Raw genomic sequence first — 144,179 nt, forward strand, 5'->3', positions numbered from 1 at the left:
ATTCAATATGTATTACATTTTCTTCATGCAGGCAATAGTGTAGCTCATTTTCTTCTTGGGTTTCAAAATTTGCCGAAGTGTCCACATTGGCTCTGGTATTGTTACTATATAATAGGTTTTTGTACTACAAAAAATCTTCCTTGTTTTGCCAATCATCCCCGAAATGCTCCATCAAATGATAAGACTTTTTCTGGTATGGAATTACCTAGTCGTAGGGTGCTAAGCTGTATGTTGTCTTCTGATTTTCCCTTCTTAAGAAGTAATTTCCAAACTGTGTCTACTGTAAATTGATAAAATTGAAACGTCTTAATTTTAACCGTGGTTTTGTTGTTATGTTCATTCTCAATTTTTTTTTTAAGTGAATTCTTTTGCATTCTGAAATTTCCTTTATTTTTTCATATACCTTTTCCAGTTCTTATACATTTGCCAGTCAAGGCCCACTGTTTTGACCAAACCCACTTCCGAATATATTTTAACATATTTTTCTTTTGTTGTAAATGACTGGATGTCTTATGAACTTAAAACACTAAAGGACCGTTCACACACATCAGTTCAGTCTCAGTTCCGTCAAAAAATCTTAGGTTTCAGTGTCTGTTCAGTCATAATTTAAATTGGTCGGCCACGATATTTTCTTGTTTTGACTGATTAAAAAGTTTGTTGTTTTTTTTTTTAAAATAAAAATATGAATGACGAAAAATTAATAGACTTGGTTCGAGAATATCACCAATAAGAAAAGCAAAAAAAGTGGAAACCCAATTGAGTGCATCTGGAAAATTAATGAACTACTTATTAAAGAAAAATGAAAGTTATACTGCTACATCCCGTTGACACTTTCTTAGCTTCTATAGGTTCAACTCTAAAATCTTTAGATCCATATTCATTACATTTGGCAAAAACAGAAATATTTAATGTTACGCAAAAATATGAAATGCAAATGTTAAGGAATCAGCCGCGACAAAGACCAACATCTGATGATAATAGGTCATCAGTAGTTGCTACTCCACTAAATTCACCCACCGATGGAAATGAACAGTATAGTAACAGTTCAGATTCACAGCAATCCCATCAGCATGCAGAAAATCAGTTACAAAATTACTATCAAAATTTCACTCCTTTATAAATTTTTTTGAAATAAAATATTTTTTCTAAACTTATATTTACTGTCATAAAACTGGAATAAATTAATATTTAATTTAAATTAAACATTATTTTTTGTTTTCATTAATATGCAGTCCCATAAAAACAAGGTATTTTTCAAACAGAGTAAGTCGAGCATGTTCCTATAGTTCAGTGGCAAAGAGTGAACTTTTTTCTCGATTAGACAAACAGTAAAAATCGTTAATTAGAAAAAAGTGTGTATTCAATATTATTCACTTTAACCCTTTCAGGCACATAAAAGAAAAAGTCTTTAATCAAAAAATTTTTATTAATAAATAAAAACTTTATACTCTTAACTCTATAACTGATAACTTAACATTAATTTTTTTCCCTTAATTTATTTACAAGTATCTTGCAGGACATGGTTTTATCTGGTAACCACTGTGAGATACAACTTAAACTCGTTCCGAAAATAAAGTCTTAAATTTATGTGGTATGGTACGTAATAAAACAGTTTTTATCCGAATTGAGACATAAGCCAACATTACAAGTATGTGGCATTACTGCAGTGCTACATAGAGCACAACGTCTAGATCCTCCATGGACGGGCATATGAAGAGCATTACTTTTTCTTACCTCAGGCGGTACATACTGTTTGTACCTATTTTCTTTTATGACGCTTTTTTTGCCAGGCGTGTTTTTTTAGTCGCGCCAATAAGACCAGAAATTATTCTAAGGTGAAATAACTTTATAGTTAGTTTTTCCGCATTCGGTGAGCTTCGATATAAAAAATACGAGTAAGGTGCCAAAACAGTCTATGCCACCATTTTCTTGATTTTCTGTCAATACTGTAGCAAGATTTTATGTCATTATTTAGGTATGATTTATAAAATTTATAAAAATTAAAACTGTAAATCAAATCAAAACTAAATAACACTAATTACAAAATATATTATCAAATTCTATGTTCATACTAGATAACTCATACTGGTTTCACCGCGAAACCATAACAAGAAACGTTTTTACTGATCTTACTTTTGCAGACATTTGACATATATCGCTCTAAACATAACCGTAATGCTACACACCTACTAATCATATTGTACTTACCGCTTAATTTTATGCCAATTTACAATAATAAAAAAACACCCGCGAAATTGGATACTTCTGCAAAAAACCACCTGACGGAAATATTTGAAGAACGGTACCCTCAAATTGAATCGATAGAATGCCTTGAAAACATTTAATTCAACGAGCTGATAACAGATATCGCTAATACTGTCGTTGGTTTCACTTAAAAACCACTGTGAGACAAAATAAAGACTTTTGATATGGTGGTTTCATAGTAAAACCACTATGCCTGAAAGGGTTAATGAAATACAGAATGAAAGCGCATGAAATATTAACTCAAAGAGAAAAATTATGTAGTGATATAAAAAAGAAAAAAATAATTACTACTAGCATAAAAAGATAGATAGATAAAAATAAATACTACTTACAAAAAAACACAACTAAAATACAATTGCCAATATCGAACAGTCGTTCATAAATAACCACTAAAAAAACCTTTTCTATACACCCAAAAATAAAAATACTAATTATTAAATTACTATAGCACGCGCCCCCACCAAATGCAGACAAAACTGCATAAATAAAATAAAACTCAACAGCATAATAAAATAGCTGGTCGACTTCGATAGACAAAAGCTCGAATGTCTTCCCCGCGAGTAAATTTTGCATACCTAATTACCTAATAGGCTGAATGCGGCCGGACCTCTGTAGCCTGCTTGATGCGTATTTGGTTCGATATGCTCCAAATTTCGGAAGACAAATATCAATGTGTCTTACTGGGGCTCGTATACATTAATTGGGTGTCAGCCCTGTATTTTTATCTTAATCGGTGCGCCTTCGGATTAATCATGTTTAGATACTATATAATAATACTAAGGATAGCGACTACGTTCTGTGTTAATTTTTTTTAAAATTTAATTCAACAATTACATGAAATAATTACGTGATAAATTAATGACAAATAACTGGATAATTTTGGGTAGACAGTGTCTACCTTGTCTACTCGTACGCTTCGCCACTGCTATAGTTACCCTTTTTTTGGCGCCTATATTATGGTAAAATAATGCTAATATTCAGGTAATATGTCATACTTGTCACAAAGTAACGAATTTCGCGGGCATGAAGACTCTTTCGAAATTTACTTACCTTAGACATACAGCTAGTCGCTGCTTTGGTGCAGTAGCCCTTCTCTCAATGAGTATCTTGCTTTCGCAAGTAGAGTTCGATTTTATTAAGAAGTATATAAAAACAATCTTCTAAAATACTCATAAAAATTTGGTTTCATCATCGACTAATTCCCTGTACAGTGTACTGAATTCTCCCACGCCTTATGTACCCACTTCCTCTTTCGGGTTTGGGTCGCGTCTTCTTCTTCATCAAGAGCTATAGCAATCGTTGCTAATTCATCGTCTGTAAAACTAGCCATTTCGCAAACTTTTAGAGAAACCCACTACAACTTAACAATAATCAGTGAACAATTTATTGACTGATATGTATGAATAGCAGCCGTCACAGATGTTGACTGAATTAGACTGAGACGTGACTGAATAGACCTTAAAAGAACACTTTTATTTGACTGGTCTTACAGGAGTTACTGTCTACCATCATTATTTATTTTGGAAACTGCATGTTTAATATTCAAAATTAAGAACAGTTTTCCAATCCGACATCACAGTTATCCTACCAGACAGATTAATAATATTCCCCTTTCTATTCCTCATTTTACATCTATCAAAGATTCATTTATATATCGCGGTTTAATGATTTATAATCACATTAGCGTGGAATTAAGAAGTGTTCAGTCTTTTAAACTGAAGTCATATTTGCTTCTAAAAGCCTTTTATTCGATTGAAGACTTTTTTAAGGCTGAGGATGTTGTGTAGTAGATGCTAAGCTTTTAATCTGTTAATTTTAATTTTGAACATACCTTTATGTGTCCCTTTATCTCTGCTACCTTTGTCTACATGCATATACTTTGTTTTATAAAGATTTTGTTTGTAACATTTTTCTCTTGCATTTTTTTTTAGGCATTTTATATGTTGTATAAAATTTTTATATTTGTTTTGTAAAATCTGATTTGATTGTATTTATTTTCTGAAGCTTTGTCAATAAAATTCGTGTACATGTACCAAATTTTCGACAATAAAGTACTTGAAAAAAAAAAAAAGAGTTAAAAGCTCCCGAAATCGTAGCTCAACGTCCAAACAACAACTACTACGATAATAGATAATAAAAAGTACAATAGAATATGCGCAACTTGATAACAAAGAACCAAAAAAAAACGATTTTCGGTGAAAAGTGGATATATCTGGTTTTGCACCCAAACTCCTCGAATAATGAGACAATGAATATATATATATATAGATTTTGGTCACTGCCATCATAAACTCTGGTCCTCGTGAGGATTCAACTCGTATTGGTAGGGCTGGTACTGTTAGGAGACAGGCTGTAGATGTGTCTCCCTTAAGGAGGGTCAATCAGGCCATTTGGCTGTTGTGTACTGGAGCCCGTGAGGCTGCCTTTAGAAATATCAAAACTATTGCGGAATGTTTGGCGGATGAGTTAATAAATGCCGCTAAGGTAAGCTTGTTGCTTCAGATGGCAAATTATGTAAAATTGCTTGTTTGTATGGTTGGTTTTGTGATGAAATTCCTTTCAATTTTCTGACACCTCTTGTCTGAAACTTAATAACTGTTGATCCATAAGCACTTTCTGATTAGTTGTGTACTAGTTATTGGTGTGGTGTCTGGTCTTTGGGTGTAAATGTTGAAAGTTTATTGGGTTTTTATCCAGGGGTCTTCAAACTCTTATGCCATCAAGAAGAAGGACGAATTGGAAAGGGTCGCCAAGTCTAACCGTTAGGATTTTAATTATGTAAAGAGATCTGTAGGGATTACAGAGATCATCAGGAAAAATATAAATAAACTGTTTTTTTAAAAATTTGTTTGTTTTATTTATTTTTCAGGATGTGTCTAGTAGTTTATAGATAGTATTTAAGTCAGGTGGTCCAGAAGGCCTTCTGGAGATCCTAGAATTTGTATATTGTGTATTAAAATTGCAGTCTTATTATGTTTGTTTTATTTTATTATTAAATTTTGTGAAAATGTACAAATCGTGTATTTGGAGCTCCTGAAGGTTTTTTTGTTTGCAAAAATTCTCTTGTTAATAAGTCATATATTATGGCTTATGAAATTACCTTTATTTAGCTGTACACATCGGGGCTGTAGATTTATTGGAGCTCCTGAAGTATGTTTATATAGAAATTTACTTTTAAAGGGTTTAGTCTCTTGTGTCTCTACCCTCTAAATGTAAGGAATTACTGTATATTTGTTGCAAGGAAATTCATGAAATTACGGTGCCGGCCAAAAGTAGAGAAACTTTTAATTTATTTTCTAATTAAATAATCTATTCAAAATTCTTGTGATGTATTAAAAATGTTTATCTTAGCCTAAGCCATAAATTCATACCAAAACAGTTTGAATATTTATCACATGAATGTAAATAGTAAACGATGTTTTTTTTTACTTGAGGACATAAATAGAGAAACTTTTTGTATTAAATATTTTAAATTAAATAGGTCTCGGTTGAAGCAGTTCGTTTTCGATTGTGAAGAAGCCTATTTAGTATTAAAATGCCTCGAGGTATAAATTTATCTGAACAAATAAAAAAAAAACTTATAATTGAGAAGCACAATGCGGGAGTGAAACAAGTAACAATCGCTAGAGAACTTGCTCTTCATAAAAGTGTCATTTGTAAACAAATCAAATTGTGGCAAACTAGAGGCACTATTGCCAGCATCTCTAAGACCAGGTAGACCTACAGGGTTGGCAAAAATCTGGGTTTTTGTATGCTCTGGGTGGGGTTTTGGGTATTTGTCATTTTCCGGAACTCTAACTTCAAATTATAGAAAAATAACATTAATTTTGAAGCTTTGACTAGACTGGTTGTTTTTTGGTGTTGTGTTAAAACTTTAGTACACAAACTTTAACACAACACTAGTAAAGTGTTGTAATAGTAATAAAACAGAGTGTTTTAGTGTGTTTCTTTTTGATGCGTAAACTAAAAGTTAAAAGGTGAGTTTTTACGAAGAAAAAAGAGGTTTTACTTTTTTTAAACTATAAATATTTTCAACATGGGTTTTTCTTGCTTTTATGGTAGAAAAATATGGATGGTAACACAAGAAAAACAAACCTAGTTGAAGATATACAACTTGAAGAAGTTGTAAACTCAGGAAACGATATGAATAAAAATGACAAGATGTAAAACGAATGGAAGACTGTAACACCATCACAACAGTTATTTTGATAGTCTTTCATCAATCATCACCAGGTAGCTAAAAAGCAAGACAATAAAGGAAGGGTTAAAAAAGGTGAGCACTATTACGGAGAGGGTCGTCACAAATCTGTGGAGTGGGAATATGTGATTCGATTGTCAGATGGTACTCTCAAGTGCAAATTTTGTCCTCAAAAACTGACGGGAAAAATAGAGAGGATTTAAGCACATCTTGGAAAGTGTTCGTTGTATCTGGAGAGCCAGGTAGTTCCGAGAATAGAAAGAATAGAGAATCCGCCCGATTGAGTGACAGTGATGGTTTTACAGTTACAATGACTCCTAAAACAAACAGTTTTGGACAAAGTAGTCGTGAAAACATCAAAGGAAGAATAACAAGTTGGACCTCATAATTGCAGAATACATGCAATTTTTTACAGTTGAACATCCATCTTTTATTGAGATGATCCAATCCCTTCGACCAGGGTATACACCCCCTAACAGGAGACAAATTGCCGGAAACTTGCTGGATGAAGTTTACGAAGTTTATGAAAAAGAAATAAGGGAAGTTCTAATGCAGACCGAGGGAAATAGACCAGTTACTCTGATGTTCGATGGATGGTCTAGTGTTAGAAACGATCCAATTATATCGACAAGCATTCACACCGGAAATAGTTCTTTTTTGTTATCTTCATTAGATTGCGTCGATGACAAAAATGCGTGCGATTAAACAATGTAAGGAATTATACAATAAAGACGTTTTTGAAATAGTAACCGACAATGAAAATAAAATGAGGAAATTTAGGAAAATGGTTGCAGAGAAATATCCCTCTATACTAACCTATGGATGTAATGCCCATTATTTAAATCTATTGGAAAAAATTGTTTCGCCACAAACTGTCCTCAAACACTTGGTAGAAATACAGTACAGACATATATCATAAACCTCACGGAATTCTTAAACTTAAAGGGGGTTTAATGCCTCAAATTCCTAATGATACCCGCAGTTGGCCTGTGTAAGTACCTTTAATGCTAACTACCTAATGTACCAAGAAATTTCAAAAGAACCTCCAGAGTCTTGATCAGCATATTATAAGAAAAATTGACGACATTAATTTAGCAACAACTACAGGCAGTTGGTACTGCCTTAGATAAATTCTAGAGTGACCAAACTACTCTCGCCGATGCCGTCAACATCTGGCTAGATTTATTAAACAAACCATGTCTAAGGCCCTACATTAAAGACATTAAAAAAAATTTGAGGAGGCAATACAACCCTTCCACTTTCTATGTTTTTTAACTGATCCTAAATATATGGACAAAAACCTAGAAAAAAAATACCAGGATGAGGCAGAGGCTTGGTTACTTGAGAATCACGAAGATTTTTTCTAAGGTTATCTATTATTCCGAATAAAGGATGAAGATATTTATCAATCATCACTTTTTAAGGAAAGCGTGATAAAAAACATGTCTGCATTCAAATGGTGGTCAATTGTAAAAACTAAGATTACTTCTACAGCTCAAAATTCAGATTCAGATCGTATTTTAATGAACATGGCCACATTTTTTGCAAACTTACATTCGTGCCCTGCTAGTTCTGCAGCTCTGGAAAGAATCTTTAGTTCCTATGGTTTGGTGTGGACTGATCTTTGGAATAAGTTGCTGCCAGATAAGGTAAAAAAGAAAAAGTTGTTTTAGGTGTTTAATTTATTTTTATTTTATTTTGTTCCTATAATGAATAAGGTGTTTTGTTTTTTATATTTTAATGTAAAAATTGATTTTTTGAAACTTAGGAATAAGAATATTAAAGACTGGTCTATTATTACCTTTCTGTTCTGTTTCCAATTGAAATTATTTATTTAATTTTGTTCCTTACGAACAAGTGAGAAACCCGATTTGTTGATAAAACTTAGGAATAAGAATGTCATTATATTTTGATATTTTGTTATTAAATACTATAAAAAGTATCTCAATTTTGTCTCATTTTTCATTTTTTTTAAAACATCTTAAATTCTTTGGGTTTTTGTGTTGGGTTTTTGCATAGGTCGTTGGGTGAGTTTTTGGCACAAAAACCCTGTCGGTTTTTTAAATGGGTTTTTCGTTTTGCCAACCCTGTAGACCCAAAAAAACAACATCTGCAACTGGCAAGCTAATTAGACGATGTTCTATGAGAAATCCATTTTTCTCCGCCGAAGATATGAAAAAGGCATATCCCAGCATTTCCCTTTCAGTTCGATCTATTCGAAGACGTTTGTGACGCCAACTTAAAAGCCAGGAGACCGGTCAAAAAACCTTTCATTTCAACGAAAAATAGACAAATTCGTTTAAGATTCGCAAAAGAACACTTACATTGGACCTATAATCAATGGAAAAACGTTTTATGGTCAGATGAAAGTAAATTCAATTTATGAGATAAATAAAAAATTCAATATTAAAAATTATCTAAACATCTTAAGGAATAATAATATGCTTCCCTACGCCGAGGATAATTTGTCGTTAATTTGGAAATTCCAGCATGATAACGACCCCAAGCAAACTTCTAAAATTGTTAAAAATTTCCTAACCTCTCAAATTCAAGTTCCGAAGTGGCCAGCTCAAAGTCCAGATTTAAATCCCATCGAGAACTTGTGGGAGCACCTAGACAAAAAAGTTCGACTAAAAAATCCGAATAAGTTCCGAAATAAAGACGAATTATTCCAAGTCCTAAAAGCATGGAGTGAAATTTCCGGAGATATTATACACAATCGTCTTGAATCTATGCCAAGACGGTGTAGTGAAGAATAACGGTTATGCCACAAAGTATTAGTGTGCTTTCATCCACATTTTGTATTATAACATAATTATGTCATAAAAATAAAAAGTTTCTCCATTTTTGTCCTTAATAAATTATGTTTTTAATAAATTTAAACATAATTTAGTTTAATTAAATAAATTTTGTTTGCATATTTTGTAATATTTTTTAAATTGTTTTATATTGTAGTGATGCCTATGAAATTACCTTTCTGATGATGGGTGTGGCTAACTAAGCTACTTGCAGCAATTTAATTTTTTCTAAATTGACTTTTTGTTAAAAGGTTTAGACCCTTGGTGTTTCTACCTCAAATTACACAAAAACCACTTAATGTTTTTTAAATTATTTTATATCATATTAATGCCTATGGAATCACCTTTTTGAGGATGTACGAATCGTGGCTGTAGCTTTAAGCTACTCGCAGCAATTTAACTTTTTCTAAATTGACTTTTTGATAAATGGTTTGACTCTTGGTGTTTCTACTTCAAATTACACAAAAACTACTCAATATCTCTTGAATTATTTTATATCATAATAATGCTTATGAAATTACTTTTCTGGGAACATACAAATCATGGATGTAGTTCTGAGCTACTTGCAGCAATTTAATTTCTTCTAAATTGACTTTTCCATAAAATAGAAACGTATCATCCATTTTTTCTCTAAGAGACTAAACGAAAACAAAACAAAGGTAAAAACACAAAATCACAATCTCATCAAATCCATATAATTAAAAAAAAAAAAAAAAAAAAAAAAAAATTGGTCTCTTAGAGAAAAAATGGATGATACGTTTCTATTTGAAAATGCTAGTCAAGCTAAATTCATCCGCTATTACAAGAAGAACCTTATCGCAAGAAAAAATTTGTTAATTTTTTCTAAATTGACTTTTTGTTAAAAGGTTTAGACCCTTGGTGTTTCTACCTCATATTACCCAAAAATTACTCAATATTTTTTAAATTATTTTATATCACAATAAAGCCTATGGAATTACCTTTATGGGGCTGTACAAATTATGGCTGTAGCTTTAGGCTACTTGCAGCAGTTTATTTTTTTAAAATGGGCTTTTTGCTGAAAGGTTTAAACCTTTGATGTTTCTACCTTATATAACACAAAACCTACTCAATATTGTTTTATATCATATTAAAGCCTATGAAATTACCGTTATTAGGCTGTAGCTTTAAGCTACCTGCAGCAGATATATATTTTTTTTAAATTGATTTTTTGGTATAGGGGTTTAGACCTTTGATGTCTCTACCTCATATTACACAATAACCAAAGTGGTAGTTGCCAAAAATATGCTTCTACCTGCTCATATTACTCAAAGACTAATAAACATCCTTTAAAATGTTGTACAGCAAAATAAAGGTAATAAAATTCTCTCTATAAATCAGGACTGTATCTACTACAGACCATGTTTTTTTTTTAAATTAAATAAAACTCCGAATGTACTTATCATAAAAACATGAATGTTTTATTTGATTTTTAATCAAGTTTTAGGTCACAGACCAAACAAAAAATAATAGAACAAAAAAACGTTAATGTGGGCTCACATCTATACACATTCCTAATGTCATTTCTCTCTACCAGTCTTATTACATTAAATTAACCATTAATTTGTTGGTAATTTTTGTGTTTTGTTTCACCCTGTTTATGATTATAAATTGGTTGTTTTTTTTTTGTTTTCATTGAAGAAACGTGTCCCGATGTCTTGGCCCCGCTGGGTTTTCTGTTTAGTTTTGATCTACACGGTTTTGATTGTTTCCTTTTTGTACTATTTTCACGTTGAGCAACTGTGGGTGTCCAGTCTTGGGGAGAACATTCGGGACACTCTTCCCAATCGAAAGATACATTTAGTGGTCCTAGAGGAGCGTTTTTAGTTTCTTTAGAGGTGGGACAAAGTTTTGGCACAAAAACATGTTTGTAATTATTTTTTTTTTCATGGTTTAGGCCCTAAACAAATTATACAACGGTAACTTATATATTATATGCCTGTAGGAAAAATGGATGGTGGGAGTCAAAGCGGCGATGCGGTTTATATAAAAATAACAAAATATACGATTTTTTTGTGCCAAAATAATTCTATTTACTAAAAGGGCGCGACCCTATACTGTATAATGGTAACATTCAGGGGGCGGGGGCACAACGTTTGGATTTTCTTTTTTAAACCTTGTCCCCTATAAACTACGATACACAGAACTTACAATACTTAATTCACGATAGGAGACAAATGAACTATTAAAATACTATTTAAAAATTGCACAAATAAATATAAGGGCAACGGTGTCCCTTAGTACCCATAATACCCCTTTGATTTTGTACAAATAAGGCCCAAATTTTATGTATTAGGGTGTTTAAGCTTAAAAGGTGGGGTGGATGCCCGACACGTTGAATTCGCCAAAAATTATTAATTACTTTATTAATCTGTTCGTTCGTTATGCTGATTCATGTTATTTACACCAAAATGGCGCTGATTTAAATTGACAAGATGAGGTTACTTAGATTTGAATATTTTGGCGCCTCGTGCAAAATCAAAACGATACTGTGAGTAACTTAAAACTAAATCGAAAAAGGTACTTGGATAACAAAATATACAAATAAAAAAACGTTCGTAGAAATTTGATGTTCACACTCGCACACACATAAAAAAAAACAATAAAAATAAATAAAACCGAGAATTCATCTTAGTAGCGCTATAGTAAGTTGATTATTTCGGAAGAAAGATACAATCTATGACGATAATGGATGCAGGAGGTTCTGAAAGGGGCTGTTCCCTCGCAGAACCGATACACACAATGTCTGAATACACATTTAATGAAATATTTGGCTTGTTTCATAGTTCCTTATATCAATAAATAATTAATTCACGAATATACGTACGATTAATGATCCTTAAACGACTAATGAGCTAAACAGGTGAAAAACGGGTACTTTGAAGATGTCAGTCGGTGATGGTCGGGTTGGTCCTTATTGCAATCTGATCCGGGTGGACGCGGCCCTAATGGCGCATCGGTTTTCGTCAAAATACTGAAACAATCAAATAAAATAATCGCCCACGTGGCTCACAAGAAACCGGTTCGTACCAGAATGACCGACCGTAAGGACCTCTAGCGGCAACGAGCCTCTGCGCCGTGCCAGCAGCGCATCGGTACTCTCGCTGGGCGTGACCCGACGGTGAAGTTGGGCGCAGAAACGCGCCAACACGTCCGACCCGCCGCCGGACGGTTCCGCGCCTGCTCCTCCTCCGCTCACCGTTTCCGGGCCGCCGCTACTGCGCCTGCGCAGTTGTTTTTTGCCGCGGCCACGGCATGCCTTGACCAAAAATTAAAAATTGAGTTTCCCTGTTTGTTTGGGAATACAATCAGACCGGCAGTACCTTTCCGTTAAGGCTGGTGTGTCGTACGAACTCGTACCGAGTGGCGCCGCTTGGTGGCAAGTCCACGGGGGCCGAGCCTCGTCTCTGGTAGAGCCAGAAGGTACGATTCGTCTCCACTGGGGTGATGTTGATTATGTGACCCGAGGTCGGTTCCTTGCCGTTATCCTCGTCGAAACTCCCTGGAAAATTACGACATTTACCGGTATCTAATAAGTACAAAATGATCGAAAAAAATGGGTAAATCGGTCTCTAAAGAAAGAGAAAGTCACGTATCTGCTCCTCTCAAAGTCCTTAATAAATTAGTAGCTCTTAAACTAATAGGCAAGTGATTAAAAACTTCTCGACCCTCATATAACAATGACCTTTTCACCAAGTACTATTGGGAATCGGTAAGGGTAAATTAAGTTTCTGACGAGGCACATGCAGTGGCGTTGGACCTTGCAGCCTGATACGGTTTTTAAAAGTAAGTGAAGATGTTTCCAAAATAAAGAGAGAAGTCAGCGTCAAGATCTTCTCTTCCACAAAGTGCGTTCCGCAGGACTTTCTTTGAGGCACATCTACTGCCCTTTTTTGAATAGTGAAGATTATATGTTAAATACCTTGATTAGCCACTTCCCAAAACGGTATATTATACAAGATGTGACTCAAGTAAACAAAAATATGCTGTTATAGCCAGTTGGTGGGCTAGTAGGCTATAGCTAGTTCCTTCCTAATTTTCCTCACCACAAAGCATCCCCAAGAAGAGAGTCTACTGAAAGCCGGGATATGTTCAAGCAGATCACAGTCCATCAGGATTCCCAAGGAAGGAGATTACCATTAAAAAGTAAATCCGTCAGATCGCATTTTAGTCCATCAAGTGAATCTTGCTCAAATTTAAACACAGCGGCTTTTATTTATATGGATAATAATGTTAATAAGATGTTCAGTGGGTCACCACTTCAAAAAATTGACACATGTCGAAAATTCTTCCACACCCCTTACATCAACATTCACTTCTCCCTAAAACTTATAGAAGAGAGTTACTTAGAGAGATAGAAAAGTTCTCACAGGCTCTAATTTAACAAATTACTCTCTAATGAGCCACACTCAGCTCATAAATCCCAACCATCAATCATTCTTGTTTTTTTGGTGAAACTTTTGATGAACTCTTTTTGGTGAAACTCGAGCAAGATATTGATCGATCCCAAAGTTTTGCTGAATGCGCTAGAAAATCCATTAAGCCACGTAATTTCCCTTTGAAACCGTGCCTCCCTGAACTAAAATATCGATTTAAAGCATCTTACAGTTTCCAAAAGAGCTTCCTAAACCTTGAGAGACCCAAATATCCAACTTACTGAAATGCCGAGCTATCTCGATGGGCACCGAACCTCTTCTTAGAGCCTGGTGTACGTCCGCCGTGGTGAGCCCTCCGCCTGCGGAGGAACTGTTCTCGTCGGGCTTGGACAGGGCTAAAAAGACCGGCGCTGAGCCTCTCCTCGACATTCCCTACAAAACAACCCTTAATCATCCACACCTCCTCCTTGGTGTACGACCCCTTACCGTTCCCTGGATCTGCCTGGGGTCCAGGTTCTCCTTTTCGCAGAACGGACCGCTACTCTCCGACAACTTGACCCTCTTCTCCTTCTCTTTTTCGGCACAAGAGGCCGCCTCGGTTTCACGTTTATTGTTATTGCTACCCAAAGTCTTCGTTTCGCCGGGCAACAGTAGATCCGGGGGTCTACTGTTGTTGGGACTCAGCACCGCTATGGCCGGTATCGTGTAGCTGGCCGGCTGCTGTTGCTGCAACAGCTGAACGGTGTCCCCGCGCGATACGTTCTCGTGCGAGCTGTAGGACGAGTTGCTCCTGCTGTCACCTATAACCGTTCTTTGTGAGTACAAGGCCGAGAGCTTATTGAGAGACTTACCTTCGGGGCAAGTGGTCATTTCCGCGGTCGCACTCATGTACCTCACCCTCATGTAAGGCTGCGGTGGTGGGAAGGTTTGTTGCCTCGTGAGGCATTTGGCAGTGGCTCCGGCAGTTGCTTGGGTCGCACGATCGGCCGCACTTTGTAGAACCGCCGTCAAGTGGCGGATCGCGGAGTTGCTCGTCATCGAGGCTATCGAGGGCTCTGGCAAGAGGTTTTCGGCGCTCAGGGGACGATCTGGATTCTCTTCTAAGAGAGAAACAACTGAATTAATAAACTCTCAATAATAGAACCCGAAGGCAAGCTTATTATCCCGATAGCCCAAGGATATAATAATTAGGATGAATGTTCTGGATCCCCTTGAGACCCAATTGGCTGTAAACATTGAGAATTGATAGGAAAGCATAGTAAGCTGCCTCAGCTTTGCTAAGCCACACAGAACACCGTCCTACTCACAAACGAAGAGACTAGTTTTCGGGCAGTCTGTCCATGAAACAAGCAAAATAATATTGAAGGCACTTTCTGGCCTCTGTCTCTTCAGCAGACAGGGGTTCTGTGGTAAAAGAAACTTTACGGATAACTGAGGAGACTGCCGAGGAACGTCTCTTACCAGAAGAATGATAGGGGCTTCCGCTGCTACTGATGACCGACGATTGCGAACCGTAATGCAGCAGCTCGTCTTCTTCCCTCAGCCCCGAAGAGGCTCTGGACTCGGTTTGAGGAGATACTGGGGATCTACCTTGCGAGACTCGTATCGTCGTGCTGGCTGGTAGACTCTCTCTCCTGAAGATCGTTCTTGGGAGCGGTGGTTGCTAAAAACGCATTAGAGAATATTAAAACTCTCCTGAGGAAACATGTGAATCTTCTTACTTGGTGTCGTTGTGGAGAAGAAGAACCTTTGGCAGCTACAGTGGGTATCTCCATGTGGACCGGCACTGAATGCCGCCGGACTCCAAGAGATTCCAGGGTTGGCACGGCAAGTGATTGTCTTCGTGTTTCCCTATAAGATTACATTAAATAACATACAATACTGAAGAGGATTCCGAGACATACTTTGCAGGAGGTGGTGGAATAAAATCGTGTATACTGGTGCTGGCTTCTGAGGATCTCTTCGTTGGCTCCTCGTCCTCACTAATCTCCGGTTCAGCATCGCTTAATTCGGTCTGAGTCTCCTCCGCTTGCTCGGTGCGCTCCTGGTCCTCCCACCTCTTCCTGTTCGTTTCGAGGGTTTCGATCATATGCGTTGAGAGGTCGCTATGCATGAACCGATGCCACTCTGAGAACAGAGGGGTCACCACGAACCGAAAGAACCCCACTTGAATCTTAGCCACGGAGGTGGACTGCTGATCGCATATGGAGGTCACCGGGAGACCCAATTGCCTCTCGAACTCCCCTTGCCTGAAGAACTCGTCGCACACTTTGAGAGACCATTTGTGCGATATGTCCCACGGACGAGTCGGGTTCGATATGTCGGCACACTTGAGCGCTATCTGAAGGATGAAGGAGCGGTTCTCCGGGAGCCGCAGGTCCAAGGTGCCTTCGTCAATGTGCCTCTGAAAGAAAATTGCTTTTGGTGAAACCGGTCGGTGAAGAGAGAGTCTGACTCACTCTGAATTTAGTCAAAAACTCCTGCTGTCTATTAATATCAGTGGCTAATATGAGATCTCTGATTTGTTGTTCGAGGTCACTCCTGTGAGGCAGAAGTTGTTCAGCTACACCACTTTCCAGGAGGCACCCTACCGCAGACCTCCAGTGGTGATTCTCTAATACAGACATATTCTGGAAAGGTCAAGATTAATACTGGATAACTAGATTTGCGATGGGAAACATACTTGATACAAAATAGCTAAATGATTCGAGGTGGTGATGAGAAAATGTTGATTCACGCCAGGATGGTCCAGATCGTGGGCGACCGCACCGATGAGTGACGCCATTATTTCGAGCGGAGTCAAGTGACGCCGGATCTGGAAGGAAATCCGTTAAAGCACCCTTCAAGCCGTGGATAAGTGCATTTATTACCTGCTCCTCCTGTAGAAAACAGTGCATTGCTTGAGTTACGTCAGTCGCATGAATCGAGTTGTGATAAGGGTTGGTGCTGTGGTAGCCTTCCTCTATAAGAGCTGTGGAAAAAATATATTGATAGATCAGGAGGAATTAGTGAGGAAACTTTACTTACTGAATAATTTCCAGACGCGCACCACATCCAAGTGGAAGTGATCCAGTAAACCGTACCAGTGAAAGAGGTGTACGCAGAGTACAGGCAGTGATCGGCCACCGGCGACGGTTTCCAGGGTGAAAGCGTTAAATGCCCACGAGCTGCTACGGTCCAGAATCATCTGGAAGATTTCTGGATTGTCAGAAAGAGAGAGAGAGAGACGGGAGATGGTTATACCTGGACCAGTCCGTGATGAATGTCATCAAGTATGGCGTGGTCCTGGGAGAGGGCGCGCGTGGTCAATTTCTTGCGTCGGCGCTTGTGCATCGTCAGAAATTTGCCGGAGGTGTGCGGCGTCGGCGCGGTACCCATCGCGTCCAGCAGTACCCAGTCCTCTTTCGAGAACTTGCGCTGCAGGGGCGACAGATCTGATGGGACTGCAACAAAAAATAATACAAGTATGAAACAAGGAGAAGAGCAATCTTAAGAGGATTAACACTCTCAACAAGTGATCATATTGAAGAAGTTTTCTATGATTTCCTCAAGGCCTTTGACCGCCGTACGCGACCATGAAATTACATTTTGAATTCAGCTCCGGTCCTTCTTTGGCACATCGTTTGACGTACGATGTCGCCGATTAAAATTTTCATCAGATAAACGCCCGTAACAACCTCGCACCAACATTTTTGCAATGTCCCCATGCGCGGTACGTGTCGCGAATTTTATTTATTTATTTTCTGAATGTGTCGCGTAAAAATTCCCCCTTAACTTTCTATTGCGGCAAAAGAAGAACCACTTTCTTCGGTTGAACGACCCGCACCAAAAAGTGTTACAATTTAATTTCTATGATGGTTAGACGCTTTTATGACGGATAATAAGTATTACTTTGCTAATGGTATCTCGATATGGCGATATCCAGACAATTAATCGGGTTTCTTGCGTCAGAGCGACGAAATACCTAGGAGGAGTATTTTTGGAAAGGTTAATGCACCAACTTGTGCAACTGCAAGCTACTATAATTACGCCGAGGCTCACTGTAAGGGTATTTCTAGGCTTCTGTAAAGCCTCTGATGCCATTTACCGGTTTATCCAACTTGTATGTGTATTAATATATAAATTTTAACTCAGAAGCTCGATTCCTGGCACAGTTTGCTAAAGGAGAAGCTCCGAAGCTTCCTATTGATTAGATTAAATTATGTTAATTAAAAATGTGGGTCTTTCTCAGGGAAAAATAATAGCTTTGCAGATGACATCTCCTTTGAGGAATGTGATTGTGATGCCTTATCAATAAATGATCAAAAACTGCAATTAAAGATAAACGATTATCGTTCAGTTGACACAAACGCGGTTCATGGTTATCTTGACATCATAATGTTAGTGCAATGTGGTTACGTAAACTCGTAGCACACACCGCTCACACTCGGATGTGGGTTAAGGCCGATCAATAGACGATAATTCGCTAATAATTCTAAATTTATAGGTACTAATCGGTCTGATTGTCTATTTCTGTGAATGGAAAAATTCCAATTTCTCAGTGAAATCGCGTAAATCCGAGCCAAATGGAGCAAAACAGCAGGCTTTAGATTTAATCTCGGTACTTTGACGCTATTCTCCTTGGATCAAGGTTGCTCTAGGATCTTCCGGATCATTGGAAACTGCCCTTATTCTAAATGATTTGGGAGTCTTCCAATCAATGTTGAAACGGCTGGGGGAAGTTCAAGAGCCTGGAATAGAGGCCTTTATGTTACTTTAATATGAAATACCAGTAAAAGGATCAAGGAAAACTGCCTGGGATTACTGTAAATAATTCTGAAGTAACTTGATTCAAACCTGAAGTCCAACTTCCTGGACTAAGTCTCCTGTACGACTTATCCTAGATTCCAACGACCGAACCAAGTGCCTTAAGTGAACCCCTGGATTACTTTGAACGACCTGAGCAACTCTGACAGTCTTTTGGGGCCTGCAATCACTCCTTATCTATTATTCTAAAATAGAACCAACAACAATTTTCCTTAATGCCGCATTAATAAACAAATAAATTCCACGTTTACATTAAGAATGGTCAGTTAAGTTGAGGTCACATAATAAATGACACGGGAAACAATGAGCGCCCACACCAACAAGATCTTCGATAAGGCCAGTAAATAAATGTTAAACGAAAGATAAGCGCAAACATGCCCGAGATGGCCCGGGGCTTTGTCGTGAATCGCCATTATAAACACAAACATTTACGTACTGTTATCACATGGATCCGCTGCTGCTCCTCCTCCTGTGGTTTGACCCGGTTACGAAGAACAATCGGGCGCGTCACTACCGCATCACAAACACACAAAAATAACCGTCATCGTGGTACCATATTGTTCGGTGTTTTCACACATAAAAAATGAAAAGTTTAAGACCGACGCGGGTCGTACCCATATCTAATGAAATACTGAATGGGAACTGAAAACGTATACGAGGCAAGAGAGTCGTATACCTTCTGCCTTCTCTGCTGCTTTCGATCCGTTTACATTGATTACGTTTATTATGGCTGCTTTCTTAAAGCAGATTGAAATGTTGGCTTAAATCTCCATCAAGGCATGTCCTTGATAAGCTACAAATATCATTAACAAAAGCCTTATAGCCTCGCCTCAAAATGTACAAAGAATAAGGGCTATAGCATAAAGATAATATCCTCAGGTACCCCTTCGAGAGAAACCTACTCACAATAGCATCTGTGGCATCTAAAAACAAACCATGCATAAAGCCAGTTGAGCAGCCTACGTCGGTCGTACCCGGCCATAAAAACCCAATAAAATCAGCTGAGCCTTGGTACTCAGGTACCATTTTTAAATCGGCTAGAAGGCGCCGGTTTTGTAGCGATTTTCAAGAAGATGTAAATTGCGGTTAGGGTACTGGTTCTCGTTACGGTACCGTCGCATGGGGCTTCTATTACCTGAAGGCCTATGAATTGAATCATTGGGATTATCGTAATATTTAAAACAAACTGCACCAGGAGATGTTAGGACAGGGACATTCTGCATCTTTGACAAAGGACTTATTTAAATTAAATTATAAAGATCTTAACGGATTAAAGTTCTGCATGTTGATTTGCTGGAAAAAGACGACCATATGGAATTAATTAATTAAAAATGTTTATCCGCGAGTTAAACTTCTTCCTTCGGAACAAACATACTCCAAACTTCTCCGCATTCGACTGATTGCAAGCGGCGAAATCCCCCCCGAAGGCTCGAAACTGATTTAAAGTTTCCTTATTATTCAGAAAGTCGTGTCGTCCGCCCAACTTTCCGCAAAATTGTATGTGTGTGTTTGCCCAAAAGTTTGTTTCCTTAATTTAACCACTTTGTAATGCGGCGCGCGTTTAATTGGACGGAAAACGTTTTTGGGGATTCTCTTTCGTACCCGTCACTTGTAGAGCACGAGCATAATCTATAAAAAGTTCGTATAAACTTGTAAATCGGTGTAATAGTTAGTACCTACTGAGATATCACATTTCTTAGAAGAAATATCCCGATTACCATGGTCACGACACAGGAACTGCTCGTAACTTCTTTGGAACTTGATCAGATGCGGAATGAGCAATTTCCTACGAATACTTGTCGGAATTATTGTTTTAAAACCAACCGTTTTCCAGATATCATCGTTTAAATTTTGCTGAACGTCAGTAACCTCTTGCTGCGCCAACCTCAAAGTCTTTGACTGATATCTTTCGACCCGCTTAAGTTAAACTCATTAAATAAACTTTATTTGCTTAGTGTCAGCCTATTTTAAAAGTGTAATAACGCTTAACACCTAAAACCAAATACTAGCAAAGATATTTGAGAAAATGTTGCTCACACAGCAGTCACTACAACTCAAAAGCGTGTTATAAGTTCTCTGGAAGTCTACCTACAGTAATAATCACTTCACTTCGACTAAAGCAAGTCTTTCGCTAACAAAATCTACATTAATATTTTCAAACGAATTTTAAAGTGCAAAAGTTACGACGGTTTAAATTTCGCTACACGTCAGCAGGCCCTTATTGCATCCAACTCGTACTCTTTCAGAGATAAGTTATGATCCACTGCAGCTAGGCGTGGATCATAAGTGTGTTCTCTCGTGAATTTAATTTCTCCTGCAAGTAGGTCTTTTAACGGATTAGTTTTAGACTGCATAGAAAATCTCTCATCAAAATTTAACGCACTATTTTACGCGCCTTGAACCTTGAACTATACGCCGCATTATCAGACAGATTAGTTTAATCTTATATATAAAGTCAACACTCGGGAGTGATTGAATTCATTTGTGGATCGAAAATGATCGGGTTCGCGGTACTTTGTGCTTTCGTTGTTGTGCTCTTAACCCCGGTGGTGAACTGGTACTTGGAGGTGCTGAAATATCGGAAACTACGAGGGATTCCCGGACCGAAACCGTGGCCCGTCATAGGAAACTCGAATTTATTAGGGAAAACGCCTGGGGGTAAGTCTGGTTTCGGACAATTCGAACCGAAAGCTTCAAGCAGCTCCTTGTAGATTACCTGCAAGCCTTGCTAAGGCTCCAGAAGAGATATGGGAACTTTTACAAGCTCTGGACCGGGCCAACCTTAAGGATCGTCATCAACAAACCGCAATACCTGGAAGAGCTTCTAACATCCAACATCAATTTATCCAAATCCAACGGGTACGACTTGTTCAAGCCCTGGCTAGGGGATGGTTTGTTAGTGAGCACAGGTCAGGATTTTGTCTTTCATAAGGGCCGTGTCTGAAAAAGCGAATTTTAGGCATAAAGTGGAAACAGCGCAGGAAAATGATCACCCCCACTTTCCATTTTAAAGTCCTAGAAGACTTTATGCAAATATTCAATTACCAGATCGACATAATGCTCGATAAAATGAATGATGTAGTGCAGGGGGCCCCTGGGCAAACTATCGACATTTTTAAATATATCAATCTGATGTCTCTGGATATTATTTGTGGTATGTACCGAAGGATCCTGATAGTCATTAGTGGTAACCCCAAAGGTTTCAGAAACAGCATTTGGTACCCCCATAGGGGCTCAGTCCCAAGAAAACCCGAAATATGTGGAAGCAGTTAAAACTTTCCTGGAAATCTTTGTGTTCAGGTTCTTTTCCGGATGGATGGGGCATCCCTTGTTCTTCAGGTTCTCGGAACCCTATAAGATTTACTATCAAACCCTTAATACTTTGCACGTGTTTACTGAGAAAGTTATCCAGAAAAGGAAAGCCGAGTTCGCCAAGAAGGGAAAGGTACTGAATTCAATGAAAGTGTACAATATACCCTGAAAAATACCCGTTTAGATGACAGGTATTAGGGAGGACGGTGTAAAAATCAGGTCGGCCCTCCTGGACATGCTCCTGGAAGCCAACCAAAATGGCGGCAACCTTTCCGACGAAGACATCCGGGACGAGGTTAACACCTTCATGTTCGAAGTAAATAATTAACCTTGTTAATGACATTTTACACCTAACGACCCGCTTTTAAGGGCCACGACACTTCCGCCACAGCGATGTGCTTTACTTTGTACGCTTTAGCCCAAAATCCGCACTGTCAGGATAAAATTTACGAAGAATTTTGCGAGGTCCTGGGCGAGGATCCCAAGGTCGAAGTCACTCTCTCGCAAATCAACGATTTGAAATATATGGATATTGTGGTGAAGGAGGCCCTGAGGGTTTATCAGCCTGTACCTTTGATCGAGAGGAATATTGATGAGGATTGGACGGTTGGTAAGTGGGGTGGGTACGAGGAGAGGTGAAAGGTCAGATGTCCCAAGACACTTATTTGGATAACTTAATTCTTTTTGATCATTAGTTCTGGATTTGCTTCTATTCAAGATTACTCAACTTCTAAACTGACAATAAAAGTGTTTCCCCTAAGAAACTCTCCCAAGTATTTAACAAAACGAGTTTAATCAGATAAGCAAACAAAACCGAACATTTCCATTACAAAAAAACGACCGGGGGATACAGTTTCCTCCTCGATCTCCGAGAAACTCATCAAGAGTTTTCGCCATTTTCTCAACTCGTACACACTTCAAGATAGCAGAAGCACTCTTTTGGACCAAATAACGTTTTCCCTTGTTTTTCTTATTATCTTGTTTTTATTCCATTACCTTGAATTCCGTACATCCTGCTTGTGAGCACCGTGACACATCTGACCGCGACAAAAACCCTCCTCGAGGCCCTCATGACGATCAATCTGAAAACTCTCGTCTCGCATCCGTTTTAGACGGAATCACGATCCCGAAGAACACAACCGTCGCGATATTTTTGTACGGGATGAGTCACGATCCGGCGGTATTTCCGGATCCTGATAAATTCGATCCGGACAGATTCCTGGGGGAGAAACTGGATCAGAGACACAACTACTCGTACATCCCCTTTAGTGCGGGACCACGTAACTGCATAGGCAAGTAATAGTTTGTAACATAACCTCATAGGACAGTGGAGTGGTTTTTAAAAAGGAGAAATTTATGTCGTGTGAATTGTGGATTCCCCGTGCCACTGCCTACGATCGATATGTCCAGTTATTAACAAAACATTCCAAGGAGGGAAAGTTTCGATTTTAATGACTCCTGGACATGCAGGACTTGTTATTAAAGAAATAACCACGGTTTCAGCCTTTGGGGAAGGATTATGTACATTTAAAAAATAAATTTTAGGTCAGCGATACGCCATGTACTCACTAAAAGCCTGCGTAGCGAAATTTCTGCTCCAATTCCGAGTAGTCGAGGATCCGAACTTTAAAATGGAAATAGGCACTTGCTCGGTCTTAAAATCGATGAACGGATATAAGATGAAAATTCAACGGAGAAAGCCTGCAGGAAAATAGTTTTCTTTTTTTTTTATTATATTGAGGAAATAAATATGATTACCAAAACTACGTTTTATTATTGATTATTTCCTTAAAAACGCGTTTACTTTAAAACCTTATTCTCTGGGGCGGATGCTCGGATTCGGCCCTCGTTCCCCCTTTTACGGAAATTACGAAATTCCCAGTTATCGGGGCTCGGTAATAAAGTTACATAGTTCGGGTTAGTTTTATGGAAAAAAATTACGGTAATCTCCTGGTGCGCCTTCGTGGAAATTGCTCAGGAGCTTAGGTTTTCATACAGTTTTAGATCCAGGGTTTTCTCTAATCCAGGCACCGGATCAATACTTGTAGCGAATTAGGTAGTGAAAATGCACCCCGAAAGCTCTAGGTTTCTACAAAAGCACGTAAGCGCCCCCATAAAAAAAAGGGTTGCAATTTACCCAACCCTCTTTTCAGCCCCCGTTTAAAAGAGCGCTAATTTTCTTTCAGCGGCGCTTTGTATCACGATTTATATGGCAGGCGAAATGAGGGATAAAGGGTAAAAGAAAAAATTAATTACTACTCACCATTGATGGGGATATAGGTAACGTTGCCGCCGTCGAAGTCGATCGATATGCCATTTTCTCCCTGAAACAAAAAAAGTGCGCATTTTAGCCAACGAAAAGTGGAAATCAAATTATTGAAAATTACATTTTTTTCTTTTACATTCATAACATATAAAATTACCTTACTCAAGCAACACATCATATACTATCGTTAAATGTACAATATTTATGCAACGATTTTGGTATATTTATTAAACTTTTAAAACTCGGCATTTAAAAAAATTGATACGGGATACCTCAAATATTCGATGAAATCCTTTTGAAAAATCACTGCTTTTTGTCAATAATATCCAATGTCAATCAATGTCAATAATAAGGGTAGAGTTAATGAAAAACGTTTTTTTTTTTCAGAAAATTATTTCCTGAGAAAAATATGCTTTTTAAGAAAATTATAAGTGACAAAAATTTATAGATTTTATATCTATACTTTCTATCACCTTCTAATTATCCTTTAAAGCCTTTTAAAATATTTTGGCTATGTTATTAACTAGGTTGATTGGTCTACAATTTTAAATTTTATTTCGTGATTTTGCCTTTTGAATTGGACCTTTCCTGTTTTAAAATTGTATTTACTATGGGTTGTAATGGTAAAACAATAAAAGGCTGAATTCTCTTTAATTTGCTGCTGGATATTTTGTCTATCCCTGGACTACTATCTGATTTTAATGATGATATAAGTTCGTTGACTGACACTGGTCTTAAAAACGTAGACAAGTTGGGACTTTGGTTTATTAATTTTGTACTGACATCTACAAAGTATTTGTAGCAAAAGTTGGCCATCACCATAACGAATGTATTGCTTTTTTGTCCTTGCCTTCAATATCATTCTTGTTATTATTTATTTTATTTTTCTAGAAAGTATACTTTGTTATATTTTAGTTTATTTAAATAATTTCTATAGGCTTTGTAAGTGTTATGTAATCCAAGATCGTAATGTTTTTCTAGTTTTTTTTCAGTTTATTTGAGTGTGTTTAATTGAGGTGATTAATCCCCTTGCTATCCATTCCTTTACCTTCTTTTTAGTGTTTTTAATTTTTTTTTAATTGCCTTAACAATTTCTTAACAAAAATGTTTGTAGCATCTTGAATTTCGTTAACCTCCTTCCAGTCGTATTAAAATATTCAGGCAATTAAGTATTTTGATTTTATAGTTACAAAGTGATAGGTCTGACGAGCTCGGAGGCCTCTGCCATCGAACTCCTTTCATTTAATTATTAATAAAGGTTGACATTTTTATCGGTATTTCCCGCAGGCGAAACGTCATGTAAAACCGTTTCGCCCCGATTGAATATAGTTGTTCCATTTGAAATTCAAATTCGGATCCGCACCGAATAGACCGACTGGTAAACAGGACTCGGTACAGATTTCTATGTTTATCAATGCCCTGTTTATACAAATATTAACCCTGGTTTAACATTTTGGCCCCAATATGGCAAGTTTCTGGGCCTGGCATCCCCTATGGGGAGCTCATCGTTCCAGGTTAATAACTATTTTGTTATTTTTAGAATAACAATTAAAATGCGTGGGCTTATCGTGAGTATATAGGCCAACGCGTTAAATTGTATTTTTACGCATTGTTGTTATTATTATCTCTGTGGTGTTTTTGTGGCGACCCAGTTTGATAGCAATAAAGGTGTGCAAATAAACGGGGCTCAGCTCTCCTTTGGTGACTAACGGGGATTCGCTTTTAATGAGTAGGATTTAAGAAATGGGCACCTTTTTTTCAATCTAGCTCAATTAGTGTCATAATTTTATCTATAGTAGTTTGTGAGATATTAGAGGCTTTAGTGGGAGTAGTAATAAAATTGCAACTTATTTATAGCGCTTAACCGTAACAACAAATTTATTTTTAAAACAATTTAATACGTCGTATACCCTGAACGTATAGGCCATTAATTATATTTTATGTATTTTCTTAACCGATTTATGGTTGGGCAGCTTTTTAGCGACACAACATCGAAAAAAAAACTATATAAAAATGTTATGTCACCCGACGGGCAATAAAAACGAACTCACCCATTATATTTTCGTTTTTATTAGTTGGACGATAAAACGCTCCGGAAAATTTAATTAAAATATGCGCATGTTCCACTTGGTTTCGTTAGCATGTTCTAATTGCAAAGCGGTACTAATCTTGAAACAACGTTACCGAATTTGAATTAATTATCGTGTTTTTAATTTAAATAAACGCTGACGTGAACAATCTTGACTCGAAGCCGGCTGATAAATTTGTTTACCACATTTCTAGGCGCATTTTTATTTAATTTTTTTAATGTTTTTTGGCAGCCCTGAACGTCATTAATAATCCTTCCGATGTAAATATTTTTAGTTTTCCCGAGTGAAAAAGTCCTCCTCGTTTTTTAACGCAGATAAATCCGCGAATTAATCATAAATCACGGAAAATTTTCCATTAAAATTTCATCCCGACCCGATGTTTCCCTCACCGCCAAGAGCGAACTCGCTTTATTATTAAACTAGATCCTAAAACCCCGCTTAACATTCTTGAAAACATTCTGCAGATGCCGGTTTTCCATCCGACCTACGCCCCCTCGTCCCTCGACCCCTTAATTCCTTAAATTGAAGTTTGGTTTGCGACTCGCCGAACACCGACCTGTTTTATTAAAGTTTTCCGGGTTCTGAGGAATAACTCGGGTGATGGATTTCCCCCCTAGCCCTCACCCCTTTTCAAGTTTAATAATGGAAAATGCAAAATTGAAGGAAAAATGTACTTGACACTGATGAGAACTGTGCTGCAGAGTGGTCTCGAGGTTCTTGCTTCCTTTCACTCAGGGGGAGTTTAATTAGAAAAATTTTCCTGGATTCTTTTGTACTCAGAATATTTTTGAAATGCTTCATTCTGAATTTAAGGCAATTCGTTTAGTTCGATGATTTTATCTTTAGCGGTTTCTGAGGTAGTTGGGTTTTAGTAGGAGTAGCTCGATTGAGGACAAACCTTCCCTGGACTCTCCACTGGCTTCGGATTCAAATTATTCAAGAATTTCTACCTCCATTGGCTTGTTTCTTAATAACATTAGGAACATTTGTCAGCCCAGATTCTGAGATCGCAAGTGAGGATAAAGGAACCATCAACTGGCTTCACAGTCAGGATAATTCAAGTGGGAGCATCGTAGTTTCTTAGTTTATTAAAGTCTTGGATAACCAATGAACCTTTGGCAGGTCCCCTTTCCATTTTCGCTCCCCAATCTCCCAATTTCCATGATTTTCCATAAATACAGCGAGCACAACGAGGTGTTAACACGTAAAATCGTCGAACACAAATTACAATTCCCAATTTGAAAATGTAAATTGGCGGCGAGGGCGTCGAGGGACGATCACTTAACAAAACGTTGCCAAATTTGGAATAAAAATTGATTGGAGCTCTTGTGTTTGCCATTACTGCGGTAAATTGAAAGTTTTTTATTTTGAGTCAAATTTTTCAATTAATTTAGTCATGGCAACGTGGTTTTACGAGGAGGGGTGTGACGCTGGTTATCGCCGAAGCGGTGACGTCAGCAAATGTACGTAAGTGCGCGCTTTGGCAACGCGCCAAACGGGTCGAGGGCCTCTCTTTGCCTTCCTTCCTTCCTCCCGCGCCTCTTTGGCGCTCCACGTCCCTTTACATCCTCGCGATTCTCCCTAATAGAGACTTTCTGGGGCGAAAATGTATAATTACTCTAACTTAATGGCGTTTTCATGAATCCTCCCTCCTCACTTCCCAACTGGAATGTTACCAAACGAAAATATGTTATCCAGCGCGGGATGACGTCAGCCTCTCCCGACTGGACCTGTGCCATTAAAAAAAGCTACCCGTAATATTAATTAAGCTAAATGGATCCTGACATCTGATTAATTGCTTAATGTTGTTTTTTTATCGGGCATTTCAGTTCGTTAAATGGAAATTAATAGATTTTTTTTCACCTTGGTGATGTTTTTCGACGTTTTTCTTGCTGTAATATTGTGGAAGTTTATGATACTTAAATCTGGTGGACTTGCAGGCCATGGCTTACTCACTTTTTGGTCGTAAAAGACCCAATTTAATTATAAATGCATACCGCACGCAAATAGGCCTTTCGACAGCGCAATCAAAAACACGGGGCACCAAGGAGTGTTCCACAACAGGCACGTACAAACCGATAAATTATTCAAAATTCCGTATTTACGCCGTCAATTCGATCCTTTCACAATTTATTTGGTTAACGTACTCGTAAAACGTTTAATTTATTTTGGCACCGTGCACAGAGCGTCCCGATTACCTCTTATTAGTTTATATACGTGTGTACGTACTACACAATAATAATCATCATCCAGAATTCGCCCTTTTAATCGAGAGTTCATTTCGAGCAGCCAGACATTCAAGAAATTCGGTTAATTCGGCTATTTGTATTCAGGCCCGCCAACTTATTAACGGCCCTTTATTTAACTTCTTCGCCCACCGAAATATTTAAGACCCCAAGGGGGCATAAAGGGACGCAAAAGTTCACTTTCGGGGTGAATTTAATTATTATACTCACGGCTGGTACCTGCAGCTCCTCCTCCTCCTCTTCGTGGTGCGGCTGCACCACCGGCTGTAACTCCTGGTACGAGTCGTCGGACGAGCGTCGACTGCCGGAACCGCAGACGGCACGGCGCAGCGCCCGCGCGACCAAAGTCCAACAGAGACCGCAACGGCGTCGAGCGGCGGGCGCCGCGGCGCCACTGCTGACGCGCCTGCGCCCCGCCGCGGCGCCCCCCGTCACCTGCCGCCCGCCAGCGCCATCCCCGCAGCACGCCACTGCGCGTCGCCCCTTCTTCCTCTACCGCGTCGCTTCTTCTACGGAAATCCGGCCGCTGCGCCAACCGGCGTGGTGGGCGGGCGGCCGCTGCGCTGTCGCTACTCGGGGGACGGGGGGATGGCGTTACCTTTTTATGTGCGCATGGTGGCCGCGGTGCTGCGATGCGCTGAAAGAGTCGATTTTCGCAAATTAATATGGCCATTAGTCAGATTAAAACGAGCAGGAAATACAGACTTTGAGTTTGGGAGATAGTGCAAGTCCTTGGAAATCTGTTTACAATAGTAGTGCCGAATATTGTTCATGAGATTATCTCAAGGAACTCGTCTCTCATCGGTAGAAGGCCTCTTGACGCCAGAGAGCCACGTTGTCACTTTTATTGACAGTCATGAAGGAGTGAGTAATAGGGACAGCTAATAAATTTAAGAACATACCTGCAAATTATCCCTCGCTTGCTCTACCTTAGCACGTCATCACTCCGAAATAGTTACACTTATATAAACGACATTTTAGCACTACGTCACTTTCATTTACAACCTGAAAAATAAAACAAGAAATTAACACTTTTTTTTTTGAAAGTGTATTAAAGTTATTAGTAGGAGGCTGTTGATATTTTGCCGAAGAGTGCGCTTGTTGTCAAACGTAGGCCGAAAATACCCTTGCAGCTGTTCGGGGAAACGCAATCACGTGGTCTTGTGTCGTGCTCCCTTCAGTTTTACCCTCGGTAGGGTCGCTCGAACGTAAGCAAATGTAAATGAAGAGAGGGTGAGCCACAAATCAATATGTCTGATGCGAGTGCAACACAGAAGTAGGGAGAACGAAGGGCTTTAGTACGGTTTTTAAGCCAGGGGGCCAAACTTTAGAGTTTAATGCCAGTAATTCGAGACGTGCTCTTCCAGGCACTCGAACCAAGTACTTCTTGTGATAATCAAGAAATGTGATAACAGTGCATGCACTTCTCTGTACTACTGGCCAGCAAGGCAAGCCCCGCCTCTTAACGCATGTGCGTTGACTTTTATTATACCTCGATGATGTTTTGATGATCGTTGCTTCCTCTTGCTAGGCCGCAATCACTTATATCCAACGTTATTTACGTTGGCAAAATTAATGAAACAAACCGATTTGCATAACATTATCATCATAAGCAAAACAGCTCCTTAACGAAATAAGTAGGCTAATTTTAGTTAACCTTTAGCTATTTTTATTTTGATTGGTGTTGATATTAACCTATTATCCGCCAGGTTGATTTGTTTGTTCATTGCACCTACCCACGTAATAAAATTTAAACTTTTTGGCATCCTACCGGTACGTACGCATGTAGTAGTAGTCACAGGAACAAAAAATAACACATTTGTGTTATTTTATAAAATTAAAATGTGATCTTTAAACAAACTTCCGTCGGTCGTGTGTTTAGATAATGAGATAAAAACCAGTTTACGGCTTTTAAACGAGCGTGCGAAAAAAGGAATAGTGTCCTTGGAAATACATGAAAAAAATGTTTTTCCACAATTATTAGCAATAAATTGAAAGCTTTCAGAAAATGTCACTTTATCTAAGGTCGACCCATAGATGGTGCTAGTATCTAAAATGGTTGATACTTTTTGGTGTTCGGACACAAATGCCACTCTGTCGGATAAAAGAACATTTTTCTATTTACGGCAAGCGTAAACCAACCCAGTTTTTCTACACAATATTTACACAAGTTATTTATAAATTTGTGTCGACAACAGGTAATCGATTGCATACACTTGATATCATCATCTCTCCTATTTCCCGATATAATAAATGTTATACATACATGCGCGAATCAATTTATATCTGATAAAGGGGACCTGATTATTATTTTTTCCATAAAAGTGGGATTAAAATATTTATTTTTCTTTCAATTAGGGCTGGTAATCAGTGGAAATTGCTTTAGCATCCGGGGCTCTAGGATCAGCAGACTCGTAACTATGTATAATAGGCCGGGAAATACATCAATTGTTGCTCGTAGCTTCTTTGATTATTGCTCTACGGTCATTAGGACCATAACAAGTTTGACTGATTATCTAGCAAAATCTGTCAAAATCATTATGATCAGGTCTACCGTTTGATAGATAACAGCAATTGAATTTTGTTACGTGCACCTCAGGATTTTTAATTGATAACTTTTGAACTACTGACGGTTCAACCGAGAAACAAGTTTCATTTGGTTGATAGTAATATAAATAACATTGGAGTAATCTCAGCTGTTGGAGCAAATGCCCCCTTTAATGATGCTGCAGCAAGAAATCCCTTATAACTCGTTTAATAGTTGACCTACATTGATGATATGGTAACCGGAGTTGAAGTATGAATGATTATAAGAAATTATTAAAAATTATTTGGATCCCATGAAGCTTTAGTGAAATATGATCGTTTGAATAATGCAGAATGTCAGCCGGTTTTTGCTGCGTCAAACCCAGGATTTTTGATTGATGAAATAAACTTCGGTTGACTAGTGATTCTATGGGAAATTGCATAGTATGACAATCTTCTTTCCTGAAGAATATTCCACAGACTATTTCAGCCTTTAAAGTGGTGTCATTAAAAACGAAATCATGCTAATAAAATGTACACACATTAGGCATGTAAGTACACGGAATCCTGTTTAAGTTAACATTACCATTCTCGTCTAGCATCTGTTAACCTTCTTATGATTTGTTTGTTTAGCGCATTGCAGCAAAATATCAACAGTAGTAAAAGGTCAATCAACCCATACATACCCAAATCCGAAAACTAACCTAGGCAATAGCAAATTAATAGATCCAGATATTATAAATCCAAATGATATTAGAATAGCACTAATAAGCACGCACTAACTCCACATCCTTCCCCTTTGCTGATAATTACAACAACATTCTATCGTCAGCAAACCACCCGGAAGTTTCTGTCTCTATATCAGGAAAAAAAAGAAAACTTGGAAAAAAGCGCGACTGTCGACCGCGATCGCGAATTTCCTCCGCGTCGCACTCGGAGCACTACAACTGCCTCCTGCCCGTTGGTGTTTCTGCTGCTGGTGCTGCTGCTGCTGCCGCTCGAGGAGATCAGCCCGGGCTGCCTCCTGCTTTGCGCTTCACGCGCAGTTGCCAACCGTTTTCCCCGTTGACGATCATGATGCGTTTGCGAATTTGCGTTTCGCGAGTCCGGTAATGTCTGAATTTACTAGTTTTCTGCTCTTCAGGTGAACAGGCAGCTTGGTCCGGGATGTCCGGACCCGCCAACATCACCGGAGCGACTCGTTCCCGGACCCCCCCCCCGGTCGGCCCTCCCCCAGTTTCCAGGGTCCGGCCTTCGGGACCCGGAGTCACTCGCGGATCCCGCCTAATGAGAAAATAATTACTATAGTTCGCACATTCTCCGATTCGATTGAAAATACGTTTTAAAATTTAATTGCGGAGTAGAATTGCCTGGTTTCCGGCCTTTGGTTGCACCAGAGCTTTGTAGGGAAATTAAGAAGAAAATTAACGGACGCTCTATTCTCTTCTATTTCTTTTTTTTTTTGTCGGCGAAAAAGGAACACCTGTAGTTCTTGAACCCTAGTGTGCGACTCCCTGATCGTTTACCCACTAAAACTTCTCCGCTGGATTGTACCAGTTTGTTTCCTGCACTACAATCTACTCAGAACTAAGTATTATTAAAGCACTTTAAAAATTCGAAACATTGATTTTCTTCAAATACGAACTGACTTCTTCCCATCACCTAGATTACGAAAACATTGGGTTATAATAAGATTCGATCAGAACTAAGAGAATGAGAGCACAGTTGAAAATTCGGAAAAAGTGACTTTTTGACCTCGTTTATGAGCCCAATAATGGGCCTTAAAAATGCAAGATATCGGTTAATATTAAAGCTACGACCTTTTGGATGGTCTCGTTGGATTCACAAGCATGAAACTAAAAACACTTTGTTTGGGTTCTTCAGCTGTTCTTCCTCTTCTCAACGAAAATCTTGGGTTTCGTTTGAAGTAATCTCAGGCTGATATATCCATAAACGGCGCTCACTAAAAATAAACTCAGCAGTCGATTACGCTCGTTAAGGGATGCATTAGCCCCCGAGGATTAATTTATTAACGTCAAAATAACGTCGGGGCTTTTACTTGCCCGCCGCAGGGCCGGTTGGTTTATGAAGGCGTGTGACGTCTATTATCAGCACGGTGAGCGGTCCTTTTATATACGAAACTTGGAGTGTACGTACTATTTTAAAAAAAAATTATTATTGCACGGGATACGTGTGTAGAATTTATCGGTCGAATAATAATGAGATCGGTTCCGAATCGGTGCACAATCGCGGTTTACCGCACAATCAATTCATATTTATGCAATTTCAATATGTTTGCTGCGAATCAAATTAAACGCGTTTGCATATCAATTAAAATTATTCATTTTATGTATTGACGAAAAAATTGCCGCCGGAACCTTGTAGGATTTTTCTTTGCAGACTACACATGGCTGCAATAAATTCCTGCGATGGTTCGACTAAATGTTTCATCTCTGAACCCTTCCAGAGAATTTCTTTGCGGATGACACTGTCGTGAATTCCTGCGACCTATTCCCTATGACGCACCAATAGGTCGTCTTCAATAATTCAGTTGGTTTTAAATGGCGATAAAAACCCCAGCAGGAAGTGTGTAACGTACAGTTAAACCGTATTTCGACATCGGGACATGCAATATGCAGCAGGCGGCGGCGTCGTCGTCGTCCGTAATACATAAGCGGATTTTCCTTTATCAGTAAGAAGGCGTGCTTCGAGGTTGCCGGCTTGTCATAGTTCTCCTGCTGTTATAATCTGTTTACCTTCGGCCGTAAATTGCTTCTTGTGCGAAAATATATTTAAAAGGTTCCTGGAAGCTTTTTATTATGGATTTTCCAGGATGGAAAGGCCTTAAATTTGACGGGTATTATTAATGAACGTTTTCCGGGATATTTGAACTTTTCATGGTTGTTTTAGGAAGCGCCGCGGTACTTACCTCAATAGAAATGAGTTTTAGGCCCAAGAGGCTTTACCTGAAATATTAAAAAAAAAATACTTTAAAATTACTTAAAAATTGCAAATCTTCTTGAAATTTTCATGTGTGTTTTCCATTGTTTCAGATGGTATTGGATATATGTGGCAGCCTACAGATGTTGGCGTACAGAAATGGACAATTGGGGGGGCACCGGTTAATAAATATATGTTTTTTGTGTTTTATTTTTTTATTTTGTTTTTATTTTCTTTTTTTAATAATATGGTGCTACCCCTTTTGCTCCGGAGGGCAGAGCAAGAGGTGGACATAAGAAAAAGACGAGAACATGTGCACGAGCCCGTGAGGTTAGTGGTACTTTTTCCATTTAATTTTTTTTGTTTGGATTCTGATCGGTACGGTGAAATTTGTGTCCAAAAAAAATTGTATATTGTACTTTTGAGAGTCTGAGTCACAAAAATTGGAAAATCTACCTAAAATTATATAGAGGGGGAGGGAGGGATATAAAAAGGTCATCAGAACAGTATGAAATAAACTGGGGCTCGCTGCGATTCTACTGAGAAGAACAGCGAAGGTTTTAAAAATGTGTGTTGAATAAAATGGTATATTGAACTTTGACAGTCTATTTAAAATTCCAAAAATTGGAAAATTGAATACAAATAATTTTAGGGGGTAAAATGGGATCTTCAGAACAGTCTGAAATAAACTTTGACTCGCTGGGATTCTACTGAGAAGAACAGCGATTTTTTGTGAAATATGTGTCGAATAAAATTTCATATTGAAATTTAACAGTCTATAAAAAAATCTAAAAGTTGGAAATTTCTACCACAAATAATATTAGGGGGTAGAATGGGATCTTCAGAACAGTATGAAATAAATTGGGACTCGCTGGGATTCTACTGAGAAGAACAGCAACGGTTTTGGAAATATGTGTCGAATAAAATTGCATATTGAACTTTTACAGTCTATAAAAAATCTAAAAGTTAGAAAATTGTACTAGAAATAACATTAGGGGTAAAATGGGATCTCTAAAACAGTCTGAAATAAATTTGGCTCGCTGGGATTCTACTGAGAAGAACAGCGATTTTTTGTGAAATATGTGTCGAATAAAATTGCATATTGAACTTTAACAGTCTATAAAAAGATCTAAAAGTTGGAAAATTTCTACCACAATTAATATTAGCGGGTAGAATGGGATCTTCAGAACAGTATGAAATAAACTGGGACTCGCTGGGATTCTACTGAGAAGAACAGCGAATTTTTGACAAATATGTGTCGAACAAAATTGCATATTGAACTTTTACAGTCTGTAAAAAATTTCAAAAGGTGGAAACTTGAATACAAGAAACATTAGGGGTAAAATGGGATCATTAGAACAGTCTGAAATAAACTTTGACTCGCTGGGATTCTACTGAGAAGAACAGCGAATTTTTGAGAAATATGTGTCGAATAAAATTGCATATTGAACTTTTACAGTCTATACAAAAATCCAAAAGTTGAAAACTTGACTACAAATAACATTAGGGAGTAAAATGGGATTTTTAGAATAGTCTGAAATAAACTTTGACTCGCTGGGATTCTACTGAGAAGAACAGCGATGGTTTTGGAATTATGTGTCGAATAAAATTATATTTTGAACTTTTACAGTCTATAAAAAATCTAAAAGTTAAAAAATTGTACTACAAATAACATTAGGGGTAAAATGAGATCTCTAGAACAGTCTGAACTAAATTTGGCTCGCTTGGATTCTACTGAGAAGAACAGCGATTTTTTTAGAAATGTGTGTCGAATAAAATTGTATATTGAACTTTAACAGTCTGTAAAAAATTTTAAAAGGTGGAAACTTGACTACAAATAACTTTAGGGGTTGAATGGGATCTTCAGAACAGTATGAAATAAACTGGGACTCGCTGGGATTCTACTGAGAAGAACAGCAACGGTTTTGGAAATATGTGTCGAATAAAATTGTATATTGAACTTTTACAGTCTATATAAAAAATGTAAAAGTTAGAAAGTTGGACTACGAATAACATTAGAGGTAAAATGGGATCTCTAGAACAGTCTGAAATAAATTTGACTTGCTGGGATTCTTCTGAGAAGAACAGCGAATTTTTGAGAAATATGTGTCGAATAACATTTTATATTGAACTTTTACAGTCTGTAAAAAATTTCAAAAGGTAAAAACTTAACTACAAATAACATTAGGGAGTAAAATGGGATTTTTAGAACAGTCTGAAATAAACTTTGACTCGCTGGGATTCTACTGAGAAGAACAGCGATGGTTTTGGAATTATGTGTCGAATAAAATTATATTTTGAACTTTTACAGTCTATAAAAAATCTAAAAGTTAAAAAATTGTACTACAAATAACATTAGGGGTAAAATGAGATCTCTAGAACAGTCTGAACTAAATTTGGCTCGCTTGGATTCTACTGAGAAGAACAGCGATTTTTTTAGAAATGTGTGTCGAATAAAATTGTATATTGAACTTTAACAGTCTGTAAAAAATTTTAAAAGGTGGAAACTTGACTACAAATAACTTTAGGGGTTGAATGGGATCTTCAGAACAGTATGAAATAAACTGGGACTCGCTGGGATTCTACTGAGAAGAACAGCAACGGTTTTGGAAATATGTGTCGAATAAAATTGCATATTGAACTTTAACAGTCTATAAAAAGATCTAAAAGTTGGAAAATTTCTACCACAATTAATATTAGGGGGTAGAATGGGATCTTCAGAACAGTATGAAATAAACTGGGACTTGCTGGGATTCTACTGAGAAGAACAGCAACGGTTTTGGAAATAAGTGTCGAATAAAATTGTATATTGAACTTTTACAGTCTATAAAAAATCTAAAAGTTAGAAAATTGGACTAGAAATATTATTAGGGGTAAAATGGGATCTCTAGAACAGTCTGAAATAAATTTGGCTCGCTGGGATTCTACTGAGAAGAACAGCGATTTTTTGTGAAATATGTGTCGAATAAAATTCCATATTGAACTTTTACAGTCTATAAAAAAATCTAAAAGTTGGACATTTTTACCACAAATAATATTAGGGGGTAGAATGGGATCTTCAGAACAGTATGGAATAAACTGGGACTCGCTGGGATTCTACTGAGAAGAACAGCGAATTTTTGAGAAATATGTGTCGAATAAAATTGCATATTGAACTTTTACAGTCTATAAAAAATTCCAAAAGTTGAAAACTTGACTACAAATAACATTAGGGAGTAAAATGGGATCTTTAGAACAGTCTGAAATAAACTTTGACTCGCTGGGATTCTACTGAGAAGAACAGCAAATTGTTGCCAGTTTGTGTTCAATAAAAGTTAGGTGTTAAACTTGGAAAGACTAAAAAAATTGCAGTAGCTGGAATATTGATCTGATCTAATATTTGAATGGTAGGATGAAGTTTCCGGAATAATTTGAAATCATTTGAGGTCCTTTAGAATTCTGCGTCGAAGAACGGCAAATTTTTGATGTCGATAAAAATGGTACGCTGAACTTTCGCGAACTGTAAAATTTTTTAAAGAGCCCATTCACGAAACTACCGACTTAGAGCATTTAAGACGCGCTTTATTTCTTTTGGGAAAAACGTCAAATCCGTTTTTACTATTTTAATCGCGAGTTTTGTGTTACACGAGTGAGGCCTACCTCCTGCGAGAAGCTGCACCCGATTTTGGAGTCTATGGTGTATAGTATAGTATGTACTATACATCATACTCGGTATGTAAATGTATGTATGTATATACAATATCAGGTACGTATATGTATTTATTTATTTATTTCTTTTTCAGGGTTTTTTTCAGGTTTTCTTTTTTTAGGCGTTTTTCTGTTTTAGGTTTGACTGAATGAATAAAAATGTTGACCCTTTCCATTTAGCTTTACCCATTTTGAAATATTTTTTTTAATACTTATTGTAATATAATATTTTATCAGTAATATAATGTTCTATCCCTAGGGGGTCATCCTAGGGACAGAAAAACCCTCTCAAAATTTGAGCCCTTAATCCTGTTTTATTTGTAGTTTTGAGTTGCTGTTTAAGCATTATATTCCCTTTGGGGGATCACCTTTATAAAAAAAAAAATATTTTCCCGAAGGGAGAATATTTTTAATCCTGCTTAGAAAAAACGCGAAAACAATTGAGGCTCGCTGTGATTCTACTGCGAAGAACAGCAAATTGTTGTAGTATCAAAAAAACAACAATAGGATTGATCTGACGTAATATTTGAGTGATACGATGGAGTTTTCAGAGCAATTTGAAATCAGTAGGGGATCGCTGTGATTCTGCTGCGAAGAACAGCAAATTGTTGATGGGTTGTGTCGATAAAAATGGTACGTTGAACTTTCACGATCTATAAAAGATTTTAAAAAGAGCCCATTTGCGCAAAATTACCCATTTAAAAAATTTTAGTCGCGTTTTATTTCGTTTGGAAAAAAATAAACGTCAAACCCGTGTTTCTTATTTTAATCGCGAGTTTTGTTTTACACGAGTGAGTCCTACCTCCTGCGAGTAGTTTACCTGCATCAGATTTTGGACTCTAGGATGTATAGTATAGTATGTATTATACATATACTATACATCATACTAAGTATGTATAGGTATGTACTGGTATGTATATATATCAGGTATGTATTTATGTATTTATTTCTTTTTTAGGTGTTTTTCTGTTTTAGGTTTGACTGATTGAATGAATAAAAAGGTTGACCCTCTCCATCCAGCTTTACTTATTTTGGAATTATTTTTTTAATACTTATTGTAATATAATATTCTTTCCCTAGAGGGTTATCTTAGAGACAGAGAGTCTTTCAAAAATTTTAACTCTTATTTCTGTTTTATTTGTAGTTTTGAGTTGCTGTTTAAGCATTATATTCCCTTTGGGGGATCACCTTTATAAAAAAAAAATATTTTCCCGAAGGGAGAATATTTTTAATCCTGCTATAAAAAAAGCGCGAAAACAATTGGGGCTCGCTGTGATTCTACTGCGAAGAACAGCAAATTGGTGGTAGTATCAAAAAAAAGCCAAACAATAGTGGTGATCTTTTGTAATATTTGAGTGATATGATGAAGTTTTCCGAGAAATCTGAAATTACTTGGGGTTAGCTGTGATTCTACTGCGAAGAACAGCAAATTGTTGTAGTATCAAAAAAAACCACAATAGTATTGATCTGACGTAATATTTGAGTGATACGATGGAGTTTTCAGAGCAATCTGAAATCAGTAGAGGATCGCTGTGATTCTGCTGCGAAGAACAGCAAATTGTTGATGAATTGTGTGGATAAAAATGGTACGTTGAACTTTCTCGATCCGTAATTTTTTTTAAAAAGAGCCCATTCGCGAAACTACCGACTTAGAGCATTTTAGTCGCGTTTTATCTCTTTTGGGAAACACTTCAAACCCCAAATCCTATTTTAATCGCGAGTTTTGTGTTACGCTAGTGAGTCCTACCTCTTGCGAGAAGGTGCACCAAATTTTAGAGTCTATGGTGTATTGTATAGGATGTACTATACATCATACTAAGTATGTATAGGTATGTAAATGTATGCATGTATATACAATATTTTGTATTTATTTATTTATTTCTTTTTCAGGGTTTTTTCAAGTTTTCTTTTTTAAGCGTTTTTCTGTTTTAGGTTTGACTGATTGAATAAATGAAAATATTGACCCTTTCCATTCAGCTTTACCCATTTTGAAATATTTTTTTTACTTATTGTAATATAATATTTTATCAGTATTATAATACTCTATCCCTAGGGGGTCATCCTAGGGACAGAAAAACCTTCCCAAAATTTGAACCCTTAATCCTGTTTTATTTGTAGTTTTGAGTTGCTGTTTAAGCATTATATTCCCTTTTGGGGGATCACCTTTATAAAAAAAAATATTTTCCCGAAGGGAGAATATTTTTAATCCTGCTATAAAAAAAACGCGAAAACAATTGGGGCTCGCTGTGATTCTACTGCGAAGAACAGCAAATTGTTGTAGTATCAAAAAAACAACAATAGTATTGATCTGACGTAATATTTGAGTGATACGATGGAGTTTTCAGAGCAATCTGAAATCAGTTGAGGTTAGCTGTAATTCTACTGCGAATAACAGCAAATTGGTGGTAGTTTGTGTTGAATAAAATTTAGGTGTTGAACTTGGAAAGTCTAAAAAAAAGGTGGAATAAGTGGAATATTCATCTGATATAATATTCGAATGGTAGGAGGAAGTTTCCGGAGTAGTTTGAAATCAAGTGAGGGTCGCTATGATTCTGCTGCAAATATTAACCCTTATTTTTTTTTATCCTGTCATAAAATAAACGTGAAATCAATTAGGCTTGCCGTTATTCTACTGCGAATAACAGCAAATTGGTGGTAGTCTGAAAAAGTCCAACAGTTAAAGTGTTGATCTGATATAGTATTTAAGTAATACGATAAAGTTTGTAGAGCAATCTGAAAATCTAATTTTTTTTTGAACTTCGACACATTGTAAAAATTCCGAAAATTGTAAATTTAGTTTACAATAATGTTGAGGTAGAATGGGGCTCTCAGACTGTTCTAAACTAAATTAGAGCTTGCTCAGACTGTTCTGTGCAGCACAATGAATTTTTTAGAAATTCATTTTAAAAAAAATATATATTTTGAAATTCGACACGATGTAAAAATTCAAAAAAATTGGATATATAATTCACAATAATCTTTTAGATGTAGAATGGGGCTCTTAGACTGTTTTCAAGTTAATTAGAGCTGGCTCAGACTGTTCTGTGCAGCAGAATGATTTTATTAGAAATTCGTCTTCAAAAAAATATATTTTGAACTTCGACACACTTGAAAACTTCTAAAGATTAATAATATAACTTATAATAACCTTTGAGAGGTAGAATGGATTCTCAGACTGTTCTAAAATTAATTAGAGCTGGCTCAGACTGTTCTGTGCAGCACAACGAATTTTTTAGAAATTCGTTTAAAAAAATATATTTTAAGGTTTGACACACTGTAAAAATTCCAAAAATTGGAAATTTAGTTTACAGTAATGTTTAAGAGATAAAATGGGGTTCTCAGACTGTTCTAAACTAAATTAGAGCTTGCTCAGACTGTTCTGTGCAGCACAATGAATTTTTTAGAAATTCATCTTTAAAAAAATATATTTTGATCTCTGACACACTGTAAAAATTCCAAAAATTGGAAATTTAGTTTACAGTAATGTTTAAGAGGTAAAATGGGGTTCTCAGACTGTTCTAAACTAAATTAGAGCTTGCTCAGACTGTTCTGTGCAGCACAATGAATTTTTTAGAAATTCATCTTAAAAAACATATATATTTTGAACTTCGACACGCTGTAAATTTCAAAAAATTGGAAAATTTAATTTAGAATAATATTTGAGATGTAGAATGGAGTTCTTAGACTGTCCTCAAGTTAATTAGAGCTGCTCAGATTGTTCTGTGCAGCACAATGATTTTTTTGAAAATTCGCCTCCAAAAAAAAATATTTTGAATTTCGACACACTGAAAAAATTCTAAAGATTGAAAATATAATTTACAATAATCTTTGAGAGGTAGAATGGGACTTTTAGACTGTTCTCAGGTAAATTAAAGCGGGCTCAGACTGTTCTGTGCTGCATAGTGAATTTTTCAGAAACTCGTCTCCAAAAAAATATATTTTGATCTTTGACACACTGTAAAAATTCCAAAAATTGGAAATTTAGTTTACAATAATGTTTAAGAGGTAGAATGGGGTTCTCAGACTGTTCTAAGCTAAATTAGAGCTTGCTCAGACTGTTCTGTGCAGCACAATGAATTTTGTAGAAACTCATCTTAAAAAAATATATATTTTGAACTTCGACACGATGTAAAAATTCAAAAAATTGGATATATAATTCGCAATAATCTTTTAGATGTAGAATGGGGCTCTTAGACTGTTTTCAAGTTAATTAGAGCTGGTTTAGACTGTTCTGTACAGCACAATGAATTTTTTAGAAATTCATCTTTAAAAAAATATATATTTTTAACTTCGACTCGTTGTAAAAATTCCAAAAAATGGAAATATAATTTACAATAATCTTTGAGATGTAGAATGGGGTTCTCAGATTGTTCTAAACTAAATTAGAGCTTGCTCAGATTGTTCTGTGCAGCACAATGATATTTTGAAAATTCGCCTCAAAAAAATATTTTGAATTTCGACACACTGTAAAAATTCTAAAGACTGTAAATATAATTTACAATAATCTTTGAGAGGTAGAATGGGGTTCTTAGACTGTTTTAAAGTTAATTAGAGCTGGCTCAGATTGTTCTGTTGATTGGCTTAGACTGTTGTGTACAGCACAATGAATTTTTTAGAAATTCATCTTTAAAAAAATATATATTTTTAACTTCGACTCGTTGTAAAAATTCCAAAAAATTGAAATATAATTTACAATAATCTTTGAGATGTAGAATGGGGTTCTTAGACTGTTCTCAAGTTAACTGGAGCTGGCTTAGACTGTTCTGTGCAGCACAATAAATTTTTTAGAAATTCGTCTAAAAAAATATATTTTAAGTTTTGACACACAGTAAAAATTCCGAAAATTGGAAATTTAGTTTACAATAATGTTTATGAGGTAAAATGTGGTTCTTAGACTGTTGTCAAGTAAATTAAAGCTGGCTCAGACTGTTCTGTGCAGCTTAGTGAATTTTTCAGAAACGCGTCTCCAAAAAAATATATTTTGGTCTTTGACACACTGTAAAAATTCCAAAAATTGGAAAGTTAGTTTACAATAATGTTTAAGAGGCAGAATGGGGTTCTTAGACTGTTCTAAACTAAATTAGAGCTTGCTCAGATTGTTCTGTGCAGCACAATGATTTTTTTGAAAATTCGCCTCCAAAAAAAATATTTGGAATTTCGACACACTGTAAAAATTCTAGAGATTGAAAATATAATTTACAATAATCTTTGAGAGGTAGAGTGGGGTTCTTAGACTGTTTTAAAGTTAATTAGAGTTGGCTCAGGCTGTTCTGTGCAGCACAATGAATTTTTTAGTAATTCATCTCCAAAAAAAATGTATATTTTGAACTTCGACACGCTGTAAAAATTTAAAAAAATGGAAATATAATTTACAATAATCTCTTGATGGTAGAATGAGGTTCTTAGACTGTTCTAAAGTTAATTAGAGCTGGCTCAGACTGTTCTGTGCAGCACAACGAATTTTTTAGAAATTCGTCTAAAAAAATATATTTTAAGTTTTGACACACAGTAAAAATTCCAAAAAGTACACATATAACTTGCAATAATGTTTGAAAGGTAGAATGGGATTTTTAGACTGTTCTAAAGTTAATTAAATCTGGCTCAGACTGTTCTGTGCAGCACAGTGTTTTTTTACAAATTAGCCACTAAGAAAAAACATGATTGTCGACAGATGTACAAATTCAAAACATTGGAAATATAATTAGCAATGAAGTTTGAGAGATAGAATGGAGTTTTGAGACTGTCCTAATGTAAATTAAAGTATGTTGAACTTTGACAGTATACAAAATTCGAAAAGGTGGAAAATTAGCCACAAATAATATTATGTGGTAGAATGTAATGAGGTTGTCGGAATTATCTGAAATAAAATGGGGTTCGCTGGGATTCTACTGAGAAGAACAGCGAATTTTTTAGAAATATGGGTCGAATAAAATTGTATATTGAGTTTTGTCAGTCTGGAAAAAAATTCCACAAGTTGGAAAATTGACCTGATATAACATTTGAGTGTTAGGATGGAGTTTTCAGAAGAACGGTGGTAGTCTGAAAATCACATTAGGAGTATTGATCTGATATATTATTCGAATGGTAGGATGAAGTTTGCAGAGTAGTTTAAAATCATTTGAGGTTCTTTAGGACTCTGCATCGAAAATTGTTGACGTCGATAAAAATGGTACGTTGAACTTTCTCGATCCGTAATTTTTTTTAAAAAGAGCCCATTCGCGAAACTACCGACTTAGAGCATTTTAGTCGCGTTTTATCTCTTTTGGGAAAAACTTCAAACCCCAAATCCTATTTTAATCGCGAGTTTTGTGTTACACGAGTAATTCCTACCTGCTACGAGAAGCTGATCTGCACCAAATTTTGAAGTCTATTGTATGGTATAGTATGAACTATACATCAAACTAGGTATGTAAATGTATGTATGTATATACAATATCAGGTATGTATATGTATGTATTTATTTATTTATTTATTTCTTTTTTAGGCTATTTTCTGTTTGACTGATGGAATTAATAAAAATGTTGACCCTTTTCATTCAGCTTAACCAATTTTGAAATATTTTTTTAATACATATTGTAATATTATATTTTATCAGTAATATAATATTCTATCCCTAGGGGGTCATCTTAGGGACAGAAAAACCCTCCCAAAATTTGAACCCTTAATCCTGTTTTTTTTGTAGTTTTGAGTTGCTGTGAAAGCATTATATTCCCTTCGGGGAATCACCTTTATAACAAAAATACTTTCCCGAAGGGAGAATATTTTTAATCCTGCTATAAAAAAAGCGCGAAAACAATTGGGGCTCGCTGTGATTCTACTGCGAAGAACAGCAAATTGTTGTAGTATCAAAAAAACAACAATAGGATTGATCTGACGTAATATTTGAGTGATACGAGGAGTTTTCAGAGCAATCTGAAATCAGTTGAGGTTAGCTGTGATTCTACTGGGAAAAACAGCAAATTGTTGGTAGTCTGAGAAAATCCAACAGTAGGAGTATTGATCTGATTTAGTATTTAAGTGGTACGATGGAGTTTTCAGAGCAATCTGAAATCAGTAGGGGATCGCTGTGATTCTGCTGCGAAGAACAGCAAATTATTGCTAGTTTGTGTTAAATAAAATTTAGATATTGAACTTGGAAAGTTTAAAAAAAAGTCAATATGTGGAATATTGATCTGATGTAATATTTAAGTGGTAGGATGAAGTTTCCAGAGTAGTTTGAAATCAGTTTAGGGTCGCTATGATTCTGCTGCAAATTTTAACCCTTAATTCTGTTTTGATTTGCTTTTAAAGCATTATAATCCCTTTGGAAGATCACCTTTTTCAAGAAAAAAATGTTCTCCTGAAGGGAGAATTTTTTTAATTCTGTTAAAAAATAAGCGTGAAATCAATTGGGGATTGTTGTGATTCTACTGTGAATAACAGCAAATTGGTGGTAGTCTAAGAAAATCCAACAGTAGGAGTATTGATCTGATTTAGTATTTAAGTGGTACGATGGAGTTTTCAGAGCAATCTAAAATCAGTAGGGGATCGCTGTGATTCTGCTGCGAAGAACAGCAAATTGTTGATGAGTTGTGTGGATAAAAATGGTACGTTGAACTTTCTCGATCTGTAGATTTTTTTAAAAGAGCCCATTCGCGAAACTAAGAGCATTTTAGTCACGTTTTATTTCTTTTAAGAAAAACGTCAAATCCGTTTTTACTATTTTAATCGCGAGTTTTGTGTTACACGAGTGAGGCCTACCTCCTGCGAGAAGCTGCACCCGATTTTGGAATCTATGGTGTATAGTATAGTATGTACTATACATCATACTCGGTATGTAAATGTATGTATGTATATATAATATCAGGTACGTATATTTATTTATTTATTTCTTTTTCAGGGTTTCTTTCAGGTTTTCTTTTTTTAGGCGTTTTTCTGTTTTAGGTTTGACTGATTGAATAAATGAAAATATTGACCCTTTCCATTCAGCTTTACCCATTTTGAAATATTTTTTTACTTATTGTAATATAATATTTTATCAGTAATATAATGTTCTATCCCTAGGGGGTCATCCTAGGGACAGAAAAACCCTCCCAAAATTTGAACCCTTAATCCTGTTTTATTTGTAGTTTTGAGTTGCTGTGAAAGCAATATATTCCCTTCGGGGAATCACCTTTATAACAAAAATATTTTCCCGAAGGGAGAATATTTTTAATCCTGCTATAAAAAAACGCGAAAACAATTGGGGCTCGCTGTGATTCTACTGCGAAGAACAGCAAATTGTTGTAGTATCAAAAAACAACTATAGGATTGATCTGACGTAATATTTGAGTGATACGATAGAGTTTTCAGAGCAATCTGAAATCAGTTGAGTTTAGCTGTAATTCTACTGCGAATAACAGCAAATAGGTGGTAGTTTGTGTTGAATAAAATTTAGGTGTTGAACTTGGAAAGTCTAAAAAAATTGCAATAGGTGGAATATTCATCTGATATAATATTCGAATCGTAGGAGGAAGTTTCCAGAGTAGTTGGAAATCAAGTGAGGGTCGCTATAATTCTGCTGCAAAGTTTAACCCTTAATTCTGTTTTATTTGTGGTTTTAATTTGCTGTTAAAACATTTTATTCCCTTTGGAGGATCACCTTTATAAAATAAGCGTGAAATCAATTCTCAATCAAAACTCAATCAAGGCTCGCTGTGATTCTACTGCAAAGAACAGCAACGGTTTTGGAATTATGTGTCGAATAAAATTGCATATTGAACTTTTAGAGTCTACAAAAAGTTCCAAAAGTTGGAAAATTTACAAAAAATAAAAATAGGGGGTAAAATTTGATCTTCAGAACAGTCTATATTAAACTTTGACTCGCTGGGATTCTACTGAGAAGAACAGCAACGGTTTTGGAAATATGTGTCGATTAAAATTGCATATTGAACTTTTACAGTCTATAAAAAATTCCAAATGGTGGAAAGTTGACTACAAATAACATTAGGGAGTAAAATGGGATCTTTAGAACAGTCTGAAATAAACTTTGACTCGCTGGGATTCTACTGAGAAGAACAGCAACGGTTTTGGAAATATGTGTCGAATAAAATTGCATATTGAACTTTTACAGTCTATAAAAAATTCCAAGAGTTGAAAACTTGACTACAAATAACATTTGGGAGTAAAATGGGATCTTTAGAACAGTCTGAAATAAACTTTGACTCGCTGGGATTCTACTGAGAAGAACAGCAACGGTTTTGGAAATATGTGTCGAATAAAATTGCATATTGAACTTTTACAGTCTATAAAAAATTCCAAAAGTTGAAAACTTGACTTCAAATAACATTAGGGGTTAAATGGGATCTTTAGAACAGTCTGAAATAAACTTTGACTCGCTGGGATTCTACTGAGAAGAACAGCAACGGTTTTGGAAATATGTGTCGAATAAAATTGCATATTGAACTTTTACAGTCTATAAAAAATTCCAAGAGTTGAAAACTTGACTACAAATAACATTTGGGAGTAAAATGGGATCTTTAGAACAGTCTGAAATAAACTTTGACTCGCTGGGATTCTACTGAGAAGAACAGCAACGGTTTTGGAAATATGTGTCGAATAAAATTGCATATTGAACTTTTACAGTCTATAAAAAATTCCAAAATTTGAAAACTTGACTTTAAATAACATTAGGGAGTAAAATGGGATCTTTAGAACAGTCTGAAATAAACTTTGACTCGCTGGGATTCTACTGAGAAGAACAGCAACGGTTTTGGAAATATGTGTCGAATAAAATTGCATATTGAACTTTTACAGTCTATAAAAAATTCCAAGAGTTGAAAACTTGACTACAAATAACATTTGGGAGTAAAATGGGATCTTTAGAATAGTCTGAAATAAACTTTGACTCGCTGGGATTCTACTGAGAAGAACAGCAACGGTTTTGGAAATATGTGTCGAATAAAATTGCATATTGAACTTTTACAGTCTATAAAAAATTCCAAGAGTTGAAAACTTGACTTCAAATAACATTAGGGGTTAAATGGGATCTTTAGAACAGTCTGAAATAAACTTTGACTCGCTGGGATTCTACTGAGAAGAACAGCAACGGTTTTGGAAATATGTGTCGAATAAAATTGCATATTGAACTTTTACAGTCTATAAAAAATTCCAAGAGTTGAAAACTTGACTACAAATAACATTTGGGAGTAAAATGGGATCTTTAGAACAGTCTGAAATAAACTTTGACTCGCTGGGATTCTACTGAGAAGAACAGCAACGGTTTTGGAAATATGTGTCGAATAAAATTGCATATTGAACTTTTACAGTCTATAAAAAATTCCAAAAGTTGAAAACTTGACTTCAAATAACATTAGGGGTTAAATGGGATCTTTAGAACAGTCTGAAATAAACTTTGACTCGCTGGGATTCTACTGAGAAGAACAGCAACGGTTTTGGAAATATGTGTCGAATAAAATTGCATATTGAACTTTTACAGTCTATAAAAAATTCCAAGAGTTGAAAACTTGACTACAAATAACATTTGGGAGTAAAATGGGATCTTTAGAACAGCCTGAAATAAACTTTGACTCGCTGGGATTCTACTGAGAAGAACAGCAACGGTTTTGGAAATATGTGTCGAATAAAATTGCATATTGAACTTTTACAGTCTATAAAAAATTCCAAAATTTAAAAACTTGACTTTAAATAACATTAGGGAGTAAAATGGGATCTTTAGAACAGTCTGAAATAAACTTTGACTCGATGGGATTCTACTGAGAAGAACAGCAACGGTTTTGGAAATATGTGTCAAATAAAATTGCATATTGAACTTTTACAGTCTATAAAAAATTCCAAAAGTTGAAAACTTGACTTCAAATAACATTAGGGGTTAAATGGGATCTTTAGAACAGTCTGAAATAAACTTTGACTCGCTGGGATTCTACTGAGAAGAACAGCAACGGTTTTGGAAATATGTGTCGAATAAAATTGCATATTGAACTTTTACAGTCTATAAAAAATTCCAAAAGTTGAAAACTTGACTTCAAATAACATTAGGGGTTAAATGGGATCTTTAGAACAGTCTGAAATAAACTTTGACTCGCTGGGATTCTACTGAGAAGAACAGCAACGGTTTTGGAAATATGTGTCGAATAAAATTGCATATTGAACTTTTACAGTCTATAAAAAATTCCAAGAGTTGAAAACTTGACTACAAATAACATTTGGGAGTAAAATGGGATCTTTAGAACAGTCTGAAATAAACTTTGACTCGCTGGGATTCTACTGAGAAGAACAGCAACGGTTTTGGAAATATGTGTCGAATAAAATTGCATATTGAACTTTTACAGTCTATAAAAAATTCCAAAATTTGAAAACTTGACTTTAAATAACATTAGGGAGTAAAATGGGATCTTTAGAACAGTCTGAAATAAACTTTGACTCGCTGGGATTCTACTGAGAAGAACAGCAACGGTTTTGGAAATATGTGTCGAATAAAATTGCATATTGAACTTTTACAGTCTATAAAAAATTCCAAGAGTTGAAAACTTGACTACAAATAACATTTGGGAGTAAAATGGGATCTTTAGAACAGTCTGAAATAAACTTTGACTCGCTGGGATTCTACTGAGAAGAACAGCAACGGTTTTGGAAATATGTGTCGAATAAAATTGCATATTGAACTTTTACAGTCTATAAAAAATTCCAAAATTTGAAAACTTGACTTCAAATAACATTAGGGGTTAAATGGGATCTTTAGAACAGTCTGAAATAAACTTTGACTCGCTGGGATTCTACTGAGAAGAACAGCAACGGTTTTGGAAATATGTGTCGAATAAAATTGCATATTGAACTTTTACAGTCTATAAAAAATTCCAAGAGTTGAAAACTTGACTACAAATAACATTTGGGAGTAAAATGGGATCTTTAGAACAGTCTGAAATAAACTTTGACTCGCTGGGATTCTACTGAGAAGAACAGCAACGGTTTTGGAAATATGTGTCGAATAAAATTGCATATTGAACTTTTACAGTCTATAAAAAATTCCAAAATTTGAAAACTTGACTTTAAATAACATTAGGGAGTAAAATGGGATCTTTAGAACAGTCTGAAATAAACTTTGACTCGCTGGGATTCTACTGAGAAGAACAGCAACGGTTTTGGAAATATGTGTCGAATAAAATTGCATATTGAACTTTTACAGTCTATAAAAAATTCCAAGAGTTGAAAACTTGACTACAAATAACATTTGGGAGTAAAATGGGATCTTTAGAATAGTCTGAAATAAACTTTGACTCGCTGGGATTCTACTGAGAAGAACAGCAACGGTTTTGGAAATATGTGTCGAATAAAATTGCATATTGAACTTTTACAGTCTATAAAAAATTCCAAGAGTTGAAAACTTGACTTCAAATAACATTAGGGGTTAAATGGGATCTTTAGAACAGTCTGAAATAAACTTTGACTCGCTGGGATTCTACTGAGAAGAACAGCAACGGTTTTGGAAATATGTGTCGAATAAAATTGCATATTGAACTTTTACAGTCTATAAAAAATTCCAAGAGTTGAAAACTTGACTACAAATAACATTTGGGAGTAAAATGGGATCTTTAGAACAGTCTGAAATAAACTTTGACTCGCTGGGATTCTACTGAGAAGAACAGCAACGGTTTTGGAAATATGTGTCGAATAAAATTGCATATTGAACTTTTACAGTCTATAAAAAATTCCAAAAGTTGAAAACTTGACTTCAAATAACATTAGGGGTTAAATGGGATCTTTAGAACAGTCTGAAATAAACTTTGACTCGCTGGGATTCTACTGAGAAGAACAGCAACGGTTTTGGAAATATGTGTCGAATAAAATTGCATATTGAACTTTTACAGTCTATAAAAAATTCCAAGAGTTGAAAACTTGACTACAAATAACATTTGGGAGTAAAATGGGATCTTTAGAACAGCCTGAAATAAACTTTGACTCGCTGGGATTCTACTGAGAAGAACAGCAACGGTTTTGGAAATATGTGTCGAATAAAATTGCATATTGAACTTTTACAGTCTATAAAAAATTCCAAAATTTAAAAACTTGACTTTAAATAACATTAGGGAGTAAAATGGGATCTTTAGAACAGTCTGAAATAAACTTTGACTCGATGGGATTCTACTGAGAAGAACAGCAACGGTTTTGGAAATATGTGTCAAATAAAATTGCATATTGAACTTTTACAGTCTATAAAAAATTCCAAAAGTTGAAAACTTGACTTCAAATAACATTAGGGGTTAAATGGGATCTTTAGAACAGTCTGAAATAAACTTTGACTCGCTGGGATTCTACTGAGAAGAACAGCAACGGTTTTGGAAATATGTGTCGAATAAAATTGCATATTGAACTTTTACAGTCTATAAAAAATTCCAAAAGTTGAAAACTTGACTTCAAATAACATTAGGGGTTAAATGGGATCTTTAGAACAGTCTGAAATAAACTTTGACTCGCTGGGATTCTACTGAGAAGAACAGCAACGGTTTTGGAAATATGTGTCGAATAAAATTGCATATTGAACTTTTACAGTCTATAAAAAATTCCAAGAGTTGAAAACTTGACTACAAATAACATTTGGGTGTAAAATGGGATCTTTAGAACAGTCTGAAATAAACTTTGACTCGCTGGGATTCTACTGAGAAGAACAGCAACGGTTTTGGAAATATGTGTCGAATAAAATTGCATATTGAACTTTTACAGTCTATAAAAAATTCCAAAATTTGAAAACTTGACTTTAAATAACATTAGGGAGTAAAATGGGATCTTTAGAACAGTCTGAAATAAACTTTGACTCGCTGGGATTCTACTGAGAAGAACAGCAACGGTTTTGGAAATATGTGTCGAATAAAATTGCATATTGAACTTTTACAGTCTATAAAAAATTCCAAGAGTTGAAAACTTGACTACAAATAACATTTGGGAGTAAAATGGGATCTTTAGAACAGTCTGAAATAAACTTTGACTCGCTGGGATTCTACTGAGAAGAACAGCAACGGTTTTGGAAATATGTGTCGAATAAAATTGCATATTGAACTTTTACAGTCTATAAAAAATTCCAAAATTTGAAAACTTGACTTCAAATAACATTAGGGGTAAAATGGGATCTTTAGAACAGTCTGAAATAAACTTTGACTCGCTGGGATTCTACTGAGAAGAACAGCAACGGTTTTGGAAATATGTGTCGAATAAAATTGCATATTGAACTTTTACGATCTATAAAAAATTCCAAAATTTGAAAACTTGACTTTAAATAACATTAGGGAGTAAAATGGGATCTTTAGAACAGTCTGAAATAAACTTTGACTCGCTGGGATTCTACTGAGAAGAACAGCAACGGTTTTGGAAATATGTGTCGAATAAAATTGCATATTGAACTTTTACAGTCTATAAAAAATTCCAAGAGTTGAAAACTTGACTACAAATAACATTTGGGAGTAAAATGGGGTCTTTAGAACAGTCTGAAATAAACTTTGACTCGCTGGGATTCTACTGAGAAGAACAGCAACGGTTTTGGAAATATGTGTCGAATAAAATTGCATATTGAACTTTTACAGTCTATAAAAAATTCCAAAAGTTGAAAACTTGACTTCAAATAACATTAGGGGTAAAATGGGATCTTTAGAACAGTCTGAAATAAACTTTAACTTGCTGGGATTCTACTGAGACGAACAGCAACGGTTTTGGAAATATGTGTCAAATAAAATTGCATATTGAACTTTTACAGTCTATAAAAAATTCCAAATGGTGGAAACTTTACTACAAATAACATTAGGGGTAAAATGGGATCTCTAGAACAGTCTGAAATAAATTTGGCTCGCTGGGATTCTACTGAGAAGAGCAGCCAATTTTTGAGAAATATGTGTCGAATAAAATTGCATATTGAACTTTTACAATCTATAAAAAATTTCAAATGTTGAAAACTTGACTACAAATAACATTAGGTAGTAAAATGGGATCTTTAGAACAGTCTGAAATAAACTTTGACTCGCTGGGATTCTACTGAGAAGAACAGCGAATTTTTGAGAAATATGTGTCGAATAAAATTTCATATTGAACTTTTACAGTCTGTAAAAAATTTCAAAAGGTGGAAACTTGACTACAAGAAACATTAGGGGTAAAATGGGATCTTTAGAACAGTCTGAAATAAACTTTGACTCGCTGGGATTCTACTGAGAAGAACAGCGAATTTTTGAGAAATATGTGTCGAATAAAATTTCATATTGAACTTTTACAGTCTATAAAAAAACCAAAAGTTGGACATTTTTACCACAAATAATATTAGGGGGTGGAATGGGATCTTCAGAACAGTATGGAATAAACTGGGACTCGCTGGGATTCTACTGAGAAGAACAGCGAATTTTTGAGAAATATGTGTCGAACAAAATTGCATATTGAACTTTTACAGTCTGTAAAAAATTTCAAAAGGTGGAAACTTGACTACAAGAAACATTAGGGGTAAAATGGGATCATTAGAACAGTCTGAAATAAACTTTGACTCGCTGGGATTCTACTGAGAAGAATAGCAAATTTTTTAGAAATATGTGTCGAATAAAATTGCATATTGAACTTAAACAGTCTATAAAAAATCTAAAAGTTAGAAAGTTGTACTACGAATAACATTAGAGGTAAAATGAGATCTCTAGAACAGTCTGAAATAAATTTGGCTCGCTGGGATTCTACTGAGAAGAACAGCGAATTTTTGAGAAATATGTGTCGAATAAAATTGCATATTGAACTTTAACAGTCTATAAAAAAATCTAAAAGTTGGAAATTTCTACCACAAATAATATTAGGGGGTAGAATGGGATCTTCAGAATAGTATGAAATAAACTCGGACTCGCTGGGATTCTACTGAGAAGAACAGCAACGGTTTTGGAAATATGTGTCGAATAAAATTGTATATTGAACTTTTACAGTCTATAAAAAATTCAAAAAAGTTGAAAACTTAACTACAAATAACATAAGGGGTAAAATGGGATCTTTAGAACAGTCTGAAATAAACTTTGACTTGCTGGGATTCTACTGAGAAGAACAGCAAATTGTTGCCAGTTTGTGTTGAATAAAATTTAGGTGTTAAACTTGGAAAGTCTAAAAAAATTGCAGTAGCTGGAATATTGATCTGATCTAATATTTGAATGGTAGGATAAAGTTTCCAGAATAATTTGAAATCAGTTGAGGTTCTTTAGAATTGTGCGTCGAAGAACGGCAAATTTTTGATGTCGATAAAAATGGTACGCTGAACTTTCGCGAACTGTAAAATTTTTTAAAGAGTCCATTCACGAAACTACAGACTTAGAGCATTTAAGACGCGTTTTATTTCTTTTGGGAAAAACGTCAAATCCGTTTTTACTATTTTAATCGCGAGTTTTGTGTTACACGAGTGAGGCCTACCTCCTGCGAGAAGCTGCACCCGATTTTGGAGTCTATGGTGTATAGTATAGTATGTACTATACATCATACTCGGTATGTAAATGTATGTATGTATATACAATATCAGGTACGTATATGTATTTATTTATTTATTTCTTTTTCAGGGTTTTTTTCAGGTTTTCTTTTTTTAGGCGTTTTTCTGTTTTAGGTTTGACTGAATGAATAAAAATGTTGACCCTTTCCATTTAGCTTTACCCATTTTGAAATATTTTTTTAATACTTATTGTAATATAATATTTTATCAGTAATATAATGTTCTATCCCTAGGGGGTCATCCTAGGGACAGAAAAACCCTCTCAAAATTTGAACCCTTAATCCTGTTTTATTTGTAGTTTTGAGTTGCTGCTTAAGCATTATATTCCCTTTTGGGGGATCACCTTTATAAAAAAAAAATATTTTCCCGAAGGGAGAATATTTTTAATCCTGCTATGAAAAAAGCGCGAAAACAATTGGGGCTCGCTGTGATTCTACTGCGAAGAACAGCAAATTGTTGTAGTATCAAAAAAACAACAATAGGATTGATCTGACGTAATATTTGAGTGATACGATGGAGTTTTCAGAGCAATCTGAAATCAGTAGAGGATCGCTGTGATTCTGCTGCGAAGAACAGCAAATTGTTGATGAGTTGTGTGGATAAAAATGATACGTTGAACTTCAATCCGTAATTTTTTTTAAAAAGAGCCCATTCGCGAAACGACCGACTTAGAGCATTTTAGTCGCGTTTTATCTCTTTTGGGAAACACTTCAAACCCCAAATCCTATTTTAATCGCGAGTTTTGTGTTACGCTAGTGAGTCCTACCTCTTGCGAGAAGGTGCACCAAATTTTAGAGTCTATGGTGTATTGTATAGGATGTACTATACATCATACTAAGTATGTATAGGTATGTAAATGTATGCATGTATATACAATATTTTGTATTTATTTATTTATTTCTTTTTCAGGGTTTTTTCAAGTTTTCTTTTTTAAGCGTTTTTCTGTTTTAGGTTTGACTGATTGAATAAATGAAAATATTGACCCTTTCCATTCAGCTTTACCCATTTTGAAATATTTTTTTTACTTATTGTAATATAATATTTTATCAGTATTATAATACTCTATCCCTAGGGGGTCATCCTAGGGACAGAAAAACCTTCCCAAAATTTGAACCCTTAATCCTGTTTTATTTGTAGTTTTGAGTTGCTGTAAAAGCATTATATTCCCTTCGGGGAATCACCTTTATAACAAAAATATTTTCCCGAAGGGAGAATATTTTTAATCCTGCTATAAAAAAAACGCGAAAACAATTGGGGCTCGCTGTGATTCTACTGCGAAGAACAGCAAATTGTTGTAGTATCAAAAAAACAACAATAGTATTGATCTGACGTAATATTTGAGTGATACGATGGAGTTTTCAGAGCAATCTGAAATCAGTTGAGGTTAGCTGTAATTCTACTGCGAATAACAGCAAATTGGTGGTAGTTTGTGTTGAATAAAATTTAGGTGTTGAACTTGGAAAGTCTAAAAAAAAGGTGGAATAGGTGGAATATTCATCTGATATAATATTCGAATGGTAGGAGGAAGTTTCCGGAGTAGTTTGAAATCAAGTGAGGGTCGCTATGATTCTGCTGCAAATATTAACCCTTATTTTTTTTAATCCTGTCATAAAATAAGCGTGAAATCAATTAGGCTCACCGTTATTCTACTGCGAATAACAGCAAATTGGTGGTAGTCTGAAAAAGTCCAACAGTTAAAGTGTTGATCTGATATAGTATTTAAGTAATACGATAAAGTTTGTAGAGCAATCTGAAAATCTAATTTTTTTTTGAACTTCGACACATTGTAAAAATTCCGAAAATTGTAAATTTAGTTTACAATAATGTTGAGGTAGAATGGGGCTCTCAGACTGTTCTAAACTAAATTAGAGCTTGCTCAGACTGTTCTGTGCAGCACAATGAATTTTTTAGAAATTCATTTTTAAAAAAATATATATTTTGAAATTCGACACGATGTAAAAATTCAAAAAAATTGGATATATAATTCACAATAATCTTTTAGATGTAGAATGGGGCTCTTAGACTGTTTTCAAGTTAATTAGAGCTGGCTCAGACTGTTCTGTGCAGCAGAATGATTTTATTAGAAATTCGTCTTCAAAAAAATATATTTTGAACTTCGACACACTTTAAAAATTCTAAAGATTGATAATATAACTTATAATAACCTTTGAGAGGTAGAATGGATTCTCAGACTGTTCTAAAATTAATTAGAGCTGGCTCAGACTGTTCTGTGCAGCACAACGAATTTTTTAGAAATTCGTTTAAAAAAATATATTTTAAGCTTTGACACACTGTAAAAATTCCAAAAATTGGAAATTTAGTTTACAGTAATGTTTAAGAGGTAAAATGGGGTTCTCAGACTGTTCTAAACTAAATTAGAGCTTGCTCAGACTGTTCTGTGCAGCACAATGAATTTTTTAGAAATTCATCTTTAAAAACATATATATTTTGAACTTCGACACGCTGTAAAATTCAAAAAATTGGAAAATTTAATTTAGAATAAAATTTGAGATATAGAATGGGGTTCTTAGACTGTCCTCAAGTTAATTAGAGCTGCTCAGATTGTTCTGTGCAGCACAATGATTTTTTTGAAAATTCGCCTCCAAAAAAAAATATTTTGAATTTCGACACACTGAAAAAATTCTAAAGATTGAAAATATAATTTACAATAATCTTTGAGAGGTAGAATGGGACTTTTAGACTGTTCTCAGGTAAATTAAAGCGGGCTCAGACTGTTCTGTGCTGCATAGTGAATTTTTCAGAAACTCGTCTCCAAAAAAATATATTTTGATCTTTGAATTGGAAATTTAGTTTACAATAATGTTTAAGAGGTAGAATGGGGTTCTCAGACTGTTCTAAGCTAAATTAGAGCTTGCTCAGACTGCTCTGTGCAGCACAATGAATTTTGTAGAAACTCATCTTAAAAAAATATATATTTTGAACTTCGACACGATGTAAAAATTCAAAAAATTGGAAATTTAGTTTACAATAATGTTTAAGAGGTAGAATGGGGTTCTCAGACTATTCTAAGCTAAATTAGAGCTTGCTCAGACTGTTCTTCTGTGCAGCACAATGAATTTTGTAGAAACTCATCTTAAAAAAATATATATTTTTAACTTCGACACGATGTAAAAATTCAAAAAATTGGACATATAATTCGCAATAATCTTTTAGATGTAGAATGGGGCTCTTAGACTGTTTTCAAGTTAATTAGAGCTGGCTTAGACTGTTCTGTACAGCACAATGAATTTTTTAGAAATTCATCTTTAAAAAAATATATATTTTTAACTTCGACTCGTAAAAATTCCAAAAAATGGAAATATAATTTACAATAATCTTTGAGATGTAGAATGGGGTTCTCAGATTGTTCTAAACTAAATTAGAGCTTGCTCAGATTGTTCTGTGCAGCACAATGATATTTTGAAAATTCGCCTCAAAAAAATATTTTGAATTTCGACACACTGTAAAAATTCTAAAGATTGAAAATATAATTTACAATAACCTTTGAGAGGCAGAATGGGGTTCTTAGACTGTTTTAAAGTTGATTAGAGCTGGCTCAGATTGTTATGTTGATTGGCTTAGACTGTTCTGTACAGCACAATGAATTTTTTAGAAATTCATCTTTAAAAAAATATATATTTTTAACTTCGACTCGTTGTGAAAATTCCGAAAATTGGAAATTTAGTTTACAATAATGTTTATGAGGTAAAATGTGGTTCTTAGACTGTTCTCAAGTAAATTAGAGCTGGCTCAGACTGTTCTGTGCAGCTTAGTGAATTTTTCAGAAACGCGTCTCCAAAAAAATATATTTTGGTCTTTGACACACTCTAAAAATTCCAAAAATTGGAAATTTAGTTTACAATAATGTTTAAGAGGCAGAATGGGGTTCTCAGACTGTTATAAACTAAATTAGAGCTTGCTCAGATTGTTCTGTGCAGCACAATGATTTTTTTGAAAATTCGCCTCCAAAAAAAATATTTGGAATTTCGACACACTGTAAAAATTCTAAAGATTGAAAATATAATTTACAATAATCTTTGAGAGGTAGAATGGGGTTCTTAGACTGTTTTAAAGTTAATTAGAGTTGGCTCAGGCTGTTCTGTGCAGCACAATGAATTTTTTAGTAATTCATCTCCAAAAAAAATGTATATTTTGAACTTCGACACGCTGTAAAAATTTAAAAAAATGGAAATATAATTTACAATAATCTCTTGATGGTGGAATGAGGTTCTTAGACTGTTCTAAAGTTAATTAAATCTGGCTCAGACTGTTCTGTGCAGCACAGTGTTTTTTTACAAATTAGCCACTAAGAAAAAACATGATTGTCGACAGATGTACAAATTCAAAACATTGGAAATATAATTAGCAATGAAGTTTGAGAGATAGAATGAGAAAGAGTTTTGAGACTGTCCTAATGTAAATTAAAGTATGTTGAACTTTGACAATATACAAAATTCGAAAAGGTGGAAAATTAGCCACAAATAATATTATGTGGTAGAATGAGGTTGTCGGAATTATCTGAAATAAAATGGGGTTCGCTGGGATTCTACTGAGAAGAACAGCGAATTTTTTAGAAATATGTGTCGAATAAAATTGTATATTGAGTTTTGTCAGTCTGGAAAAAAATTCCACAAGTTGGAAAATTGACCTGATATAAAATTTGAGTGTTAGGATGGAGTTTTCAGAAGAACGGTGGTAGTCTGAAAATCACATTAGGAGTATTGATCTGATATATTATTCGAATGGTAGGATGAAGTTTGCAGAGTAGTTTAAAATCATTTGAGGTTCTTTAGGATTCTGCATCGAAAATTGTTGACGTCGATAAAAATGATACGTTGAAATTTCGCGAACAGTAAATTTTTTTAAAAAGAGCCCATTCGCGAAACTACCGACTTAGAGCATTTTAGTCGCGTTTTATCTCTTTTGGGAAAAACTTCAAACCCCAAATCCTATTTTAATCGCGAGTTTTGTGTTACACTAGTAATTCCTACCTGCTGCGAGAAGCTGATCTGCACCAAATTTTGAAGTCTATATTGTATAGTATAGTATGAACTAGGTATGTAAATGTATGTATGTATATACAATATCAGGTATGTATATGAATGTATTTATTTATTTATTTCTTTTTTAGGCGTTTTTCTGTTTTAGGTTTGACTGATGGAATTAATAAAAATGTTGACCCTTTTCATTCAGCTTAACCAATTTTGAAATATTTTTTTTTAATACTTATTGTAATATTATATTTTATCAGTAATATAATATTCTATCCCTAGGGGGTCATCTTAGGGACAGAAAAACCCTCCCAAAATTTGAACCCTTAATCCTGTTTTTTTTGTAGTTTTGAGTTGCTGTGAAAGCATTATATTCCCTTCGGGGAATCACCTTTATAACAAAAATATTTTCCCGAAGGGAGAATATTTTTAATCCTGCTATAAAAAAAGCGCGAAAACAATTGGGGCTCGCTGTGATTCTACTGCGAAGAACAGCAAATTGTTGTAGTATCAAAAAAACAACAATAGGATTGATCTGACGTAATATTTGAGTGATACGATGGAGTTTTCAGAGCAATCTGAAATCAGTTGAGGTTAGCTGTGATTCTACTGGGAAAAACAGCAAATTGTTGGTAGTCTGAGAAAGTTTAACAGTAGGAGTATTGATCTGGTATAGTATTTAAGTGGTACGATGGAGTTTTTAGAGCAATCTGAAATCAGTAGGGGATGGCTGTGATTCTGCTGCGAAGAACAGCAAATTATTGCTAGTTTGTGTTAAATAAAATTTAGATATTGAACTTGGAAAGTTTAAAAAAAAATTAATAGGTAGAATATTGATCTGATGTAATATTTGAGTGGTAGGATGAAGTTTCCAGAGTAGTTTGAAATCAGTTGAGGGTCGCTATGATTCTGCTGCAAATTTTAACCCTTAATTCTGTTTTGATTTGCTTTTAAAGCATTATAATCCCTTTGGAAGATCACCCTTTTCAAGAAAAAAATGTTCTCCTGAAGGGAGAATTTTTTTAATTCTGTTAAAAAATAAGCGTGAAATCAATTGGGGATTGTTGTGATTCTACTGTGAATAACAGCAAATTGGTGGTAGTCTAAGAAAATCCTACAGTAGGAGTATTAATCTGATTTAGTATTTAAGTGGTACGATGGAGTTTTCAGAGCAATCTAAAATCAGTAGGGGATCGCTGTGATTCTGCTGCGAAGAACAGCAAATTGTTGATGAATAGTGTGGATAAAAATGGTACGTTGAACTTTCTCGATCTGTAGATTTTTTTAAAAGAGCCCATTCGCGAAACTAAGAGCATTTTAGTCACGTTTTATTTCTTTTAAGAAAAACGTCAAATCCGTTTTTACTATTTTAATCGCGAGTTTTGTGTTACACGAGTGAGGCCTACCTCCTGCGAGAAGCTGCACCCGATTTTGGAATCTATGGTGTATAGTATAGTATGTACTATACATCATACTCGGTATGTAAATGTATGTATGTATATATAATATCAGGTACGTATATGTATTTAGTTATTTATTTATTTCTTTTTCAGGTTTTCTTTTTTTAGACGTTTTTCTGTTTTAGGTTTGACTGATTGAATAAATGAAAATATTGACCCTTTCCATTCAGCTTTACCCATTTTGAAATATTTTTTTTACTTATTGTAATATAATATTTTATCTGTAATATATTGTTCTATCCCTAGGGGGTCATCCTAGGGACAGAAAAACCCTCCCAAAATTTGAACCCTTAATCCTGTTTTATTTGTAGTTTTGAGTTGCTGTGAAAGCAATATATTCCCTTCGGGGAATCACCTTTATAACAAAAATATTTTCCCGAAGGGAGAATATTTTTAATCCTGCTATAAAAAAACGCGAAAACAATTGGGGCTCGCTGTGATTCTACTGCGAAGAACAGCAAATAGGTGGTAGTTTGTGTTGAATAAAATTTAGGTGTTGAACTTGGAAAGTATAAAAAAATTGCAATAGGTGGAATATTCATCTGATATAATATTCGAATCGTAGGAGGAAGTTTCCAGAGTAGTTTGAAATCATGTGAGGGTCGCTATAATTCTGCTGCAAAGTTTAACCCTTAATTCTGTTTTATTTGTGGTTTTGATTTGCTGTTAAAACATTTTATTCCCTTTGGAAGATCAACTTTATAAAAAAAAACAATATTCTCCTGAAGGGAGAATTTTTTAAATCCTGTTATAAAATAAGCGTGAAATCAATTGTGGCTCGCTGTGATTCTACTGCGAAGAACAGCAACGGTTTTGGAATTATGTGTCGAATAAAATTGCATATTGAACTTTTAGAGTCTACAAGAAGTTCCAAAAGTTGGAAAATTTACAAAAAATAAAAATAGGGGGTAAAATTTGATCTTCAGAACAGTCTAAATTAAACTTTGACTCGCTGGGATTCTACTGAGAAGAACAGCAACGGTTTTGGAAATATGTGTCGATAAAAATTGCATATTGAACTTTTACAGTCTATAAAAAATCTAAAAGTTAGAAAATTGTACTAGAAATAACATTAGGGGTAAAATGGGATCTCTAGAACAGTCTGAAATAAATTTGGCTCGCTGGGATTCTACTGAGAAGAACAGCGAATTTTTGAGAAATATGTGTCGAATAAAATTGCATATTGAACTTTTACAATCCATAAAAAATTTCAAATGTTGAAAACTTGACTACAAATAACATTGGGAAGTAAAATGGGATCTTTAGAACAGTCTGAAATAAACTTTGACTCGCTGGGATTCTACTGAGAAGAACAGCAACGGTTTTGGAAATATGTGTCGAATAAAATTGCATATTGAACTTTTACAGTCTATAAAAAATTCCAAAAGTTGAAAACTTGACTTCAAATAACATTAGGGAGTAAAATGGGATCTTTAGAACAGTCTGAAATAAACTTTGACTCGCTGGGATTCTACTGAGAAGAACAGCGAATTTTTGTGAAATATGTGTCGAATGAAATTGCATATTGAACTTTTACAGTCTATAAAAAATTCCAAATGGTGGAAACTTTACTACAAATAACATTAGGGGTAAAATGGGATCTTTAGAACAGTCTGAAATAAACTTTGACTCGCTGGGATTCTGCTGAGAAGAACAGCAACGGTTTTGGAAACATGTGTCGAATAAAATTGCATATTGAACTTTTACTGTCTATAAAAAATCTAAAAGTTAGAAAATTGTACTAGAAATAACATTAGGGGTAAAATGGGATCTTTAGAACAGTCTGAAATAAACTTTGACTCGCTGGGATTCTGCTGAGAAGAACAGCAACGGTTTTGGAAACATGTGTCGAATAAAATTGCATATTGAACTTTTACAGTCTATAAAAAATCTAAAAGTTAGAAAATTGTACTACAAATAATTTTAGAGGTAAAATGGGATCTCCAGAACAGTCTGAAATAAATTTGGCTCGCTGGGATTCTACTGAGAAGAACAGCGAATTTTTGTGAAATATGTGTCGAATGAAATTGCATATTGAACTTTTACAGTCTATAAAAAATTCCAAATGGTGGAAACTTGACTACAAATAACATTAGGGGTAAAATGGGATCTTCAGAACAGTCTGAAATAAACTTTAACTTGCTGGGATTCTACTGAGAAGAACAGCAACGGTTTTGGAAATATGTGTCGAATAAAATTGCATATTAAACTTTTACTGTCTATAAAAAATCTAAAAGTTAGAAAATTGTACTAGAAATAACATTAGGGGTAAAATGGGATCTCTAGAACAGTCTGAAATAAATTTGGCTCGCTGTGATTCTACTGAGAAGAGCAGCGAATTTTTGAGAAATATGTGTCGAATAAAATTGCATATTGAACTTTTACAATCTATAAACAATTTCAAATGTTGAAAACTTGACTACAAATAACATTAGGGAGTAAATTGGGATCTTTAGAACAGTCTGAAATAAACTTTAACTTGCTGGGATTCTACTGAGAAGAACAGCAACGGTTTTGGAAATATGTGTCGAATAAAATTGCATATTGAACTTTTAGAGTCTACAAGAAGTTCCAAAAGTTGGAAAATTTACAAAAAATAAAAATAGGGGGTAAAATTTGATCTTCAGAACAGTCTAAATTAAACTTTGACTCGCTGGGATTCTACTGAGAAGAACAGCAACGGTTTTGGAAATATGTGTCGATAAAAATTGCATATTGAACTTTTACAGTCTATAAAAAATCTAAAAGTTAGAAAATTGTACTAGAAATAACATTAGGGGTAAAATGGGATCTCTAGAACAGTCTGAAATAAATTTGGCTCGCTGGGATTCTACTGAGAAGAACAGCGAATTTTTGAGAAATATGTGTCGAATAAAATTGCATATTGAACTTTTACAATCCATAAAAAATTTCAAATGTTGAAAACTTGACTACAAATAACATTGGGAAGTAAAATGGGATCTTTAGAACAGTCTGAAATAAACTTTGACTCGCTGGGATTCTACTGAGAAGAACAGCAACGGTTTTGGAAATATGTGTCGAATAAAATTGCATATTGAACTTTTACAGTCTATAAAAAATTCCAAAAGTTGAAAACTTGACTTCAAATAACATTAGGGAGTAAAATGGGATCTTTAGAACAGTCTGAAATAAACTTTGACTCGCTGGGATTCTACTGAGAAGAACAGCAACGGTTTTGGAAATATGTGTCGAATAAAATTGCATATTGAACTTTTACGGTCTATAAAAAATTCCAAATGGTGAAAACTTGACTACAAATAACATTAGGGGTAAAATGGGATCTCTAGAACAGTCTGAAATAAATTTGACTCGCTGGGATTCTACTGAGAAGAACAGCAACGGTTTTGGAAATATGAGTCAAATAAAATTGCATATTGAACTTTTACAGTCTATAAAAAATCTAAAAGTTAGAAAATTGTACTACAAATAATTTTAGAGGTAAAATGGGATCTCCAGAACAGTCTGAAATAAATTTGGCTCGCTGGGATTCTACTGAGAAGAACAGCGAATTTTTGTGAAATATGTGTCGAATGAAATTGCATATTGAACTTTTACAGTCTATAAAAAATTCCAAATGGTGGAAACTTGACTACAAATAACATTAGGGGTAAAATGGGATCTTCAGAACAGTCTGAAATAAACTTTAACTTGCTGGGATTCTACTGAGAAGAACAGCAACGGTTTTGGAAATATGTGTCGAATAAAATTGCATATTGAACTTTTACTGTCTATAAAAAATCTAAAAGTTAGAAAATTGTACTAGAAATAACATTAGGGGTAAAATGGGATCTCTAGAACAGTCTGAAATAAATTTGGCTCGCTGTGATTCTACTGAGAAGAGCAGCGAATTTTTGAGAAATATGTGTCGAATAAAATTGCATATTGAACTTTTACAATCTATAAACAATTTCAAATGTTGAAAACTTGACTACAAATAACATTAGGGAGTAAATTGGGATCTTTAGAACAGTCTGAAATAAACTTTAACTTGCTGGGATTCTACTGAGAAGAACAGCAACGGTTTTGGAAATATGTGTCGAATAAAATTGCATATTGAACTTTTACTGTCTATAAAAAATCTAAAAGTTAGAAAATTGTACTACAAATAACTTTAGAGGTAAAATGGGATCTCTAGAACAGTCTGAAATAAATTTGGCTCGCTGGGATTCTACTGAGAAGAGCAGCGAATTTTTGAGAAATATGTGTCGAATAAAATTGCATATTGAACTTTTACAGTCTATAAAAAATTCCAAATGGTGGAAACTTGACTACAAATAACATTAGGGAGTAAAATGGGATCTTTAGAACAGTCTGAAATAAACTTTGCCTCGCTGGGATTCTACTGAGAAGAACAGCGATTTTTTTAGAAATGTGTGTCGAGTAAAATTGTATATTGAGCTTTGACATTGTACTGAGAAGAACAGCGAATTTTTGAGAAATATGTGTCGAATAAAATTGCATATTGAACTTTGACAGTCTGTAAAAAATTTCAAAAGGTGGAAACTTGACTACAAGAAACTTTAGAACAGTCTGAAATAAACTTTGACTCGCTGGGATTCTACTGAGAAGAACAGCAACGGTTTTGGAAACATGTGTCGAATAAAATTGCATATTGAACTTTGACAGTCTATAAAAAATTCCAAAAGTTGAAAACTTGACTTCAAATAACATTAGGGGTAAAATGGGATCTTTAGAACAGTCTGAAATAAACTTTAACTTGCTGGGATTCTACTGAGAAGAACAGCAAATTGTTGCCAGTTTGTGTTGAATAAAAGTTAGGTGTTAATCTTGGAAAGTCTAAAAAAATTGCAGTAGCTGGAATATTGATCTGATCTAATATTTGAATGGTAGGATGAAGTTTCCAGAATAATTTGAAATCAGTTGAGGTTCTTTAGAATTCTGCGTCGAAGAACGGCAAATTTTTGATGTCGATAAAAATGGTACGCTGAACTTTCGCGAACTGTAAAATTTTTTAAAGAGTCTATTCACGAAACTACAGACTTAGAGCATTTAAGACGCGTTTTATTTCTTTTGGGAAAAACGTCAAATCCGTTTTTACTATTTTAATCGCGAGTTTTGTGTTACACGAGTGAGGCCTACCTCCTGCGAGAAGCTGCACTCGATTTTGGAGTCTATGGTGTATAGTATAGTATGTACTATACTTTATACTCGGTATGTAAATGTATGTATGTATATACAATATCAGGTACGTATATGTATTTATTTATTTATTTCTTTTTCAGGGTTTTTTTCAGGTTTTCTTTTTTTAGGCGTTTTTCTGTTTTAGGTTTGACTGAATGAATAAAAATGTTGACCCTTTCCATTTAGTTTTACCCATTTTGAAATATTTTTTTTAATACTTATTGTAATATAATATTTTATCAGTAATATAATGTTCTATCCCTAGGGGGTCATCCTAGGGACAGAAAAACCCTCTCAAAATTTGAACCCTTAATCCTGTTTTATTTGTAGTTTTGAGTTGCTGTGAAAGCATTATATTCCCTTCGGGGAATCACCTTTATAACAAAAATATTTTCCCGAAGGGAGAATATTTTTAATCCTGCTATAAAAAAACGCGAAAACAATTGAGGCTCGCTGTGATTCTACTGCGAAGAACAGCAAATTGTTGTAGTATCAAAAAAACAACAATAGGATTGATCTGACGTAATATTTGAGTGATACGATGGAGTTTTCAGAGCAATCTGAAATCAGTTGAGTTTAGCTGTGATTCTACTGGGAAAAACAGCAAATTGTTGATAGTCTGAAAAAGTTTAACAGTAGGAGTATTGATCTGGTATAGTACTTAAGTGGTACGATGGAGGTTTTAGAGCAATCTGAAATCAGTAGGAGATCGCTGTTATTCTACTGCGAAGAACAGCAAGTTATTGCTAGTTTGTGTTAAATAAAATTTAGATGTTGAATTTGAAAAGTTAAAAAAAATTTCAATAGGTGGAATATTGATCTGATGTAATATTTGAGTGGTAGGATGAAGTTTCCAGAGTAGTTTGAAATTAGTTGAGGGTCGCTATGATTCTGCTGCAAATTTTAACCCTTAATTCTGTTTTATTGTAGTTTTGATTTGCTGTTAAAGCATTATATTCTCTTTGTAGGACCACCATTTAAAAAAAAAAAAATTTCCTGAAGGCAGAATTTTTTAAATCCTGTTATAAAATAAACGTGAAATTATTTAAGGTTATTATGGTCAGCTGTGATTCTACTGCGAAAAACAGCAAATTGGTGGTAGTCTGAGAAAATCCAACAGTAGAAATGTTGATCTGATATAGTATTTAAGTGGTACGATGGAGTTTTTAGAGCAATCTGAAATCAGTTGGGGTTAGCTGTGATTCTACTGTGAATAACAGCAAATTGGTGGTAGTCTGAGAAAGTCCAGGAGCAAAAGTGTTGATCTGATATAATATTAAAGTAGTACGATGGAGTTTTTAGAGCAGTCTGAAATCAGTTAGGGCTAGCTGTGATTCTACTGCGAAGAACAGCAAATTGTTGTAGTATCAAAAAAACCACAATAGTATTGATCTGACGTAATATTTCAGTGATACGATGGAGTTTTCAGAGCAATCTGAAATCAGTAGGGGATCGCTGTGATTCTGCTGCGAAGAACAGCAAATTGTTGATGAGTTGTGTGGATAAAAGTGGTACGTTGAACTTTCTCGATCCATAAATTTTTTTAAAAAGAGCCCATTTGCGAAACTAAGAGCATTTTAGTCACGTTTTATTTATTTTAAGAAAAACTTCAAACCCGTTTTTCCCATTTTAATCGCGAGTTTTGTTTTACACCAGTGAGTCCTACCTCTAGCGAGAAGGTGCACCAAATTTTAGAGTCTATGGTGTATTGTATAGGATGTACTATACATCATACTAAGTATGTATAGGTATGTAAATGTATGCATGTATATACAATATTTTGTGTTTATTTATTTCTTTTTCAGGGTTTTTTCAGGTTTTCTTTTTTAAGCGTTTTTCTGTTTTAGGTTTGACTGATTGAATAATTGAAAATATTGACCCTTTCCATTCAGCTTTACCCGTTTTGAAAAATTTTTTTTACTTATTGTAATATAATATTTTATCAGTATTATAATACTCTATGCCTAGGGTGTCATCCTGGGCATAGAAAAACCTTCCTAAAATTTGAACCCTTAATCCGGTTTTATTTGTAGTTTTAAGTTGCTGTGAAAGCATTATATTCCCTTCGGGGAATCACCTTTATAACAAGAAATATTTTCCCGAAGGGAGAATATTTTTAATCCTGCTATAAAAAAAACGCGAAAACAATTGGGGCTCGCTGTGATTCTACTGCGAAGAACAGCAAATTGGTGGTAGTCTGAAAAAGTCCAACAGTTAAAGTGTTGATCTGATATAGTATTTAAGTAATACGATAAAGTTTGTCGAGAATCTGAAAATCTAATTTTTTTTTGAGCTTCGACACATTTTAAAAATTCCGAAAATTGGAAATTTAGTTTACAATAATGTTTAAGAGGTAAAATGGGGTTCTCAGGCTGTTCTAAAATTAATTAGAGCTGGCTCAGACTGTTCTGTGCAGCACAACGAATTTTTTAGAAATTCGTTTAAAAAATATATTTTAAGCTTTGACACACAGTAAAAATTCCAGAAAGTACACATATAATTTACAGTAATGTTTGAAAGGTAGAATAGGATTTTTAGGAAATTTAGTTTACAATAATGTTTAGGGTATAGAACGGGGTTTTTAGACTGTTCTAAACTAAATTAGAGCTTGCTCAGACTGTTCTGTGCAGCACAATGATTTTTTTAGAAACTCATCTTAAAAAAAATATATATTTTGAACTTCGACACGATGTAAAAATTCAAAAAATTGGAAATATTATTTAAAGTAATCTTTGATTGGTAGAATGGGGTTCTATTGACTGTTCTAAAGTTAATTAGAGCTGGCTCAGATTGTTTTCTGCAGCACTATGAATTTTTTAGAAAATTTGTCTTTAAAAAAGTTTATTTTTAGTTTGGACACACAGTAAAAATTCCAAAAAGTACACATATAATTTACAGTAATGTTTGAAAGGTAGAATAGGATTTTTAGATTGTTTTCAAGTAAGTTAAAGCTGGCTCAGACTGTTCTGTGCAGCATAGTGATTTTTTTAGAAATTCGTGTCCAAAAAAATATATTTTGAACTTTGTCACACTGTAAAAATTCCAAAAAATTGAAATTTAATCTACAATAATGCTTAAGAGGTAGAATGGGGTTCTCAGACTGTTCTAAACTAAATTAGAGCTTGCTCAGACTGTTCTGTGCAGCACAATGATTTTTTTGAAAATTCGCCTCCGAAAAAATATTTTCAATTTCGACACACTGTAAAAATTCTAAAGACTAAATATAATTTACAATAATCTTTGAGAGGTAGAATGGGGTTCTTAGACTGTTTTAAAGTTAATTAGAGCTGGCTCAGATTGTTCTGTTGATTGGCTTAGACTGTTCTATACAGCACAATGAATTTTTTAGAAATTCATCTTTAAAAAATATATATTTTTAACTTCGGATCGTTGTAAAAATTCCAAAAAATGGAAATATAATTTACAATAATCTTTGAGATGTAGAATGGGGTTCTTAGACTGTTCTCAAGTTAACTAGAGCAGACTGTTCTGTGCAGCACAATGAATTTTTTAGAAATTCGTCTCCGAATAAAATATATTTTGAACTTCGACACACTGTAAAAATTCCGAAAACTGGAAATATAATTTATAATAATCTTTGATTTGTAGAATTGGGCTCTTAGACTGTTTTAAAGTTTATTAGAGCTGCCTCAGACTGTTCTGTGCAACACAATGAATTTTTTAGAAATTCGTCCCTAAAAAAATATATTTTTAGCTTTGACACGCAGTAAAAATTCCAAAAAATACACACATAATTTATTACGTTTAAGAGGTAGAATGGGGTTTTTAGACTGTTCTGAAGTAAATTAAATCTGGCTCGGACTGTTCTGTGCAGCACAGTGTTTTTTTACAAATTAGCCACTAAAAAAAAACATGTTGAAAGTCGACAGATTCAAAAAATTTGAAATATAATTAGCAATAAAGTTTGAGAGATAGAATGGGGTTTTGAGACTGTCCTAATGTAAATTAAAGTATGTTGAACTTTAGTATGTAAATTAAAAAAAGGTGAAAAATTGACCACAAATAATATTAGGGGTAAAATAGAGTCTTCAGAACAATATCTTTGGCTCGCTGGGATTCTACTGAGAAGAACAGCGAATTTTTTAGAAATATGTGTCGAATAAAATTGTATATTGAGTTTTGTCAGTCTGGAAAAAAATTCCACAAGTTGGAAAATTGACCTGATATAACATTTGAGTGTTAGGATGGAGTTTTCAGAAGAACGGTGGTAGTCTGAAAATCACATTAGGAGTATTGATCTGATATATTATTCGAATGGTAGGATGAAGTTTGGAGAGTAGTTTAAAATCATTTGAGGTTCTTTAGGACTCTGCATCGAAAATTGTTGACGTCGATAAAAATGGTACGTTGAACTTTCGCGAACAGTAATTTTTTTTAAAAAGAGCCCGTTCGCGAAACTACCGACTTAGAGCATATTAGTCGCGTTTGATCTCTTTTGGGAAAAACTTCAAACCCCAAATCTTATTTTAAAAGCGAGTTTTGTGTTACACGAGTAATTCCTACCTGCTGCGAGAAGCTGATCTGCACCAAATTTTGAAGTCTATTGTATAGTATAGTATGAACTATACATCAAACTAGGTATGTAAATGTATTTATGTATTATACAATATCAGGTATGTATATGTATGTATTTATTTATTTATTTCTTTTTTAGGCGTTTTTCTGTTTTAGGTTTGACTGATGGAATTAATAAAAATGTTGACCCTTTTCATTCAGCTTAACCAATTTTGAATTTTTTTTTTAATACATATTGTAATATTATATTTTACCAGTAATATAATATTCTATCCCTAGGGGGTCATCTTAGGGACAGAAAAACCCTCCCAAAATTTGAACCCTTAATCCTGTTTTTTTGTAGTTTTGAGTTGCTGTGAAAGCATTATATTCCCTTCGGGGAATCACCTTTATAACAAAAATATTTTTTCGAAGGGAGAATATTTTTAATCCTGCTATAAAAAAAGCGCGAAAACAATTGGGGCTCGCTGTGATTCTACTGCGAAGAACAGCAACGTTTTTGGAATTATGTGTCGAATAAAATTGCATATTGATCTTTTAGAGTCTACAAAAGGTTCCAAAAGTTGGAGAATTTACAAAAAATAAAAATAGGGGGTAAAAGTTGATCTTCAGAACAGTCTAAAATAAACCTTGACTCGCTGGGATTCTACTGAGAAGAACAGCGAAGGTTTTAGAAATTGTGTCGATTAAAATTGCATATTGAACTTTTACAGTCTATAAAAAATTCCAAATTGTGGCAACTTGACTAGAAATAACATTAGGGAGTAAAATGGGATCTTTAGAACAGTCTGAAATAAACTTTGACTCGCTGGGATTCTACTGAGAAGAACAGCGATTTTTTGTGAAATATGTGTCGAATAAAATTGCATATTGAACCTTTACAGTCTATAAAAAATTCCAGATGGTGGAAACTTGACTACAAATAACATTAGGGGTAAAATGGGATCTTTAGAACAGTCTGAAATAAACTTTGACTCGCTGGGATTCTACGGAGAAGAACAGCAACGGTTTTGGAAATATGTGTCGAATAAAATTGCATATTGAACTTTTACAGTCTATAAAAAATTTCAAAAGTTGCAAACTTGACTACAAATAACATTAGGGAGTAAATTGGGATCTTTAGAACAGTCTGAAATAAACTTTGACTTGCTGGGATTCTACTGAGAAGAACAGCGATTTTTTGTGAAATATGTGTCGAATAAAATTTCATATTGAATTTTAACAGTCTATAAAAGAATCTAAAAGTTGGAAATTTCTACCACCAATAATATTAGGGGGTAGAATGGGATCTTCAGAACAGTATGGAATAAACTGGGACTCGCTGGGATTCTACTGAGAAGAACAGCAACGGTTTTGCAAATATGTGTCGAATAAAATTGCATATTGAACTTTTACAGTCTATAAAAAATTTCAAAAGTTAGAAAATTGTACTACAAATAACATTAGAGGTAAAATGGGATCTCTAGAACAGTCTGAAATAAATTTGGCTCGCTGGGATTCTACTGAGAAGAACAGCAAATTGTTGCTAGTTTGTGTTGAATAAAAGTTAGGTGTTAAACTTGGAAAGTCTAAAAAAATTGCAATGGCTGGAATATTGATCTGATCTAATATTTGAATGGTAGGATGAAGTTTCAAGAATATTGAAACTTTAGAATATTGAAAATTTCAAGAAATTTGAAATCAGTTGAGGTTCTTTAGAATTCTGCGTCGAAGAACGGCAAATTTTTGATGTCGATAAAAATGGTACGCTGAACTTTAGCGAACAAAATGTTTTAAAGAGTCCATTCGCGAAACTACCGACTTAGAGCATTTAAGACGCGCTTTATTTCTTTTGGGAAAAACGTCAAATCCGTTTTTACTATTTTAATCGCGAGTTTTGTGTTACACGAGTGAGGCCTAACTCCTGCGAGAAGCTGCACCCGATTTTGGAGTCTGTGGTGTATAGTATAGTATGTACTATACATCATACTCGGTATGTAAATGTATGTATGTATATACAATATCAGGTACGTATATGTATTTATTTATTTATTTCTTTTTCAGGTTTTCTTTTTTTAGGCGTTTTTCTGTTTTAGGTTTGACTGAATGAATAAAAATGTTGACCCTTTCCATTTAGTTTTACCCATTTTAAAATATTTTTTTTTAATACTTGTTGTAATATAATATTTTATCAGTAATATAATGTTCTATCCCTAGGGGGTCATCCTAGGGACAGAAAAACCCTCTCAAAATTTAAACCCTTAATCCTGTTTTATTTGTAGTTTTGAGTTGCTGTGAAAGCATTATATTCCCTTCGGGGAATCACCTTTATAACAAGAAATATTTTCCCGAAGGGAGAATATTTTTAATCCTGCTATAAAAAAAACGCGAAAACAATTGGGGCTCGCTGTGATTCTACTGCGAAGAACAGCAAATTGTTGTATCAAAAAACAACAATAGTATTGATCTGACGTAATATTTGAGTGATATGAGGAGTTTTCAGGGCAATCTGAAATCAGTTGAGGTTAGCTGTAATTCTACTGCGAATAACAGCAAATTGGTGGTAGTTTGTGTTGAATAAAATTTAGGTGTTGAACTTGGAAAGTCTAAAAAAATTGCAATAGGTGGAATATTCATCTGATATATTATTCGAATGGTAGGAGGAAGTTTCTGGAGTAGTTTGAAATCAAGTGAGGGTCGCTATGATTCTGCTGCAAATATTAACCCTTTTTTTTTTAATCCTGTCATAAAATAAACGTGAAATCAATTAGGGCTCGCTGTTATTCTACTGCGAATAACAGCAAATTGGTGGTAGTCTATTAGAGCTTGCTCAGACTGTTCTGTGCAGCACAATGAATTTTTTCGAAATTCATTTTTTAAAAATTATATATTTTGAACTTCGACACGCTGTGAAATTCAAAAAATTGGAAATTTAATTTAGAATAATATTTGAGATGTAGAATGGGTTTTCAGACTGTTCTAAAATTAATTAGAGCTGGCTCAGACTGTTCTGTGCAGCCGAATGATTTTATTAGATATTCGTCTTCAAAAAAATATATTTTGAACTTCGACACACTTTAAAAATTCTAAAGATTGATAATATAATTTATAATAACCTTTGAGAGGTAGAATGGGTTCTCAGACTGTTCTAAAATTAATTAGAGCTGGCTCAGACTGTTCTGTGCAGCACAACGAATTTTTTAGAAATTCATCTCCAAAAAAATGTATATTTTGAACTTCGACACGCTGTAAAATTCAAAAAATTGGAAATTTAATTTAGAATAATATTTGAGATGTAGAATGGGTTCTCAGACTGTTCTAAAATTAATTAGAGCTGGCTCAGACTGTTCTGTGCAGCAGAATGATTTTATTAGAAATTCGTCTTCAAAAAAATATATTTTGAACTTCGACACACTTTAAAAATTCTTAAGATTGATAATATAATTTATAATAACCTTTGAGAGGTAGAATGGGGTTCTCAGACTGCTCTAAAATTAATTAGAGCTGGCTCAGACTGTTCTGTGCAGCAGAATGATTTTATTAGAAATTCGTCTTCAAAAAAATATATTCTGAACTTCGACGCACTGAAAAAATTTCAACGATTGGAAATATAATTTACAATAATCTTTGAGAGGTAGAATGAGGTTCTTAGACTGTTCTAAAATAAGTTAAATCTGGCTCAGACTGTTCGGTGCGGCACAATTAATTTTTTGGAAATTCGCCTTTAAATAAAATATATTCCGAACTTCGACACACTGTAAAAATTCTAAAAATTGAAAATATAATTTACAATAATCTTTAAGAAGTAGAATGCGGTTCTTAGACTGTTAAAATAAATTAGAGCTGGCTCAGACTGTTCGAGACTGAGCGACACAGTGAATTTTTCAGAAATTTGGATAAAAGGCAATTTTGTATACGGCTTACACAAAGGTATTATTTTAAATATGGTAAAGAATCCGGCTCGAAGGACCAAAACGCTTCATATTAAACGTCCTGCCTCTAAAACTGATCATAACATGACATGAATACCTTTACATAAATACATTCTTGTAACATGTAGAGATAACGTATTGTGGGGACATAACGAGGTGCTCGTGTACATTAATACAATGAAGCGACCGAGTCTCCATTGAGCACCTTACCGACAATGGAGGAGCTTCCTCCATATAACCCGACCATCGGTGTTTTTATTTAATTTTATTAAATATATCGGATTTCTCCACGAAATATCGTTTCAGTCAGTTTGACGTAAGCAAATAAATTTTCTACAATAGCAAATGTGTGGAAAAAAAAGCTGAAATTTTGGCAACAACACGGATATAAAACATGCCTGATTGTCGCGGGCGGATTTCGAAAATTAATATTTAATTTCGAAATTTGCAGAGATTTGTCGTCTGCGGTTCGGTTGTTCACTAAAATATACGAGTTGATAAAAATAAGTGGAGTATCGGATCGAGTTTGAAGGACTTATTCGATTACTCAGAGGTCATTTTGGACCACTTGGAGGTAGTTAAAAATGTCAGTGTGATTCCCATATTTCAGGCATTTCATTCAGGTATGTTCCACTCCGTTTAATAAAAATCGTTTATTGTTTACTAACTGGCCTCTACAGTTTTCCCCTTTTTTCCCAATTTCGCTCGGAAAGTAGTAAAATATCGCGAAATTGCCAGTTTTGAAAGCTTTAAAAGCTACAATTACAGGCTATTATACTACACGGACTGCATTAGGCCCTCCATGAAATTTCCTTGATTGGCTATTGTTATAAAACGTTCGGACGCAACAAAGGGCCCATGATTATCGTTTTTCCAGAGGCCCGGATATATCCGGGAACGTTTTATGTTGGTTTTGTTAATTCCGGTGCGTATTTCTCTGGTTTTTCTCACACTTAACTATGAGCCCCATTAACGGAAGACTTATAGAGAAGGTTTCGGAGCAATAATGAGATGAGAGATCCAAGAAAAGTTGGTTAATTAAAGGGGGTCTTTCTGAAAGCATATTTCTGGACACATTCACTTAATTCAAACATAACCAAAAAAACCATTGAAGTCAATCAAAGCCGAATGTTTTTATTCCTATGTCGAATATTGGTGCTTCGACCGCAAGCCAATCAAATGAACTCCCTGGATCTCCGGATTTATCCAAAGGAGACCTCAGGATCAACATCCCCGAAGAAACCAAACCTGTCAAATCAAAACAAATCGATATTTTGCAAGCAGACCGATACACCCCGGGGCGAAATGTAAGTTGCATATCAACAAAATACTTTTCCCTACCGCACCGATAAAATTCCAGGACGTCTATGTTTCCGATCAGCCGCCTCCCCCATACCATACGAGAGAAGCACCTCCGGCATACGAAAGTTCATCCTCGTCCTCATCATCTCGCAATCGTCGAGTAATCGTCATGAGTGACGATTTCGAGGATCCTATTCATCCGGGCAACAGTTGGATGTTCGAGGAGCCGAATCTACGATTTAAGTTCGTAAGAAAAGTGATGGCGATCGTGGCGGTCCAGTTCGCCATCGTTTGCTCCATCGTCGCCTTCGCCATGTTCCACGAACCCACCAAGAGGTTCATGTTGCGTACCTGGTGGCTCTCCCTGGTCTTCTTAATTGTCTTCATCGTCACATTGTTCATTTTGTCATGTTTTCCATCGACAAGGAGAAAAGTTCCTGGAAACTATATCCTACTGCTAATATATACCTTGAGTTTGGGTTACATATGTGCTGCCGGCAGCATTATGTACTCTACCAACGCCATTTTAATTGCCATGGGAGCCACTTTCGGAATCTGCCTCTTGGTGGTGCTGCTGGCGTTCCAGTCCTGGCTGGACATCACCAAGTTGACCCCCATCATGATTATCATCGTTCTGATTTTCATGTTGTTCGGTTTCATATTTGGAATTTTGTATGCGGTTACCGGAAATGTGATTTACGACCTCATATGGGCCGGACTGGCGGTCATCTTCTTCACGGTGATGTTACTGTACGACTTGCAAATGATCTTAGGAGGGAAGAAGTACGAGATTTCACCGGAGGAGTACATTTTTGGCGCACTAACGGTGTTTACTGATATCATGTTCATTTTTATGAATTTACTTACTTTGATAGGTCGAACTCAGTAAGTGTATTTGTAGAATTGCTTAATAAATATACTTTTGTTAGATCTTCTCTTCCTCAAACCTCTGCTGCACCTGTCACAGCTTACGATCCTTTCAAGTTATTCAATTAATATAGACCTTCGCAACCTTCCGAACACATATATATAGAGTCGAATGCCGCACTGCAGCAATATATCTAAACAACGAGCGATATACCTGCCTTTTCCCAGAACATCTGGAAATAAAGTTACGTCAAATTTATCCCCGGAGACCCGGTTATAAATAAAATAAGCAGTGGGAAATCATCTGGGGACGTGAAAAGTTCCCGATTTCCCTTGGCCGGGATGAAGGGACGTTATAAACAGGGACCGGGATTTTCGAAACCGGAATCGACTTTAAATTTCAAAAATATTAATTAGCTGAGCAGGGGCGTGGTCTCAGCTGCCTGGAAAAATGAAAGCATAGGGATAAAATTTGCGCTATATACAGTTTCCTCCGCATAAACTTTTAAATTCGAGTCCGTCATCTTATTTAATTAACTTTGTACGTCGCCATACGACTTATTTCTGTACATCCGCCCGATCCATTTACTCGCAAAATTAATTTTCCCTGGAAAATAGATTTTCTTGAGCCGCGGCGCCCCCGTAAGCCGATTATCTATTCCGGGCCGGGCATTTTTCCCTGACCCCCTCATACAAAACACGGGACCGGGCTTATAAATCACAACTCGCCTTATAATTGGATTAGAGCCACTATATTTCGCAAAATTCTAATCTGGATGTGGAAATATGAAGTCCGGAATGGCCTCCCATCATCTCCAGATTACCTTATTAGGGTGTCACATTGGATTACGTACTGAACACATACGACTGACACGTCATAACATGCCATTCTGGCTTCAAACAGTTTATTGGCGTCCACATTATGTCCGACAGTCCCAAAAATTCCAATGCAACCACCAACTTGTTAGCGAATCAAGAAGATGAACCCCACGAGGGTCCTTCGGCCGCCAGAAGTCAGCCTAACACGATAGCTGTGGCGCGCAAGCAGTTTAACGATGTAATCCAATTTCAAGAACCCAGCACCTCTAAGAGCTACTCCTTTAAAACGGAGATCCGAATTAATATCGTTGAGGAGCCTAGTCAACACTCTTTTAATGATGAAGACTCCACATTGACCCTCTTCCGTGGGGAGACCTCCGAAGCTAAGAGAGGTAAGTGAGGAGCAGGTCCAGTTTCGCTCACTAAACGATCGTCCTTACACAGAAGCTTTATCAGAAGAAGAAAGCTTCATGACCACCGATACCTGCTTGAAAGAAAAAGGCACTGCCACTGTGGAAACTGTCTTGTTCAGTAGAAATGAACGCACCCAACGAGTAAGTTGATCGGCAAGCTCCTCCACTTCTTATCGCAGTGATTTACAGGCTGTATTAAGGGGCCAAAGCGAAGCTCCACCGCCCTACACAAGCCTCCCTCCTCCGCCATACATGTTTCATGAACCTCCCGCGCAGTCCCCTTACTACTCCCATCCCACAAACACTCAATACAATCAAGATCTGATGGTCTACAATGGAGTGTACCCAGAAAACGAATGGATGATTATCTCTGAATATCTCAGACGCTCCTTCACAAGAAAAGTGTTATTCACGGTCGGCTTACAGCTCTCCATGTCAACAGCCATGGTGGCTTGCTCAATGTTTCATCCGACAATGAAATTCTTCGTTAACGAACATATTTGGATGAGTGTGGTCTGTATGGTGGGGTTTACAAGCACTCTACTTCTCCTCGGATGTGTTCCGCCTTGCAGAAAGGTGTTTCCTTGGAACTATTTCCTTCTACTAATCCACACCTTTTCGCTATCTTATGCACTAGCTATGGTAGCCGCAAGTTACCCTACAAACGCTGTACTTATCGCCACCGCTGGATTATCTGGCATATCCTTCCTAATGGCCTTGGCGGCTTTCCAGACGTTATGCGAGGTGATCAGCCCCTCGGTGATCTCCTGTTTAGGGATGATTATATTGTTCGGGTTTGGATTTGCCCTTTTGGTGATGCAGGCGCTCAACAGAGTCATCATGTTTGATCTGATTTGGTCTGGACTGACTGTTCTGGTGTTGAGTGTTTTTCTGCTGCTGGATCTACAGATGCTGTTGAGAGGGAAACGACATGAATTTGCCCCGGACGATTATATTTGTGCTACGGCGGTGATTTTTACTGATGTGCTATTGATTTTTGTGTATTTTGGAGAGATGATTTGCAAGAGTAGGAGGAGGAGGAGCTAAAGAATCAGAGGATTGTGTGTGTGTGCGTGTGGCTTTAATGATTAAAAAACGTTTGAATACTATTCTTTGATTTACTTATAAATAGAAAATCGAATTGATCCTTAGATATTCCCCCTTAAATGCATATTTGTCCATATATGCACCTAACCCGGGAGGCATTAATCGATCATTATTCAGTTTCCCCGAAGTCGATCCAGGTTCGTCAATTTCCAATCAGCGAGTAACAGGAGAGCAAAACGGCGCACGACGAACCGATATTCCAGGTTTACGCCGTTTTCCGGGAACGGGATCGCGTAGCCTGTTGATGCGGCCTTAACGTCGCTCTTTTTCTGCTGGTGTTTATTTATGAATTTTTCATGAAAATATCCGGCAGCTTTTCGGGGATCCCTAGTTAAGACTTGAAATTGAGTGGGAGATCGAAGATCATCTAAGGGAGTAGTTGAGTTTCGCAGGTATGAAATAATTTATGTCGATTCTGGAATAAGATTATAAAGCACACCAGGTTAGGACAATGTAATTGGGAGGTTTAGAGAATTTCTCCATATTTTTTTACATTTTCCATTAGAAGTCTTACAAACATCCAGAGCAGAATTGACGAAGAGAAAAAACATGAGAAAGTGGAGGATTGAAGAAGGGTGCCTGAGAGTATTAGTTTTATAGTCTAACAGGAAAAAAAAATCCTAATAGTAAGACAATTATTTAAATACACACGACAGGTAATACAATAAATTTGGTAATGTAACAAATAACAATATTAAATTCAGTTGCAATATAAAACTAATAGTAGGTAATCCATTAGATACTTAAACAACTAATACTATGTGAAACACCTTCATGTCATCCGCAAACAGTAGAAACTCAATTGTGATACTTGTGAAAATGTTATTGATAAAAACAAAAGTGGAGCAAGGTTGCTCCCCTAGAGGGTACCACTTGATGCAATGCAGTTAGATGATGTAAACCCATTGAATTCCACAAATTGCGGTCGATCTAATAAGTAGGAAATAAAAAACTACTTGAGGTTTATGAAAACCCATTTTATAAAGTTTTTTGGAAAGAATTCCATGGTTCAATCTATCGAATGCCTTAGCAAAATCTGTGTAGATTACAACAAGTTGGTATTTACAATTTATAGCCTCATATGCATGACTGTTGCTCTACACGGAAAAAACTATGCTGATTAGGTAAAATAAGATGTTTAATTTTGTGAAACAGGCTGCTATAAATAAAGGTCTCAGAGACTTTAGAAAAATTGGACAAAATAATGTTTGGGCACCTATTTCTGTCTACTAATTTAAAGACAGGGCAAATTATTGCTTTTTTCATCATCGAGGGGTACAGATTCCAAACAGTTACAGTTATCATCAGTTGCTAGACTTGCTTGACTTAAATGTGAAGAGTTCTTGTTCAAGCTGAGCCATAGGCTTAGTTATGAGGCCATTATGACTCTTTAGGAGATCATTTTGATTGAATCAGTTTTTAAGAACGTTAAAGAAAAAACTGGAGTGCTCACTTATTTGCATTCCCATGAAATATGATTATTTCTGTGAAGCCTTTAATTCACTTTGGCCAGGCCTAAACTCCTACTAAATAATTCGATTTCAACAGGTGCACGCTAACCCTTTCGCAGGCCATTAACCCTCCCGTATCCCTTGCACCGTTGACCCAATTACATTCCGATGCCCACCCAACAACGTACAACGACCATAACCTCCTTGGGAGCATTATCACGCTATTTACCTGATTCTCTCGCCGAAGACATTCCTGCGGTAATCCGGGGGGCAGGACGGCGATCCAGGTCCCGTTCCTACGAAACACCGAACTACACAGGAACGGTAACATTATGGGATAACTCGGGATAAGCCGGGAATCATGTTTGTTTAAAATGGGATTGAGTGAGTCTCACCACCGGCACGCACACACACACACATACACACACGGTTATTTTGTTTACGTTCATTCGGCAGCGGTTCGGAATCCAGTTTTCTGGAATTGGGGAGGCGTCCAGAGGGCGGTAGCTGTGAAAGTGCGATGGGGGGACCTTAGGCGAGCGGAAAATTGAAAGCAAACGGCATTCTGGATTGAGAATTCCAGTCTTTGAGTGGATCTAGTCTGACTAAAGACCTTCTGGCAATCCAGTGCCTGGATAGAAGACCTAAACAGTTTTACATAGAAGAAGCAGTTGCTCAAAGCTATTGATCAAGCCGAAAATGCTTAGAACTGACGACTTAACCAAATAAATGTCTGTTATCCGCGAAAAGTTACATTTCCGCTCGTCTAAGCTGGCAAATTCGCTCCTCCGCTGCCGCCTCAGATCGATAAAACACCAGATCCAGTTTGAAAAGTCACCAAAGTAATAACCGCATTCCGTATTCGGATTTAAACATCGAATTCCTGACTTTTGGCTTGTGTTCGGTAATGAAACTCTGGAAAATCGGGGAGCTTTTCTGGAACAAAAAGGGGGCTCGGGGGAGGAGGGTTACCGGGTTTGCGACTTTTCGGATAATGAGGCCGACGACCCTTCGTTTCGCTTCTTTTTTTTTGCGCTGATGCACCTATTGATTAGGGAGTTTTTGGTTATTTTTTTCTTGAGAGGCACCCGAGCGGAATTTAAATCGTAACAGGGTGTTTCAGGAGTTTCTTTTATGGTTTTTGAGTCTTTCCAAATGAAACTATATGTTTGAAACTTAACTTTTATTTATTAACGTACTGGCTCTTCTTGAGCTAACGTAATAATCCCTATAGTCGAAAAATGTTGACACACAACCAACATTTGTTAAGCGCTTTCACCATTACAGTATGATCTTGATTGAGTGGCGGATATTGCATTCGATTTTTTTTATATTTAATTGCGAAGGTCTTGCAAGGCTTCTATATGGGATCTGACCACGAAAACAGTTACTAACTAGAAAAATAGATCTTTAGTTGCTAAGGGTTGATTATGACCAATAAATAAACAAATGTCTTACCATTATAATCACCACTGGTATACACAGAAACTTTAAGGATTAATTTGGGAGTTTTTTCGACGGAAGCTTCTTCATACCGTTTGTTGAATCTACTTCATGTTTGTGCGTGTACATCTTGTGTGGTTCCAGCTGAATGGGCCAGTACTGTTAATACAACAATAGGCCATATTAGTGTATAAAGAGCAATTATTAGTGACGACCATTTAAGCTAAAAGAATTCAACCTCTTCTTCACACACCATAAATCGATATCGTGGAGAAATAGTACAAAAGTAATACGAGGATTAATTCCGAAATTACATCGTAGATCCTGCGGGTGTGCAAATCGTACCCGGTTTGCTAGGGGTGCAAGACAGTGGTACTATCAAAGCTACTGCAATTTGTGATAGTCCTAGTGCCTGAAAGTTTGAAAATTAGGGACTTAAGGGAATTGTTCGAAGGGTACTTACGTAGTTGCATACGCTCGCCACCAGGATCCATGTTTTGGAACAATTGAATGGGAAAGGACTCATTTTTGACCAGGAATTGAACGAAAATTTAATAAATGTCCAGACATAACCTCTCATTTCACCTGCCTAGTACCTTTTTTTCGACTTTTAATCTTCAGATCGTTATTGAACCGATTATGAAATTTAGGAGTCCACATGACTAATTGTGAAAATTTAACATGGAAATAGGAAAAACTGTTGTACGATTATTAATAAAAATCATATATTAATACTGGTTTTTTGGTGTTTTTAATTTAAATTGTCATTCGTCGTCTCCTTCAATGTCTTTTATAATCGATTTTGCCGCCAAAACTCCTATTACCTAAAAAAAAATGGGGGTGTACATTACTAAGAAATTTAAAAAAAAGTGCCACTTACCTGTGAAGCCATAATTGCAGCGAACATCCCGCTTAGGCTCACCGGGAACATTTTCAAATACGAATATACCGGGACGGAGCAACCCTCTCGGAACATTTTGTTCTTCCTGTTTGAATGTGGGAAGCAACTCTTGGGAATGTGTTCGCCCCAAAACTTCGGATTGTCCAAGCCGCAACAGGAAAACTTTAAAAAACCGTTTAACCCCTGGTAAGTTTTGTAAAACTCCTACGTACTGCCTGCTGGACGTTCTTCACGTTTAAATAATTCCCCGCGAACAAACTGAACAGTTCCTCTTGTACAAATTCATGTGTGCCTTCCGATAGTCCTACGACCAGACCCCAAATGCAAACAGCTAACTCCAAAAAGATAAACACGATTACCACGGTGTTAGTCTAAAAAAAAACATGTCTTTGGAGGTAATACTTTCAATTCTGTTTCACTTACGTCTCTTAAGACGATGGAGTTGTTCTTGTATACAGCAAAAAACATCACAGAATTAGTGATAAACAATGCAATCCCTAAAGACATAAAGATCATCGCCACGTATCGGCTCAACTGGTCAGGACAGACCTTATTCAGCTTGTAAACAGAGCACATCACCAAGAATTCCGAGGATAAACCGATAATTGATAGCGCCAATGCCTGAAAGTTAAAGGGAAATGTTGAAAAACTCACTAACACGCCCTGGAAAGTTACTATTTTGGAAAATACCATGGAAAACATCAATATCTTACAGGAACGCATAGTGGTGAAAGCCTTGTGACGTTTGGACGCGTTAGTGGAGTATGATCTGGATGTGACCGACATTTTTACAGTAAAACTATAGTCCATTTCAAATAGGTAGAGAGTAATTAAACCTTATTAAGTATGCAAAAGGGGTACAGGGTGACTCTACGAGAGTTAGAGTCCTAGAGTTTCCAAATCTGAATAATGGTGAGCGCTCAAGTGTCCCCTACGAGAATCTCTAGAAAATTTTAAAATATTTTTGATTAGTTTTTGAGTTGTGGTAGGGTTTTATTCACGAAACCTGCGTTATCTTAGAAAAATATGAATTAAGTCGTATGACATTTTAAAAATCTCCTAATATTTTTCAATGAAACTAGCTAAGCTAGAGTTTCCAAAGCTAGACAGTGGTGTACGCTCAGGTCTACATTACGTGAGACCCTACTTTATTTAAAAATTATACTGCCACCAAATGTTTGACAAGAGGTACAAATACTAAAACAAACGTTTCTTCTTATTTTTAGTTTTTAAATTTAACAATCAAGTATAACGTGTTCTTAGTCTTAATCGTCGTCGTCTTCCTCCCAAGACTCCTTGATCATGGATATAGCGGCCACAATAGCAATAGCCTAAAAAACAGACCTAAATACCCTCTTAAAAACAACCCAAAAGCCACATTATAACCTGGCAAATTGCTGAAATGATTGCCATACATGAGAGCACAATAACGACGGTGGCCAAATAAAATCCGGAGGTCTCTAAGCAACCGTTCACGAATTGCTTCTTCGAACGATCCTTTCTCTCGAAACAACTCTCCGGTAAGTGCTGTCCCCAGTACTCTGGCCCATTTAATCCACAACATAGAGTAGCTTGCTGGATGTTATGCACGTTGGTGAACATTTTCTTCTGGAAAATCTCCGTTACGTGCTTCTTCAGGTGCGTTTTGGCGCTCTCGTTTAGCACCCCGGACAGTCCCCAGATGCAGAGCACTACTTCCACCAAAATCAGTAAGGCCGCCGTGATTATGAACTACAAATTGATCATTATAAGAGTGACAGTTTCGTAGGAAAGTCTGAGATAACCTGCGGACGGCAGCACCAGGGTATGTCTCACTTACAATCCTCATAAATGCCTTATTGTCCCTGCAGGCGCCAAAGCATACGATAAAATTAAGAACAACTGCAACGGCAACGCTTGTTAGGTAAATTAGCACGGGATAAGCTTTTTGGAAGCTTTTGGGGCAGCCATCGTTGTATATAGCAACGTTCGCTGCAAAGGTTCGCAAGGGTCAGTGCAAATAGGATTTCAATTATTCCAAATATCTGAAATTAGTTAAAGGTTTGAGGGGAGAAAAAGTTAACTCCGCCAAAGTTACCACAAAACAAACTGTTATGTAGTAAACGCATATCTTGATATAACTACCACCGCCGCACATTGTAACACTCAAACAAATAAATTACTGACAGGAGCCGTGTCATGTCACCTATCATGAAACGGGTTCGAAATAAAACGAGAATCTGTAAATTTTTTCGTCATTTAATGCTCACAGTAGCAGTTATACAGTTTCAAATAACAAATTCGTTTAAATACTACAAAATAGTGAAAACTTTCTACGACATATGCGCCACAGCGTCATAGAAAAGCTTTTCTTGGATCACCCACATTTATTTAGACCTTAAGTAAGAAAAACGCGAGTTTTTCTGGTAACAATTTATACACATACAGGTTGAAAAATAAGGTTTTTTGATTTATCATTTTTTTTTACAACAATTTAAATGTACAGATAAATTAATTTTCTTAAGGCCCTCGTATTATTAATTTACGCTTAATTAGTACAGGTAGCTTAAAAGGTAACACTGGGTCTCCGCTATCACTTTTGTTCTCTCAGAGTAATTCCTATTGTCTCCTTAGGGATAAAAGAAACGGTTTTGTATGGGTGTATCAGAACTTCTACTTTATCTACTTTGGATTAATTAATAGCCTTCTGGAGCTAATAATTGCTTTAGGACAGAGTTTCTTCATTTTATGGTGAAAAATGTTGTGAATGAAGGCAACGCTGACGTAAACCCGGATAACGAGTTAAATGCTAAAGTTTGAAAAAGATTTTGTACCTTGAATTGTTTGTAAGGAAATTCCCTAACGATAACTGCAAACGGATATGAAATCTGGCTATTATTTTCGAACTTCTCAGAGGAATTGTCGAAGCAACTCACTTAAAGGCACCATGTCTCTTTGATGAAAGCTCCAAATAATTTATGATAACTAATTAAATGCTTTATATCAGAAAACGTTTAATACCTTGAATCGTTCCTTAGGAAACTCCTTAACGATAACTATAACCCGATGTGGAATATCATAATTATTTTGGAGCTTACCGGAGGAATTGGCAGAGCAACTCTATTAAAGGCGCCATGCTTCTTTAGTGAAAGATCTCCATAATCTATGATTACTAATTAAGTTCTTCATATCGGAAAACGTTTGATACCTTGAATTATTCCTTAGGAAACTCCCTGGGGATCACTGTAAATCGATATGAAATTGGATAATGACTTGGAAAGTTATTAGAGGAATCGTCAGAGCAGCTCTCTTAAAGGCACCATGCCTCTTTGGTGAAAGGTCCACATAATCTATGATAACTAATTAAGTTCTTCATATCAGAAAACGTTTGATACCTTGAATTATTCGTTAGGAAACCCCCTAGCGATACCTGCAAACAGATGTGAAATCTGATAAATATTTTGGAACTTAACTGAGATATTGTCAGAGGAACTCAATTGAAGGCGCCATGCCTCTTTGGTAAATGTTCCACATAATCTATCATAACTAATTAAGTTCTTCATATTAGAAAACGTTTGATATCTTGAATCATTCCTTAGAGACCCCCCTAGCAATAACTACAATCGAATATGAAATCTGATCATTATTTTGGAACTTATCTGAGGAGTTGTTAGAGCAACTCAGCTAAAGACATGACGCCTCGATAACCTAATTGAAATTTGATAATTACCAGAGAAATTATAGGAGTATCCTAGTGAGAGATATGTCCCTCTGAAGGTCGAAATTCTCTGGAACAAATTCCGTTTCGTTGCCAAAATATCAGGGTTTAGCCTAGTCCTAAAGCATTTTATAGCTTCCAAGACCAAATAAACAGCTTAAAAATACACCAAAGCACTTAGTAACCAACGTTTTATTGTACGTTCAAAGCGCGTTCAATATCAATTTGTAGTGCTAAAATGCTCGTTTTTTTTTTGTTTTGGCAGTACAGCATACGTAAATGCCACATTTTCACCGAGAAATCCGAACATTATCATATCGTATCTTATAAGTACTCCATGGTAACAATTAATATACTTTCTAAAATATCAACTGGTTGATTTTTACACTGGTAAAACGGTTTAATATCTAACAATAAGATGCCGGGATTTACGGACCTTTGTGCTTACTTCGTGTACGAGGCGCTTCCACCTCGTTGTACCTGGTGCCACTCATACGAGGTGTGAACAAGATATCGATAACGTGAAGTAACAGAAGAAGGAGAAGCAGAAAATGAAGATGACAAGAGAGAGGTCACTTGGAGCCTGAAGAGCTAGATGCAATGTGAAGAAAAAAGAAAACAGAAGAAGGTGAGGGAATGGAGGAAGAATCTGAAAATTCCACTGATGAGATGCTCAAGGAGGCAGTGTTCTGGATTCTTTTAGCACCTAGCAGAAGAATATCCTCGATATCCTTTTAAAAAGCACACCTTGAAGTTGGACTGCAAAAACTGTTCTGGATTAAAGGGAGTTTTCGTTGCAAAATGAAAATAGCGTTAACATATCTGGTTCACACCTCATACGGAACTTCCTCGTCTTGCGCGCAACAACAACAACTACAAAAATATCAGCCTTCATTATAAAAAATCAATTTTGCCTCTCGAATCCCCTTTTAACAGAAACAAAAAAATAATTTAACTACGATAAACTGCAACGGTCCTACTCTAGTAAAAATTAACGTTATTATCAAGTTTTAGTGCCGTTTTCGGTTCACTACGGTCCTTGTGAGCATCTCTACTACGAAAGTACTACTAGTATGGGGACAATTAGAGGGATATGGCGTTACCGTTTAACGTTATATCCCGTCCAGGGTCCCGCTTACTTATCTTCAACCGAAAAAATAAACTATATATAAACATAAAAACAAATAACAAGTATTCTACAAAATAACAGCTGCCTTCCGCGGGGCAGGACTTAAGGGAGAATATTTGGGAAAAAAATAACGGTCTATTCTAATATAGAACGTTAAAGACCGACTGAAATGCGCGTGACGGATTTTATGGAGGATTTTCCCAAATATTTCCCTAGAGCAAAAAAAAACGAAAGTTCTGGGTTCTCTAATACTACACTACAAGGTGAATACTACATAATGTGTATGTTTTATATACAAATGTTTGGTTGCTTCTTATATGGAATACCGATTCGATGGTGAGGAGCCCCTGGCGCTGATAAACCCTCTCGAAAAAAAAATCAAAATTCTCCCAAAAGCCTCCTCACACCCGTCAAACCGGTGCCAGTGATTGAGAGCCGAAAAATACCCCGACCGTCAGTCGAAATATTTTTAAGCACTCGATGAAATGAACAATTTTCTATTATCAGACGATTCCGGCGCTATGTTGCTAAAAGAGGAGGTGGAGGCGGTTCCTCTAGACGTCTTCGTACTTGGCCAGTTTGTTCTGGAGCATGAGGTTTTCTTTTTTCAGTCGTTCAAGCTCCTGGCGTAGTCCTACGTTCTGGAAAAGTCAGGATATGAGTTAACTGAGCTTTCTTAGAAGTAATTGAACGTTCACGTTGTCAGAGTCATGGATCAGACTTACCTCTTTCTCCAGGTATCCCGCTCTGAGGGCAATCTGGTTCTCCTTCATCCGACGGGCGTCCCTCGACCTCTTAGCCGCCAGGTTGTTCTTTCTCCTCCTCGCCCAGTATTTGTCGTCTTTGAGGTCGTCGGGTACGAACTGCTTCCGCGACTTCTTGATGATCGGCTGCGGTTTGAGGTCCTCATCTGAAAAGGCCCGTGTTCGTGGATCGAAGTCTCGACAACTCGAGGTCATCGACAGCGCTTCAGAAAAAACTGCATTTTAGACCCGTTAGTATATTCTGTGATAGTGACCGCGTGTAGTAAGGAGTGTGTCAGTGTTACGAAGGCCTTACTAAGCTTCAGCAGTTTTTAACATTGAGGTTCAGTCAAGAGCTTTGAGAGGTACAACCTAATAACGTCCTTTTCAATATGTCATCGTCTCTTGCTTCTTTATCGCCCTCTTCACTTCGCTGTACCTCCCAATTTGAGTGCCTCAATGTCTTGTGTAGTCAACAACTGACACACGTGAAGGCCGAAAGGGAAATTTCAAAGAGTTCGTAAAATGCAATTTTTACTGTTGGTTTTTTTTTTGGCGAAGTTTAGTAAGGCTTCTTATGTAAGCTGAACCTTGGAACTAGGTTCAATTTACATAAATTTAATAAAAAAATTAACCTCTTAACTAGAAATACATTAAAGAGCCAAACTGTATGTTTTAAAAACCATCTAGATTAAGGCGAAACCTACTTGAATCAGCCGGCGAGGGGGGGTTCATGGTGTCCGGACTCATGCAGTCACTCGGACTAGGAGATCGTTCCCTTTTGGGGACGGGGTGGGCTCCTGCGAGGGGTCCGAGGGCCCCGTGGGTCCCCAGGCCGTCCATCGACACCCCGTTTTCCGACAGGAACTCGTCGAGGTCCACGTACTAAAAGCAATAGAGACGTTAGAGCTCATTTCCCGACCTATTGGATGCTTAGTTCTTACTTTGAGGTCTGTCTCGTAGGATTTGTCCCATAAGTTGGGCCCCAGGAAGGCAGTTTGGGCCTCCACGGTGTTCCACAGTTCGCCGTCGTCCTTTTTGTCGTCCCCCAGGATGGCGCCGGCCAGTTCTTTGATCGTCGAGTGGCCATGGCCGTTGTGGTGTGAAGGTTTACTGTTGCCTGGAAAAAAATACGTGGAATTAGATTTTTGTTTTCTGAAGCAAACTTTCTTGATTAGAACTAATATTACCTGGTATTGCAAAACCCTTCTCATTGTTTTTTCTAATATGATTATTACTAGCCGCCAAGTGCCACATATAATAATAATAATTATACAATAAATTATTATAATACGCCGCAGAAAACATATTATTTTCAGTAAACTTTTATACAATAAATACCTACTGGGTCACCGACGGTTTAAATTTAGCAGTTATGCCAATAAAATTACAAAAAACCATCCGCAGTGTAAGATCTCGTCAACAAACTGGTCAGGTATGTGGCTGTAATGAATACAGCTCATGTATAGGATGATACAGTTACGATTTTGATTATTTATTCTCTGTCTTTCTTTTATTTTTATGCTTATGGAGGGCTTGGAGTATCTGTTCCATGATCTTGTCTTTTTTTTAAGCTCTTGCTACTTTTAGATAGTTGAGGTCATGCAAATTAATATTTAAGGCCGTTGAAATCGATTGCCAGGCACTCAAAGTAATTTCCTGTTTGATGCAGGTATTCCAGATGATTTATTTCAATAAACTGTTGCCATTTTATATTTTTTTACCATGACTGCTCCTAAATGGAACGGCCATCCCGGTCACCAGATTTAATCTCCATTGAAATAATAAAAAAAATTCTATTTAACTCGTGGTGTAGACAGAAAATTAAAACTACCCGGTTAATATTCAAGGCACTTAAGACTAATTTTCAGGCGCTCAAAGTTTTCCAGATGATTTCTTTAAATAAGCTGTAGTTAATTTTATTAGTTTTTTTAGCATTGCTGCTCTTTCTAAATCGCCCCAAATGGGACGGCCATCCCGGTCACCAGATTTAATCCCCATTGAAATAATAAAAGTTTTATTAATTTAATTAATGAAATAGTTCGTGATGTAGAGATAAAAATAAAAATACCCGGTTAACCTTTCGAGGTAAATAATTTATAGCGTGATAAAAAGGCGATTTATTAAAATTTTTCATCGGGGTACCACCCGACTCGGCGGTGTGAGAAAACGTGCTTTTCGAATTTAAATAAATCCCTGCCGTGTCCATATTGGTATAATACCGAGAGATACACGTTAATTGGCTTAATAGATTTATATACGCGCCGAATAATTTCCTGATTTCACTTTCGGAAAATATAGAAAATTTATAATAAAAACCGAGAGCCGAATGACTATTAATTCTGTCAAGGTCAAGTTTAAATCAATTTGTGCAACAAAATGTGTTTATTTACAAGGTTACAACTATTCGTTGTCCGCGAGCGCAATTATCGTTGTAAAAGTACAATAAATGTTTGAAAAAATCGCTTCTGTCCCGGCACCTTTCAACCGTCGGATAAGCAATTATTTTATTGTTAAAAGTGGCTTTGCTTTGGGTGACTTGGCAAGAAGATTTAATACGAAATAGTCTTCTGTTGGCCTTGGAAACCACTGAAACCTTAATACCGTTGCAACTCGTGGAATATCACTAGCACATTCAGCAGATTAGAAAGAAGCAGATGATCAAGTCAAAGTATCCTGATTTTTCGGAAATTTCCCTCGACAAGACCCAGATTGAACATTTAAACTCTTGTCCTATTGTCGTCACCAAGAACCGTTTGACATCCTTTTGCCACATAAAATTTAGCCCACCGAACGTCGTATTCTTCAGGTCAACCGAACTCTTCGACTATCTTTGGCCTTTTCAGGTGCGTGGGTGTAAGTCCACTCACCACTTTTACTTCCTTATCGCTCTTCGTGCATAGAAAGTCACGTTGAAACAATTTTTTTAAACGAATTATGATCCCCCATTTGGCTTATGTGACCTTGAGTTAAGTCTTGACACAAAAACAACCTTATTCCTGCACCTATTAGCCAGCTATTTGAAAAAATTGGCTAATGCATTTATGCATGAGGCTCGGATTGAGAAAAATATTCATAGTAATTAATAGACCAAGAAGTACGTTCAAGATTAAGATCGGTCCAGGTGGTTGAAATATTAGCACCTTGTCCCTAAATTAAAGGAAACGTTAAGTCATACCATCAATTTGTCATCAATACGGACTTAATTGGGTTACGTAAGAACTTACTGGTTTTGCACGCACGTGAGGATCAGAGCAAGACACCTCCTGCTACAGCTGTAACTGACCTCAAGGACCCCAAAACTCGATTGGGCATGTGTTTTTCTCATTTCATCTGGCTTAGTAACCGACCACAAGACGAAGAAGCGAAGAGCTCTTCGTTTTAACAGCTGTTGTTGCATACAAATAAGTTACGTAACGTGAAACAAGAAAAAAGCGACACGGTACCCATGCTTAATTTTGTATTTTTCTTCTACGAGAGCGGCACTGTGTAAGAGAAATAGTTTTTACAATGGAATTACAAAGTGGTAATCCGATCATTCTCGTTTTGCATAACGAGCATCAGCATAAAATGGATAATAAACCAAAGGGAAATGCGGAAATGGGAACCTGGTTACGCTAAGTAAGTTAGTGGTTCACGGGAGCAGGGTACCAACTGTGACGTAATGGTTTGAAACATACTTCCCAGACGGGTCAGCAAGTTATTGAAGGATGTGGTAGTATTGCAGTGGGTCAAACCAAAAACCAATTTGAAAAAATAAATAACTTTCACTGTATACTAATTATTACGGCATATCGTTACGTGGTTGCATAACCCGCTGGCGTCCATCTGCTTTTGGCGATAATTCGAGCCCACTTTTCACTTTTCTCACAACGCGAATTTCCGATATGATTAATTATCGCCATCGTAAATGAGTAAAGGTGCTAGCGCGTTAATTAGCAATTGCACTGGCAAATAATTATCTTTTTTGAGATAACTTATGTTAGTTTTAGTGGCACTTCCTATATATTTTATACTGCTAGGACAGGCCTTTGTTTTACACAGACTTTCTTATCGAGTTGATAGCATTATTCATTAAAGGAGTTAGTCTAGAGGCATAAAATTGGAAGTAGAGTTTCTGCATATAACTCTCAAGGGCTGTGCCAAGGATTATTGGAAAATTTCAAGACTTAACTGGAGAAAATCGGAGATGAAAGACTTGCTATGTGGACTTCTCACTCAGTCAGTCACATTATTTACAGTTTTTCTTCAATAAATTAACTTGGAGACGTGAAATATTAGGTATATAGAGTTTCTCTGTATCACTGGTGAGCACTATGCAAATTATTATTAAAAAAATTCAACCTAACTGGGAGGAATTCGCAGATGATGTCTTCGCCTAGATATTTCTGACTGAGCCAGAGACACTAAACAGGGTTTCTTTAGGAAAAGTTAACCTAGGCCCATAAAATGTCGTATAGGGTTTCTCTATAACACTGGTCAGCGCTGTGCAAAATATTATTGAAAAATTGCAACCCTAACTGGGGTGAATCTGGAGATAACGTCTTCGCCTAGGGCTTTCGGACTTAGCCAGTGACACTGCCCAAGATTTTTTAAAGAGAAGTTAACCTAAAGACATGAAGATTGGTATAGAGGTTCTCTATGGTCCTGGTCAATATTGTTTAAAAAATAATTTAAAAATTCCAACCCTAACAGGGGGAAAATGTAAGTGATAGTGTTCGCCTAGCGATTTTTCATTGATTGCCATGTATACTGCATAGAATATCTTTAAACCAAGTTTAAATAAACATCCTCGTCTGCCAAGGTTGCATGCATATTAGTACAAAAACATAGTACATATCCTCTTGGTACCTTCCTACCAAACGTGGTGCACAAATGGTTTAGTTACACGTTGGTTTTTCGTTGATTTCATCGAGACCGTCAAGGTCTTCCACTGTTCCAACAGTTCTTCTTAAGTCATTTAAAAAAGAAAGTCCAATGGGCCGTTTCGTAAGCCCTGCGATCGGTACCGCCGAAATAAAACAAACAATTTCACGAAAGTAGGAGAGTCGAACTCGCCAGTAGGTCAACGCGTTTAACGCCGATGAAAGTGAGATTTCGTAACTTCCTTCTTGGGAATTTTGGTGTTGGTACTGTTTGGTTCTGACTGGGAGGGTTCCTCGTGTAGTTTTTCGTAACCTAAAAAGGCGTTTCTCGCCGTCAATCCATCAGGTGATCCTCCCTACTAGATTCTCAAGAACCGACAGCTGACCCACTTCAAAAGTAGGCAATTTAATATTTACTTTTGCCATATCCGCGGATATGATTGAATAAATAAACTTTTACTAGCGAATATGTTGTAATCGTTGCACAATCCCGGCAGGTAACACTTTCCTGTGATGTGGCGTTCAAAATCGATTACTTTCTCCTTCAGTTGCTTAATGCGTAATTTTGCTTTAGCAGATTTTTCTATTCTGGTTAGTCGCTTTAGTTCTAACCCAGTAATCCCAACGTTTTGCATTTATAAATAAATTTTCCTTTGCTGCCACATGGTGCTCCATGTGACAAGTGAGCTTAAGGTCAGAACGTGGTATTAAAAATAGTCAAAAGGAATTTTCGCAGGCGCGTTCATTATCATTCACATCACTTGGTTGACAATCTATTTATCAATCAAATGGTGACAGGTTACCACCCGCCGTTATACCAAAAATAGTTCCAAAAAGCCCACTTAAACTCCCATATTATTCCCAAAAAGGTAGCATAATTGCATTTAAAATGCATTTAATTGACTTGCTAAAAGGAAGCAACCTGTCACGGATTTATTTAGTACCCGATTCATAGATTATCTGAGATATTGGTAACTTTCACACGTGGTCTGTTAATGTTTAGTTTTGAATTCGGAACAACGGCTCAGAACCTTTTTGTCCTGATACAATGCTTTCCATATCAGGAGTGGTCTCGGGTGCCTGCAATCAAAGCCACAATGAACCAACACGAACCAGGAAGAGAACTCAGACCAGGAAAAGACGAACTTTCATTTTCACCACGACCGCAACGCGGTAGACTGGTTCAGTAGGCCAGTCGACGGAGAGTGCATGAGAACCAATTAGTGACTACGTTTACAGAGCATTATTTTAGTCTAGAAACATGAAATTTCCAGGAGAGTTTATCTATAGAAGTCTTCAACACTGTAGAAAATATTACTGAAAAGTTCCAACTTTAACTGGAGGAAATCGGAGATAGAGGTCTGCGTTTCGGCACTTCTGACTGCGCTAGTGACACTATTCACGGTTTTTTTTAGAGTAGTTAATTTAGAGACAAGTAATTTGAAGTAAAGTTTCTTTATATCACTGGTCAGCAGGAAACAAAATATTAATTAAAAATTTAAACCCTAACGGGGGGAAATTTTAGGATGACATCTTCGTCTACGGACTTTAGACTTAGCCAGTCACATTATTTGTAATTTTTCTTAGAGGAGTAGAATCAGAGACATGAAACTTAGTACGGAGTTTCTTTATACCACTAGTCAGCACTTGGCAAAGTATTATTTAAAAATTTTAAGCCTAAAGGGGGGAAATTTTAGGACAGCATCCTCATCTACGAACTATAGGCTCAACCAATCATAATATATGTGGTTTTTCCTAAAAGACTTAAGCTAGAGACATAAAACTTTGTATAGAGTTTCTCTGTATAACTGTTTAGCGCTGTGTAAAATATTATTTAAAAATGCCAACCTTAACTAAGGGAAAATAGAGATAAACCTGTTCGGTTATAGATATCTAAGCAAGCCAGTCACTTGATTAATAATTTTTCCTAGATAAGGCAACCTAGAGACGCCAAATTTGAACTAGAGTTTCCCCATACAATTCCCCAGCCTTGTACCACCAAAAAAATTGCATTTTCTTGTAATTCACACATTTTTGGGTCGTCTATAGCGAATGTAAACATATCCAACAGTTGCATTAAAGAAATGCATTCGCTATTGCAACATACCGGTTACTTATCGAGGAAATTACATGTACTTTTCCTTTTTGATTACTACTTCGTAAAAAAAAGGGGGTTTTTACACCATTTTTTGTTGTATACAGGGTGTCCAATGGACTCTGTACAAGTCAATCAACAATAGCTAATTTGGAAATGGGTGTATCGTCCGGCAATTTGTTATTAACAAAACCCAAATTGTTGATGCTCGAATAACACACCTGTTAAATGCGCATAAAAGGACGTTGAAGGTTGCACCGCGCCAAAAATAGCGAATAACGGATACGCAGATTTTTTTTACTAAACGTTTCCATATATCTTGGCCATAAAATCTCGTGTTTTTAATGTCAATTTCGCGAAAAATCACCTGGAAATAAACAATCCTGACCTAAGACGTTTGACGGGTTTTATTAATTTTAGAAACTCGGGTTTTCTCTGTTGATGAAAATGCTCAACTTGGGGAATCCCTCCGGCGTGATTTACCAAGAAACCGCGGCCGCAGATTTATTGGTTTGAGAGTTAGCGAGATATTGACAATACAATATGCAACATGCATTTTAATTATTATCGTTAAATGCCATATGAATTAGGTTTTAGGAAGACCAGGTCTTCCAAAAACTCCTCGATAACTGAAAAATACGGTCTCAAAGAACCAGTTCTCGATTCCTAGAGAAACCTATTCTTCATGGCCACTCTTCTACAAAGAAAACGGCCCAGATGTCGTGTTCGTTTAATGACTATAAACTTCCTAATTTCGCCCTGGCAAAATGCCTTGATCCTAAAATATGGGTATTAAATAAAAATAAGAAGCAACAATAGTTAAGGATACAGATAATGGCTCGTTTCCGGCTACTTAAAGTAATAATTTCTCGCAGTCTTGTGTATATCATGGTAAAATTTATGTGATTATTGTCTAGAAATATTACGATCATTGTTAGCTGCATGTGGCGGCCCTGAAAGATTACAAAAATTGTTATTATTTATGTTATGAATGGTTCGGACAAACACGTCTTGGGCCTAGAATGAAGAAAGGCATGAGAACAGTGATAAGGATATCTGGAAAGCGTTCCTTATCACTGTAAGCTTTTTTACCTAAAACAGTTTTCAGATTAATAGTAATGATTAAATTCAGGAACTACCGGTGTTTATAAAAAATTTCTTCGCCGACAAAAAAAAAGTCTTGACAGAGGAGACCTAGAAATTTAAAACTTGCGGGCTAGTTAGGAAACACCCCATATTACCCTTTTACTAAATTTCATATTTGTACTCAAAATAAAATAGGAAAATTTCAATAACCTTCAGAGGTCGCTTTTCCAGAATACGATTTGAACTGCCACGAATAACTTTTGACTGAAGAGATCTTAAAATTCCAAATTTTCAGGATAGTTGGGCAACACTCTAAACTACCACCCGAATTAATTTTAACTCTTTAGCCTTTATATTTTCCCAGTTATTGCTGATCAAACTCCTGTAAGTAATAAAGAATTACAATAGCCTTTAGGTCCTACACTACTAAAAAAAAGTTCTGCGCCGACAAAAAAAAAAGATGAGACACGTGGCGAACAATAGGCCCGATCTAAAAACGAAAGTGAAGCGTTCACAAGAAAATCTAATCATCGAGGAAACGGTCGCGGTATAATAGTTGGATGCTCTTATATCTATAATTTTTAAAGTGAAAGCCTCCAATAACATATTGTAATAAACGGCTGATTGGAATCGCCGTTTTAATTCCCATTAGCGGTTTTCTTGGCTGATTTTATCGGGTTCGGGCTTCGCCGCCATTTGGTGCCTTCTTCACTAAAACTCTTCTCAACCGATTACCTCATCGTTCTGCGCCTCTTCCGCATATAAAACTTCGCCCTTTTTTCCCTCCCGATTTAGCGCAACCTCGGCGAAATTAGTCTCGAGCCACCCACTTGAAATTTACGTGGAAATGACTTAAACAATTGACGATGATGGCTCGCATATAAAAAAGCGGTTGTCCGTGAACGCAGATGAGATTAGACATAGAACTCTTAGAAACCGGTATTTGGACCGGAGCAGTTCGGTTTGTAATTAATATTCTTTTGAGATCTTAGCCACCAACAGCAGAATGTAGCAAGAGATTTCATTAAGGAACTGTTGACTCCCGACAACTGAAATTTCTCAAAGACCCCTCACTTTGGACTCAAGACCTCCTGAAATAATTATTGTCCAAACAGATCCTTCCTAACCTAAACATCTACAAGTAAAACACCACCACCAGCACCATCAACGACAGCGACAAATTACCATTAATATAAACGTGTTGCCTCCACAATTGCTGGTACTGCGTCCATCGGGCGTCTTGCTGAGTGGTATCGGGGGCCCCATTGGCACCCTGGAGCCCTGCCGCGGCCTGCACGTGGGTCAGGGTGCCCTGCATCACCCCCACGGCGACGGGGTGACCCGACACCGGCGGCACCGGGGTGTTCGCCACCTGGGGCTGTTGTTGCGGCGGCAGTTGGTATTCCATCCTGGGGGTAAGGGGACGGAGTTTCAGATCGAGGTTATTTTTTTGTGTTGTTAATGCGAATCCAGAAATGCTTCCTTGATTAAATTGGGAGAAGTACAAATTGTAGAAAGTTCTGGATTGATTGGAGCCTAATAATTACGGCAAGGGCTTTTGAAGTGGATTCTGGATTGGAAGAATAAAGCTTATATCGAAGAGTTGATCAGAAGGATCATGGTGGCTTTTGTAGTGCCCCTAGAAAAAAGGATTTCCGTCAAACTAACAAATGTGATTCTCTGAAAAGAGTTGCTATAGCAGGACAGTAGAAGAAGCATTTCTGGATGATTGAAAAATTTGCAAAAATCTTACATTGATCAAAAGAAGTAATCCACCAGGTGAACCAACTGATAAACCAAAACCATCCAGCAGTCTCTGATCACTCCTCACTACATAACCACCTCGCTCTCAATAATCCTCAATCAGTCCAAAAGCACCACTACCTCCTCAATTTCAATTCCGCGCTGGTACTACCAAAATCATGCCCCAAAATCGCATGCTATAACCGTAGCTCCCGCGCACTCTTTATAATCTCGATCCTTCCGCGTACCGTGGTCACGAGCCTTCGTCAAATCGCAGGAAACTCTTTCAATTTCGAATTAAGAAAAAAACAATAATAAAAACCCCAAATGGAAAAAATGAAATCTCCCAAAGGTCCTGCAGAAATCTACCGGCGAGCTCTCTGGTGGTGTCCGGCGACGCGCTATACTCACGAAGAACGCGCACTATAAAATTGTTTTGGGTTCTACTGCTGCTGCTGCCGCCGCTAGATAGATGAGGGGGGCACGCTTCTTTCGCGGGGGGGTGAGCGGCCCAGAGGGGGACGAAAGCACTCTCGCTTTTACCGGAGTTTTTGCAAAGCCGGAAATCTAGCTGTGTATGTGTTTGTGTCTCTGTTGTTACCTCGATGGCTGTTTGTTTGTGGTGACAGTGGCGGGGATTAGAATTAGGAGGAAGACAGAGAGAACATTTGGATACAAAAGGGCTGTACACCCCTTGACTTGTCATGCCTTAACACCAATCCACTTTTCTCAAGAGCTACTTAGCCAACCTTCATGAATTGAAGATTGTCTCGTCCAAGAGGACCAAAGGAAGCTAGCTGTTCATCAGGAGAACACTTAATTAATTTTTAACGAATGGATTCTGGTTTTTGCGAAAGTAAATGTCATCCAAGCACTAAACCACAAGATTGACAGTTTTTTCTGATAAAGATTTCTTTGTTCCCTATTAGTACCAGTACGGTCATTGACCGCCTACCAAATCATTCTGATTATTTTTGGTTAAAATCACGATTTGTCTGCTCGCCTCGGCATTTACGGTAATTTAGCAATAACTTTCACTTTACGTACGAACGAAGATGGTCGTTTTAACGAACCACCGCCGCCGCTGGATTCGTATCATAACCTTTTAAAAAAAAATTCAATTTACCAAATTAAGATAGTGGGTCCAATCCCATACATTTCCCGCGAGAGAGATTGCCTCCTCCCCCTGCTACTTATATTTCTATTAGAGTGATTAAATTAGGTTTTTAAATTCCGACAATAACCCTTAAAGTCCATATTTTTATCGTTTTCGTCACGGAAACGCCGCTCATGCAATATGCATGATCCCTTAAAGAATAGCTTTAATCGAATTGCTCTAAACGGCTCGGTCTGCAGAGACCAACATTTACCTGAAGAGTTCGCATATCTATTACAATTTCCATAACCGTTCAGGTTGCGTGGCTGGTTCCATCCCCCATAAACGTTATAGGTCTCGTTGGACCCCCCATAGCACAGGTTCCTGTGGTGCTGCTCAGAGTCCTGCTGGTGCCCGTTTGCCGCGAACCCGTAATTATTATTATCCCGAGGCCAATTTTGGCCCGCAATTGCAACGCTCTGTTAAGTACGTTTGAGCCCCTTGATTCTTAATTCGGCCCTGGCTTGTTAAAGGTACGCTAAGAGTATTTAAGGGTAGGATGAAACGAGGTTTTGTATCAGGCCCTCGGCTTTCATTCAACCCAATGATCAAGTGGGTTGGATGAGGGGCGTTAATGAATTATTATCAGATACTTTTTTGATGATACAATTGTCCATTTTTCCAAGATATTTCGAAAACCATTAGCATGACAAAGATACCGTTAATGTAGAGGAAGAGCCGATCTATATTTTGGCTTATTTTCTTTCATGGAGGTGCTGAAAATACAGATAGATGAAATACAAGACACCTGTCTGGCAGAGCTACCACCTTGATCTACCACTTCACTTTATATAAATTCCCCGACACTAATGGACATTGAGATATTTGGAAAAATAGCGCCCTCTGTCTACCCGACCAGTTCTCAAGCTGTTCTACAGCTTTTTTTAGGGACATTCTGGATCAAAAAAAGTATCTGAAAATATTTCTTGACACCATATAAGAAAATTAAAAGTAAATAACAGAACAAAAGGCGTATTTATCAGCAACCCCAAATAAAATGTTTTTCATTAATTAGGAGGGCCGGATACAAAATACACCTAGCGTCTGCCCTGTAAAACGAAAAAGATAAAATCGGGGACAATTTTTAGGAAAGCTACGACCCAAAAAAACGATCAAATTTCAGGGGCTGTAAAATTTTTTTATAATCACTATATGAACGCTTTGCACAGATTCACGAGAGCAAAAAAAAAATTGATGTTAATCGGTGTAGTTATTGTTAAATTTTCTCGACTTCGACGCGTAAACGGCGGCAAAGTACTGATCGAACCGTTCTGGATATTCCTGCGGGTTTTAAGGGAGCTTCTCCGGTAACCACGCCGTGCTTCACGTGAGCAGGAGTCAGGCGGCACGCCACGTGATCGGACCCCGTGCCCCGTGGCTTATGTTGTATACAATTCTTAACTTGAATACCTGAATTTAATATGTTTTTTTTTCTATATTTATATATATCTATATATTTATATATCTACAGGGTGTTTGTCTAGGCCTGGATAGCGGCTGTATTTAGGGAACTGAATCTGACATCATTGGAATTTTTTTTTAACTTTATAAAAGTGGTTCAAGTCAAAGTTCGAAATTTCAGTTCAAACCTGAATCCATGGTTCGACTGCCTGGAATTGAGAAACGACTCCATGATTCAAGAGCCTGGAACTAAAAAATTAATCCGTAACTCGACTGCCTGCCGCTCATCAGGATGCAGTAAAAATACTTGATAAATGTAATAAATGGAAAATCTGTAACTCAAAGGTTTTCCTCAAGGTACTGGAAAAATTGTAATTGAAAATCTACTGTAAAGTGTTTTCTTTATTGGTATTAAGGTCATCATCAGACTTGCGAAAAATTGTAGTGACAGATTGAATTTTTTTGCTGATCTGATGACGCTTTAATAGGCGAAACGCGTAACCAAGAAAAGATTCGCGCTTTATAATGCATGGACTTTTTTTTTGACTATGACTTATGTTCCTGGAATAAAAAAATATTGGCTCAACTGCCTGGAATAATAAAGCAATTCAATAAACAGAAATTCGGATAGGAATCCATGATTCAACTGCCTGGAATAGGTTATTAATTAAGGAATAAATTATTGGCCCACTTGCCCAGAATAATGAAATTATTAGACCATCTGGATTTGAAAAATTAGTCTATGGCTCCACTACATGGAATTAACAAATGAATTCGTAACTCAATCGCCTGGAATTCAGAAATGAATTCATAACTAAACTGCCTGACATTGAGAAATGTAAGCACGTTTCAACTGCCTGGAATTAACAAATCAATCGGTAACTCAAGAGTCTGCAGCTTTTCAGGATGCAGCAAATCGAGTTTATGAAAAAATCATTGGAAATTTGATCTCATTTGAGGAAGATGTAAGTGAGGATTTACGAAAGAAAAGTTTACAATAGGGACTAAATGTGGAAGAATAATCAATTTATTATTCAACTGCCTGGGCCTGAATGATGAATCTATGGCTTAACTTTTTACAAAACACCTTACCAATACTGATATAACAGAAGATATCCTAAGGATAAATATGTGGTATCAACTGGATGGTTGCCCAGCACATTATTACTTATTAACAGTTACCCAGATCGCTGGATTGGAAGTGGTAGTTTGTTCCGATGGCCACCTAGTTCTCCCGATCTAACTGCGTTAGACTATTACTTATGGAGACGAATTAAGGATATTGTGTACAAAATACGGCATAGAACAAGAGAAGATAAGTAAAGATAAACTGCGGTTTTCAGTTATTTTTGGTAAATTAAATTTACTTTTCGATCCTGCTATTAAAACTATACCGTGCCATTGTAACGGTTTCAAGTGACGCTTCCTACCTATTTTACTAAAAACTCTCACGTAATACTGGATACAGTATTTAAAAATACAAGCCCAAATTGAACAAAATCGGATAAGTCTTTTAAAAGGTAGAGTCATTTAAACAATTACACTTTCACTATCTTCCTCCATTTTATGAAGGTCGGTATGCCAATCAGTCTTGGACCAAAATGATGGAAAATATTGCAAGGTTTCCAATTATGTTAAAAAAAGGTACCTTAAGCTGAAGAAAATTACAATTGAATTATCGATAAGTTAATTACGCCCTTTAGTGACCAAATTTCGAACTTAAAAATAATTTCCAGTCTTTTCTCTTAAACGCTTTTATAAAACATGCCAACAATGTCAGATTGACACTTCCCGAGATATAGCTGCGATCCACCCTTAGTGAAACATCATGTACATATATATACAGAGTGTTTTCAAAGTTGAGTCGATACCAAAAATCACCGATATAAAAGTTGCATTTGTTTGACAATATAAGAATGTTAATAAACAAATTTTTTTTGCTATTCACGGGGCGAATACCGTGTAAATTCTAACCCTTTTTTTGTTTACTGCTCTTACTGTCTATCAAAATGTATGTTATTGTATGGTATTCAGTACGAACCTTCGGTTCGATCAGTTGTGTCAGTCTTTTAATAGTGTGTATTTCATTTGTCTGATTATTTTGTGCTCAAAAATGGCCCATGTTTATTAGACTTCGTGACATAAACGAGAAATTCATGACCATCTACTAAATAATGAGTTTCCCAATAGATCTATACGGCGCAATGGACCCATTCGTTGGCCTCCTCGCTCTCCAGACTTAACGCCTTGTGATTTTTTTGCTGTGGGGTTATTTAAGAGTTGGTGTATGGTGGAGCAGTAAATACTCCAGAAGAACCTCAAAAATGAATTGAAAATTCTTGTGATTTAATTCGCGGACACCAGGATTTTATTTTCGAAGCTTGTAAAGAGTTATTCGAACAAATGGGGACAATTTTCAACAAATTTTGTGAAAACGGTGACCATTTAACTTAATAAAGATTTTTCTTAAATAATTTTTAATTATTTAAAGTAACTCTCTTATTATGCAACTTTGGGACACATGGACAATGAGAAATCTGGATTGGGCTAACTCCATGTTAAAAAAAAGGGATTCCCAGATATCTTGAAGACTTAGGAAAGGAATCACTGATAACATTCTTGTAAGGCATCTCCTAATGAATTCCTAGAAATGATTCCATATAGGATACAATCAGGAAAAGGTGGTTCTATGACGTTCGGCTGCTTAAAAGGGACCTTGAGAAATTCACCATTTTATTGAAATATCGAAAAATGCTTCGTAGGCTAAGAAAAGTTTATAATTAAAGACCAATTAATTTGTTATCTCCATTTATAAGGAAATAAATTAAAATGAACGACAAAGGCAACGTTCTAACATTTGAACGCTACAAACCGTATGCAAAACAATTAATGGTCGTTTAATGAATATTGATTGTCTCCTGGCTACACCTGATCTCGCAATTTATATGCCAAGATCTTTTTTTTAATATATTTACCGAGTACCAAGGCCAGGCTATAGTTTAGGCTAGAATGTCGGGATTTCGATTACAATTTTCATGGCCACGGTGTGTTTATACAGGGTAAATAATCGCCAACGTCCATACCTAATGGTAATATTTTTTTTTTATAATTTGGTGTCGAAACGCCACGAATAAATTTACTTTCTTGTACCGTTTTAAATTTAGACTAAAAAAAATTACGAAACAAACTTAACCGGGACAACAAAAGTAAAAGTTATTTCGTCGTCTCATTAATCCGCTGGTGTTCACGTTGTCTATTCGGCCTGGGTAATTAAATTATGACTACATTTTTCGCGCACTTTCTATTTCTTCGGGACCAGTTCGTCTCCAACCAACACACTCCCACTAAAACCCAAACACCTCAAAAATTACTTAAGACTACATGAAGCTGCTGGTACTGAATTGAGAAAACAGTGCTCTACCTGTAGTGTGTAGCGTAAAACAAAAACTCTCAACAACTACTAAAGACACAAATATGAAACAAACTGCTCTTAATTGAGGAAAGTGTGTTCTAGGACGTAAAGGAAGCGAGTAAATCGATAATTTTCCTCTATTTTTTTTGACACTTGGAATGCGTAAACATGTTACAGATTTGATTACCGGTTCGGATAACCCAGAGCGGTGTATCGAGTGAAATTTTCATTTTTCTCTCGATATGTACCGGTCTGTTGCGGAGTACTATATACAGGTTGAAAGAAAGCGAGCTCGGATAAAGGTATCTATGGTACGTTTCAGATTATCTACAAGAGCTATAGCGCTTCAGGAAGTCTGTTACTTAAATCTTACAGATGCTAATTAAATATAGACAGTCTATAATGTCCCTGTAGGGTCTACTACAATGATTCGATCAAGACTTGTCTTCAGGTCAAATGGAAGGACTGTAGATGCGGCTCGAAGGACTAAAAAATGTAATAGTTAGGGACTACTTTAAATATTTTTTTTGTTTGTTTTGACACGTCGTATTTATATGAAACGCACTATAGGGTTTTAAAACATATGGCTTAAAAGCGTACCGCGAAAGACACCTACGTTTCCTTATCAGCTTTCACTTTTGTCGGTTACAAGAAATGGCAAAAGCCAAAAGATTATTTGTGTGAACCCGTCGTCGCTTTATATAAAATAACGAGGAAGAGCGAATTTTTACACGAATTTGAATGCGTGCATTTTTCCTATTGTTTGCTTTTGGTACATGGAGGAAGCGAATCTTCTTCTCACTGTTACGATGTGAAAAACTTAATTAAAAAAAAAAAGAGAAAAGTTATTAAGTCAATATATTGGGAATGATATTCGCTCTTACATATATGGCACAAATGTCAAGGTAACTTCTTAATAGCGATAGAAAAAATGCGTCATATTTATATGCAAATAAATGTTTATAGGATGTGCAAAATGTAAGCGTCTTCTTCTTGAAAAATGTCAATAAGTTTTCTCTATAGGATCAAAATCTGACAGAAATGACGGCTTAAGAATAGCGTTTGTCGTATAATTTCTCCTAAATTTCACACGATCTTATGAGAATTATCCATTGTTTATTTTTTCCTGGCTTCCTTATGAAAAATAATGACTTTTGGCATAAGAGTTTTGTTATTGTCTCTATAGGCCCAGTAAGTTGCAAGAAAATTTTGTTCATTAGGACAAGTTTGAAAATGATTAGATTTCGCAGCCATTTTTTGCCAAAATTGAAAAATCGCCAATAACTTCTTTCCTGTTGGTTTTTTGAAAAAATGTGTAAAGTACTTTTCAGTTTGCGCTTCAAAAAGGCTTCGATTGCATCAATTAGAAAAATTAAATCTTTCATAGATTTTGAGAAAATGGCGTATTTCTTATTTAAAGTTTTTCCGAATTTTCTCCCACTGTATGGTAAATAAAATAATTCTTTTTTCATCTGAAGATAGCATTCATTATTCCTAACAACTTTTATATGAAACGTTTTTTTCGTGGACGTATAGATTTTTTGTAAAAAATTAAAATGTGTTTTTTTGGAAAATTTCACGGCTATACCCCTTTCAATTTGTGGGCAATGCTAAAATTTTTTTTTTTTAACTTCCTAGGGAAAATATTGACTTTTGGTATTAGACTTTTTTCATTGCCTCTTCATGCGTAATATATCACAAAAATTTTGTACAAATCGGACGACTTTTGAAAATTTTCAGATTTTCAGCAAGTTTTGGCCAAAATCGAAAAATCGCCAATAACTTCTTTCCTGTTAGTTTTTTGAAAAAATGTGTAAAGTACTTTTCAGTTTGTGCTTCAAAAAGGCTTCGATTGCATCAATTAGAAAAATTAAATCTTTTGTAGATTTTGAGAAAATGGCGTATTTCGTATTTGAAGTTTTTTCGAATTTTCTTCCACTGTATGGAAAATAAAATAATTCTTTTTTCATCTGAAGATAGCATTCATTATTCCTAACAACTTTTATATGAAACGTTTTTTTCGTGCACGTATAGATTTTTTGTAAAAAATTAAAATGTGTTTTTTTGGAAAATTTCACGGCTATACCCCTTTCAATTTGTGGGCAATGTTTAATTTTTTTTTTTTTGACTTTCCTATGGGAAATATAGACTTTTAGTATTAGACTTTTTTCATTGGCTTCTCATGCGTAATACATCACAAAAATCTTGTACAAATCCGACGACTTTTGAAAATTTTCAGATTTTTAGCCAGTTTTGACCCAAATCCAAAAATCGTCAATAACTTCTTACCTGTTGGTTTTTGGAAAAAATGCGTCAAGTACTTTTTAGTTTGTGCTTTAAAAAGGCTTCGATTGCAACGATTATAAAAAATTAATCTTTCAGATTTTCTCCCACTGTCTGGAAAATTAAATAATTCTTTTTTCATCTGTAGTTAAAATTCGTTATTCTAATAACTTTTACATCAAGCATTTTTTTTGTGGACCCATAGATTTTTTGTAAAAAATTGAATGTGGTTTTTAAGAAAATTGCGTGGAAATACATTTTAATTTTTTTTATTGAAGTTTTTCGTCTTAAATGATAGTTACGGACTGGTTTTACTGTTTAAAGAGAACATTTTTAGAAAATCTCTTCCGGTGTGTTAAAAAAAAAAGAGATCAGGAAAATAAGGGAGTCCTATATTCCACCAAGTGCAACTGAAATATTGACATTTAACGACCATTATACGTGTAATTAAGCCGTTATTGGTACTTAAAACCAACCAGTGGTTCTTCCTATGGTTTCCCAAATAGGACCGAGCATATTATAATAAATACCCCAGTTACTTTCACTTTCTTTTTTTATTATATTTACTTGCTGTGTCGAGCGAGCCGAGGAATAAAAGTTTAAGCAACCGAATTACTGGACCGAATCGAGAGAGACCGAAGACAACAATTTTTTTCTCGGTCTCCCGACCTTCGGTAATTTTTCACGAGAAAAGTCAACTCCGCGGGAATTTTTGCTACTTTCACTCCGGTGATCGATCACCCTGGTAACGAAATAAAATGGCTTTTGGGTGCCACGTGACCCCCCCCTTTACACGGTGTAAAACATGTGATTTCGTGACGGAGGTTCCACCCGGGAATCCTTCCTTCCCCCCATTTGATTTTTCAGACGTCGGAGGTCGTAAAGAAACACCTTGGAAACTTTATGGGATTTATGGAAAACTTTATCGACTAAATCAATATTATTATTATTTAGCCCCCTATATGGATATGGATATTTTCGAAAAAAAATATGAATTACTTTAAGATAAGTCAATAAAAAGGAATTCATGGCTATAATAAAAAGTTCAAAATTTGAGAAAACTGCTTATTTCTGAAAAAAGGTTTCTCTGGATTTTCTCAAAAAAAAATTGTAGCTAGTACCTATATTTTTTCAAAATGCGCAGTTTTTCTGTAAATAAAATAAAATCCGAGGTTCGAAAAAAATCATCGACCGAACCCTTAAACTTGTCGCCAAAAAATCAAGTTACAATATAAAAAAATCGAATAAAGAATGTCTTGTCTTCCTAGCACCTTCACCAATTGATATTAGGCTCGTATAAGAATGGCGAGTGGATATTTAGCGTTTTAAATCGGAAGACTTGCAACCTTCCACTAACTTTGTGTCATCTGTATAACTCAGGTTAAGTAGACCCTACTATCCCTCTCCAGGCTTGAAACCTTGGGTCCAAATTCTAAGAGTTTTTTCTAGATTCCCAACCATCCATCTAAACCTTAACATGCTTTGGGTGTTTTTCGTCAATAATTATCATTTTACAGACTCTGAATCACACTCACTCTCTTATAGACCAGTTAATTCTAACCAAGTTCTTCGTGATAATTTAGGTTGCACCTTGTTTAAACTGAAAAAAAGTTTGAGCATTTCTGATAACAGGCTCTAAGTAAGATGCTTATGGATTTTTAGAGGCTCTTCTGCAAATTGCTTATCTAACGATATTCCTTTAACAATAAATCCATTTTCTAAGTAAATACCTTCCACCACTCGCTCTCAAAGCCCAATTAATCTCCGTTGAGCAAAATAAATTAATTTTTCTTGTCACTAGTTGGCACGTCTATAATTTATCCACGGTCCAACATCTATTTCTCGACTATTATTAGCGTGAAAATGTTTTGTTTTCAAAGTCGAAACGTTCCGAGACACTTCTGCCGATAATTTGGTGAAAGTCTCGTAAAAATGGCTGTATATTGATCTCGACGATCATAGTTCATTTTAAGTGTGTTGCCCCCCGTTTAAAGGTTCATTTTATCATTTTAAATTGCAAAATGGATTATAATAATCTGGATAATCCGCCAGTGGTCCTAAACATAAACCTCTCGCAGTCAGATTTACTTACTGATTTAGCTCGAAGGTCGCTTGATAAATAAAATTAAGATATTTTATTAAGTTTTGCGTCACTTTAAGACTTATCAGGTCCCCCAAAAGCAATTTGAAATGTCGCCAACCGTTTCCCCGACTTAATTGTAACATCTGTCATACCTGAAACAAAATAAACACAATGTTAATTAGGAGTTACTGTGTGCCAGTTTGTTGTAGACTATTGCGCCATCTGTGACCATGGGGAGGTATGATGGAATACAGATGACGCTACGCTTTAGAACTCGCTGGCAGCCTTTTGCTGCGCCAGGTATTTTAAATTTAATTGAAAACTATATCGCCAACAGAAGGGTCATAAAACTAGTTGACGAGTGTTTTGGGAGCCAAAAATGCTTGTAACCATAAAATTTTAATAATTTATGCCCGTAAAACGTTATCGTTATAACTGATGTTTATCCTCGTCATTATTATCTCCAAGATAAAAGTCTGCCAACCGGGCTAAAGCCCCATTGATAACGAAAGTGCAAACATCAAGACATTCTTATGTGGAGGTCTTATCGGGAGGTTTATGTACGTGGGACTGTGGCGATTTTAATTTTCACACAAAACCGACATGCAGGTACTGAATAATTATCGAAAATGCAATTAGGAAATGTAAAAATAGCATTTTGGCAGCAGCGGTCCAAGTGAGAAATGTCAAACGCGATCTTTATAAGTTCCTGAATGTATTTTTAGGCTTTAATGTGATGATGGTGCGCTCCGCTAAATGTTTTAAAGGGCTTCTCGTATAAAATGGTTTCAGTTAATTGATTTTATCGTATCTACACATACGGAGCTTCTCGAGCCTAATCTAATCATCAGAGACATGTAAAGTGAGAAATTATATATGAATTGAAGCGTGGCAGGCTAATATTTTCATGTCAGTAATAGAAAAGCCAAATTTAACCAGTCGTTTTTGTTTAAACCGTGTATTCAGTCAATTGGAGAACCTTGACCAACAATAATAATAATAACAAGCGGTCGTAACGATGTAATTTTTTAGCACAATGTATTCGCCATTCAGCTTAAAAATCCCATAATAATGAATTTTTATAGTACACCCGGTATGTTGTAGATGCGCCATCTGTGAGCCTGTAGAGAACCAGGATTCACAGATGGCGTTGTTGTTTTGCTGCGCAAAATCCTATTTACATTGCAGTAATTGATTTGTCCACGCATCAAATACAATTTTCATTACAAATTCATATAAATGTACGGGAATTAACCCTAACACTCTAAAAAGTAATAAATATAAAACAATAACAATTTTAAATTTATGGGAGGCTTCAATGTGGGTCATTCCACCGAATTCTGATATCAAATCCATTAAACGTTTTACGAGCGACTTTCAGAGACGGTACCCTAGGACGAACAAATGTCAATACTGGACGTTTGAATAACACCAAAAAATATTTTATGTAAACTCGCGGCTATAACGCGCGATAATCTCCGATAACCTCATGAGAGGAAGGTCATGAATGAAAATAAACCAAAATTTTCGTTTATTTATGTTGACCTACTGATCTTGTACAGACTTTGATAAGCTCCCAGCATCATCGGCATCATCACCATCGCAACTTTTCCATTTAAAATGTCGAACGCGTACATCGCCGTCCCGAAAAACCGAAAATTGGCTCAATATCAGGAATTTCACGTGACGTTAGGCTTAGCATCTAATAATATTCAGCTGACTGACAAAATTCACTCAGTTTTAAATTAAAATATCGTTTTGTTTGCCACCAGGTTACCGTTAAAGCGGCGCTAATGCGCCGATTTGCGTTGGTACTTAAACACGACCGCAACATTTAAAAATATCTCGGGTTTTCCAACCATACGTGTTGCTCAACATATTTGAAAATTCCAATCAGTAGTTATGTATTGTTGAATCAATCGCAAAGTACATTTGGTACCGGTGATCAGATTAACTTAGCAGCTTTTCAATCTTCTTCTCCTAAAGCTTTAGCTCCGATTGTATCGTCAATTATTTCCTGGTTTTCCAAGCAGATTAGGCTTGCTTACGTTACACCAACAATAAAAAAGAAAATAAAACGGAATTTCGAGCCAAATTTGCTTGTTGGCAGTACCATAATTGCGTCAAAATCGACAAATTTATGTCCGTTGGGTCGTGCCAAATCCCATAAGGATGCGCCAGTCTTTCAAACATCGAATCCGTTCTTTATAGGCCTATTTGAAAGTCTGGAATGATAAAACAGTAAAACAGAGTTTAACGGTTCTAATTTTCCTACGTAATTTAGGTTTTTTTCCAGGCAGTTAAAGCCATTTTCTTCGTCAAGCAATTAAAGAGTGCTTACGTCCAAACAATTAAGAGGAATAAGGAGATAGAGAAATAAGAAATAAAAAACAATAAGAAATTTATACAAGAAAATCGAGAAAGCTAACAGAAATTTAATAACATCTTTATAAAACCGAAATTAACGGTCGTAAGGCGACGGTTTTGGTTTGGCATGGTTTATAGGTGCAACCTTCAACACTTTTCTCATTTATCCCTCAAACAAACTGAAAAAAGGGTCATAGAGCATATCTCAAAAATGTTTCTCGTACGGTGCATTCCCCATAAAAACAATCATATCCAAACCCCCTAAAAAAAACAATAATAATCTTGCAAATAGCAGTTCACGTAGTCATTAAATTTAACGGTAACTTGAATCCATAAAGCCATTATTTATAACGTTTGGAGCCGTGCCAGGTTTTCTAAACAGTGTTTTGGTATTAGACATTAGTGTGTTTGGGTATCTGATGAGCTTACCGATTTACCTTTGGCATTTTAAATATGTTTTAGGACGACGGGGGGTCTCGGTAAGTAAAACGGACTCTCACACACCCGAGAAATCTCGTTATTATTCCTCGAATACAGTCTGGATTCACTTGATTTTCCCCTGGTTCGAAGTCGAATCGGTTGAAAAATATATTTATCAAATTCGACTAGACAAATCAAGAATATTTCTGTTACAAGGCCGCCATAGAGGTGTAAATGAAATGTCCAGAGCTAACGTCAGCCCCATCTATCCTACGTTTGTTCCAGGGTATAAATAGCCCACGCCAGACTACATATCATTAATTTTTCAAAATATTAATTGGGTGGAAAAGCGAAATAGTTTCGGAAATTTGGACTGGATATACCAGCAGGTGTTTTATGTTTGTTTCTATGGGAAAATTGTCCAGAATAGTTCTAGAGAGAGGAACTGTGGTAGTTCTAACTCTGTACGGAGAGATTGCCGAAGAATCTGAAGATGTAAAGGAACGTCAAGTGTGGAAGGATACCAGCACCATGCAACCAAGTTATGGACGTATCTACATCACCAAGGAGAAGTTGGCCGAAGAACTGAAGGTTGAAAGAGTTAAGAGACGATCAAAGAAGTTGAGGAAACGTTGGCCAAGGAGCTGAAGAGGTAGAAGAAGGTTCATGTCCTTATGGAAATATCTAGTAGGTTACCAAGAAGTTGAGATATTCGCCAAGTGGCTGAAGGGAAAGGTTAAGAGAGAGCCAAAGAAGTCGAGGAGACGTTGGAGACCAAAAAACTGAAAAAACAGAACGATTTTTTGTGTTTGTCAAGTTTTCTTATTTTTTTTTAATATAAAAATAATCCGAGTAATATCATACATTACACATTGACATTTTATGTATACAAACGTCAGTAAAGATTACATGAGGCATCGTGAAACTTAATTTACGCTCTTGAAATTCGTTGATAAGATAATAAAACGTAAATGCAAAGTAATTAACGAGCTCGTGAGGGGAATTAAAATTTTTTGAAAACTTTTAGATTTTTTGCGTTTTGGTCGTCTTTTGAATTCAAATGTTAGTTTCAGAATTTTTTTCTAATTAAAACATCACAAGGCAACTTATTTGTTTTTTCTTTCGGGAAGCGTCAAAATATATTTAGAATGGATTCGTCATTATGAACTTCAGTAGGTGTATATTTAAAACGCGTAAATTACTGTTCTGAAAATATATTTTACTACTCTGGCGTGAAGTTTTGATAAATGACCTTTCGATTTCCAAAAATATCGGTTCAGTCTTAAGGGTTTTTTGAAGCCCACAGACCATCTACAATTTAAACAATTATTAATTTTGTATAATTCCTTTGGCTTCATCAGATTATGCTTAGTACTGTTTGAGATATTGGGCTTTCAAGTGAGTGGTCACCTTGAACATCAAACATTATCCTTTTAGGAAGGATTACGATAGGACAGATTTTATTTTCAACATGGAACCTAATGTATTATTAATGAGTCTGAGATAAGGCAAGTGAGGCTGGCAGGGGGTTTTTCTGGAAATCAAGAACTCCTGGATTTTGCTCAAATCTTAGTCTGCCTTAAGTGCAACCATCTGATTTGAATTCTAGACCTATTTCCAGTAGCTCAAAGAGATTAAAACAGAATATTAGTGCTCCCTGGCAAGTTTGGGAGAGGGATTTTGTCTCTCAGGTGACATGGTATTAGAAATTTTAAAAATCTCTGGATTTGTCTTAAATTATTCAGATTATCACATGATAACAGGAGTAAGAGTAACTTCGGCAATATTAGGTCAAGTTTCGTTCTGTATTAATGCTGCAGGCTCATGATGGCTGCTGAAGGGTTGGTTTTTGGCCGAAGAGAATAAGGGTGGATGTTCAAGGCCTTACATATTCCGGTTAGATCTGAATTATTCTGATTTAATAACAAAACTACTCAATAATTTAGAACTCTTTAAAAAAAACCCACACAGCGAGAGCCGCGAGATTTCCTCGACTCGGCTTGGCGACGGGTGCATCACGAAAACCTCGTGCTATTCCGACCTATAAATAACATTAAAATTATTATTAATGTAACATTATTATAACATCGGAGGCGTCACGAGTTGACGTACACGGCACACCGCATGAGCCGGCACAGTCTGCGCATGCTTCGGGGCTGTGGAAAACATGTGACCGACTGACTTTTGGTTCGAAGGACCACGAATTGCCTTTTTTTTTAGTTTTGGGAATTTTATTTTATTTGTTCCCAAGAGGGGTGAGCTGCGATGAGGAGGGAAGATGAGGAAGATGTCAAGCGGGACATAGGCTTCTAGCGTGACTTACCGTTTAATAAGGGAAAAGTATGTCCAGGGTGCCCCAAGAAGGATTTCAAGCCGCTTTCGAGTAGTATGGGGGAGCCTCGGTCCTTGTAACTCATCTCACTGTCACTATCACTGTCAAAATTATAAATTGATCGCGGAATTTTGGCGGTTGTTTTCGAGAGGTTCGCACCCCTCGCCCGGTTTGACATACGAAAAAGCTTTTTGGAAAATGAATCGGGAGCTCCCCCTGATCGAGAGCGACGATCAAATCAACAAAAAAAAAATAAGAAGAAAAAACGCCGATGATAAAGGAGAGAGACGATGTTTTAGTGTATCCGAAACACACAGTCCGCGGTTTCCGCGACGGCGGTGTATAGTAATGTAATCAGAAATAAAATAGACGGTGTTGTATAGTAGTAGTGGAGGCGCTCTCCGTGACGACGACTGCGGGCACCACAGTCCAAGGCTGATAAGGGGATACAACACGCGGTGGATGATCAAACATCATCGCAGGAGATGCAGCGGCAGCAGGAGGGGCCACCACCAAGGGGTTCTCGTCATTATTTTTATTCTTGATCTTAAGGGTCGCGACGACGACGACATAACCTCCTCCTCTAAGGGGGTTTTATTTTCGGGGAACGCCGCCACGGCCAGGTGGAGCGCGGTGCAACGTCCAAAGGGCGCAGGCGCGACCCACTGGGGCCAGCCGCCGAGCTTCCGGGGTTATTTTCATTGACGGCATGCAATTTTTCCAGGATGTACAGGGGCCAACGGAAAAGTTTCTCTAAGGCTTGGTTTATTAGGCCATTATAAGGCGAAAAAATTGCCCCATACGTCAAAGAACCAAGCCTGTCTCTTCGCAGAATTTGGTCCTCCGAACCGGTAACCCGAACGAAACCTTAATCCGTCAAGATCAATATCTTATTCCACTTTAATCTATGAACCAGAACAGGTTTCTTATTGTGTCCGTGTACCTATCAATCATCTTTACCACGCTAATCGGCTAATTAAACATCAGAAATTCCAATAACTAGTTCAAGCACGTGCTCCACAAGAAGCTTCCATCTCTCCCATCTATCCCTGGCATCGAAAATTTCTTCAGGGAGCACTCGCGGGCAACTCGCAGAGCACTGCACAAGATTATTGCGTGGTGCCGCCATCTAGTTTAAAATAAGCATATTGCATGGTTGCCTCTAGATGGCGCCGAGTACAGAAATTAATCAAGCAGGCCGTGTTATGTGTCCCAAATAAAATTGGAGTAGATATTCAGCACTTCACAGTTTTTGTTATATATTCTCATGAAAGCCCTTTTTTTTTCTTTTGTATTTTTCTTCAGCTGAGAGAGCTTGCCTCGGTACTCTTCTCTGATATTACATCAATCGTTTAAATGTAAAAAGTTTTACCTTATTACCCTATGGCAAAAAAGCGTCCTAATGGTAACCCAATATTATACAGCATCTGTTTAATGAAGAGAATTGTCAATCTAATATCAGCGGATTTAATTAAAAACACATTTTCGGGCACGAAAATTCCGAAAATTCGTAAAAAAATCCTAGACACCGACGGCGGCACGAGCTTGAAACATCATCCGCTTAAAGAGAAGAGGTTTTTTTTCTTCGTGTTTTTTTTTTTTTTGTTTTAGCAGGAGCGGACTTATAATGTGAATTCAAACAAGAGCAAAGCTGTGTAAACCTTCCAGGACGAGATAAATTTGTTTAACTATTTATTTTACACACGTGCGACAACCACCTGCCCTTTATCTTTGAAGAAAAGACGTTCGGAATTAACCGCAGCAGGAGGATAACGTTTAACTCGCCACCCTGTATGAGAGTGAGAGAGAAAAAATGAGAGAAAATCGAATAAACCACTCGAAAATCGGCAAGTCACCAGCGCTGAAAGTCGGTATAATGCGAGCGCATACGTTATGTCATATTTCATTAAACTTAATCAATCGCATTCGATTTGGTCTTCGATTCCTTTTGTGATTACATTACGATTTTTCATTAATTGATGTATCGAAGGACGCGTTTCAATATTTGCCCGTCATAATATATAATTATATTTCCTTTTGTTGAAGGTAAATCATTAGCATAACGTGAGGCGAAGAAAAATATTGGATGCCGTCGCTTGGCATACTTACTTTTCAAGTGCCACTCTGTCATCAAATCGGCATAAATTATAACCCCTCGAAATTTTGCCCTTGCCCTAAAGTAGATAATATTTAACACACTATCATCAATAATTTTAAGGCACTCCTCATCCAAAAATGGACTTAATTTTTTGCAGCATATCTCAAGAACCACCTCTGATATTAACATGAAATAACTTTTAGGAGCTTAGTAGTATTATTCCTTACCAAGTTTAATAATGATCTAAGACTCTATCACCATTCGATCTTAAGATATCGTGCTCCATTGGCAGTGTTCACCTAGACACCTATTTGACTTGTGCTGGCTCCTCTCTGGATGCTACATTTCAAGAACCACTCATGATATTACTATGAAATAAGCTTTAGGACTTGATTTGTACTATTCCTTACAGAAATCTATTTGACTTAAGAGTAATGGCTTCTCACTAGATGTTGTATCTTAAGAACCATTTAAGATATTACCACGACATAATTTTTAGAACATTAGTTCTAGCATTCCTTACAAACCTATTGAGAAGACCCCTTCACCATTGATTTTTAAAATATCGGTATTCACTGGCAGTCGTCACCAAAAAATTTAGTTTGGTTCTAGGGTGTTAGCTCCGGTCTTTGAGCCATATCTCAAGAACCACTTAAGGTATTAATATAAAGTAAAATTTGAGATCTTAGTAGTACTATTCCTTACAAATACAATAAGCATTTAATATTCTCTCATCAATAATTTTTGAGATATCAAACGTCATTGGGAGCGTTAACCAACAACTCACTTTCCTAGTATAGTGGCTCCACTTTTTGGCCATATCTCAAGATTCACGTAAGATATTACCATGAAATAAATTTTAGGACCTTACCAGTGCCATTTTTTATAAGTATATTAAGAATGTAAGACCCTGTCACCAATAATTTTTGAGATATCAAGCATAATTGAGACCTTAACCAACAACTCACTTTATTACTAATATGGTGGCTGCTCTGTTTGGCCATATTTCAAGATTCACGCAAGATATTACCATGAAATAAATTTTAGGACCTTAGCAATACCATTTCTTACAAATATATTAAGAAATTAAGATCCTCTCAGCGATAATTCTTGAGATATCTAATGTAATTGAGAGTTTTAACCAACAACTAACTTCTTCTCTCTCCCACTCTTCGCTTTAATCCATATCTCAAGATCCACTTAAGGTATTACAACGAAATATATTTTCGGACTTTAGTAGTACCATTCCTTATAAATATATTACGCATTTAAGACTCTATCACCAATAATTTTTGGGATATCGAACTCCATTGGTAGCCTTGACCCACGGCCCAGTCCAGCCCAGTGGCACCACTTTTTGGGCCAGATCTCTAGAACCAATTAAGAAATTACCATGAAATATTTCTTAGGTCCTAAGTACCACCATTCCTTACAAATGCATGGACCATTTAAGACCCGATAATTAGGGAAATGGTTCCATTGTTAGTGCTGTTCCTCAAGAACCTTTTGAGGTATTAACTTGAAAAAAAAAACTATTGGACTACTAAAGCTTCATTTTAAGTCGAAAATAATAAATAATAAAAGCAACTTGATCTCATGAAGAGGTGGCTTAAGTTTTCGTATTACATCTTCAGTACTACTTGAAGTACTAAAGCATAAAACGAAAAAGAGCGTGGAAGAGCGATGACAGACAAGAGAGGTCTGGAAATGATCCAGATTTCAAACTTATTAAGCCAGGTTAAGGGCCATTTGATCCCCGGGACTGGACACGAGGCATCTCGTGATAAAGCAAGCGTGCAAATTAACTCCGCTGCTATCTTAATTGATACCAATCCCGGCAGGAAATCGGTCATTTTTCTTTGGTTTTTTTGCCGGATATCTGGACGGTCGGGCGCTCGGTCAGTGGCGCACGTGAAAAATTCAATTTTCGAGGTAAATGCCCCAAAGGAACCTAAACCTGTCCGTTCACGCGTCCCACGTTAAACAAACTAAACCACATATTGCTGCTGCCTTTTAATCCTCCGAAAGTACCGAAAATTATAATAGGAAAAGCACATTTAAACAATATAGCATATCGGTTTTTATTTAGTCAGCGACTTAGTACCGACCCGGTTTATTTGATCAAAATATTTAAGCCCGGCCGGGGAGGGGTACTTCAGATAAAACGTCGGGCTCTCAGAAGTGACTTCTCGAGAGCTGTTAATTTCCTATTCAAGATTCGACGGGAAACAAAACGGGCGAAAGGAGTTGTTATGAGCCTCTTTCTCGCGCTTTAAAAGAGTTTCGAGGACCTTATGATGTTGAGGATGACGATGATGATGGACCAGACGCAGAAGTCAGGCTTTTGCCAACGCCCACCGAGGTGGATGACCTCTGAAGACTTAGAAAGAAGGGTTTCCTCAATAATCTCTTCATTATAAACATAAAAAGTGACTTCAACTGCCTGGAAGAAATAACTAAATTCCAGGATCTTAATGTGCAGCAATTGCAAGAAAATTAAAAAAAAACTACTACATGGTTCGTCATGGGTGGTACTCCACAAGAAAAGCCTTTTAATAATAATAAAAATATAAAATTAAACAGGCCCGAACACTTGACTACCAGTTCTTAATGTAATCTTATCCGGGGTGCCATAAAAATCATTTCTGTTTAGGTAATCGCCGATTGGTCGTCGTAAAAACATTTTTGAAAATAGTTGAAGTAGCACTAATTGTTAAAACTAGAGTGAAAAATTAACAAATCCCAATTAGCGCAATTACGTTAACGGAATTTGCCAACTCTGCCCCACTTTAGGCCTAATAGACGATCGATTGTGTGCCAAACAAACAACGAAATATGAGGGTTTTTTTTGTAGAGAAAAAAAAATAGATTTTAAGACTTTCCCGTTTCCATCAAGACGGTAATAAAAGGCCGTGACACTTGTTAAGTGCAACCAGGTTTTATGGGAAACCGTTTATGCACTTGACTTCCTTCGCCGTAAGTAAACATGCAGCAGACTCATTATCTTTTGGCAATTAAAGTTGGAACTTTAGTGGCCCATAAAATTTGGGTTGGTGCGGGGCTGCGATCGCTTTTTCATCCCCCAGCAATGTTTTTATTTGTCTGTCTCGAGTGGATGTTTTATCGGTGTCGAGTTAATAAACTAATTTTATGTTCAACTCCTCGATCAACAAGATTATTCCTATTAAATATGACTTAGAAAAAAAAAACTTCTGGCTAGTTTCACGTCTGGAAGAGGCTCCTCGATCCAGTGGCCTGGACAATATTAAACCGAACCGATGAGATCCCATTACAAAAAGCTTCGCGGCGCTTTTCTTCTGACAGCGTCAACGTTTTAAACTTGTCTCAAGCCCCATATAAGATTACGACGTAGACGCGAGTACTTAGAGGTCAACTGGGGTCCGCCCTTACAGCCACCCTTCATGAAAACGAGGTAAAAACTTGTCAATCAGGGGTGAAATTTAAAACTGGCGACTTCATCATGGTTATACCCCCTGGCCCCTCCGCGCGTCTGGGGGTATAGGTTTCAAGTTCTTTTCCCGGAATGTCAATCATTTTACTCTCTCGAGATGACTTTCACAAATTAAAATTTCGTATAATCGTAATCGACGTCGATTCGAAGACCATCGAGGTGCATTCGTTACGGTGTGTCATTTTTTTTTTTACGTCATTGCCGGCTGAAGTGAGTGAAGAGGCTTGGAGTGAAATCAAAATGATTTGACAGAAAATTAAATTTATTTTTTGATTTATGATTGTCTTGTGCCGTTAATTAACGCGATCCTTAGCAGGGCAAAATTATTTTTTTTCTTAACTTTTTTATCGACACCAGGGGCTTAATCTTACCCTAAAGATGACAAAATCAGGGCCTCATGATGACATCGGAGTTGATCCCAGAGAATTATGAAGCCTTGAAATTTTTTCCGAAACTTTAAACATTTTTTTCGAATTCGAAATAACTATACTAGCGGCTTGTTCCCATCACCTACATCACGAAAACACCGGGATATAACGGGATTCGAGCAAAACTAACGAAATGGGAGCACTTTGAAAATTCGAAAAAAGTCACTTTTTGGACCTCGTTTTTGAGCCCAAAAATGGGCCACAAAAATGCGAGATCTCAGCTAGTATAAGGGCTACGACATTGCGGATGGTCTCATTGGATTCAAAAGGACGAAACTAAGTCAAAACCGTTGGAATTTTTCCAATAGTGCAAATGGGAGCCGAGATATCGACCTCCAAACTTGTGGATTTTTCATTTTTCGGGTATACCCCCCCGTATCGAATTTTTTCATCAAAATTGATTTTTTTCGAATGTCAACTAACTATACCAGCGGCTTGTTCCCATCACCTACATCACGAAAACCCGGGTTATAACGGGATTCGAGCAAAACTAACTAAATGGGAGCACTTTGAAAATTCGAAAAAAGTCACTTTTTGGACCTCGTTTTTGAGCCCAAAAATGAGCCACAAAAATGCGAGATCTCAGCTAATATAAGAGCTACGACATTGCAGATGGTCTCGTTGGATTCCGAATGACGAAACTAAGTCAAAACCGTTGGAATTTTCCCAATAGTGCAAATGGGAGCCGAGATATCGACCTCCAAACTTGTGGATTTTTCATTTTTCGGGTATACCCCCCCGTATCGAATTTTTTCATCAAAAATTGATTTTTTTCGAATGCGAACTAACTATACCAGCGGCTTGTTCCCATCACCTACATCACGAAAACCCGGGTTATAACGGGATTCGAGCAAAACTAACTAAATGGGAGCACTTTGAAAATTCGAAAAAAGTCACTTTTTGGACCTCGTTTTTGAGCCCAAAAATGGGCCACAAAAATGCGAGATCTCAGCTAGTACAAGGGCTACGACATTGCGGATGGTCTCATTGGATTCCGAATGACGAAACTAAGTCAAAACCGTTGGAATTTTCCCAATAGTGCAAATGGGAGCCGAGATATCGACCTCCAAACTTGTAGATTTTTCATTTTTCGGGTATACCCCCCCGTATCGAATTTTTTCATCAAAAATTGATTTTTTTCGAATGTGAACTAACTATACCAGCGGCTTGTTCCCATCACCTACATCACGAAAATCCGGGTTATAACGGGATTCGAGCAAAACTAACGGAATAGGAGCACTTTGAAACTTCGAAAAAAGTCACTTTTTGGACCTCGTTTTTGAGCCCAAAAATGGGCCACAAAAATGCCAGATCTCAGCTAATATATGGGCTACGACATTGCGGATGGTCTCATTGGATTCAGAAGGACGAAACTAAGTCAAAACCGTTGGAATTTTCCCAATAGTGCAAATGGGGGCCGAGATATCGACCTCCAAACTTGTAGATTTTTCATTTTTCGGGTATACCTCCTCGTATCGAATTTTTTCATCAAAATTAATTTTTTTCGAATTTGAACTAACTATACCAGCGGCTTGTTCCCATCACCTACATCACGTAAACACCGGGATATAACGGGATTCGAGCAAAACTAACGAAATGGGAGCACTTTGAAAATTCGAAAAAAGTCACTTTTTGGACCTCGTTTTTGAGCCCAAAAATGGGGCACAAAAATGCGAGATCTCAGCTAGTACAAGGGCTACGACATTGCGGATGGTCTCATTGGATTCCGAATGACGAAACTAAGTCAAAACCGTTGGAATTTTCCCAATAGTGCCAATGGGAGCCGAGATATCGACCTCCAAACTTGTGGATTTTTCATTTTTCGGGTATACCCCCCGTATCGAATTTTTTCATCAAAATTGATTTTTTTCGAATTTGAACTAACTATACCAGCGGCTTGTTCCCATCACCTACATCACGAAAACACCGGGATATAATGGGATTCGAGCAAAACTAACGAAATGGGAGCACTTTGAAAATTCGAAAAAAGTCACTTTTTGGACCTCGTTTTTGAGCCCAAAAATGAGCCACAAAAATGCGAGATCTCAGCTAGTATAAGGGCTACGACATTGCGGATGGTCTCATTGGATTCAGAAGGACGAAACTAAGTCAAAACCGTTGGAATTTTCCCAATAGTGCAAATGGGAGCCGAGATATCGACCTCCAAACTTGTGGATTTTTCATTTTTCGGGTATACCCCCCCGTATCGAATTTTTTCATCAAAATTGATTTTTTTCGAATTCGAACTAACTATACCAGCGGCTTGTTCCCATCTTTTACATCACGAAAACACCGGGTTATAACGGGATTCGAGCAAAACTAACGAAATGGGAGCACTTTGAAAATTCGGAAAAAGTCACTTTTTGGACCTCGTTTTTGAGCCCAAAAATGGGCCACAAAAATGCCAGATCTCAGCTAATATATGGGCTACGACATTGCGGATGGTCTCATTGGATTCAGAAGGACGAAACTAAGTCAAAACCGTTGGAATTTTCCCAATAGTGCAAATGGGAGCCGAGATATCGACCTCCAAACTTGTGGATTTTTCATTTTTCGGGTATACCCCCCGTATCGAATTTTTTCATCATAAATTGATTTTTTTCGAATGTGAACTAACTATACCAGCGGCTTGTTCCCATCACCTACATCACGAAAACCCGGGTTATGACGGAATTCGAGCAAAACTAAAGGAATGGGAGCACTTTGAAAATTCGAAAAAGTCACTTTTTGGACCTCGTTTTTGAGCCCAAAAATGGGCCACAAAAATGCCAGATCTCAGCTAATATATGGGCTACGACATTGCGGATGGTCTCATTGGATTCAGAAGGACGAAACTAAGTCAAAACCGTTGGAATTTTCCCAATAGTGCAAATGGGAGCCGAGATATCGACCTCCAAACTTGTGGATTTTTCATTTTTCGGGTATACCCCCCGTATCGAATTTTTTCATCAAAAATTGATTTTTTTCGAATTCGAACTAACTATACCAGCGGCTTGTTCCCATCACCTACATCACGAAAACACCGGGTTATAACGGGATTCGAGCAAAACTAACGAAATGGGAGCACTTTGAAAATTAGGAAAAAGTCACTTTTTGGACCTCGTTTTTGAGCCCAAAAATGGGCCACAAAAATGCGAGATCTCAGCTAATATATGGGCTACGACATTGCGGATGGTCTCATTGGATTCAGAAGGACGAAACTAAGTCAAAACCGTTGGAATTTTCCGAATAGTGCCAATGGGAGCCGAGATATTGACCTCCAAACTTGTGGATTTTTCATTTTTCGGGTATACCCCCCCGTATCGAATTTTTTCATCAAAAATTGATTTTTTTCGAATGTGAACTAACTATACCAGCGGCTTGTTCCCATCACCTACATCACGAAAACCCGGGTTATAACGGGATTCGAGCAAAACTAACGAAATGGGAGCACTTTGAAAATTAGGAAAAAGTCACTTTTTGGACCTCGTTTTTGAGCCCAAAACTGGGCCACAAAAATGCGAGATCTCAGCTAGTATAACGGCTACGACATTGCGGATGGTCTCATTGGATTCTGAATGACGAAACTAAGTCAAAACCGTTGGAATTTTCCGAATAGTGCAAATGGCAACCGAGATATCGACCTCCAAACTTTTGGATTTTTCATTTTTCAGGTATACCCCCCCGTATCGAATTTTTTCATCAAAAATTGATTTTTTTCGAATGTGAACTAACTATAGCAGCGGCTTGTTCCCATCACCTACATCACGAAAACCCGGGTTATAACGGGATTCGAGCAAAACTAACGAAATGGGAGCACTTTGAAAATTCGGAAAAAGTCACTTTTTGGACCTCGTTTTTGAGCCCAAAAATGGGCCACAAAAATGCCAGATCTCAGCTAATATATGGGCTACGACATTGCGGATGGTCTCATTGGATTCAGAAGGACGAAACTAAGTCAAAACCGTTGGAATCTTCCCAATAGTGCAAATGGGAGCCGAGATATCGACCTCCAAACTTGTGGATTTTTCATTTTTCGGGTATACCCCCCGTATCGAATTTTTTCATCAAAAATTGATTTTTTTCGAATGTGAACTAACTATACCAGCGGCTTGTTCCCATCACCTACATCACGAAAACCCGGGTTATGACGGAATTCGAGCAAAACTAAAGGAATGGGAACACTTTGAAAATTCGAAAAAGGCACTTTTTGGACCTCGTTTTTGAGCCCAAAAATGGGCCACAAAAATGCGAGATCTCAGCTAGTATAAGGGCTACGACATTGCGGATGGGCTCATTGGATTCTGAATGACGAAACTAAGTCAAAACCGTTGGAATTTTCCGAATAGTGCAAATGGGAACCGAGATATCGACCTCCAAACTTGTGGATTTTTCATTTTTCGGGTATACCCCCCCGTATCGAATTTTTTCATCAAAAATTGATTTTTTTCGAATGTGAACTAACTATACCAGCGGCTTGTTCCCATCACCTACATCACGAAAACACCGGGTTATGACGGGATTCGAGCAAAACTAACGGAATAGGAGCACTTTGAAAATTCGAAAAAAGTCACTTTTTGGACCTCGTTTTTGAGCCCAAAAATGGGCCACAAAAATGCGAGATCTCAGCTAGTACAAGGGCTACGACATTGCGGATGGTCTCATTGGATTCCGAATGACGAAACTAAGTCAAAACCGTTGGAATTTTCCCAATAGTGCAAATGGGAGCCGAGATATCGACCTCCAAACTTGTGGATTTTTCATTTTTCGGGTATACCCCCCCGTATCGAATTTTTTCATCAAAATTGATTTTTTTCGAATTCGAACTAACTATACCAGCGGCTTGTTCCCATCTTTTACATCACGAAAACACCGGGTTATAACGGGATTCGAGCAAAACTAACGAAATGGGAGAACTTTGAAAATTCGGAAAAAGTCACTTTTTGGACCTCGTTTTTGAGCCCAAAACTGGGCCACAAAAATGCGAGATCTCAGCTAGTATAACGGCTACGACATTGCGGATGGTCTCATTGGATTCTGAATGACGAAACTAAGTCAAAACCGTTGGAATTTTCCGAATAGTGCAAATGGGAACCGAGATATCGACCTCCAAACTTTTGGATTTTTCATTTTTCAGGTATACCCCCCCGTATCGAATTTTTTCATCAAAAATTGATTTTTTTCGAATTCGAACTAACTATACCAGCGGCTTGTTCCCATCACCTACATCACGAAAACACCGGGTTATAACGGGATTCGAGCAAAACTAACGAAATGGGAGCACTTTGAAAATTAGGAAAAAGTCACTTTTTGGACCTCGTTTTTGAGCCCAAAAATGGGCCACAAAAATGCGAGATCTCAGCTAATATATGGGCTACGACATTGCGGATGGTCTCATTGGATTCAGAAGGACGAAACTAAGTCAAAACCGTTGGAATTTTCCGAATAGTGCCAATGGGAGCCGAGATATTGACCTCCAAACTTGTGGATTTTTCATTTTTCGGGTATACCCCCCCCGTATCGAATTTTTTCATCAAAAATTGATTTTTTTCGAATGTGAACTAACTATACCAGCGGCTTGTTCCCATCACCTACATCACGAAAACCCGGGTTATAACGGGATTCGAGCAAAACTAACGAAATGGGAGCACTTTGAAAATTAGGAAAAAGTCACTTTTTGGACCTCGTTTTTGAGCCCAAAACTGGGCCACAAAAATGCGAGATCTCAACTAGTATAACGGCTACGACATTGCGGATGGTCTCATTGGATTCTGAATGACGAAACTAAGTCAAAACCGTTGGAATTTTCCGAATAGTGCAAATGGCAACCGAGATATCGACCTCCAAACTTTTGGATTTTTCATTTTTCAGGTATACCCCCCCGTATCGAATTTTTTCATCAAAAATTGATTTTTTTCGAATGTGAACTAACTATAGCAGCGGCTTGTTCCCATCACCTACATCACGAAAACCCGGGTTATAACGGGATTCGAGCAAAACTAACGGAATGGAGCACTTTGAAAATTTGAAAAAAGTCACTTTTTGGACCTCGTTTTTGAGCCCAAAACTGGGCCACAAAAATGCGAGATCTCAGCTAGTATAACGGCTACGACATTGCGGATGGTCTCATTGGATTCTGAATGACGAAACTAAGTCAAAACCGTTGGAATTTTCCGAATAGTGCAAATGGGAACCGAGATATCGACCTCCATACTTTTGGATTTTTCATTTTTCAGGTATACCCCCCCGTATCGAATTTTTTCATCAAAAATTGATTTTTTTCGAATTCGAACTAACTATACCAGCGGCTTGTTCCCATCACCTACATCACGAAAACACCGGGTTATAACGGGATTCGAGCAAAACTAACGAAATGGGAGCACTTTGAAAATTAGGAAAAAGTCACTTTTTGGACCTCGTTTTTGAGCCCAAAAATGGGCCACAAAAATGCGAGATCTCAGCTAATATATGGGCTACGACATTGCGGATGGTCTCATTAGATTCAGAAGGACGAAACTAAGTCAAAACCGTTGGAATTTTCCGAATAGTGCAAATAGGAACCGAGATATGGACCTCCAAACTTTTGGATTTTCCATTTTTCAGGTATACCCCCCCGTATCGAATTTTTTCATCAAAAATTGATTTTTTTCGAATTCGAACTAACTATACCAGCGGCTTGTTCCCATCACCTACATCACGAAAACACCGGGTTATAACGGGATTCGAGCAAAACTAACGAAATGGGAGCACTTTGAAAATTAGGAAAAAGTCACTTTTTGGACCTCGTTTTTGAGCCCAAAAATGGGCCACAAAAATGCGAGATCTCAGCTAATATATGGGCTACGACATTGCGGATGGTCTCATTGGATTCTGAAGGACGAAACTAAGTCAAAACCGTTGGAATTTTCCAAATAGTGCAAATGGGAGCCGAGATATCGACCTCCAAACTTGTGGATTTTTCATTTTTCGGGTATACCCCCCGTATCGAATTTTTTCATCAAAAATCGATTTTTTTCGAATGTGAACTAACTATACCAGCGGCTTGTTCCCATCACCTACATCACGAAAACCCGGGTTATAACGGGATTCGAGCAAAACTAACGGAATGGAGCACTTTGAAAATTTGAAAAAAGTCACTTTTTGGACCTCGTTTTTGAGCCCAAAACTGGGCCACAAAAATGCGAGATCTCAGCTAGTATAACGGCTACGACATTGCGGATGGTCTCATTGGATTCTGAATGACGAAACTAAGTCAAAACCGTTGGAATTTTCCGAATAGTGCAAATGGCAACCGAGATATCGACCTCCAAACTTTTGGATTTTTCATTTTTCAGGTATACCCCCCCGTATCGAATTTTTTCATCAAAAATTGATTTTTTTCGAATGTGAACTAACTATACCAGCGGCTTGTTCCCATCACCTACATCACGAAAACCCGGGTTATAACGGGATTCGAGCAAAACTAACGGAATGGAGCACTTTGAAAATTTGAAAAAAGTCACTTTTTGGACCTCGTTTTTGAGCCCAAAACTGGGCCACAAAAATGCGAGATCTCAGCTAGTATAACGGCTACGACATTGCGGATGGTCTCATTGGATTCTGAATGACGAAACTAAGTCAAAACCGTTGGAATTTTCCGAATAGTGCAAATGGGAACCGAGATATCGACCTCCAAACTTTTGGATTTTTCATTTTTCAGGTATACCCCCCCGTATCGAATTTTTTCATCAAAAATTGATTTTTTTCGAATTCGAACTAACTATACCAGCGGCTTGTTCCCATCACCTACATCACGAAAACACCGGGTTATAACGGGATTCGAGCAAAACTAACGAAATGGGAGCACTTTGAAAATTAGGAAAAAGTCACTTTTTGGACCTCGTTTTTGAGCCCAAAAATGGGCCACAAAAATGCGAGATCTCAGCTAATATATGGGCTACGACATTGCGGATGGTCTCATTGGATTCAGAAGGACGAAACTAAGTCAAAACCGTTGGAATTTTCCGAATAGTGCCAATGGGAGCCGAGATATTGACCTCCAAACTTGTGGATTTTTCATTTTTCGGGTATACCCCCCCGTATCGAATTTTTTCATCAAAAATTGATTTTTTTCGAATGTGAACTAACTATACCAGCGGCTTGTTCCCATCACCTACATCACGAAAACCCGGGTTATAACAAGATTCGAGCAAAACTAACGAAATGGGAGCACTTTGAAAATTAGGAAAAAGTCACTTTTTGGACCTCGTTTTTGAGCCCAAAAATGGGCCACAAAAATGCCAGATCTCATCTAATATATGGGCTACGACATTGCGGATGGTCTCATTGGATTCAGAAGGACGAAACTAAGTCAAAACCGTTGGAATTTTTCCAATAGTGCAAATGGGAGCCGAGATATCGACCTCCAAACTTGTGGATTTTTCATTTTTCGGGTATACCCCCCGTATCGAATTTTTTCATCAAAAATTGATTTTTTTCGAATGTGAACTAACTATACCAGCGGCTTGTTCCCATCACCTACATCACGAAAACCCGGGTTATAACGGGATTCGAGCAAAACTAACGGAATGGAGCACTTTGAAAATTCGAAAAAAGTCACTTTTTGGACCTCGTTTTTGAGCCCAAAAATGGGCCACAAATATGCCAGATCTCAGCTAATATATGGGCTACGACATTGCGATACGACCTACGAGATATCGACCTCCAAAGTTTGGGATTTTTCATTTTTCGGGATACCTTCTTTTCTTCATATTTTTTTGACTAAAAAATAAATTTTTTGATTTAGGGAAAAGATTAAGGTTGAAGATTTTTCGATTTCAGCAGTACCAGCACCCAATTAATGAATTCATATAAAACCCCTTAACCCACGCACTTGAACTTTCGGCGCATTTTTGGCGAGTCACTCCGCACTCGGTTCTGTCTCTCCTCTCACCGGTGGTCAAATCCCTCGAACCACGAGATAATAATTTATATAAATAATTTATTTTTTTCAATTATTTATTTGTGTTTACGTCTGGCCGTTTTCTTTTGAAAGTGTGCCACGCACGTTCGTCCTTGTTTATCCTACCCACTTCGGGTTTGTTATTGCTTACGTCAATCGGCGGCCCGTAAAGGGTAATAAAACAAAAATTGGTTTTAAATTATATTATTTTATTAAGGGCCTCGTAAAAAGTCGACCCTTTTCGAGATTTACGAGTTTTAAGTACCCAAACAAAATAACAGGAAAACTTGTGACTTGTGAAGTTCCCCCTTTGATATTTGATTTAGGGCCTAATCTATTACATGTAGGAATATGTTTGCTTAAGATTTACGCGAGGATGTACGTACTTCCCATGTTTATTTAACAATAATTATCGCACCACATACAGGGTGTGTTTTCTCTGTTTTTTGAGGCCCCCCTAAAGACTGGATTCAAGTCCCTTTGACTTTCGGATTTGCATTTAATATATTGTTTATTTAATCTTTGACCCCTATACAGGGTGTAACCCAATATCTCATCCGGTATAAATACATTCTTAAAAAATGCTGGGGCGATAAAGTGTTATGAATGCAGTTTTAGGGTCAGGGAGCAAGGAAACCATTAAGAACTTAGTTGCTGCAAAATTTATGATTATTATACATTTGATATGCGTTTATCAGGAATTATAAAATGATTATCTGGCGAGGAACGTACGTCAGAGACTGTGTCTATTTATAAAGGAATTCTGGAGAAAAAACAAGTTGACCTTTAGCGGGAACAAAAACAAACTAAAGTTTAAAAAAAATATTTTATTTAATTAAAAAAAAAACACTCTTAACAACTCGAGAATAATAATAATATTAATATATATAAAAAATATGGCTAAGGGCACTTAGAACAGCGCCCCACCCTTAAAATTAAAGTCTTTTCATCTTAAACTCTATACAAAAACTCAAAAAAATAGATAAAGGTGTAATAATATGAGATTCCTATGTACAGATTCAAGTTTGAAACCGCCTGAGACCGGATCTCTTTATCAAAGAAACCATATTAGTCCAACCAGCAGCACCAAGATCTGGAGCAAGCCCTCTTTGGACCGCAACTCTCATTTTCTTCTCTTGACAAAGGTCACTTGTGTGTGATTATTAATAATAAAAAACACGTTAAGGCACTGGTTGAATGGCGTCTGCTACAGTTCTTAACGACATAAGATCACATATTGTAGTGGGAAGTCCAATCGGCTGCAGTGGCAGGAGGCTCCACAGTACCAAAGCTGCCTCCCGTAGATCCGCCAGCAGTAAATAGAGGCCTCTGCTGTACGTACTGGTAAGAGCTGACGTACTGGCTGCCATTATAGTAAGGGCTCATCTGATAATTGTATGGCGTCTGCTGGTACTTCTCGTGCTTCACGTTGCTGCTTTGCAATTCGTGGTATCTACTGAAGGCAGCCTGGTCATCAAAGGTCGCAGTAGTCTCTGAGGCGCCCTCCAAGCAAGGCCTCTTAGGCTTGTAATTATTGTTGCCCTCCTCTTCTTGCAAATGCTTTTGGTATGCTTGGTAGGTGCTGTACTGGCTCTCCCCAGGGAGGTATTGGTCCAGGTCGCTGCTGTCGATAGCGTCCTCTGCAGTGTATATGCCATAACCTCCATCCAGTTCTGGTAATCTGTGGTAGTTGTCTAAATCGATGCCATTGGCGTCGCAAGGTTTTAGTAGATTATGCGAGTTGATTTGGGGGCTGTTGGGTTGCGAGGAGCAGGTCGAGGGGCTGGTGGAACTCCGGGGGCTACATGGGGAGTCTTCTTGTTTCATGCGAGAAAAGGAGACGTTCTGGCCCGGGTGCTGTAGGTGCTGTTCGTTGTTCTTGTTCGGTTTCCGTCTTCGCGGTTGATATTTGTAGTCGGGGTGCTCGCGTTTGTGGATCACCCTCAAGCGTTCCGCCTCCTCGATGAAGGGTTTCTTGTCGTTTTCGCTGAGGACCCTGAAACAGACGAAATCTACATTATTCACCGATGCAATGAATCACTAAAACGGTTGCTTTCTTATCGGTATTCGCGACGGTGCAGTTACATACTGCCCTGACTCATCACGTTCAGATAATAAATAATTTTTTTCTGCTAAAACCGCAAATTTTATATGAGCCATATACACGTTATTTGTTTGCGAAAATTGGTGATAAACCACACCACAAATAATACGGAAGCAGTGTGTATTGGATTGCATGATTTTTTATTTATATTATAACGGTTCTTCAAACTGGTTCAATGGGGACCAAATCAGGTGATTTGGGAGACCAGTACATCGAAGATACCTCCCCATTTGCTGTTGAATATTTTGTTGGGTTGGGTTGGGTTGGGTGGTGGCATCACACTAATTCATTCGAATTTTATTAATTACACTGATTGAGATAAAGCCGAAATAAATTATTAAAAAAAAAATTGCGGCAATTAAGTAAACTCCCCATGGCTTAGGTTATCACGAAATTTATTATTATTTTAATAATTTCCTGTTTATTTTCATAATGTGGATCTCATATCCGACGGCTCGCCGTTTTATTTGTTTCGCGATAACGTGCAACGCAATGTTGAATTAAATATTTAACGACGACAAGAGGGTTTTCAACGTTTTTTTTTTAGTTCGTCAAAAAGTGACGTATGTCAGCTGTCATGTCATGGCAACTGACGCTTGATGTATAATTTAAAAAATAAAACGGACAAGGTTACTTTTTAACGGTTTTCTTCTTTGAAAAGTGACTTATGTCAGCCCATGACGACTAACGGTTGACAGTTAAAGAATAACAGAGAATGGTAGAGAAAAAAATTATCTCCTCACGAAAGACCATTTTGTATCGCGGAGCACAAGTTTCAGTGGATGGTAAACAAAAAGGTAAAATATGAGGAGTTAAAACATTCTAATAAACTATAGGGTATTTGGGTTGCTCATATTTTACCTTATTATATTTACAGTAACTCAGAGAAAAGTATATGTGTTGCCTATTTTAAAACTTTATGTGGACTACTTGCTACTTCAAAATCAAGATAGAAACTTACATTAATTCAATAGCCACAATACAATTCAAAGATCATCTGGATAAACCTGTCGTCAAGCAATGATGATAGAAAATGTATAGTTAATAAAAGCAGTTGAGCAGCATTTACAAAGTAATGTCAAGTGTTCTTTTTCACAAGAATATCCAGTATTTGTTCACTTGTTACTGGAATATCACATTACTGAATATCGAGTAACGCTAACTCATTGGGTTGTTCTTCTCCAGTCTTGTTACGCAAATACGTCTTCAATCTCCGTAAAATTAAAAATGACCATTCACCTAAAACTACTGTGACCGGCACTAGTGTTTGTAAAACTGCACATCACACCGATCAAGAAGGGTTTTTGATTGCTTCCTGAAAGGAAGTTATATTTAACAGGATTCCACATTTTAAAATCGGATTTTGATTTTTCAGCAGTTTCAGTAAATTCATTTGGCCATACTCCTTGAAAACAGAGATGGTCTTATACAATTCAACCAAGAATAGAATGTCTAATAATTGTCTAAGCATAGAATGTAGATCGTTCGCTTATAGTACTCTTTGGGATTTCCAGCATAGTTGTCCTGATGTTCTGTTTGTCGAAGAACATTCAGCACGTTATCAATCGATTCAACAATGTATGTCGCTGATTCGAAAAGTTTTTGAAATTTTTTACTACACATACTCAAGTCACTGTCAACGAAATTATACTCGCTTGTTCCAATTGAAGTAAGTTCACCCTGAAAGACTTGATGTGAGACCCTGATTGCCTAGACTTTGTAAATTCTTTACCTTAGTTTCCTGTTTTCGCTAGAAATATGATAAAAAAAAGTGAAATTTTCTAGAACTAAAAAAAAAATATAAATGGCAACATTGCGTTACAATGTAACTCAAACAACCGATCATCGAACCTCGATAAGGGCGCATCTGCATGACCTCCTCGACCTCCGTATCTCGAACGAGGAGCAGCGGATTTCTTAACAATACTAAAAATAAATTAATAATTTTTCTTGATCAAAAAAATAATTTACTTTGTAGAAACGCGATCTTAACGGCGAATAGGAAGTGGGTTAATCTCGTACGGGACCCCAAAGTATACACAGCTGGTTCGAAAACTTATCAATTTCGGAAATTACAAAATAAATAAGGGGTTGCGAGCGTGGAAATTCTTATACACTCAATCGAGGGGGGGAGATAATTTTTTTTTTCCTCATCTTCGCACCGCTTTGCTCCCCGGATAAATCACGATAAGGATCGCCATTCCAGATCCGTATCTGCCTGTCGGCAAGTCATAACAAATTAGAAAAAAAACCTCCGTACGTAGCTTAAAGTTGCAATTAGAATTGCCAACTGACATTAATTATAATGCTAAACCGTCATGGTCGCCGCGTATTCAAATGGCCTTTACGAATATCCAGCCCGATGCCAACAAATTTTATTTTTGTCCGGCACGTATTTTTAGGATTTTTTTACAAGAAAAATGCCAATTCCACCATCCTGCTTCCTACGGTGGACCCACATAGATAACGAAAAATTCCCATGGGTCTCATGCAAAAGTCATGGTTTCTAATGGGCCGTAATGAGGGGCCGGTATCGGACCATCGGCGGCGTGCGCCACGGCGGCGGCGCCTTTGATGTGCGACCCCCCGTCGCCTATCTCCTCGCGGGTGGACACGCTTTTTTCCTCTTTGGCTTATTATTAAATTTTAATGTAAAAGTTTATCCAGTTTCGGTTATGGACAAGACCATTTTCTAATTAATAATGAGTTACGGAGGCGTGGGATGTATGAAATTACAGCCCGGTGCAGTCAGATGAAAACGATTTGTCATCCGAAGTTGTTTTGCGACAATTATCTCCGATCGTTTAGCGTTTATTTCATCTTTCAGCGTTTTTTTTTTTCTACGGTTAAGTGGGGCACATTACTTTTTAATTACGCAGGCGAGCTTATGAATTACGAATGCTTATGCGAGCTAGTTCTTATCTGATTGAAAATTGAATCTCGGCAGTGGCGTAGGAGGAATTCCTTTAACACCATTCAAGATCCCGGTAGCCCAAGATCGACATTTTTAACACAGGAAAAGTATGCACTATTTGCAGTTCTTCAAAGTTGGTTAAAGACCTTCTGCAAATGATGAAAAATTCATGAAAATCTGTGCATTGGTTCATAATATACAGTCGGTCCAATGGGATCTGAAATGTGGACAAGCAATGGCCCAAGGGCACAAAATAATTTTTTTACGCATCACAATCAACTTCTAAGGTAAAATTAGGTGAAGATCTCTGAAGATCTGCCTGTCTGTTGCAAATGGTGAAAAATTCATCAAAATCTGTGCAGTGATTCACACTGCCCAGTCGGTCGAAAGGAAATGTGGACAAATCAATAGCCCACTGACACCAAATAATTTTTTTTACAAGTCACTATCAACTTTTAAGACAAAATTGGTTTAAGGTCTTGGAAGATCCGTCAGTGATTTGCAAATGGTGGAAAAATTATCAAAATCTGTACAGTGGTTCATACTGTCCAGTCGGTCTAAAGGAAATGTAGACAAAGCAATGGCCCAATGGGACGAAATATTTTTTTTTACACGTCACTACCAACTTGTAAGTCAAAACTGATTAATGATATTTGAAGATGTGCCTGTGATCTGTAAATGGTGAAAAATTCATCAAAATCTATGCGGTGGTTCATACTGTCCATTGAGGTCAAAGACAAATCTATGGTCCAATGGATAAAATAATTTTTTACAATTTCTTACTGACAATAGTCTTTATCAATTTGTAAGGCAAAAATAGTTAAACATGTTTGAAGATCTGGCTGTGATCTGCGTATAGTGAAAAAATTATTAAAATCTGTGCAGTGGTTCATACTATCCAGTAGGTCCAAAGGAAATATAGACGAATCAATGGCCCAATGGGACCAAATAATTTTTTATCTATCATGACAAATATTGACAGAGTGAGTACTTGCATTTTATTTTTCTTTCTTTCCATTTTAAGGTGGTAACTTACTACTTACTTAATAAAATATACATTTAAAAGTTTAACATGTATATAGTTTAAATTGGATTGCATAAAAATATTACGTCAGAGTTTGCCTTAAGAGTCATATTTTAGGTTTTTAGTAGAAATATCCGGGGATCTCATTCCCTAAAAGAGATATTAATTAATTAATTATTTATCTCTATAATATTATCCATAAAATTTCGAGAATGTCCAATTATCCCTTTTTTAAAGTTTTGTCTTTAAATAATATCAATCTTTATGTAGAATTATTCTTAATATCCACATTTGCATAATTTCTAGTGGTCTAATATGCGTTCTTAGAGTTCCTCCCCAGATGAGGATCCCATGGTTAAAGGTGGCTGAATTAAGGAAGTGTACAGTTGCTTAAGAAATGGAATATCAAAATACTTTTTAAATTCTTTAATTATACTAATGCATGATCGTAATTTTGTTTATTTTATATCCAGCATATGGATATGATTAGCCCATTTTAGATGTGGACCAAATATCTACTAATTATTTTTTTTACACGTCATTATCAACTTGTAACAACAATATTAGTTGAAGATCTGCCTGAAGTTTGCAAATGATGAAAAAATTGTCAAAATCTGTACATTGGTTCATACTGTACAGTCGATCCAAAGGAAATGTAGATAAATCAATGGTCAAGGGACCAATTATTTTTTTTATACGTGACTATTAACTTGTAAGGCAAAATTAGTTAAAGATCCTTGAAATTCTGCCTGTGAACTGCAAATGGTGGAAAAATTATCATAATCTGTGCATTGGGTTCATACTGTCCAGTCGGTCCAATGGAAATGTAGACAAATCAATGGTCTAAAGGAACTAAATAATTTTTTTACCCGTCACTATCAGCTTGTAAGGCATTATTGGTGAAAGACCTTTGAGGAGCTGCCAGTGATGTGCAAATGATGAAAAAATTGTCAAAATCTGTAAAGTGATTCATACTGTACAGTCGATCCAAAGGAAATGTAGACAAATCAATGGTCTAAAGGAACTAAATAATTTTTTTACACGTGATTATTAGCTTGTAAGGCAAAATTGGTGAAAGACCTTTGAAGACCTGTCTGTAATTTGCAAATGATGAAAAAATTTTTAAAATTTGTACAGTGGTTCATACTGTACAGTCGATCTAAAAGAAATACACACAAATCAATGGTCTAAAGGGACCAAATAATTTTTTCACACGTTTTTAAGGCAAAATTAGTGAAAGATGCTTAATATTCTGCCCGTGATCTGCAAATGGTGGAAAAATTATTATAATCTGTGCACTAGGTTCATACTGTCCAGTCGGTTCAAAGGAAATGTAGACAAATCAATAGTCCAATGGGACGAAATAATTTTTTTACACGTCACTATCAACTTGTAAGACAAAATTGGTGAAAGACCTTTGAGGACCTGCCAGTGATTTGCAAATGCTGGAAAAATTGTCAACATCTGTACAGTTGTTCATACTTTCCAGTCGATCCAAAGGAAATACAGACAAATCAATGGTCTAAAGGGACCAAATAATTTTTTTTTCACGTCAATATCAACTTGTAAGGCAAAATTGGTCAAAAGATCTTAAAAGAATTTCCTGTAATAGGCAAGTATCCATGCAGTGGGTGAAATTTTACCCTAAATCACTCACCTCCATAATTTGCCAAGAGTCTTGGATAGCTCTGCGTTATGAAGTTGGGGATACTGATCGGCCAACTTCCTCCTGGCCGCCTGCGCCCACACCATGAACGCGTTCATCGGACGCTTCACGTGAAGCTTCCGCTTGTCCGAAGCTGCCCTGAAAAACGTAAAATCCATTAACCATTTAGCGTCTATGTGTGTGTATGTGTGTGCGCGCATTTTTAAATAGTACAAGAGAACAAAATTTTAACTAATTAAGGTGCTCCTGTTAATTACCCTTAACCGGCGGTTTGTTTTATCTTCGAGCGTTTTAACGATTCCACGCTTTGTTACATTTTCGTTTTATGATCTTCGAGCATTGAGAGTGGCTGAAGTGTGAAACGATCGCAGGAATTTCGGTTTTGTAATTAGTGGATGACGTTGATCAAAGAACGCTTTCGGAGATACCTCGAAGGCGACAAGTGTATCATTATTAGTACCCAGAATAAAATCCCATAGATCCAAATCGTGTCAACAAGGAGGCCACTACAAAGGAAGACTTCTCATATATAGCCAAAACAAAGATCGCTGATCTGGGATTTTATTGAGCGCGTGCCCTCGCTTTCGTGATGATTTACTATAATTTATTTCTGGTTGTTTTGATTGCGGCACCCGCCCGCCTAAGACTCTTTTGTCAGCGTTATTTTCCCGCCATATTCTGATTATTTAGATTCCCAGCAGTTTTATGGTGCTTTTGATAACTTAGAGGTGTTAACCGGAACCTACCTATCAAGCGACTAGATACACTAAAACGTAATTTGGGCTTGAGAAAAGCAAATAGGAGAGTGTCGAGATTTAGCCTATTGGGTTCACAAATGGTGCAGGTACCCACTGGAAATTTTTTCAGAAAAAAAGCTTTTGATGGCTGCAAATACTCATTCGGAGGCTGGATCGATTACTTTAATCCATAAGTTCTTATGGGAGAATGGCCTCAAACATTTTCTTGCATTTCCTATGGGAAATAGAGATTTTCGTAATTAAACTTTTTTCGTCTTCTTTTAGTGCTTAATACGTGAAACAAATGATTTTTGAATTCGGACAATTTTTCAAAAAATCTCAAATTTTCCTGTCAGTTTTGGTCAAAAATTAAAAATTGCCAATAACTTCTTCTTTGGCGGTTTTTGAAAAAAAAGTATAGAATACTTTTAAATTTGCGTTAACACAAGGCGTCCAGTGGTGAAGGAAAAAGTTCAATTTTTACCATAGAAGTGGAGAAAATCGATTTTTTTTGATAAGAGGTTTTTCTCGATTTTCTTGGGCTGTATGGGAGGCACGACCAATATTTTTATAACCAGGTGTAGTTCTTTTTAATGTCAACAACTTTTGTTTAAAACAATTTTTTGTCAGACTTATGGTTTTTTTGGAAAAAAATAAAAACCTGTTTCTCTTAAAAATTCATGGGCATACCCCTTCGATTTTCGACCCAAAAATCTTGAAAATTCTTTTGGCTCTTTTTTTGCGATAATCGATAGTTATGCAGGTGTTTTGACATTTTATGAAGAAAATTTTCCAAAAAAAAATTTTTAAGAGATAATTTTTGCAAATTCTTGAATACATAGTTTCTTATGGGAAAATAGTCGCAAACATTTTTCCTACATTTCCTATGGGAAATAGAGATTTTCGTAATTAGACTTTTTTTGTCTCCTTTTAGCGCTTAATACGTGAAACAAAAAATTTTTGAATTCGGACAATTTTTAAAAAATTCTCAAATTTTCCGTTCAGTTTTGGTCAAACATCAAAAAATGCCAATAACTTCTTCTTTGGTGGTTTAAAAAAAAAAAGTATAGAGTACTTTTAAATTTTCCTTAAGACAAGCATTCCAGTGGCGAAGGAAAAAGTTCAATTTTGTCCATAGAAATGGAGAAAATGGATTTTTTTCAATAAGAGGTTTTTCCCGATTTTCTTGGGCTGTATGGAAGGTACGACCAATATTTTTATAACCAGGTGTACTTCTTTTTAATGTCAACAACTTTTGTTTAAAACGATTTTTTGTCAGACTTATGGTTTTTTTGGAAAAAAATAAAAACCTGTTCCTCTTAAAAATTCATGGGCATACCCCTTCGATATTCGACCCAAAAATCTTGAAAATTCTTTTGGCTCTTTTTTTGCGATAATCGATAGTTATGTAGGTGTTTTGACATATTGTGAAGAAAATTTTCCGAAAAAAAAATTTTAAGAGGTAATTTTTGAAAATTTCATATTAGACAATGGCCGCAAACATTTTTCCTGCTTTTCCTATAGTAAATACAGATTTTTGCAATAAGACTTTTTTCGTCATTTTTTAGTGCTTAGTACGCAAAAAAAAAGATTTTTGAATTCGGATAATTTTTTAAATTCTTTTAAATTTTCTGCTCAATGTTGGTTAAAAATCAAAAAATGCCAATAACTTCTTTAGGAATGGTTTTTGAAAAAAACGTATAGAATACTTTTAAATTTGTCTTAAGACAAGGCTTCTAGTGGCAAAAGAAAAAGTTCAATTTCTTCTATAGAAATGGAGAAAATGGATTCTTTTTGATTAGAGGTTTTTCCTGATTTTCTTGGGGTGTATGAATGGTACGACCAGTATTTTTATACCCAGGTGTAGTTCTTTTTAATGCCGACAACATTTGTTTAAAACACTTTTTTGTCAGACTAATGGTTTTTTTAGAAAAAAATAAAAACCTGTTTTTCTGAAAAATTCATGGGCATACCCCTTCAACTTTTGACCCCAAAATTTTCATTTTTTTTTTCCCATTTCTTTCGTGATACTCGATTGTTGGGAAGGCGCCTTGACATATTATGATAAAAATTACGAAAAAAAAATTGGAGACGAGGGTAGGAGGCCTCTATATCCCATCCAACTAAAACTGTATCTCAAACTTACTTGGAAGCAATGGGGACCAAGGTCCAATCGTACCCTTGCAGCACCTTGGTGACCGCTTCGTTGATCTCACTTTTGTCCAAGGTGTGTCCGACCGGGGGGGGCGCCGCCGTCGAAGACGTCGAGGGCGCCACGTCCGTCGCGACGCTCGTATTACGCGACAACATTTTTTTCGTTTTGAATCACGACAATTTTGATTGTATATAATCGGGTTTTATAAATGAAATCACCACCACCTGTTGAATCAGTCGCTGCTCCGACACTCACTACGAATCGAACGGGAATGAAAGACTGAATTCGGGCCGGGGGTGACCCCCCGCGAGACTCAGACCCGGCTCGGAGGACCGCCAATCGCAATCGGAGGTGAAGGAGTGAAACCGCCTCCGGATCCCGATTGGTTCGGGAGTGATTTTTCTTTTGCGTTTCTCCGGTTAATTAGTGACGGTGAAGCGTGATGAGGGGATCGCAATTATTGTGGGGGAGGCGAGGCATTGTTTTGATGCTCACAGAAGGTGTAATGGAATAAACTGGTTTCACTTTTCACAAATTTGGAAAATCATCAAACAAGGGTGGCTCTACCTTATAAGTTAAGACTCTACGGCAACGAATTTGTTGAACGAACGAGGGATCTCGAGCAAGAGCACTTGATGAACTTCTCTTCGGCCAGCTGACTCCTACAGTAGCAGAAATCTCTGTTTCTATTAGTCTCAGAAAAAAATCAATAGAAGCAAACTTGAAGACTTCTGCATCGCAATGATCCCAAGCATTTTTCTCGTAAATTGATTATTTATCGAGATATCTTGGGCAAGAGCACTTGTCGAACTTCTCTTGGGCCAACTGACTCCTACTTTTGCAGAAATCTCAGTTTCTATTAGTCCTAGGAAAAAATCAATGGAAGCAAACTTGAAGACACAATTCTTCGGCATCAAAATGATTCCAAGCATTTTTCTCGTAAATTGATTATTTATTGAGATATCTTGGGCAGAGGCACCTGACGAAGTTCTCTTGGGCCAGCTGGCTCCTACTTTTGCAGACATCTCAGTTTCTATTAGTCCCAGAAAGAAGTTCGATAGAAGCAAACTTGAAGACACAATTCTTCTGTATCGAAATGATTCTGAGCATTTTTCTAGTAAATTGATTATTTATTGAGATATCTTGGGCAAGAGCACTTGACGAACTTCTCTTGGGTCAGCCGACTCCTACTTTAAGAGATATCTCAGTTTCTATTAGTTCCAGGAAAAAAACCTTTAGAAGCAAACTTGAAGACACAATTCTTCTACATCGCAGTGATTCCAAGCATTTTGCTCGTAAATTTATTATTTATCGAGATATCTTGGGCAAGAGCACTTATCGAACTTCTCTTGGGCCAACTGACTCCTACTTTTGCAGAAATCTCAGTTTCTATTAGTCCCAGGAAAAAATAGAAGCAAACTTGAAGACACAATTCTTCTGTATCGAAATGATTCTAAGCATTTTTGTCATAAATTGATTATTTCTCGAGATATCTTGAGCAAGAGCTCTTGACAAATTTACCTTAGTCGACAGACTTTTTTACAGGTATCTCAAGAGTCCTTTTAATTTTTAAGGATAACATTTTCGAAAATAAAAAATCGTTCCCAGTCTAAAATTACTTGGGCGAGCGTCGCTTAATGTGGCCTGCCAACCGAGGCGATTCATGGGGCGTATCGGGCGTCGCGACGCGTATCGTCACCCAATCTACCTGGAAATCTCCGGCTCGCTAATGAACATCTAAATAGCGCGAACCCATGATTTATATCTCGATCTTATCTTCGAATGTTTTTTTTTTCGACCCCGGAATTCCACGAGGGCGGAAGTGCCGAAAATTTAACGCTTCGCGTGTGTCTTCGCGTTAACGTGAGGTGTAAAATTACATATTTATGGATTTTTCTTTTCATGCGGCCCAAGTCTAAAAGGGTGGTCCGCCACCCCTCGTAGGGCGGCTACCCTCAAAAGAAATACCTTCAAACGTGACTAATGGTGTTCTCCGAGGTCTTTACGACGGTATGTCCATATGTCGTTAAACTGAAACGTGTGTTTCAATTAAATCTGCATGTTGATGCCTCTAATTTAATTTGGCATCAGCAAAGATCGTCCCGATAAGAATCCACGACGCCAGAACAACTTAAATAAATTAACTTTTTAGATTTACAAATGACGGGTAGAAATAGAATGTCTGCTCGCTCTGGGTTCATTATTGTCAGGTTTTAATTAACTGGAAGAATTGTCCAGAATAACTAACCCAACTAACTATATATTAGACTAACAATTTTTTTTGATCATATTTTATTAAAACTCTTTACAACACAAATTACAACTTCTTCTTAGCCTTGGCCGCCCTCTTGCCCTCGCCCTGCACCTTCACATCCTTAAAAGCGAACACCTCGTCCCCGAACGATCGGAAATGCAAATTATAAAACACCATCAATCCCAAGAAGGTTATAATCGATATGACCGCGATGTATTCGGCCCTATTTTCGAAAGGGGTGCCGCAAGAGGTGTACCACTGGGCGAACTGGGAAGGGGGCTTCCCATTGGGCAGGCAATGGAAGTCAAAGTACTTCTCGTCGTAGTCCGTGAGGCACAAGTACTTCCGTTTTTGCAAGACCTTTAAAAAACCAGCGATTGGCAATGTCACTAAGTATAAACTCGAGCCTTACCATGCCAGAAGCTGTTTGCATATCCACGTACTCGTCACACGGTCCAATCTGTTCCCTGATCCCTGTAGAAACTTCATTTTCTGGATTAAAAAACACCGTGATGATCCAGAACACCGCGTAATGTACCGCGAGGGTGAACAGCAGCACCAGGGTGCTCCAGTGCGTCCTGATGCGGTGTGCCTTGGAAAAATCGTCACTTTTCTGGCTTCTATCCCCCATCCAGGCCAGCACCAAAAAGACCGTCGCCAAAATGAAGAAAGTGACCTCGGAATGAATCTTAAATACGTCGTGCAAGGGATGGTAGAGGGGCACGAACAACAACACACCCCCTATAGGCCCCAAGATTGCCGCCACAATCGTGGTCACCAGTTCCATGATGCAGTTCTTGGAGCTGAACCATTTTCCTGAGCTAGTCGCGCAGCATTTTTCCTTCAAAAAGTGAAACCAAAAGGTGAAACTGGCAGCGAAGGTGGCGTGGAAGTAGTACGAGTTCCAGGGCACCCAGTAGTGCCGATCGTAGACATTTGGATCGGTGTCGTGCCAGAACCAGTGCACGAATTTGACGCTGACGATGTCGTATGGAAGATCGATCAGGACCACGAGCAAACCGACGGCGAACGGTTCTGACCATTTGGGAAGGCGTAGTTTAGCTGCGGCCACGGAGGCTTGGTAGATGAAGACGCAATCTGAAAATTCAGGCTCTGGTTAAAGATTTTTTGTATGTATAGGCAGGAAGGAAGAGCTCGAAAACAAGAAAAGACATGGGAAAGAGGATTAGAACGCGCTTTTATCCAAATAACTCGATAGCTGTTGGTTGGATTGACAAAGTGTGCGGAAGAAACTTGTTAATGAGACTTGTTAACAAAATGTCTCCGATAATTTTTATCGACTTGAAGCCGCTTCCGGACTTGCATTCCTTCTACTGCCCTCCATAGAGGCTTGAACACCCAATTGAACCAGAGATACTTACATAAAAGAATGATATGCAAGGGAAACCTTCTGCCAAAGAACATAATAGGAGTCTGCGAGTGCCAGAAGTTATCCACATCAGGGGAAATGTAACAAATGACTTCCACGAACATCCCGTGCAACATAATTCCTAGCCAGAGCCATGGCAATCTTCCGCCTCTTACGAACGCTAAAAAAACCACCCTGTATATTTTTTAATTGGCAGGTGAAAAGGTTGATTTACCGTGGATAAGGGTGGCGAATCCGCCCAGTAGGTAAGACGCTTGTGATATGAGGTAAGTCGGCTGGTTCTGCCAGTGGATCCTCGGGTCCGTTATTGCTACGAACCAGTCCCAAAACTACGGAGATTGCGATGGTGAAATGACGTTTTTTTTTAAAAAAAAATATGATTACTTACCCCATCGAATTGTAATTCGGTGAGCTCCGTGCCGGGAGTCAACGATAATCCACCCATTGTGCTACTAAAACATTTATTTTTTGAAATTCCAATTTGACCTCTCTTTATGTTGATTGGGATGAATTATCTTATCGGCATTTTAAATGTGTTTTCAAGTAGGACCCGACTGTGTAAATTAATTATCGGGGGGGCGATAAGAATTTGCCAGAAGTGTTACCGAGGATCGGGTGGAATTTTTCGAGAGGCACCACTTAAAAAATCAACTGTTTAAGGTCATAACACCCCCAGTTGCTCTAACGAGTCTTTACAATAACCACTTTTAAGTGACTTAACCTAAAACCCATTCGTTTTCGTGTTGATCTCAGCTGTTCGCACATGAAGGTCGAATAAATAAATTATTTTGCCACGTTCGAGCGTTGCCTCGAAGCTCCGGCACCAAGGATACCACCCTGTATATCAAATACCGTGAAAGAACCTTGAACACTTATAACCATTGGCAGCTCTATCATTCTTATCAAATTTATTAAAAGCATGGCAAAATCAGATCGCCTACGGCCTACCTCTGTGTGCCGCCATTTTGCTCCTTCGCCTTTTGATATTTGGAGGCCTCATTGAAATCGAATGTCACTGTATGAATAAATAAAACAAGCAACTAAACATAAAACTAAATTTTATTAATAAAACTCCATATAATTGAATACACCACAATAAACTTAATTTACAAATGTCTGGTAGGCCACCAGTGACGTGACCGCTACCAACAAGGTCCCCATCAGCAGCACCAAGTGCTTCTTCAAGAAACTCGTCTCTTCTTGCTCCCCCTGGTCGTTTTTGCGAAACTTCCTACTTTTTTTACTAAATTTCTTCTGATACTCCTCTAGGTCTTTCTGGTTCTTCATTTCTTCTTGTTGCAGCCGGATTTGTTCTTCTTTCTCTCTCCTTTTCAGTTCCTCGGCTTGTTTTTCAAGACAAACCTCGTCACACTTGACCAATGCCCCATTATTCCTCACCGTATCGCATTGAAACTCCTTTTTGATCCGCTTGCATTTGCACGTGACTTTGACCTTCTTCTTACACACCTCTTTGGGACACTCTCCCGAGTGGCAGTTGGACTTGCAGCGGTGTCCGCAATCATACTGAAAACCACAGAAAAAGTCAATAAATTCCCTCAAATAATGGAAAACTCACATTTTTGGGACACTGATTTCCGCAACTCTTTAGCTCCTCTCTCTTGTCCACTTGCAACCAGTCCGCGCATCGGAAATACGGCTGCGACAGTCCACAGTGGCACGTGATCTTGATCATCTGCTTACAGGGTGGACAAGCGCCGGAATGGCAGGGCAAGGGGCATCTATGGTTGCACCCTTCTGGTCTGGGTTTGACGCAAGGATGGTGACAAGCCTCACAGTTTGTCCCACCGTGTATATCGTCCCCGGCACCAATAACGGTGTGACATTCCAGTG

At 36.8% G+C, this 144,179-nt stretch overlaps 8 protein-coding genes and 3 long non-coding RNA genes across 17 annotated transcripts in view; 4 read left to right on the top strand and 7 right to left on the bottom strand.

The window, feature by feature from the left end:
- LOC126747477 (40S ribosomal protein S5) overlaps positions 1-5,109 on the top strand; it is a 6,568-nt gene extending 1,459 nt beyond the window's left edge. The window contains exons 4-5 of the mRNA XM_050456146.1: positions 4,534-4,749; positions 4,963-5,109. Coding sequence (XP_050312103.1) covers positions 4,534-4,749; positions 4,963-5,031 — 285 coding nt within the window. The 3' untranslated portion in view covers positions 5,032-5,109. The remainder of the gene's footprint in view (positions 1-4,533; positions 4,750-4,962) is intronic.
- A 5,566-nt stretch (positions 5,110-10,675) lies between these two features.
- On the bottom strand, positions 10,676-24,229 carry LOC126747471 (cAMP-specific 3',5'-cyclic phosphodiesterase 4A-like). Of its 2 annotated transcripts, XM_050456134.1 has the most exons (16): positions 24,197-24,229; positions 24,037-24,097; positions 16,899-17,098; positions 16,683-16,842; positions 16,526-16,626; positions 16,339-16,470; positions 16,115-16,285; positions 15,560-16,059; positions 15,377-15,506; positions 15,117-15,318; positions 14,507-14,755; positions 14,142-14,455; positions 13,937-14,087; positions 12,603-12,781; positions 12,310-12,538; positions 10,676-12,253 (listed from the first exon to the last, which is right to left on the bottom strand). In XM_050456134.1, exons 1-16 carry the CDS (start codon positions 24,215-24,217, stop codon positions 12,246-12,248), a joined length of 2,808 nt encoding a protein of 935 aa, XP_050312091.1. In that variant the 5' UTR covers positions 24,218-24,229; the 3' UTR covers positions 10,676-12,245. The 2 variants fall into 2 exon arrangements, with proteins under 2 accessions (XP_050312091.1, XP_050312092.1); XM_050456135.1 differs by lacking the exons at positions 24,037-24,097; positions 24,197-24,229 and adding an exon at positions 18,898-19,083.
- Positions 20,928-23,536, top strand: LOC126747473 (cytochrome P450 4d2-like). Its single transcript, XM_050456136.1, has 8 exons — positions 20,928-21,119; positions 21,173-21,370; positions 21,421-21,615; positions 21,668-21,906; positions 21,958-22,089; positions 22,143-22,383; positions 22,886-23,065; positions 23,319-23,536. The coding sequence occupies exons 1-8, from the start codon at positions 20,957-20,959 to the stop codon at positions 23,486-23,488; spliced, it is 1,518 nt and encodes a 505-aa protein (XP_050312093.1). The 5' UTR covers positions 20,928-20,956; the 3' UTR covers positions 23,489-23,536.
- A 4,486-nt stretch (positions 24,230-28,715) lies between the features above and the next one.
- LOC126747478 (uncharacterized) lies at positions 28,716-76,376 on the bottom strand. The gene is made up of 4 exons (XR_007664219.1): positions 76,221-76,376; positions 31,588-33,867; positions 29,278-29,380; positions 28,716-29,012 (listed from the first exon to the last, which is right to left on the bottom strand). It is a non-coding gene; the product is annotated as an uncharacterized LOC126747478 (long non-coding RNA).
- On the top strand, positions 33,964-82,193 carry LOC126747480 (uncharacterized). The gene is made up of 2 exons (XR_007664221.1): positions 33,964-34,171; positions 81,775-82,193. It is a non-coding gene; the product is annotated as an uncharacterized LOC126747480 (long non-coding RNA).
- LOC126747474 (protein lifeguard 1-like) lies at positions 75,134-78,597 on the top strand. Of its 2 annotated transcripts, XM_050456138.1 has the most exons (4): positions 75,134-75,358; positions 75,412-77,431; positions 77,484-77,593; positions 77,642-78,561. In XM_050456138.1, the coding sequence occupies exons 1-2, from the start codon at positions 75,194-75,196 to the stop codon at positions 76,240-76,242; spliced, it is 996 nt and encodes a 331-aa protein (XP_050312095.1). In that variant the 5' UTR covers positions 75,134-75,193; the 3' UTR covers positions 76,243-77,431; positions 77,484-77,593; positions 77,642-78,561. The 2 variants fall into 2 exon arrangements, with proteins under 2 accessions (XP_050312095.1, XP_050312094.1); XM_050456137.1 differs by lacking the exon at positions 75,134-75,358 and having other exon boundaries at positions 77,079-77,431; positions 77,642-78,597.
- Positions 81,179-84,425, bottom strand: LOC126747479 (uncharacterized). Its single transcript, XR_007664220.1, has 9 exons — positions 84,174-84,425; positions 83,741-84,085; positions 83,030-83,685; positions 82,778-82,975; positions 82,567-82,725; positions 82,334-82,516; positions 81,917-82,277; positions 81,469-81,865; positions 81,179-81,404 (listed from the first exon to the last, which is right to left on the bottom strand). It is a non-coding gene; the product is annotated as an uncharacterized LOC126747479 (long non-coding RNA).
- A 149-nt stretch (positions 84,426-84,574) lies between these two features.
- Positions 84,575-113,694, bottom strand: LOC126747475 (hepatic leukemia factor). 5 transcript variants are annotated; one of them, XM_050456140.1, is made up of 6 exons: positions 97,723-98,159; positions 97,155-97,378; positions 88,868-89,043; positions 88,631-88,808; positions 87,906-88,159; positions 84,575-87,821 (listed from the first exon to the last, which is right to left on the bottom strand). In XM_050456140.1, coding segments are annotated over exons 1-6 (921 nt in total). In that variant the 5' UTR covers positions 97,725-98,159; the 3' UTR covers positions 84,575-87,734. The 5 variants fall into 5 exon arrangements, with proteins under 5 accessions (XP_050312097.1, XP_050312098.1, XP_050312100.1 ...); XM_050456141.1 differs by having other exon boundaries at positions 87,906-88,147; positions 97,723-98,158; XM_050456143.1 differs by having other exon boundaries at positions 87,906-88,090; positions 97,723-98,153.
- Positions 113,695-128,896: 15,202 nt separating this feature from the next.
- Positions 128,897-138,985, bottom strand: LOC126747282 (transcription factor SOX-9-like). The gene is made up of 3 exons (XM_050455812.1): positions 138,676-138,985; positions 135,784-135,930; positions 128,897-130,080 (listed from the first exon to the last, which is right to left on the bottom strand). The coding sequence occupies exons 1-3, from the start codon at positions 138,837-138,839 to the stop codon at positions 129,315-129,317; spliced, it is 1,077 nt and encodes a 358-aa protein (XP_050311769.1). The 5' UTR covers positions 138,840-138,985; the 3' UTR covers positions 128,897-129,314.
- A 1,964-nt stretch (positions 138,986-140,949) lies between these two features.
- LOC126747554 (uncharacterized) lies at positions 140,950-143,013 on the bottom strand. Its single transcript, XM_050456276.1, has 5 exons — positions 142,717-143,013; positions 142,543-142,657; positions 142,321-142,488; positions 141,351-142,036; positions 140,950-141,298 (listed from the first exon to the last, which is right to left on the bottom strand). Exons 1-5 carry the CDS (start codon positions 142,771-142,773, stop codon positions 141,002-141,004), a joined length of 1,323 nt encoding a protein of 440 aa, XP_050312233.1. The 5' UTR covers positions 142,774-143,013; the 3' UTR covers positions 140,950-141,001.
- A 356-nt stretch (positions 143,014-143,369) lies between these two features.
- Positions 143,370-144,179, bottom strand: part of LOC126747360 (NF-X1-type zinc finger protein NFXL1) — a 4,133-nt gene continuing 3,323 nt past the window's right edge. The window contains exons 7-8 of the mRNA XM_050455938.1: positions 143,905-144,179; positions 143,370-143,852 (exon numbers count right to left, since the gene is read on the bottom strand). The exon at positions 143,905-144,179 is cut by the window's right edge and continues 99 nt beyond it. Of these exons, the coding sequence (XP_050311895.1) occupies positions 143,430-143,852; positions 143,905-144,179 (698 nt within the window). The 3' untranslated portion in view covers positions 143,370-143,429. The remainder of the gene's footprint in view (positions 143,853-143,904) is intronic.

Source organism: Anthonomus grandis, chromosome 19 (genome assembly GCF_022605725.1).
Source record: "Anthonomus grandis grandis chromosome 19, icAntGran1.3, whole genome shotgun sequence".
Classification (NCBI taxonomy): domain Eukaryota; kingdom Metazoa; phylum Arthropoda; class Insecta; order Coleoptera; family Curculionidae; genus Anthonomus; species Anthonomus grandis.

Excerpts from the sequence above, each read along its gene's own strand:
- LOC126747471 (XM_050456134.1), bottom strand. The coding sequence starts at position 24,217 with ATGATGTGTTGCTTGAGTAAG. Across the intron at positions 16,627-16,682 it reads GCGCGTCTGGAAATTATTCA|CTCTTATAGAGGAAGGCTAC; the intron begins GTAAGTAAAGTT and ends TTTTTTCCACAG. Across the intron at positions 14,088-14,141 it reads CCAGGCAGATCCAGGGAACG|GGAATGTCGAGGAGAGGCTC; the intron begins GTAAGGGGTCGT and ends GTTGTTTTGTAG.
- LOC126747475 (XM_050456140.1), bottom strand. Across the intron at positions 88,809-88,867 it reads CCTACGAGACAGACCTCAAA|TACGTGGACCTCGACGAGTT; the intron begins GTAAGAACTAAG and ends TATTGCTTTTAG. Across the intron at positions 88,160-88,630 it reads CCCCTCGCCGGCTGATTCAA|TTTTTTCTGAAGCGCTGTCG; the intron begins GTAGGTTTCGCC and ends TCTAAAATGCAG.
- LOC126747282 (XM_050455812.1), bottom strand. The coding sequence starts at position 138,839 with ATGTTGTCGCGTAATACGAGCGTCGCGACGGACGTGGCGCCCTCGACG. Across the intron at positions 135,931-138,675 it reads TTGGTCCCCATTGCTTCCAA|GGCAGCTTCGGACAAGCGGA; the intron begins GTAAGTTTGAGA and ends TACGTTTTTCAG. Across the intron at positions 130,081-135,783 it reads ACTCTTGGCAAATTATGGAG|GGTCCTCAGCGAAAACGACA; the intron begins GTGAGTGATTTA and ends CGTCTGTTTCAG.
- LOC126747554 (XM_050456276.1), bottom strand. The coding sequence starts at position 142,773 with ATGGGTGGATTATCGTTGACTCCCGGCACGGAGCTCACCGAATTACAA. Across the intron at positions 142,489-142,542 it reads ATTCGCCACCCTTATCCACG|CGTTCGTAAGAGGCGGAAGA; the intron begins GTAAATCAACCT and ends TGGTTTTTTTAG. Across the intron at positions 142,037-142,320 it reads CTTGCATATCATTCTTTTAT|ATTGCGTCTTCATCTACCAA; the intron begins GTAAGTATCTCT and ends CTGAATTTTCAG.
- LOC126747474 (XM_050456137.1), top strand. The coding sequence starts at position 77,143 with ATGTCCGACAGTCCCAAAAATTCCAATGCAACCACCAACTTGTTAGCG. Across the intron at positions 77,432-77,483 it reads GACCTCCGAAGCTAAGAGAG|AAGCTTTATCAGAAGAAGAA; the intron begins GTAAGTGAGGAG and ends GTCCTTACACAG. Across the intron at positions 77,594-77,641 it reads GAAATGAACGCACCCAACGA|GCTGTATTAAGGGGCCAAAG; the intron begins GTAAGTTGATCG and ends AGTGATTTACAG.
- LOC126747473 (XM_050456136.1), top strand. The coding sequence starts at position 20,957 with ATGATCGGGTTCGCGGTACTTTGTGCTTTCGTTGTTGTGCTCTTAACC. Across the intron at positions 21,371-21,420 it reads TGGTTTGTTAGTGAGCACAG|GCATAAAGTGGAAACAGCGC; the intron begins GTCAGGATTTTG and ends AGCGAATTTTAG. Across the intron at positions 21,907-21,957 it reads AGTTCGCCAAGAAGGGAAAG|ATGACAGGTATTAGGGAGGA; the intron begins GTACTGAATTCA and ends ATACCCGTTTAG.